Here is a 133,300-nt window from a genome sequence, read left to right on the forward strand (position 1 = left end):
TCAAAATGGCTCTTTGCAACACACCCCTGAGTCCTCCATGGCATCCCTGCCTTTCCTCCACTGGGCTTCACACCTCTCTCATTGGCTCCATTACACAGGCTTACCCCTGGCAAAATTAATGGCTATGAACTCCCCTTCTGGGCTAAAAGTATTCATTTCATTGCTTCCCAGAGCTCTCCTCTTGAAATAACTTCCTGGCTATATCCCCTCCCAAAGGGATCAGCTCCTCACCTTTCCCACAGCAAGTTAACCTCTTCAAGGAGCAGTGAGGAATGGCACTGAAAAGCCCCCACTGAGTATACATCAGGTGATGAATATGGTCACTGCCATCATCACTCACACAGCCACAGACTGCATCAGGAGGGAAGGGACCCTCTAAGGTCATCCTGTCCAACCCCCCTGCACTCACCAGCCAGAGCAGGCTGCCCAGGGCCACAGCAAGGCTGATCCTGAGTGCCTCCAGGGATGATGCCTCAACCATAGCACCACAGAAGTGTCAGGGCTGGAAGGGAGCTCAAGGCTCAGCCAGTTCCAACCCCCTGCCATGGGCAGGGACACCTCACACTGCAGCAGGTTGCTCACAGCCACATCCAGCCTGGCTGCAAACACCTCCAGGGATGAGGCTTCCAGCACCTCCCTGGGCAACCTCTGCCAGTGTCTCACCACCCTCATGGGGAACAACTTCTTCCTAACATCCAATCTCAATCTCCCCATTTCTAGTTTTGCTCCATCCCCCCCAGTCCTATCCCTTCCTGACACCCTCAGAAGCCCCTCCCCAGCTTTCTTGCAGCCCCTCTACACCAAAGATTCTTTTGTCCTGGCTCAGTTTTCCCAGCAGCCCACCTTCTTCTAGATGTGACACAATCCCACCCTGCCTTTTCTTCCCCCAAATCAGCTCTCTCTGAGAGGCAAGCAGAGTCATTTCCAGCTCTGCTGGTTCCAGTGACGTGAGCTTGAGTCATCCTCACAGCCTGGCAGGTGGCACAAAGCTGTTGCAAGGAGGCTTCAGATGAAACTGCCAAGGGCAAAGAGCGTCACAGGTGAAGCTGTGCTTGCAAAATCCCTCTGCTCCCATCCCATTGGCTTTTGCCACATTCCATCTGGCTGAGTGACTTCCCTTCAGGAGCCAGCAGAGAGGGTTGTGCAAGGAGCTGGGGAGAGCAGTACCTCCCTCCAGGGGACTTGCAGCCCTGTGGTCCCTTTGGAGCCCTCTCTCCTCCTCCTCCTCTGCACTGGGGAGAAGGTGCAGAGCGCTTCTGCACTCAGCTCTGTGCTGCCCACAGGCACTACTCAGAACTGCTCCCAACAGGGCAGCAGGCAAGGAGGAAGCCCACAAGGAAATGAGGTCCTGTTAGGGGTGTTTGGTTCTGTGAACTCAAACCACAACAGCTCAGGTCCTCATTTCCTCCACACTGCCTGTCAAAGTTACCTCCCAGCAGTGCTGGCATCACGGAGCAGGGAGCAGCTCCTCCAGCACATCCTCTCTTTGGCCTCTTTCCTGCTGCTCTCCTTTTCCTCACCTATCCTTTTTCTCCCACCTGCCCTTTTTGCTCCCACTTCCTCTCAGCTCTTGTTTGAAACACTCAACACTGCAGCAAAGTGAGGAGACCTGCCTGGGGGAGGTGCTTTGGGGCTGGAAAGAAGGGAAGGTCACGACAGGGAAAGCCATCCAGACCTCCTACTCATCCAGCCTCACACACCTGGGTGACTCAGCAGAGCCTGGGGTGAAGCAGAGGGGGTGGGCTGGACAAGAACACAGCACAAAGGCATCAAAGATGCCTCCAGGATCTTCCTGTGGGCTGCCAAGGATATGTCTGCAGGTGAAAGGTGGAGAGGGGGAAAGAAAGGGAATGTCCTTTGCTTGGGGAGGATCCAGCTCACCTGCAGCACTCAGGCATTCAGCATATTGCTCATTTGGACTGCTGGAAATATCTGCCCTGAGTGGAATTAGCAGTGGGAAGAGGTTCAGGAGTGATCTCCACCTGAAGGGAACTGATTCAGGACCATCACCACCTTTAATTGCTGGGTGTCACACACCCTGAGTTTCGCCTTGCACTCTCCCTGCTGCTTCTTTCCCAACAAGGGGGAGGGCAGGCAGGAGGAACACAGAGGTGAGGCAGGGCTCCCCTGCTCACCAGCACTGATAGCTCACCACTCACCAACATCACCTCAGCACTTGCAGAACCAGCTCCTGGAACCCCCAGCCTGTGGCCTGCAGAGAATGGGGAAATGCAGGCAGGAAGAAAGAGCAGAAAGAGAAACCTGAGCTTGCTTTCATAAATCACTTGAGAGGTTCAGCCACAGTGGCTCCTCGGGGTACCCTCTGAGAGCAATTGCACAAGGGAAGAGGGTCAGAGGCTGGAGAACCTCCCCTGTGGGGACAGGCTGAGAGAGCTGAGAAGAGAAGGCTCCAGGGAGACCTTAGAGCAGTCTTCACGCACCTGAAGGGGCTCCAGGAGAGCTGGGGAGGGACTTTTGACAGGGGCTGGGAGTGCCAGGATGAGAGGAAATAGATTGAAGCTTGAGGAGGGCAGATTGAGACTGGAGATGAGGAAGAAATTCTTGCCAGTGCAGGTGGGGAGACTCTGGGACAGGTTACCCAGGGAGGCTGTGGATGTCCTCTCCCTGGGGATGTTCAAGGCCAGGTTGGATGAGGCTTTGAGCAGCCTGGGCTGGTGGGAGGTGTCCCTGCCCATGGCAGGGGGTTGGGACTGGATGACCCTCAAGGTCCCTTCCAACCCAACCCAACTGTGAGTCTATGAAGTGGTCCTCCCCCTACCAAGGAGATGCTGTCCGTCAGTGAAGTGCTGTGTAAGGGGTTATGGTTCAGGGTTAGGGACATCATCCTTCACTACCACAGGATCACAGTATCACTTAGGTTGGAAAGGACCTCGAGGATCATCGAGTCCAACCTATCAACACAGACCCCATGACTAGACCATGGCACCTCCAAGACCCTGTCTCCTCCAGGCAGGACAGGGGCTGCACTTGAATATCTCTACAAGGACTTCCCCCTGCTGGCTTGTCACACTCCCTGGAATTGTTTGGCCTTTAACAAAAGCCTGGAGCAGGGCTGGAAACAGGACTGCAGAGCTCCACAGCTCCAGAAGGTGGGCTTCTACAAGAGGATGCAGGCACCTAAGACAGAGCTGACCATGGAAAGGCAGCTCAGGAGATGCAGGCATGAAGAGGCTGATCTCCAGGGCGCTCTGACACACACAGCACCATTCCAATCCCCCTCAACCGCTCACCTCTCTATTTTAATGAGGTCACTCAGAGGCTAGGCAGGCAGAAGGAAGTAAGCTCCAAGAGCAGGAGTGAAACCTCCCCTGGGGGTGTGTACATGGAAGCTGGATGGGGAGGAAGAACTATTTGCATTTACCTCATCCAAAGCAGAGCATAAATAGGGCTTGGGAAGCGTGTGAGGCTCCCTCAGCCCCCAGCCGCTGGTGCTCCGCCAAGCAGAGGCAGCCACGCCGGATGATGGCAACGTTCTTCCCCTGGGTGCAACTCCTCTTCCTGGGGACACTAATCCTCCCAGCACACACAGAGGGAGAAGAGAGTTGCCCTTTGCTTCTGAATGCAACTGCAAGCAGCTCCACTCTGCAGGTGACACCTGGCACCTACCAGGCAAACACAACCTACCAAGGTAAGGCAGCTCCGAGCGTTCACCCTGCGCAGGAATGCATCTCCCCTGCCCCTAACCAAGCTGCTTGCCTCAGAGTCCACTTGAATCTGTTTCAGGTGTGTGAGGCCTAATGGCATCATCATCATCATCATCATTATTAATATTTGTCGTTGTTTTCATTAGTTTCATTATTATTCTATTACGATTCTTATTTGCATTAACGTTGTCATGATTATGATCATTATCAGCATTAATGTTGTCATGGTTATGATCATTATCAGCATTAATGTCATGGTTATGATCATTATTAGCATTAATGTCATGGTTATTATCATGATTTCAGTATTATTTCCGTCATTCTTATTGTATTACCATGATTATTTTCATTAATATTATTATTATCATCATGATCATCATTATTTTCATCACTATGATCTTTTTTCCTCCCCCTCGTCATTTCCACTCCTGCTGTTTGCATTGTTTTCATCATTAGCCTCCTCCTCATTATCCTCATGCCCATCCCTATTACTCTGCAGCCAGCAGACAGGTGAGCAGCACCACTTTTTACCTCTTTCTTCCTAGATTTCATGTTCACACCTATAAGCTCAGTCCCAAATCCTCTTCCTCAGGATCCTTTTTTACCTCCCATCTTCAGGCTCAGTCCCAAATTCTCTTCCTCAGGGTCCTTTTTTCACCTCCCATCCATAGGCTCAGTCCCAAATCCTCTTCCTCAGGGTCCTTTTTTCACCTCCCATCTACAAGGTCAGTCCCAAATCCTCCTTCCTTCCTCAGGGTCCTTTTTTTTACCTCCCATCCACAGGCTCAGTCCCAAATTCTCTTCCTCAGGGTCCTTTTTTTTACCTCCCATCCACAGGCTCAGTCCCAAATTCTCTTCCTCAGGATCATTTATTTTACCTCCCATCTTCAGGTTCAGTCCCAAATCCTCCTTCCTTCCTCAGGGTCCTTTTTTACCTCCCATATTCAGGCTCAGTCCCCAGTCCTCTTCCTCAGGGTTCTTTTTTCACCTCCCATCCACAGGCTCAGTCCCAAATCCTCTTCCTCAGGGTCCTTTTTTACCTCCCATCTTCAGGCTCAGTCCCCAGTCCTCTTCCTCAGGATCCTTTTTTTACCTTCTATCTACATGCTCAGTCCCAAATCCTCCTTCCTTCCTCAGGATCCTTTTTTCACCTCCCATCTTCAGGCTCAGTCCCAAATCCTCTTCCTCAGGATCCTTTTTTTCACCTCCCATCTTAGGGCTCAGTCCCAAATCCCCCTTCCTTCCTCAAGGTCCTTTTTTTCACCTCCTATCTTAGGGCTCAGTCCCAAATCCTCCTTCCTTCCTCAAGGTCCTTTCTCCCTCCTCTCCCCCAGTCTCTTGTTTTTTTTGGCCTCACTTTGCATGGAAAGGCTTTGAGTGCTTTGGAAACCACAGGATCTGGGGGCAAGGGTTTGTGTGTGTGTGATTTCATTCCCTTTTCTTCTCCCTGAGCATTTGCCCTTGTCAGTGGCAATGCTGTAGAAACAGAGGTGAAAAGGTTCCTTTGGTGCTGCCAGATATGAAGGTCAGACACGGGGAGGGGGGAAGGCTTTCAGTCCTTCAGAGGACAGAGCTGCAAAGAAGACAGCAGCCTGAGCCTGTTCCCCAGCTCTGACCACAAATCTCTCCTCACCTTGAGGTTTAGCAAAATCTAAATGCTGAGGGGGGGAAAAGGTGGAGGAGAGACCTCTCCATCCCTTCCTGCTTAGGGGAAGGTATTCTGCTGGTGTAAACTGGCACAGGTTCCACCCAAGGAGCAACCCCTGCAGCCTGCAGCTGGTTGGTTGGGGTTTTGTTCACTGCTGCTGTTCAACACTTTGAGCACAGAGCTCAAGTTTGATGCTGACTACAGACTCACATCAGCTCCTGTAGCTCATGACTGACTCTCTCAGCAGCTCTCATCTGAGCTGGAGGGTACTAAGGGGCCAGGAGGGTGATGGCACTGCCAGGAGGTTCAGCAGCCTGGGCTGGGAGGCAAAGCCTCGCCCCTGGCAAGCAGATCCTCTTGCTTCATTTGCTTACTGTCCCATCTGGTGCTTGCCACAAACCCAGCAGCACTCGTGCAGATTACTCACAGCTGTGACAGAGCAGCCACAAAGCAGAGATGTGCCAAAGAAAGGGTGAGGTCTGGGGTGCCCAGCTATGGGCTAAAGGGAGGAACAAAAAGCTTGGCCCCTTTGGCTTTCCCACCTCTGCTGTCTGCATGGAATCCAGGAGAGAGATGGTCCCTAGGGTACCACAACAGACGTGGTACCCACGACAGCAAGGGCTGAAGGTGGTGTCTGAGGAGTTCCAGCCTATTCCCTAGCTGGGGAGGGGGCAGATAAATCTTCTTCTTCCCTTAGGGAAGGTTCAGGGAGGACATCTGCAGCACATCACCTTCTCCCTGCCTTCCTGTCAGACAGAGAGCAGAGTGGAGCAAATACTTCCTTGGCTGAGAGCCCTGCAGGCACGGAGCCTGGAGGTGACCCTTGCAGCACAGACCCCTCACCGTCTCTGACTTCTCTGTTTCCAGTGACAATAAACGACAGCAGGAACGGCACCAATGTGACTGAGTACTGGCTGCAAGCCTTATCCCCGCAAAACGACAGCGTAGGAGAGTGGGAGGAGGGACAAAGCACCAACTGCGCTGCTATAGGCACAGCAGTGCTGAGTCCCAACCAAACAACAGCACACTGGACGTCTCCAGACAGCAACCTATCTTCCGTGGTAATAAGGTAAGGCTGCACCCACAGACTGCATCGGGTTGGAAGGGAGCCTCAAAGGGCAACTTGTCCAACCCCCTGCAGCCAGCAGGGACACCTCCAACCAGGGCAGGCTGCCCAGGGCTACCCCACCTTTAAGTGTTCAGCTGGGACAGAACTTGTCTGTGTAAACTCAGGGCAAGAGCCAGACCCAAGAGCTCATCTCTGGAGCAGGGGTTGGAACAAATCTGCTCCAGATTTGCTCTCGCAAGTACCGAGGACACATCTTCTGCAAAGCCATATTTAGAGGTCACGCCAGGAAGAGACTCAGGGTTTAAAGAGCTTGCTCACAGTCAGCAAGGATGCAGAGCAGAGCAGCTCCGTGGCAGGGAATGCGTTGAGCACCCCTCTTGTTTTCATTAACGCTGATGGAGCTGCATCAGTGGGAAATCTTCGTCGGGGGGAAACAGAGCCATCAGTCTGATTGGCCTTATCTGTGGGGAGGAAGAAGTCCATAGCTCCTGACAATGGTGAGCCTAATGGCCGGGAGCAGACGGGCACAGCGAGCTGCCAGCCTCTCACAGGGCATTTCTGCTCTGGCCAGAGAAGCAGCCAAAGCAGAGTGAAGCAGCAGCAGTGTTTCAGGTGTTAAACCCCCCCCCCAAAGTCCTCTATGGCTGGAGGGCAACAGAGGTGAGCTCAGGGTGACCTCATAGCTCCTGGCTCTTCATCAGCTTTTAATGTCTCCTTTGTATAGCTGCATGTGCCTGGCTGGGGCACTTGGCTTCTCTTTGAACTGGTTTCCCCCTCTTCCCCCTCCTCCCACAGGGCGTACATCATCCTCGAGGATAGCTCCACCGAGTTCATGACCAAGACTCTGAGCCAAGGTAAATAAGCCTCAGCTGGGCAGTTCAGACTGCAGGTGAAGGGCACCCAGCCAAGCAAGGGCTTCCTTTCTGCTCTGCTGTTTGGGCAGCAGGCAAGGTGGGCTCAGTGTACCCCCACTGGAAGGAGGTCTCTCCTCTCCAACAGTCAGGCAAAAATCACCACAGCTAGCTAGAAGCCTTTTCTGGTTAGAATGTTGACCTGAAAGCCTTCCCAAGCTTGCTTGAGAGCATAAAACAGCTCCAAAGGAGAGGACAGGTGTCCTCTGCAGGGACTGGCACAGGTTTCATCCCCTTCCTCACACTGCCATGCAGAGAGAAAGTGGAAACTGTGGCTTTGCCATCAATGTCTCTGGTACTCCAGAGAACTCCCTACCCCCCAGGAGCCTCAAGCCAGTTGGTATCAGTTAGATATATTCACAGATTCCCAGACTGCACTGGGTGGGAAGGGAGCCTCCAAGGGCATCTTGCCCAAGCCCCCTGCACTCAGCAGGGACAGCTCCAACTAGAGCAGGCTGCACATCCAGGCTGAGCCTGCATGGCTCCAGGGATGGAGCCTCAGCCACCTCCCTGGGCAGCCTGTGCCAGTGTCTCCCCAGCCTCCCTGTGCAGAGCTTCCTCCTGAAGTTCAACCTAACTCTGCCCTGCTCCAGTTCCAAACCATTGCCTCTCATCCTATCACTCCAAGCCCTTCTAAACAGTCCCTCCCAAGCCTCCCTGTAGGACCCCTTCAGACATTCTCTTCCCCTGCCATGGCTTTGCCCCCTCCCTTGTGAGAAACCAGAGTTGAACACAGCCTCCTGGAGGGGGTCTGTAGCTCAGCTGATCCTCTCAACCTCTAATCTGGGGGGGTCCTTCCATTTCAGAATCGACCACAGTACCACCAACCACCAGCCCCAACTCTGTCTCCACGGTTCAGAGCAGCTCCTGCTTGGTGGCTGCCCTTCAGCTGCTGCTGCTCCATCTCACATGCAAGCTGCTCTCCTAGAAGTCTGGAAGAGAAGCCAACCCAGCTGTGCTCCTCCTGCTTTGTGGTGCAGGGGGGAGGGCAGGCAGCTGATCTACTCAGGAAAACTCTTCACTTCTTCTGTGTAATGGGATGATAACTGCACTTCTACATGAAATTACAAAGGGCTGTTTGACCACAGAGCTGATCCTCCCCTTCCTCCCCTCACCCAGGGCCAGCAAGATGCAATGTGTGGTAGCAAGCCAGTCCCAGCTTTTCAGCTAGAAGAGCATGACACAGCCCAAAGTAGGCTGCCTCTGACAGAGGAAGGCTGCAGGAGTTCCTCTCTCAGCACCTGGGGTTCTGTGAAGCACAAAAGGCAGGACAATGCCTGAGAGGGAAAAGGTCCTCTTCCCACCAGGAGGCCAGGATCTGCTCCTGGTAGAGGGAAAAGGTTCTCTTCCCACCAGGGGGCCAGGATCTGCTGCTGGCAGAGGGAAAAGGTTCTCTTCCCACCAGGGTTCCAGGATCTGCTGCTGGTAGAGGGAAAAGGTTCTCTTCCCACCAGGGGGCCAGGATCTGCTGCTGGTAGAGGGAAAAGGTCCTCTTCCCACCAGGAGGCCAGGATCTGCTGCTGGCAGAGGAGCTCAAGAGCAGGTCTGCTTTGGGCTGTGCAGCCTGGGACCTGCCCTGCCAGCTGTCCCCTGCAGGTGTGTGTCTCAGTGACACTCCAGCAGCGTTCCCCACTTGGTGCTCACCCCAAAAGCTGAAAGCAGAATCGAGACTGGGAGGGGAAGCTCAGGATCCACACACCTCAGCCAGGCTGAAACCTGCAGTGCAAGGAGACAGAAGTGTGGCCACCAGCCTGGGGAGGAGATGCCCTTCCTCCAGGACAGGCTGGAGGTCCTGCTGGCAGGGTGTCCCCCACCAGGCCTTGGGAATTCATACTCCACACGACTTGGTCCAGCACCCCTCTAAATTTAGTTATCTCAGTGGACTCCTGATGAAGCTTCTCTGGTTTTCTTCTGGCTCTCTGGGCATTTTTAGTTGTTTGGGGTATTGTTTTTTTGTAATCAAAGGGCCAATGAATGTCTTGATGTTATGGTTATGAATTATTTTTATATGGCTGATGTGCACTTGGGAATTGCCAAGCTTCTGGAAAGTAATTGAATTGTATTTTTCTTAAAGAGCTTAATAAAGAAAATGAATAAAGAAAAGAATGAGGGAAAGAAGAGTTGGCTCTTGCCCCTACCATTAGTGCCTGGCTTCATTGGGATGTGGCAGGAGGAGGGGTTGGAATTATTCTGGAGAGTGGAAAATGTTTGGCTTTGACCCTAGAGGTGAGCAGATGAAGGCACAAATCAAGGTGAAGGGGAGGGCTGTGCACTGCAGCCCTGCACAGGGGCAGGCAGGCAGCTTTGGGGAGGGTAGAGCCAGGAAGACAGCCCTGCCCCACTCAGCAGCATCTTGATTCCTCTTCAGGAGGCTGAGCTCCAGGCTGGCTTGAGGGCAGCCCTGAAGAAAAGGACTTGGGGGTGCTGGGGGAGGAGAAGCTCAAGAGGAGCCAGCAGTGAGCACTTGCAGCCCAGAGAGCCAAGCAGAGCCTGGGCTGCAGCAAGAGAAGTGTGGCCAGCAGGGCCAGGGAGGGGATTCTGCCCCTCTGCTCCACTCTGCTGAGACCACAGCTGCAGCTCTGGGGCCAGTTCTGGAGCCTCTGTTACAGGAAGGATCTGGAGGGGCTGGAAGTTGTCCAGAGAAGGGTCACAAGGATGAGCAGAGGGCTGGAGCTGCTCTGCTGTGAGGACAGACTGAGGGAGTTGGGGTTGCACAGACTGGAGAAGGCTCCCAGGAGACCTCATTGTGGCCTTCCAGGATCTGAAGGGGGCTACAAGCAAGCTGGGGAGGGACTTCTGAGGGTGTCAGGGAGTGATAGAGCTGGGGGGGATGGAGCAAAACTAGAAGTGGGGAGATTCAGATTGGATGTTAGGAAGAATTTCTTCCTCAGGAGGGTGGTGAGAGCCTGGCACAGGCTGCCCAGGGAGGTGGTGGAAGCCTCATCCCTGGAGGTGTTTGCAGCCAGGCTGGAGGTGGCTGTGAGCAACCTGCTGTGGTGTGAGGTGTCCCTGCCCATGGCAGGGGGCTGGAACTGGCTGATCCTTGAGGTCCCTTCCAGCCCTGACAATTCTCTATGATTTCAGTGGTCATGCAGTTCCTCTATCACTCCCCAGCAGAGAAGGGGAATCAAGCAAAGGAAGAGACTGAAATGAGAATGGATTTAGCAAAGCTGCCACCATTGCCCATGCAAGGGACACAAAGTGATCCTCAGCCCAGGGAGTGTGCAGCAGCCACAACACAGAGCAAAGCAGTGCCCAGGAGGAAGGTGGGCAGAAAACACCCAGCTGCACTGAGACCTTCATGGGATGGGATGGGATGGGATGGGATGGGATGGGATGGGATGGGATGGGATGGGATGGGATGGGATACACCTGGAGCCTCCTTGGGGTCCAGCCTGCCAGCAGCCTGCAGGCAATGGCTGTGCCAGCAAAGCCAGGAGGGCCTTGCCCAACTCCATTGCTTGTTCAACGTTTACCTGACTCCAAAAGCCATGATTTGGATCAAAGAAAAGTCATCCCTGCCTCTCCTGTCCCCCAGCTTCTCAGGGCAAGGATAAACTCTGCCTTTGCTCCGTGCTGACTTCTCACCTGGCAGGCTGTGGAGTGATAGCTTTGCAAAGTCAGAAGTCCCTGGGTTAAACTTTAACCACCCAGAGCTCTGCACCCACGGAATGTTTCCGCAGAATTTGGTAGAAATGCCTTGTTCAGGGGCCTGCTCTTAAGCCTGGCAGCTGTTGGAGCAGCAGGGTTAATTGCCTGAGCTCTGAACACTTCCTATCTTCTGCCACCGCAGCGCACAGCACCCAATCAAGTTCTAATTAGCGCTGCAAACTCCTCTGCAATTTGAAGCTCGCTGTTGATAGCTCTGCCTCGTGGAGATTGCAGCGCCTGGCTTTGAGTAATCGATCTGAAATGCCTCTTTTAACCTCCCCCTGGCCACTGAAACTCCTGATAGGACCTGGGAGCACAGGACGTTCGGAGCAGCGCAGTTCACCCCCTCCAGAGAGGTGAATGGCTGCGGGCTTTGACAAGCCTCAGCGCTGACATTCTCATGACCTTTTCACAGGGCCAGCAGCGAAAGCCAGCACTTCCTTTTACATCCCTGCCTAATTTCCCTGGTAAATTCCACTTCACAAATGCAACCAGGAAAGAAAACAACCCACAAGAGGAGAGTGCCAAAAGGGTGCTGTAAAGAGAGTGCAAAGGGTGCTGCGTGGGGAGGAGGGAACTCGAAGCCAGCACAGGGAAATCTCTCTTGCTTCAAGCAGAAAGGGAAATGAGGGTGAGCCCTGCAACACCCAAGAAGCTCCTATCAGTGGGGAAAAGGTACTGCTGACACTGACACCTGTAAAGCTGCTGTGGATAACGATGGTGATAACAACAATAAAGCCAAACACCATCGGTGTCAGTAACTCAGAAGGGAACCAGGGTCACCTCAGTTACCGTCTGAAGTGCAAGCAAAGCAAAACCTTCCTCTGACTGGGAGCCAGACAGGTTCACAAAATAGGTTGGGTTGGAAGGGACCTCACTGGGAAGAATTTTTTCCCATCCCTGTCTCTGCCCCAGAGGTCCCAGGGGTCAGACTTGCTGACTGACATCTTCCTGGCTGCTCCCTGCATGCTCTTCATTTCCCAGGGGTCCTGCCTTGGGTGGCTGTCTGCAGAGACACAGGAGAGAGCCTGGAGGAAGGCTAGGGGCTCTCAAGCACAGCTCCCTCCCTCAAACTCTAAAGCTCATTAGGATGTTTTCTCCATCCCTGGCTCTAATTACCAGAAGCCTCTGGGTGTGCAAATCTGCAGCAGGACAGGGAAAGTGATGCCAGTGAAAAGAGAAAGGAGGGAAGGGGGGTGTGTAAGGAGCATTTTTTGTATCAGTCAGTCAGGGTTGGAAGGGACCACAAGGATCATCCAGTCCCAACCCCCCTGCCATGGGCAGGGACACCCCACACTAGATCAGCCTGGCCAGAGCCTCAGCCAGCCTGGGCTTAAACACCTCCAGGGACAGGGCCCCAACCACCTCCCTCCACAACCCATTCCAGGGCTTCACCACTCTCATGGGGAAGAACTTCCTCCTCACACCCAGCCTGAATCTCCCCACCTCCAGCTTCATTCCATTCCCCCTTGTCCTATCACTACCCAAGATCCTGAGAAGTCCTTCCCCAGCCCTCCTGTAGGCCCCCTTCAGATACTGGAAGGCCACAATTAGGTCACCACATTTGGTGGCTCTCTGCCTGCAATGAGCCTGTCTTTGTAGTGTGCACTGAGTGAGGCTGTGTGCTGACACCACACAGGCACAATGGGAGCTGCTTTACGGGCAGAGCCACGGGCTGGGCACTCAGCTGCTTGCGTGCATTGCCCACTCCTGGGTGCTTTTTATTGGGCTGGGTGTGGGTGTCTGGAAGTCATTTAGATGGGAGGGAACCCGGCTCTTGCTGTATCAGGAGTGGGTCTGGTTTGGTTGGACACTGCTGCCTTTCCAGGAGAAAGGGCTGGCTTTGATCCTCTATGTGCATCCACCCAGCTGTAGGACCTAGGTGGTCTCTGCCCCATGCTGCTCCGACAAAACTCACCAGTTCAGCAAAATACTTACACCTCCTGCTCCAGGTTCTGGGGGGGAGTGGCTCCAGGATGGCCTTTGAGGTGACAAAGGAAAGACACAGGCAGCTGTCCTGGTGGCATGGCCAGACAATGTGGGGTTGGACCTGGTGAGCTTGGGGGGCTCGTCCAACACTGCTGGTTCTGTGTTCTTGCTGCTTGGGAAGGGACTTCTGACAAGGGCTTGGAGTGCTAGGATGAGAGGGGATGGATTGAAGCCTGAGGAGGGCAGATTGAGACTGGAGATGAGGAAGGAATTCTTTCCAGTGAGGATGAGGAGACTCTGGGACAGGTTGCCCAGGGAGGCTGTGGCTGTCCCCTCCCTGGAGATATTGAAGGCCAGGCTGGATGAGGCCTTGAGCAGCCTGGGCTGGTGGGAGGTGTCCCTGCCCACAGCAGGGGATTGGAACTGGATTCATTTAAGGTCCCTTCCAACCCAACCCATTCCATAAATCTATGAATTTCCTTCCAGATCTGCTGCCACTCAGAACTGGGGAGATGAGACTGAAGGCCATGGACACATCCCCAGCATGCAAACCAAAGCAGGAGAATCACAGAACTGTCAGGGCTGGGAGGAACCTCCAGGATCACCTCTGGTAATTAACACAGACGGCCAAGCTGCTGTAGAACCTTGTCAGGGCTATGTTGCACTGCAGCTCAAGATCAGGAGTCTGAGCCATTTTTCTTCCCCTGACTTCATGCTTTTAACAGCAAAGGGACTGTGCTTTAGAGATAGAATCATTTATTTGCTTCTCCTCTTTGTGTTTGTGAGCAATGTCAACAGCTAAATTACTCTTCTGATAAAGACACCACATGATATGTTTTAGTCTCCATGACTCACTGGAGACACCAAATGCTTTGTGAAGCAGCAGCAGCAGCAGCTATCAGCCAGCATGATTTACATCATTGGAGCAAACTGGAATGGCACATCTCATTAGTGAGCTACAGAGCAGCAACAGCAGCATTCAGATAAAGAGCAAAACCTCCCTGGCCAGAAGCCACAGTGAAGTAAGAGCTGCCTGGTTCTACATCTCCAGGACAAATAAGGGAGGAGAAGGGGAAATAGTGTGTCAACAATGTGATGCCTTCACCTGATGCACTGAGCACTTTCTGCCTGTGTGACACAGGGATGAACCTTCAGCACAGCACTACCATTAAGAGGGGAAAAATTGACCCCCAGAGCAATGCTGGAGCTCCCTCAGCTGAGGTTTTGGTCAGCCAAGGAGGGCATGGGTGGAGTAGTCCTCACCTCCAGCTTTCTCTTGCCATCCCCTTTTAGAAGCTCACCCAGAAAGTCTGAGCAAAGATGTAGTGATAGGATGAGGAGCAATGGTTTGAAGCTGGAGCAGGGTTGGACCTCAGGAGGAAGTTCTGCACCATGAGGGTGGTGAGACACTGGAACAGGCTGCCCAGCGGGTAGTGGTGGAGTCCCCATCCAAGCTTAAACTTGATGGGGCCCTGAGCAACCTGCTCTAGCTGGAGATGTCCTTGCTGCCTGCAGGGACAAGATGACCTCTGAGGGCTTTTTCTTTATTGGGAATTGCTGTGTGGACAACCACAGCACCTCACACAGAGAAAGCCACAGAAGAAAGGAGCCTGCAGCAGAGCAAACAAGAGGATCAGGTAGTTCTCATTTGCAGGAATCTTTCTCTGCCAGACCAAGAAGAAAACCTCCAAAGCCAGGTGCTTAAAAATCATAGAATCCAACATTTACCTAGAGGAAAATCAAAGCCTTTTGTGACCAGAGCCCATCCACTTTGGCAGGCTACCTCCTCTCCAGGAAGCTGCTTCATTTCATGTGGCACAATTGGCAGTCTCACCTCAGCCTGGTGGTCTGAGTTTGCACAGGGAATGGCTGGAGAAGCAGCAGACAAAGCAACACATTCTGAGAGCCCAAACTGCTGGATTGCTGCAAGAATCCTTCTGCAACATCTGCACTTGTTCCTGTCTAACACACAGCCAGGGCCTAGGTGTGGGAAACACAGCAAGCAGGGTTGAATTAATCCACAGAGTTGATTGTGCAGCAGAGTTTCTGCCCACTTGAGGCTTATTTCACTTCTCAGAGATGGCTTCTTCTCCTTTATAAACAACAATGTTCTGCTCTGTTTCACAGACTTTGACTTTATAAAGAATTCCCAGGGGCAGGAGCTTCTTGAGGTTTTCCCAGATGAATACTGCAACATTCTCTGTGGTGCTAAGAATGGAACAAGAGCAGGTTCAGAACTGACAGCAATGACATCCGAGCAAGCTGCACCCAGAGGGGGCCAGGGGGAGGGTGCTGAAGGCCCCAGGGAGCCATAGGGGCAGGCTTCACAGCATCACACCCTGGATTAAGTGGGGTTTAAACCATTGCCAGCAACCATGGACAAAATAAGGTCTACTTAACAGCCCATAGCTGTCTCCCCAGGCTGTCCACAGAGCAGCCTCATGTGTCAAGTGCTAGTCTGCAACAGGCTGCTCAGGTGCCAACAGACATTGCCTTCCTGCCTCCCTTGCCAGGTGCTTTAGAGCAAGAGATCCTCCTAGCAGGTGAAACATTTCACCATCTCAAAGCCAGCTGAAGCCTGAGTGAAGAATTGGCACAGGCTGCCCAGGGAGGTGGTGGAGTCCCCATCCCTGGAGGTGTTGAAGGAATGTGTGGCCATGGCACTTGGGGACATGGCTGGGTGGCCATGGTGGTGCTGGGTTGATGGTTGGGCTCACTGCCCTTAGAGGGCTGTTCCAACCAAAACAATTCTGTGATTCTATGACTCCAGGACAGCAACTGCCCCAGCAGGCCTGCCCCCAGGCTGGCAGGGGGAGGCAGGCCCTGTGGCAGCAGGCCTGGGAGGCAGGCAGGGCATGCAGCACAGGTGTGTGCCACAGCTCCATGCCACACACAGCTAGGGAGGCCTCCTCTGAGGTCCTCATCTCAGTCTGCAAGACTGAGCCTTGAAGACTCTTCCTTAACCCTGAGAACAATGCCACATGGAGGCCCCATCACCCACCTCACCACCTCAGCAAAGTATGGCACATCCTTATCCAGGTTTTTGTGGTCAAGTGGTTCCATGATGGCCTCCTGGAAAGAGAAAGCAGCAAGAATCTTGCCCCAGTGGCTCAAGGGACTTGGAAGTCCAACTCACCAGGCACATGAGGCTGCAGCAAGGCACAGGATTTTAGAAGAGCATTAAGAGCTCTCCATCTACCTGCACTGCCTCACACCACACTGCTAAAGCATTTTAGTCTTGGGTTATTCCTGAATTTCCTCTTTATTTCCTACCATCTTCAGCTGACCAGGGCCTCACAAAGTCCTAAGCTCTAAGCAATTCTCCCAGGGGATGTGTAGCAGAACACTGCCATTACCTGCATGTACTCCTTCAGGTCTGTCAGGTTTATAACCATTCCTGAGACTGGGTCAATCTGCAGGGGAAAGAGAAGGCAGATCAGTAGCCAGGCTCTCATGAGCCTGTACAAATCAGACTGTGAACATCCATCTGTGGGCTCAGGTGTCCTGAGCCACAAGAAAAACATTTTCCCACCTCCACACTCTGGTTTCAGCTCCACTCCTGTGATGTTTACAAAGGCTACACACAGTTTACACTGGATTGAAGCTTGAGGAGAGCAGATTGAGACTGGAGATTAGGAAGAAATTCTTTCCAGTCAGGGTGGGAAGACACTGGAACAGGTTGCCCAGGGAGGCTGTGGATGCCTCCTCCAAGGCCAGGCTGGATGAGGCCTTGGGCTGAGCAGCCTGGGCTAGTGGAAGATGTCCCTGCCCACAGAAGGAGGTTGGAAATAGATGACCTTTAAGGTCCCTTCCCTTCCAACCCAAACCATTCCTAATCTCCAGGCTTAATCTGCCCTCCTCAAGCTTCAATCCACCCCTTCTCATCCTATCACTAAACCCTTGTCAAAAGTCCCTCCCCAGCTCTTGTGCAGCTCCTTCAGGTACTAGAAGGCTGCTCTAAGGTCTCCCTGGAGCCTTCTCTTCCCAAGGCCAACAATCCCCAGCTCTCTCAGCCTGTCCCCTGGTCACCTGCAAACCTTTGTTAGAGGCAAGGTGAATGGGACAGTGATCATGGAAACTGAGCCAGAACTTCAGTCCTGTGGGAGCCAGGGACCATAGGAGTAGAAAAGGCACTGCTCACACTCACCTCTCCTCGCACAGTGACGGTCACTGAAAGCAAGAAAAGACCAGGTCACCACCACACCATGGCACCAGCAACCTAGCAACACAGCACAGCCTGGGCCAGCAGACCCTCACCTTCCGTGAGGCACACAGAATGCTTTAGATGAGAAGGGACCTGTAAAGATCACCCAGCCCAAAGCCCCTGCAGTGAACAGGGACACCTTCAACTAGCTCAGGCTGCACACAATGGACCCAGCTCCACATGGCTTACTCCACACTCAACCCAGCCTGCCCCACAGCAGCCTCTAACCCACCACTCCCTGTGTCAACCTCTTACCTTTGTAGTTGTGTCCATGGCCATTGGGGTTGTTGCACTTCCCAAACAGCTTCAGGTTTTCTTCATCACTCAGAGATTTACTGTGAGAAATACAGATGGATTTCAGGCTCCACTGCAGATGTTGAGGGCTTTGCTGCTTTCTAGCTCTAGTCCCTCTGCCAAATTAAACTTGGGCTCCTTGGAAAGATCATCCAGTCCAAGCATCAACCCAACCCCACCATGGCCACAGGTTTCTTGAGCACCTTCAGGCATGAGGACTCCACCACCTCCCTGGGCAGCCTGTGCCAACCCCTGGCCACTCTTGCAGCAAAGAAATTGTTCCTCATCACTAACCTAACCCTCCCTTGGCTCAATTTCAGGCCATTTCCTCTCCTATCACCTGATACTTGGGAGACCAACCCCAACCTCACTCCAACTTCCCTTCAGGGAGCTGCAGGGGGCAGTTTTATTTATTATTATGCATGTTACTAGTGCATTGTTAGGCAGGTTTATGATCATGCATAAATTATGCACGTTATTATTTATTACTAACAAAGCTCAGGGAGCTTCTCCAAGAAGGACCAAGGACAACTTCCCTCTTTGAATCTTTCTTTGGAAGGCATTCAAGTGGCTGCTCCATGGAGTATTTCAAGCCAAGGCACTCTTTAGGCATATGTAAGGGCACAGTGTGCTGCTTACAAACTGCAAGCAGACATTCATAGATTCATGGAATGGTTTGGGCTGGAAGGGACCTTAAAGACCATCCAGTTCCAACCCCCCGGGCAATCGAATTGGTGCTGTTTAAACCCAACCCTTTAGCTGCCGTCAGCCCCAGCGCAGCGCCCGTGCCTGGGCTGGCCGCTGCAGGAAATAGGCTGAAGGAGAAGTGGGAGGCGCTGGACGGCAGGCACCGCGCAGCCCCCGCCCCGGCGGAGACCACCCGCAGGACGCGGATGCTCCGCAGCCCCCTGCGAGGCCCCGGTGCCGCTCCCGGGCTCCCAGCGCCGGCGGCGTGGGGGGAAGCGGGACAGCCGCGGGCGCCTGGCGGGGCGGCGGGGCCGGGCGGGGCCGGGCGGGGCCGGGCGGGGCGGGGCCGCTCACCTGTGCAGCCGGTGGCAGGCGCTGAAGGTGACGGTGCGGGAGACCCGCGCCAGGCGCGCTGCGGGCGGTGCCATGGCCGGGCGGCACCGGGCGGTGCTTCCGCGCCGGCGTCAGCGGCTCCATCCGGGCCCCGCCGGCGGCGGCGGCTCCGCAGCGCCCCCCAGCGGCAGCAGCGCTGCGGGGGTGAGCGCCTGCCGCTGCCCGCTGCCAGCCGGGGCTGTGTCCTTGCGGTGCGGGACTCGGCCGCTCGGGCAGCTCGCCCCGGACGCCCTCGCCTTGCCCAGGCTTTGGGCATCGCCGCAGCTGAGCTGAGCCTGCTCACAGAAGCACAGAATCGTTAGGGTTGGAAAAGTCCTCTAAGGGCATCCAGTCCAACCATCGACCCAACCCCACCACGGCCACCAAACCATGGCCCCAGGTGCCATGGCCACAGGTTTCCAGAACACCTGCAGGGATGGGGACTCTACCACCTACCTCCCTGAGCAGCCTCTTCCAATCCCTGACCACTCTTGCAGCAAAGAAATTGTTCCTCATCTCCAACCTAACCCTCCCCTGGCACAATTTGAGGCCATTTCCTCTCATCATCTTCTCTCCTGGCAAACTAATTTGACCTCTGAGATGATCATGAACTTGAAAGAGTGCACTCTGGTAATGCCATTTGTGGAGTTCAAGCAAAGAAAACCATCAAGGGTGGTGATTTTCAGAAAGCTTTGGGAGAGGGAGGTAAGAACCTGGCTTTTTCTGTGCTGTGAGAGGCTGAATGGAGGTAACTTCATCAGCATATTCCCTTTAATTCCAGGAATCCATGGTGCCCCAAGGATAACAGAGTGTATTTAACAGTTTGTCAGAGTGGGACTGCTCCAAGCCTTAGGGCAGGATCTCTCTAGCACAGGATCAGGAGGAAAAACAGCTCTGAAGGGAATGGAGCAAAGCCTCTGTGCGCACATCACAGGCGGGAGCTAGGACTGGGTGCTGTTGGAAAACAGCTTAACAGAGCATGGACTTTGCACTGCTGTGGTACAGTGCTCTGGCTGGTTGCAACGAACAGAACACAAGCCTCTGACAGTGCCTGTCCCCTTCCCACCTCATCAGGGGAGGTTTAGGTTGGATGTTAGGAAGAAGTTCTATACAGAGAGAGTGATTGCCCATTGGGATGTGCTGCCCAGGGAGGTGGTGGAGTCACCATCATTGGAGGTGTTCAGGAGGAGACTTGATGGGGTGCTTGGTGCCATGGGTTAGTTGTTTAGGTGGGCTGGATTGGTTGATGGGTTGGACACGATGATCTTGAAGGTCTCCTCCAACCTGGTCTATTCTATTCTATCAAGACAAAGAGTCTAAAGGGCAGCAGCAGCAGTGACAGAACTCTAGCTGCCACCATTCAGCACACCACTTAGCATCGGTCAGCTTCCACTCCTGGGGACATGACCTCACTCGGGGTTATTCCCCAGGAATTCCACTGCTGACATAGCAGGTCAGGGACAGGGGAACTGGAGGAGACAGCAGGTTGGCAGAGCTGGAGCACCAGCAGTGGGAGATGTTTGCCATCTGCTGGCTTTGTGAGATCAGCGTTGGCATCAGCTTCTCCAGCCTGTGTCAGCACTGCAGCCCTGCTCTGCAAGGCTTGGTTCTCTCCCTCCTCTTTTCCCAGGACCTGTAAGGAAGGTGAAGAAAGATCAGAGGGGGTCGCTTGGGTAAGAGTGAGTCAGCTGTGGTTTGCCATTGTTCTGCCTGGGCTGGCCTCCAGAGCAAGCAGAGGATTTTCTCCCAACCCTAGGGCACAGGCGTTCGTTTTCTTGCTCGTGGAAGTGGTTCAAAGCATTCTCCACCTCTCTCGTAATGAAGCAACAAAAGAAGTCCCTGAGGCAGGAGGGGAAATTCATCCTCCTGGAAGCCTTCACTTTGCTGTGTCCTTGAAGGCAGAGCCTGCAAGAGAACTGCTAGACAGGTTTCCTCAGCACACCTATCCACTTGTACCTGGAGCCAGAAGGAAGCAGCTGAAAGGGTGCTGGAGTCTGATCTGCTCCACTTAAAGAGCAAAGAGATGTCAAAGCCAGAGTGGAGCTGTGTGTTTCACACTGGCTGAATTAAGAGGAGGAAGGAGGCAGTGCTGGCATCAGAACTGTCTCCAGCTAAGCTGTTTAAGCAGGAGCATGCTGGAGGCACATCCTGAAGCACAGGAGCACATCACATAAGCAGGAGTGTGTCACACTTGCAGCTTCTGCCTCTTGTGCACAGCACAAAGTTAGCCACAGGGCTGATGACAGCAGGGAAAGACAAGAAGAATCTTCACAAGGTTTTATTGGAAGGTGCCATTAGGGTACAGAGAAAAGCACTACAAGTACAGCTTCTGGGAGTGTTTGCATCTACCTTGGGAGGTCACTGAAGGCCATCTTTACACAATGGGGGTGAAATTACATCCCTTCATTGGGCCTACCTGGGCCTAGCTGGGCTGACTCCTCTCTTCTGCTTTATACATTTCAGCCAAAGCCACTGCCCTGAGCACTGATACTGCTTCCCTTCAGAGTGTACTGCTGCCAGGGGAAGGGGATGTCATCTTCATCCCCATTTTCTCCCTTGCAAGCCTTACACCTGGCAGCCTTTGTGAGCTGCTGCTAACTGGGCTATAAGGATAGTCAGGGAATTAAGATAAAGCAGTGGACTCTTTGAGAGAAGGGGCTTCTGCCTTCCTCAGACCCTTTGCTGTATAGTGGTAGCTCTAACTCAGAGGTTACGTGGGAGGAAGAAGCAGTTCCTCCATCCAGAGCATAATGCAAAGGTGGCAGGTGAAAGAAGAAAGCAGAGGCTTCTTTCTGAGCCTGTCCCAGCCCCAGTTACACAGGGTGGCAGAGGCTTCAGTCAGTGGGAAGTAAAGATGCCATGGAATCCATAAGGCATTTGCCTGGGAACTTCTGCTCGCCCCAGCTCTCGGAAGGTCTCTGCATCCAAGACAAGCAGGAAAGCACTTTGGTTCTGCAGGGTGAAAGCAAAGCCAGAGTCAATGCCCAGGCTGAACCTCACTCCACTGCACAACACACTACATCTGCTGCACACAACCAGGTCACACAGACTAAACCCATCAGAGAGCTGGCCAGAAGCACTGACAGGCAAGCAACAGGGACAACCCAAGGCACAACCCTGCTCCAGGTCTGCCTGGCTGTGCCTGGCAGCTGCAGAGCCATGCACTGTGAGAAGCATGGTGCTAGATCTGTCTGCCAGAGAGCCTCAAACTCAGCTTTGTGGCTTAGAAAGGAGACTCAATACTGTGTCACTTTGACAAACTAGTAGCAGTAAGTCACCTCAGTGGGGGAGACCACAACAGACAGGATGACTCCACTGTCTTCTGCTGCAGCGTTAGGCACTGGCACAAACACAGGCTCTGATGGGTAGGATCCATCCTCTTTCCACATCTGGCAAGCACAGAAACATTCATTTCATTAATACTTCTCTACTACAGTTAGCAGAGTTGCAAGTTGGAGTGCTCCCCACAAAGACACCCAGGCACACCCTGCTCCAGACGACCTCTAGCTCCATCAATTCTTCTGATCCCTGTAGTATGATGGTGGTGATGGTGTGCCCATTGTACCAGGCATCATGCAAGCAGGCAGTGAAAAGGGTTCCTAGTGCTCATTTCATCCAGCAGTTTGCACTGGCACAGACACAAGCCCAGACAACATCACCATCCTAGCCACACGCCCAGGCAGTGTGGAGAGAAAGGTGCCATGCCAGCAGGAAGGAGATCCAGCACCATCACCACCTGAGGGCACAGCTGCTGCTCCTGTTGCAGGCAGAGCTGCAGCAGCCCGGGGCTGTGCCAGAGGAGGGCAGTCCTGCTGCAAAATGAGGGTCTGGAGGAGAGCAATTCCTGTGGGCATGTCTGAGCAGCCCCAACTCATTCTAGTAGCTGGGACAGCCCCTGATTAATATGCATTTAATGCTTTGGGGGTCACTCCTCCCTGCCTAAGGGAGATAGAGGAAACATTCTCCAGCTTTGAAATATCCTGACCCTTGTTTCCTGCCCCCTTGGGTTATCTCCAAGTGCCAATGCTACTTGTTTATTCTCTGTCTGATAAGATAGGAGTCTTCTGTGGCCTGGAAGACACAGGCACACTCTTCCAAACCCTTTCTATGCCAACACCTATCTAGGAACCTGGAGTGGTGTCCTCTCCTGCTTGCTAAGTGTGCCACATCCATCACCTGCCAGGTGAGAGATGGAATTCAGAATCTTCTCTCAGACCCATTTGAACAAAGACTCCCTGAAAGAGTGAGGTGCCTAGCAAATGGCAGCTCAGCAGAATGACTCCCTCTGATTGAAAAACAAAACAAAAAACTAGAAGATAATGCTCCTCCACCTTACCTTGAAATTCTTGGTCTCCACATCAACCTTGATCAAGGAATCCCCAACCAGATGCCCAAAGCCACAGCCGTAGAAGTAGCGATACCTCCTGCCGTTGTACCCGGAGTAGTTGATCTGGGGGAACTCCAAGCCCCCAACCTCCTCAAAGCCTTCAGGGTGGAGGTTTTCATGTGTGCACCAGACCTAGGAGAAGTATTCACCACAAGTGTCAGTTTAGCTTTGACTGTGCAGAACCTAACCATGTGTTTGCTCTCTCATTCAGTCACAGATTGCATTGGGTTGGGAGGGAGCCTCCAAAGGGCATCTTGTCCAACCCCCCTGCAGGCAGCAGGGACACCCCCAACTAGAGCAGGTTGCCCAGGGACACATCAAGGCTGATCTTGATTGTCTCCAGAGATGGGGCAGCTTGTTCCAGTGTCCCACCACCCTCACTGTGCAAAGCTTCCCCCTGATGTCCAACCTACATCTGCCCTGCTCCACTTCCAAACCATTGTTCCTCATCCTGTCACTCCAAGCCCTTCTGAACAGTCCCTCCCCAGCCTTCCTGCAGGTCCCCTTCAGGCATTGAAATGCAGCTCTCTGGTCTCCTTGGAGCCTTCCTCTCCAGGCTGAACAACCCCCACTCTCTCAGCCTGTCTTTATAGGAGAGGTGCTCCAGAGCCCCCTGATCATCTCCACAGCCTCCTCTGGACCCTCTCCATTTAAGGCACCATGGTAGCCTCCATACTGAAACACAAAGTCCCCTCTTAGTAATGACTAAACCTTGCTTGCTTGCTGCCCGAGATCTGAAAAGATAACAGCAGAGGATGATGACTGCTGTAGGCAATGTCACCCCAGCCACAGCACAGCTGTTGAGGTCTCCCACACCTACCTTGCCATCTGCATCCTTCACAGCCCTTGCCAAGGTGTAGGGCAGGGGGTTGAGATTCTTCCCCACGGGTGTCTCTGAATTCACATTCAGTGGGAGGACAAAGCGACGAGGGAAAGCTCTGGCTATGGACTCATAGACCTAACACAGAGACAACAAGTTCTGGTGATGGGGAGAGGGGGGTGCCTCTGCAGGCCAAGAACCCTTTTGGGGAATCATTCTGAACTTTTAGACATTCCTCCTGCCACTGACATTTTCTTTCCATGAAGTGGCACTAACAGGCTCAGGTAAGGGCTCTGCTCCTTCCAGTTCTGCTCAGCAGAAAACAAAAAGGCAACCAAGCAAATGGCTCCGCACTGCTTTCACAACAATTAAAGCTGAGCTGGGTAGGGAAATCACTCAGTTCTCCTCCAAAGGCAGCTCTGGGACATGTGCTGCATGATATCCAGTTAGAATTGACTCATACTGATCCTATTTACAGCCTGTCCACGTATGCCCCAAGGGCTGTGTGACTTGGGCCCTTCCTGTCCAGCCAAGATCCTGAGCTGCCAGGGAGACTGCAGACAATGAGACCTCCACAGCACGGGAGCAAGCAGAGGGAATCTCTCTGCTGGAAACCCACCCAGCCCTAGTGATGATGAGTGGCAGTCCCACATGGAAGCCTAAGGCTGAGTAGAGAAACTTCCCCATCATTTTCACTAACATGAACCACCCCTTCTGAACTTTGAGCCATGAACTTTCTAAGCCTGTAAGCTGCCTGCAGTCACACAGCTTGAGAAGAATCACAGAATTGTTAGGGTTGGAAGGGATCATCTAGATCCAACCCCCCTGCCATAGGCAGGGTGGTTCCAGAAGAAGGTGCTGCAGGCCTCTGTGCTGTACTTGAATTCATGTTCAGCAAATCTTTGGAAAGAAGAACAAAACGACCCTGTGGGGACACAACCGTGCAGGTTCCAGAACAGATTTGCTTCTAGACAGTTCAGAGCACAGACAGAGGAAGTTCAGATTTGTCTGAACACATAGAAATGCCTGCCTCTCACCCACCATATGGTGGGGGCTCCAATAAACACCTCTGCAGTACAAGAAACTGAAACCATCCCCAACTTTGCCAATGCAAACTAATGTTTCTTACATGGCTTTAAATGGTGCTGGTGACAAGAGCTGGGTATGAGTGACTCATGAGTAAAGGCTGTGCTGTGGTGAGCGTGAGGAACAGTGCAGGGATCTCTGTGGTACTTGTGTTCCTGTGATTTACATGAAGGTTGGTTTGCTGAAGTAATGCCTTTAAAAGTCACCATAAAAAACCCTCCCCATATTTCTTTTTGCATGATTTCTTGGGGGGGAGAATTATTTCATGGGGGTATGGAAAATGAGGAGCATTAAAAATGAGATTTTTAAACCAGAAGGCTGATGGAGGTCTGTGTAACACAGCAGTGTTCAAAGGTTTAAGGAACCAGAAGGCTGATGGAGGTCTGTGTAACACAGCAGTGTTCACAGGTTTAAGGAACCAGAAGGCTGATGGAGGTCTGTGTAACACAGCAGTGTTCACAGGTTTAAGGAACCAGAAGGCTGATGGAGGTCTGTGTAACACAGCAGTGTTCACAGGTTTAAGGAACCACTCCATGAAGGTTTGCTGCTAAGATACTGAACAGGAAAGACAAACACCAACAGCTTGTAGCTTCAGTTTTCCCATGGTTCTTTTCCCCAATTCCCATCCTCTGCCTGATGGTCCCCCCAGGATGTTCTCCATTCCACTAACCTGAGCCTTCCTTCAGACAAGGATGGACCCCATCAGACTTGACTTGATGATCCTTGAGGTCTTTTCCAACCTTACTGATTCTATGATTCTAGATCCTATGCAACACAGAGATCTTACCTGATCTAGGCCTTCCCCACTCTTCCTCAGGTTCTGCAGTTTGTAGGCAGCCAGACTTGCTCCATCATCTTGGCAGCACAGATCAAGGACCACACAGCCACGATCTTCAAAGGCATTGATTTGATGGAAAGTAGCAAAGGGCTTGCTGCACCACTGGCCTGGCAGCACCTACAGTGACCATAAGCAAGCCCACATTTCCTCTCTGGAGGTCTTAACCATTCCTCAAAGAGAGTTCTCTCTTCTCTCCCTCATTTCATTCCCCACTTATTCCTTGTTTAAACCAGATGAAGGAGAGCCAAAATGTAAAGCAGCCAGGGCAGGCTCCTGGCCTCTTGCTGTGATGACTCCATCCCTACAGCATTATCCCTAGGCTATGACTGACCTGGGAACTGCATTTCTGTCCCTGTGCTGCAGTCCTAGGAACCTCAAACTGCTTTTTTCTGCCTGTTCTTTCAGGGCTGGCAAAGAAATTAATCAATAGGGGGGGAAATCTTGAAGCAACCCCTTGCTCATGCTTATAAAATCTATCTTGCAGTAGCTGCTGGAATGATTCATATTGCTATTTCCAGCTGCTCCCCAGTACTCTAAGATGCACTGATACTGGAAAGATCAAAGCTCCACCTCACCTCCCCAGTGTGCTTATTCACCACATGGAAGTAAGTGTTGTACTGAGGCTCCCAGCTTATCCCATCCAAAATGGTTTTCCCACGGAGCTTGGAAGTGACAATCTGCAACAGGTTCAGCTTGATGGGCTGCTCAATGAAAATGATGTAGTTTTGACTCATTCCTGGGAAGAAAAGAAAGGAGATATCAGCTGAGGATTAGGCAAACAAAAATCTGAAGGGCAGAGAGCAGTGAAGAGCCTTTTCTGCCTTACAGCAGGCTAAAGGCACAGAGTGGGAGATAAAAAGCATCCTTACCAAAGCTGTGATAGTAGGAGGGTCTCATCTTCTCCATTGGAGCAATGGAGCACAGCACTTTTGCTCCCTCTAAGGTGTCACTGCAGCTTGACTTTTGTGGAGGGATCTGAATGATGTTATAGCTAGAGCCTGGAAAGGAGAAAGGGTGGTCAGCACCACTAGATGCAAGGCTGTCCACAGGCAGAAAAGCAGGCAGAAAAGCAGGCAGTTTCTGTTCCTTTCTCTTTCTTCAGAATCCTAGGACCTCAGTTCCAGCTAAACTGAGCAGAAAAATAAGGCAGTTACCAAGTCAGCAGAACAGAGGGTACCCAGCAAAACAAGAAGCCTGAGAGGAAGTAGAAAGATCTTCTCAGTTTAGTAGACTGCCATCTAATTTTACTGTCTGCAGTGCATTCAGAGATTCATGGAATGGTTTGGGTTGGAAGGGACTCTAAAGATCATCCAGTTCCAGCCCCCCTGCCATGGGCAGGGACACCTCCCACCAGCCCAGCTTGCTCAAGGTCTCATCCAACCTCACTGTCAAGAATTTCCTTCTAATATCCAGTCTCAATCTGCCCTCCTCAAGCTGATTGTCTTAGAGCATCCTGTAATAACAGGATCAGGAAGAAAACCAGATTGTGTATCAAGGGAAATGAAAAACCTTGAGCCCTGGTGCTGACTGGTGCCCATTTAATATCTCTGAGCATATGAGCAGGAAAGCACAGAACATCTGAATAACAACCTGCAGTTTGGGCTCTCCAGCTGGAAACACTGGAGAGTGTGCTGCAAAGCTGGGCATTGCTAAAGCCAAAAGGAAATGAAAACAGCAAGGATGAAAAATGATCAAAACTGGGCAGATCTTCAGTGAAATGGAAGCAGCCTGAAGCACCACAAAGGGCAGTGGCTGTCTGCACAGGCCTTGGGGAGCTGAAAGTTTCATTAACCAGCAGTGAATGCTAAGCCTGAGCAGATATGGTGATGTAACCAGATGCCAACTGGATGCAGTGCACATGGGGTTTGGGGAAGAAGAATAAAACAGCCCAGAGAATTCAGCTTTGCTTAAAGACAGCCAGGTCAGTAAAGAAAATCCATTTTCTCTCCTATCTAAACCCTCATGGTCCCTAGCAAACAGCAGATATTCTAAGGGGAAAACCTGTGGCTGCTCCTTTGGATCAGGCTTCAGTGCTGGAGGGGACTTTTAACAATCATTCTCCTATTTCCCACCATAACTTGGGAGAGGAAGAGGGAAATCTGTTGAACAGTCACAGGCCAAAGTCAGAAGCATCTGAAACTAATTGGTGGGAGAAGCCACTTCCATGAGACAGACTGATAGCCTGAAATGATGAGTCTGGTTTGCCATCATTCAGACACTCAGCACCTTCAAGGTCCTTATAGACACTGAAGTTTCTTCAACAACTGCTCCTTGAAGCAGCAAACAGCAGCCTGTACACTCTTCCCACAAGCCAAGGCTGCTCATGCCCAGCCTTACCATGCTTCCCATAGGAGTTGCCCATGTTGTATGTTGTGCCATCAGGCTCGTAGTGAGGGTGAGCAGTGACCCCATTCACTGCAACAAATTTGCTCCAGTCCACCTGCAAATGCCAAAGACCCTGCAGTCAGTACAGAGCTTTCTTCTTGCTCCCCTGCAAGCCACAGACTTTTAAAGGTCAGTTTCATGAAAGTCACAGAGTCACAGAATGGGTAAGGTTGGAAGAGACCTTCAAGATCATCCAGCTCCAACCCCCCTGCCATGGGCAGGGACACCTCCCACCAGCCCAGCTTGCTCAAGGTCTCATCTGACCTGGCCTTGAACACCTCCAGGGAGAGGGCATCCACAGCCTCCCTGGGCAACCTGTGCCAGTGTCTCCCCATCCTCACTGGAAAGAATTTCTTCCTAATCTCCAGCTTAGACTTGACTTGACATTTCCTTCACCACCCATTTGCAACAGAGGTTTTAGTCAAGACTTTGAAGGGCTGCTTGGCAGTGTTTAAAGGGGGGTGGAAGGAGATAAAGGGAGCAGATAGGAAGAATGAAGAGACATGGCAAGAACAGAGAGCTGAGATCAGTGATGTTGCTTCCTGTGTGCACTGCTATATTTCACACACTGGTACAGACAAGTCCAGACAAGCAGTGAGAGGACTGGAAGAACACCAGCTGCACCCAAACAGAAGTGAATCTACATCTATCTTTCCCCTTGCTTGCTACAGTGGGCAGTGACTCAATCTTCACTCCTGAGAGCTGCCTTATGGCCAAGTAGATTTTTCAGGGACTCAAGCACACCATGAAGCAATGTTTAGGCTACGGCTCCAGGATGCCCTGATCACTGCTTTTGGAATCAGGGCTTCCCCTTGCTGCTTTTTGAAACAGCAAGGAGTGATTCATAGTCACAGAATGGTTTGGGTTGGAAGGGACCTCAAATTCAGATCATCTAGGCCTGCCCCCCTGCCATGGGCAGGGACATCTCCCACCAGCCCAGGCTGCTCAAGGCCTCATCCAGCCTGGCCTTGAACACCTCCAGGGGGGAGGCATCCACAGCCTCCCTGGGCAACCTGTTCAGGGTCTCCCCACCCTCACTGTCAAGAATTTCTTCCTAACCTCCAGTCTAAACCTGCCCTCCTCCAGCTGCTTCTCCTGTACCACACCCTGAGCCCTTATCCCACCTGCCCACACCTTCTCCTTCGTTTCCAGCGTTTCTGGGTCCACTCTGTGCATGTGGATGTTCTCACTGCTGACATAATAATCCCCTTTGTACACAACGTAGTTCACGCTGGCATTGTCACTCGGGTCTGAAACGAGATCCCGCAGGTGTACACAGCCCTGTTGAAGCTCACATCACAGCAGAGCAATTGTTTAAACAAATAAAGCCATCTGCAATGACACTAATCCCTCTGTGATTGATTGCAAACATCTCACTAATCTACAGAGGCACTCAGGAGTCTGTGCAGGTGAGTCCAGGATAAAAGCACAAGGACTGCTTCTTGTGGAAATCACCGCAGTGAAGCCAAGATAATCTTCCTACTTGCATGTGCCCTTTGTTTCTGACCTCTTATTTCTTCACATCCTGCTCCCTTTCTTCTACTCAAAGTCCTCTCCTCTGGCAGCTATCTGAGGAGTGCCACATTTTGTTTACAGGCAAGACTTGAAGGTGCAGCTTGGGCCAGGGGGAGGACAGGGACACTTTGTGTGGCAGGGCTTGGACAGGGAATATTTCTCTCTCTCTCTTCTCTGTTTAAAGCTGAGTAGTCTTTTTTTCAGACTGAGCCTTTTGAGAGCTACAGGCTCACAACAGCCAGAGCTATTCTTGCTACCCCTAGGGAAGCTCTGACTTGTCAGCTCTCCTCAGCTGAGGGAAAAACAGTTCTCCTCAGCTGGATATTGTATGTGTGGTGAAGAGAGCCTGAAGCTGGTACAGCAAAGGCCCAGGGTCCAAGCAGTCCTGCAGTGAGGAAGAGCCTACATGTGTGCAAAGAGTCAAACAGGCAAGAGTGGGCACCAACAACCTGCTGCAACTTGGTAAAGGAGATGAAGTAGATAGGTCTCAAACTGATTGAGAGCTGGGGTGAGGAGTTGGAGAGCTGGGCACACCAGTGAGTGAAGGTCTGAGCACCTTTGAAGGGGACAAATGACACTGCAGGGCAGGGTCCATCTCCTCAGGGAGGGTAAGAAGCAGAAGATGGTCACACACATGAACAACAAGCTGTGGGCTTTAGTTCTGCTCTGGTTTTACTGCAAAGTGCCTGGCTTGCATTTAAAGCCTATTTCTTTCCTGAGAGACACAAAATCCTACAGGTGCTGGTAGTCCAGTCCTGTGCAATTCCACTTCTCACCCTACTCATATCATCTCCTGCACCTTAGTACAGGAAAGGAAGGATTAGCCCACTTACCCTACAGGCTTAGCCAAGCAAGGTATTTTAAGGGCAAAGCTGCCTCCCAGGTAGAATGTCAACTGTAATGCTCATTACCAGGGCTGGGGAGGCTGCACAGGGGGTGAGCTGGGAGGCTGCAGAGAGTGACATCTGGGGAGGCTGCACAGGGTGTGGTCTGGGGAGGATGCACAGAGAGCTGGGGAGAATGCACAGGGGTGTGGTCCGGGGAGGCTGCACAAAGAGCTGGGGAGGCTGCACAGGGGTGTGGTCCAGGGTGGATGCACAGGGGTGTAAACTGGGGAAAGATTTCTGTTGGCAGCTTGCAAACTCCAGGCCCAGGTGAGCTGATGTGGCACTCAATCACCAGCTTGCATTTTTGTTATTGTTCCAAAGAAGTCATCTTCTAAGACAAAACCTGCGCTCAGAACAGGCCCTAGCAGACCTGCCTCACACCTCCTTTTAAGCCTAACCACAAGGTCCAGGCCAAAGCCTCTCAGAACCCCCTCTTACATGGCATCTCAAAGCGTGAGAGGAAGCGCCCAAAGACACTCTTGCATGGGTCTGGCACTGCCACAGTGCCAAACTCTGAGACCATGATGCGGTTGTGCTGGCTGTTAGTCAGGTAGGAATTGCTCTGCAGGAACTTGCTCCGGTATCTCACTGCACCGTTCTCCAACTGGAACTGATGCAACAGGGCCATGCCATCAAACCAGTGGTTAAATCTTCAAGGAGAGATAAGAGAACAAGAGTTGGGCACATGTATGGCATTCCCCTAGGCTGGTCCCTCTTGCCCTTTAGGTTTATTGTTGGACATTGAAACAGGAGTCTGGGGACAAACACTGGAGTGGAGTGAAACAAATCAAGGGGCTTTGCAGCTGTGGGACCTGAAGTTAGATGCTGACTTGCAGTGAGATTTGGGGGTCAAAGAATCACTGAAAGTTCTGGGTTGGAAAAGGACTTTTAAAGGTCAGAGAATCCTAGAATGGTTTGGGTTGGAAGGGCCCCCAAGGGTGAGGGTGTAGCAAGATGATAACCTTTGGCCTGTTGCTGCCATCAGGTTTGGTGGAGGAAGTGCTAGCTTGGCCAGTTAGAGCAGCAGGTTCCAAGCCAAAGGCAGCAGTGGCACTATTTTAATACATTACTTTGAAGGTGCCATGGATTTGCTTCTGCAGCAACTCAGTTCAGTGCAACCAACTTTACAAATCCTGCCTGGGATTTCAGAAGGCTCGTGGGATGGACTTTTGTTAATGACAAAGGGCTGGGAGTCTGGATGCTTTAATCCCTGGCTCTGTTCCCTCCTTATATCTTTTGAGTAGGTCATAGCCTTTCTGTGACTCGGCTTCTCCAACCTTAATAGGTTAACCTTGCTCCTATTTTCAGAGAGTTCACTGGGAGTTTCCAGATGAGGGAGCAACTGTCCTTGAATGAGTAGGATGAGTCTTTATTCCTTGTCTTACTTAAAAAGAAACTAGGAGGTGCTCCAGAGGTGAGACATTTGTGGGAGTCCCTTTTGGGTTCAGGCAGAATTCAGATCAGAATCATTTGACAAACTCACCCAACCTGGACTTACTTCTCCTCACCAAACTCAAACTTCCCAGGGCCATTCCTCAGAAGATTGCCATTAATCCATTTGGGAATATGTCCTTTGATCTTAGCTGAGATGGGCTGAGGGGTCTCCTCCACTGTCTGAATTAAGGGTGAGATGCATTGCAAGCCCTTGGAGCTGTGGAAGGTGATTTGCTCTCTTGATGGGCTGGCCAGGAAATGCTTTAAACCTGCAAACAAAAAAGTGAGAACAAAAAGTAGGTCAGTAAGGTTTTCACTTGAATAAACAGACAATACCTGGAGCTTGAGTCTGGATGCCTAAGAGAACAGAATTCAGCATTCTGCAAGCCACCAAGCTGCAGAGGACAGTCAGACTAGAGCTGAGTTCCCATAATACCCCACACATCCACAAGGAGCTGAAAATCCAGTGGATTTAGCTGTAGTTAATCCATTAGAGAGGCACCTGTTCAGCAGTCCAAAGGAGGTAATAAAACATGTGATGATGGGAAAGAAGAGAAATGTTCATTAATGAAGCCTAGAGTTGGAATTTATTTCAAGTGACTGAGAAGAAGCAACAGTTGGGTATCTGCTGTCAGAGCCTGTGAGGCTGCAGACAGATCTGGTTGAAGTCAGGAGCAATGCTGAAGGGGAACCTGAAAATCATGTCCCACTGGTTTCTGACAAGAGGTCTGTTGAAGAAAGGGACAGGAAGGAGCTGGCCTGAGTGTTGCATGGCAAAGCCACCAGCAGAAAGATGAATTTAGGCACTTTGTGAAGCAGTGAATGCTGCCTTTGTATGACAACGCTGCTAAAAGCAAGACAGAGCTGGGCACACCTCAGACTGAACAACCCCCTCTAACTCCAGCTTGGTATCACAGTCACAGGTGAGCTAGAGACAGAAGAGACTGCACATACTGACATGTTTTCCCAGGATTGGGGATGGCAGCCAAGGGGTTGTCAAACAAAGCACAGTGCAGAAAAAAGAAGGGGAGGAGAGGGCCAAGGAGAAGGGGAGGAGAGGGCCAAGGAGAAGGGGAGGAGAGGGCCAAGGAGAAGGGGAGGAGAGGGCCAAGGAGAAGGGGAGGAGAGGGCCAAGGAGAAGGGGAGGAGAGGGCCAAGGAGAAGGAAACCAGGAAGAACACAGCCAAAACTGAGCTGAAAAACATTTAAAGGACAGGACAAAATACATTAAGTGGATTTACTTGGCAAGTAAATAAGCAATAGCATAGAAGAGTAAATGCTGATGGAGCCTCTTGTTTGAATGCAACACCCCCTTACTAAGCACAGTGACAGGACAAAAGAACCAAGAAAGCATGCACTGATTGGAATCACAGGACACAGACAGTTATTGGCTCCAGTAGCCTGGTTTGCAAAGCCTCATCAACACAAGGATTGTTTTAGCAATCCATTTAGCTGCAGAGGTGGATTTACCTAGAAAGTACACAGGCTACTGCCTTCCCTCAGTGGAGTTGCTTCGCTGCGCTGCTCCATCCTCACCGCAAGACCTTTGAGCCCTGAACTAAATTAGAAGTGATGAAGATTTAGACCTAAGTGAAACAGTCCTCAAGAAGGACAGCAGGGCATAGAGAAATCCATCCCTGGACCAGGAAGCGCTGCAGACGTGACCACACACTAAACAAAGTCCAGACTGACCCTGAACTTGATTCTGATTCTTTGATTCAGCAACTGGGTGACTTTCACCACTGCTGCTTCTAGCCTACATTCTTTAATCCAGGTGATTAAGTGAAGCTGCTGCACAATTTCCATGCGAGGCTCTGGAAGCAGGATTTCACATCTACAGAGGAAATCTGCTGTCTCAGCCAGAAGAATATCTGCAAAAGAAGTGAGGTTCAGGACAGGATGGACAGCATGGGGGGCAGGCAGGCAGGAAGGGAAACTGCAAGATGCCTTCAATGTAGTTCTCCGGCTTGCCTATCCTCAAATCCTTCTTTAGATCTCTAATATGGTAAGTCAGCTAGATAAAGAATTCAGGCTGCAGGGCTAAAGCAATTAATCTCAAACCACCAACATCCTCTCCCTCTTAAAATTCAATTAGGTTCTGATTATTCCTATATGAAGCACTCTGTCTGACCCCAGCACTTGTGCTTCAGAGAACTGCCTTAAGAGGAAGTGGAGACTTCATCTCAACCAGCACCTGGCAGGTTTAGTGACTGCCAGCAGAAGCTGCAGCTTTAGCAGGCCAAGCTTGTAAAGATTGTAAAGATGCACAATGGGAAGAAAAAAATACATTGAGAGCAGTGTATGCCTCAGAAGATGTTTTTGCATCCAAGCAGATACAAATATGGCACAGCAAAGGATGAAACTCCCCAGAGAGCAGCATAATTACACAGGGAAACTGAGAAAGATAGACTCCACAAAAGAGTCTGAAAAGACCTCCTGGGTCACCTGCTGTCTCAGAAAGTCATCTATACGACCTGTCTTAACATTTACTACTTTCTCTGGCCCTGACCTCCTCTTTGGAAGACTGCTCATTGCACAGATGATTAGCAAAAGCCTTTGAATTCACAGCAGGGCTTTATTCACAGGACAGTTTGTCCCCCTTGCTCTTTTGTTAGCACTGGTATGTGGCTTTGGTAGTTCTCCCTCCCCCGTGTTTACCACCTGCTGTATTTAGAGTGAGGAATCATATCAGTTCCTAAGCTAATCAAGCCAAGTTATTCTCGTTTTCCTTCTCCTGTGGTAACCTTGTCATTCACATGATCATCTTAATAATCCTTCCTGAAATCTCACCTAGTTAGAATTCATTTCAAGACAAGGTCTAGAAAATTTGAGAACAATCTGTGCACAACAAGAATGTGTAAATTAATGACCTGCCCCAGCAGAGAGAAAGAAACAAGCAGAGCAAAAGAAAGCACCACATTTCCCTCTGGGAACCTCTGAAAGGGACTGAAGAGCCAAAATGCAACATGCAAACAAATCATGATACCCAGAAGAGTCAAGCCAGAATTGTTCAGAAATATGACAGCTAAGACAATTCTGCAAAGTCTGGAGGAGGGGAAGAGGGAAAGAAGAAGAAAAAGACAACACCACAAAATCCAAACAAACCAGGTTTGTTCTGAAGAGATTATGAGATTCAGGACAAGAAATGGCACACAGAAATAAGCAAGGACCTCCTCTGCACTCAGCACAATACCATAGACGTGTCCTCAGAAAGAGAGGAGAGTCATGGGCTGAAGTGAAAAGAGATTGAATGCAATAGAAAACCCAACATTAATACCAACACCACTATGAAGAATACAAAGTCATACTCATCCCAGAGCAGGTGCAGCTATCACACTAAGCAGGAAAGCAGCCTCTTGAGCACACAAGAAGTGAGCCCCTCCATGGACAGCAAGGAGCAGGAGAAGCTTCCACACTCAGCAAACTTCCCCCTTTATAATGAGGGTGTCATTTATGGGATGAGATACACCCATGAGCCAGCTCAGGTCCCCCCGGCTAACTCCAAACTGCTAACAGCCTGCAGACCACAGCTGGTCTATGATCCTGCCCCAGCTAAAGCAGGACACCTACAGATCCAGATCCAAGGCAAAGGGCCCCACACCGTTTGTCGCCACAGGGAGCTGCACAGCCTAATTGCTTGACTCAGAAGGACATCAAGGACCAGACTTGAGGGCAGACTTCAGTAAAGAGAATGCTCACAATTGGTATTCTTCAAGCAGGGAGTGTGAGGTGAGAATTCTGCATTCCCTGAGGACTGATGGAAATCCAGAATAACCCTAATGGCTGATCTGGAAATCCTCTGGCACAAGATATGGGTCACATTATGGTGCTTGTCAATCACAGACTGAACAACAGGGCAAGCAAACCAGTTTCCTCCATCCTCCCAGCCCAGACTGAAGCTGCTGTAGCTACTGATTTGTGCCATCACCTATGTCCCGCACTCATTCCCAGACTCAAGTTGTTACACTTGCCTTTTGTCTGCTGGGAAGTCCTGGTAGTTGACTCCTTGTTCCATCTAGCTTGTTGATTTCCCATTGTCAGAGGCTCAGCTGCCCACTTCCTCACTAGTAGGCAGAGAGGAACATAAAAGAAGTGACAGAAAACACAGGAGGATGAGGGGAGAATGGAGACAAGGAGTGGAGAAAGGTTTGTGAGAGGGAGGGAAGACAGAAAAGCAGCTGTGAACTGTGCCTACCCTTGCATGTGAAATCTCTCATTTGCCAAGGACACCTGCTGAAATAGACGCTGCACTTTGGGGGCTGTTTTCATTCTGGCATGAAGAAATTGCCATTTCTTGGTTAAATATTGATTTCCACAAGCAAGTGCTTGGAACACTTACCTTACAGAAGCAAGATGAACTGGTGGGCTAGGAAACTGTTGTCAGTGGCACAGGAAACACATCAGATGGAATACATTTTACTCACACTTTTTTTCCCCCCATTTCATTATCACTGTTTCACTCAAATGCCTGAACAAATCACAGAGGGGTTTCTTTTTCATGGCTCAGTGGCAAGAAACAGCTTTTTATGCTTCTGTGCAGTTCAGCTTCAAAGCACACTGAAGGAGGGGAGATGATCTCTAAGGTCTCTTCCACCCTAAGCCATTCTATGATTTACATTTAACTCAGAGCCCAAATTTAAACAAGATGACAAAGTTGCTGCAATCTGCTGGCAGACAAAATCTCCATCATTAATTTATGCAAATAAGGTTTGGGTTTTTTCCCAGCAGGAAATTTCTTTATCACCCCCTGAACTGCTAATACTCTAGGTTGGTTTAATTAACATTCCCAGTGCTACACTGAATATTTGGTCATTCAGTTTGCATTGATTACTCTGCCTCTGTGAATTTTGTGTCTCACAGATGTAGTGGCTGCCACCAACTCAGTAAGACATGCAGTGAAAAATAAACCTCCTGGATTGCTCCTAAATTTGCACCTGGTGGGGCAACAAGGTAGGTTTGAGATCCTTTCAGATCATTGGATAGCCCAGAAGCAATACTTTAAAGTGGAGGGGGAAAGCATCACCCCCACCAAAAAGCAGAGATTCTGGTGAATTAAAGTCTTTATTGGTTCCCATTTCATTATAACAGATCTCACTCTCTCAGCCAAAAACCCAAGAAGGCAGCTCAAGCTGTGCAACGATGGCACAAATTGCAGAGTTTAGCGGTGATACAAAATCCCTTGGAGTCGTTTCCCACTTTGATATTCAGATGGCAGCCTCAGAAACGTGGCTGCTTGGAACAATCCTCTCCCTTTCACAGCTTGTTTACGTGTCTCACAGCAGGCTCCCTCGCAGGGAGAATCTGCTGCCTATTGGTTTTCCAGCTCTAGCCCATCACTAGCTGCTAGTAATCCCAGGCAATCTGTGCAACGCACCTGCCTCTCCAGTTCCTCTTGTCAACAAGCAACAGAGAATTTCTAACAACCCCCTCAAATTACTTCGGATCCTTCATTTCTGCTGAATAAACCTGCAAATGCTCTACCGACCTGCTCTACCAGCAGCAGCTCTTAACGGCAACAGAAAGCAGCTTCCCAAGAGGATGTGCTAGAAGAATTTCTTTGTTTATGCGTTTTACCTGGAATGAATTGCATCAGAGAGCAGAAGAGATGCTGCAAATTAGCAAGCAGGAGGCTGACGGCAGACAAAAGCATTTTGGACAACATATTCCGCTGGGAAGGCATCAGCTGGGAGTTGGTCAGCAAAGGTACCGGTGCCAGGATGATTCTGTGCAGCCAGCACTGATGGGTGGCCGGAGAGAGCTGCCTGACATCATCGCTTCAGAATAAAAGCCAGGAGTGCGTGCGCCGGGCGGGCTGGATGAAGGAGAGCCCGCACTGCATCGTTGTGGCCAAACTGGGCACTTAGTAGAGCATGAACAAGAGCTGCCTCCAGCCCGAGCGGCTCAGCAGCCCTTAGAGCCTCAGCCGGGCCAGGTGAGCTGCTGAAGTGGCAACACAAAAGGCTTTAGCACGGTTTGCCAGCTGGAGAATTTGGAAGAAAAACAAGGGAAGGGGAGATGCAGCCATGTCCTGAGGCAGCCAGGCTCCATGGCAGCTCTTGCAAAATTCTTCTCACCTTGCCTTATTTTTTTCACCTCTTTCTTTTCATTTTTTCTTCTTTGTTTCAAAATCTGAGGAACTGTTGTGCACCTCAAGGGATCTCAAGGCTTTAAAAGTATTGGCTGCCACTCCAAGCTGGACCATCAAAGCAGATAGGGAAGGACTAGTGACAGGCCGTGCTCTGCTGTTTCAAACTGTGCTGGACCTCAGGTGGACCCTTTCCTTCAGCATGCCTGGAGGAAGCTGCTAGCACTTTGTAACTGCACTTTGCTGGCTGTGTTTGTTTCATGTTATCACAGAGCTTTTAAACCTGCCCTATCCCTTGAGCAAGCCAGGCAGCAAGTACATTATTCTAGGTAACCCATCCCACTGTCCTTAAAGTGGGACAGATTATTATTACTCATCCTAAATCTTCTGCTGCAAATTAAGCTGATTTCTTCTTGTCCTTTCTAGAAGACACAGGGAACATCTGACTGCTGTCCTTCCTTCCATGGTTTGTGCTTGCTCTGAATTAACCAAACTCAACTGCTTCAATCTTTACTCACACACCATGGTTTTGACTCACTCTTTATTATTGTTGGTTCCCACTCTGCCCACTTTGTTTTTAAGAGGCAAACACAGCCTCCAGGTTAAGAGCAAACCAGGGCAGAGTGAAAGAGAACAAACACGGGGTTGGGTCTTATCTGCTATCTTAGAGCTGACACATTTCAACCACACAGTAACATCACACCACCTCTAGCTGTTTTATTGTGGTTTGGAAGTACCAAATATGATTCTCCTTATTAAGCCCAGTGCATTTTCCTGCTCTTTTCTGAAGGAATGAATAAAAAAAACTATTGTTCACCAGATTATTATAAAACAATTGCTAAGAAATTGACCTCAGAATCTCTACAGGAGGACAGTTAGGCTGACTGAACTATCATAGAATCAAAATTGTTTGGGTTGGAAATGACCTCCAAGAACACTGAGTCCAACCATCAACCCAGCCCCACCATGGCCACCAAACCATGGCCCCAAGAGCCATGGCCACAGGTTTCTTTAGCACCTCTAAGGATGGGGACTCCACCACCTCCCTGGGCAGCCTGTGCCAATCCTTGACCACCCTTGCAGCAAAGAAATTTTTTCCTAATCTTCAACTTAACCCTCCCCTGGCACAATTTTAGGCCATTTTCCCTCATTCTATCACCATATACAGGGAGACCAACCCAGCTCACTCCAACTTCTGTTCAGGGAGTTACAGAGAGCAATGAGGTCTCACTTCAGCCTCCTCCAGACTAAATGCCCCCAGTTCCCTCAGCTGCTCCTGATAAGACTTGTCCTCCAGTGCTCCCTTCATCAGGTTTTCAAAGACAATTCAAAGACAAAACAGAAAACAATTAGCAAAATTGAATGCTGATGAGTTCTAGGCAGAATGCCAGGAGCCTTAAACACATCTATTGCCTACTTGATCTTCTACTAGGACCTCCATCCATGCTAAAAGGCAGCTTCACTTCAAGTAAACAGCCCCAAGAGCCTTTTCTCAGGAAGAATTCTGCTCACTCAGTACCTGAGCTGTCTCATGGCATTATCTGCCATTTTAGGCTTTTTAGCTAATAGAAGAGCACTGAGCATAACTGAGTATTAGTTTCTCCTCACTTACAACCCCCAGACTGTGTAGACACTCACAGCAAGCTCAGAAATGCAAAAGACTCACTGTCCAAAGTCCCCTTGACTTCAAGAGGGTTACAACTTTGTCTGAAATGCTTCCACCTTCTATTAAATAAAAATCCATTGATATTCTGTTAGGGCTCTGTCATCTTAGGTATTCTTGTTGATTTACCAAGGAACTGCAGCTTAAATCACAGTAGGAGAAGCTTAAAGAAAACGTAGTTAACAGCTGAGCTTTGCTGATCAGATTTGGCAGCTTTAAAGCCAATTAATTTTCTGTTCAAACCTCCTTCAGTAAAACTGGAAAGCGGATAGTGGTGGGATGGGTGCCAGCTGCATTCCACGGGTAGCTCACTCCTCAGGGGCAGAATGAATGGGCTTTTAGTTTCACCTGAGAGGGAAGTCACAACTTTGGGCTGTTTCTTCCAATAAACACTAAAATACATGAGAGAGGCAATTGGTGCAGAGACATCATTAGCAGGGCAGACAAACAGAAACAGTAGAAATATTCTTTTCTCATGTGGAGTGAGCATTCTGCTGTTGAGTGGAACACTGAAAGGCAGCCAGCAGAAAAGTACACCACATTTTTAGCCAGCAAGGTAATTATAGACGGTTCCCTTTCAAACAGAAAGATTTCTGTCTGAAAGCAGGCAGCAGGTGAGTGTTTCCATTGCTGAAGTAGTTTTCAATATCAAGAGAGACTGGTTTATTTCCAATGGATGTTTTACACTTTCTGAACCTCCCATTTCAAGCTGGAATTTTACAAAACAACGTATTTTATCCATTGTACTTGGTCAGTGTTTATTTTTGTATCTATCCTCCAATAGATTCATGCAGCAAAATCAGAGGCTTTATTGCTCCTAGCAATTTAAAAACAATTCTTTAAAGCACCTGTTTCAAATTCTAAGAAAGCTTTGAGTGACTTCCCTTTAAGAAGCATAACCACACTGCTCATAACCTCAACTAGATCAGTATGGCCATACTAATTGATTTATTTTCTGTGTGTCCCCAGATTCTAGAATCACCTCACTAGCACAGAGATCCCACTCTAAACTGCAACATCATGCCAACAAACTGCATAAGAAATCACTGTAGGAGAAAAAGAGTCATTTAGAGAGGGTTGTTTTGAATTTAACTGCACCTGAATGCCAGAATAAGTTGTTCTTCATTCTTCTAAGAAGTATATTTGTCCTAATCTTGGATGTTATGAAGTTTTGAAATGGAGCAAAGTGCTGCAAGTGACACTGGATATGTGCCCTCTTGACCCCCTAAGGGAAGAAACTTAGATTATGTGATCCAAGAGTTTTCCAAGTAGTTCTTCAGAATAATTAATGCTAGAGCCAAAGGTTTGCACCTTGGCTATTTGAGCCACATAAACTAAATCTAGATGATCTAAATCCAAGGTGACCTAAAAAAGGTTGCATCATTTCCCCAAGCACAGGCAGCCAGCTTCTGGCTTTGATAACAGATATTTACTAGTAATGAAAGTGGTGTAATTGTTCTTTAAAGGCTTACATAAACAAGGAACTGTCTAAATTCAGATACTCCACAGGTGACAATTTAGAACTCTGCTTTTTTGTCCTCATTATAGATGATTGTAGATTTTAGAAACACTTAGCACAGTACTCTAGAGAAGGTAGCTTCCAAACTCCCTGTTTCTTCCACTTTCTTCTGGTTTAAACAGCATGGCTGAGACTGATTACAAAACTGGATGTGATTAGGAGGGAAAAGTCAGAGAGGGGTAAATATGACAGACCAGTGGCAAGATGTCTGAAAGCCTTTAGATGCTGCTAAAGATGCAGATAGGCACCTTAGGGGATTCTCAAAAATTCCTAAGCATGTAAGGCGCTTACACGCTTAGGCACTTGGAAAATCCTACTAAGTCCATATCTGCATCTTTAGGTATCTAAATACCTTGGGAAATCTCACCCTAGATGTCCAATTTCTCTCATTATTGGTTTTAAATACTATCAATTTGACAGGCAGCACATCTGCCCATTTAATGGCTTTCATCTAATAAAAGGAGGACAAAAGGATTGATTAAGACTGGGAGGATTTAAAGAGAAAATACACAGAGCTGGAGTGGAAATATAAAGGTGTCTTATGCTAGCAACAGGACTGTCTGGCACTTTATTACATCAGCCTCACAACTGGTACAAATGATGCCTTGTACACTTTATGTTTCATCTTTTGTAACAGCCAAATGACAAGGAAGTGCTCCAAAAACCCTCTATAAGCACCTTGAAATAAACTGAATAGACAGCAAATAAGACTAAAGATCTAAAGAACAAAATCATTCTAGATGATGTTAACATTCTCTGGTTCTTTATTGCCATTACCAGCAAAGTCTTGAAGATGTGCTTTAATATCTCTATCAAAATGGCCTTGGCTTCACTTGAGGAGCAGTAACAGTATTAAAATGTCTTTTCAGATGAAGACTTTTACCTCTTTGTACCTTTCCCAAATTTAATAGAACTCTCCTGTTGCTTATTTGAGCCTTTCAGCCTATTTCTGTTCTGAGACAAAAGGGAAATAAGATTGCAAGAATATTCTAGTAAGATTTTTAACATTGTCTAAAGTAGAGAGAAAAAAAATAAAGCAACACAGAAAATGGTTAATAGTAAGCCTTCTGAAGTCTTTTTCCACTTATACTGCAAAATTCTGTGCCTCACAGAAAGTTTCTAGACTATGTTCTAGGCTGACAGCCTGCCTGTGACAACAAAAGAAGAAAACACCCTTAGCAGTGACTTCATAAATACCACAACTGCTTCTGAATGAAATTGTGTTGAACTTCCACACAGCCACAAAGCCAAGCAATGCAAAAGTCATTCTGCTTGCTGTTTCAAATGCTGCCAGTGTTTTCTAGGGGTGGAAGCACAGGGATAAGCCTAACCAATGGGCCAAGAAGTGAGAAACAGATAGCTGAATGTGTAGAATCCCTTTGAGTCACAGGACTTCAAAAGGATATTTATCATTGCTTTGTGCAACGCAACAACTACCCTATGCCTTGTGCTTGAAAAGCTGGTGCTGAAGTGGTTGGCAATTTCCTGAGCTGCCAGAAAGACTTACATGAAACACTCACCACAGCACTCCCTCCAGTTTACATTTTAATACATGAAATGAGACTGCAAGGTTTGCTCTGCATTTCTGCAGCCTACCATACGCCGTTTATCTTTGCAAAGCGTTTGCGATCGTGGCGAATCTCTGCTTCAGAGCCTCCCTTTTCTGTCTCAAGTGGTTTTCTATGGTCCTCGCTTCCTTTAGGATCCCATCAAGTTCCTGGACATAGGAAGTATCCATTGCTGCTCTCTCACTGCATTGAGAAAAAAATCTGCAGTTAAAATCAATACCAAAGCCATTAAACTTCCTCACTACTTCGAAATGCACTACCGATACTGCCTCTGCCCCAATGAGTTCCCTCTTGCAGCAGAAACCAGCAGCTGCTTTTTCACACCCAGCAGTGATTTGTTTGCATTTTTCTACTCTTCTCCTCGAGATGTGTGAAAAAGATTTTACAGGCATAGCCTAAAACGACCACCATTTGTGTTCAAGAGTTTTCAGCGCTGATTTGCATCAGGAGAAGTGTGGCTAGCAGGTCAAGGGAGGTGATCCTCCCCCTCTACTCAGCCCTGGTGAGACCCCACCTGGAGTACTGTGTCCAGTTCTGGAGCCCCTATTACAAGAGGGATGTGGAGGTGCTGGAACGTGTCCAGAGAAGGGCCACGAGGATGATCAGAGGGCTGGAGCACCTCTCCTATGAGGACAGACTGAAGGAGTTGGGGCTGTACAGTCTGCAGAAGAGAAGGCTCCGAGGTGACCTAATTGTCGCCTTCCAGTATCTGAAGGGGGCCTACAGGAAGGCTGGGGAAGGACTTCTCAGGATATCAGGTAGTGATAGGACTAGGGGGAATGGAATGAAGCTGGAGGTGGGGAGATTCAGGCTGGATGTGAGGAGGAGGTTCTTCACCATGAGAGTGGTGAAACCCTGGAATGGGTTGTCCAGGGAGGTGGTCGAGGCCCCGTCCCTGGGGGTGTTTAAGAGCAGGCTGGATGAGGCTCTGTCCAGCCTGATCTAGTGTGGGGTGTCCCTGCCCATGGCAGGGGGGTTGGAACTAGATGATCCTTGTGGTCCCTTCCAACCCTGAATGAAACTATGAAACTATGAAACTATGATTTCCCTAGCCTGCAGCCAGTCAGCCCTCCTGTACTCTGTACTGGTTAGGCCACACCTTGAGTACTGTGTCCAGTTCTGGGCCCCTCAGTTTAAGACACCTGAAGGTGTCCAGAGAAGGGCAACAAGGCTGGGGAGAGGCCTTGAGCACAAGCCCTACAAGGAGAGGCTGAGGGAGCTGGGGTTGTTTAGCCTGGAGAAGAGGAGGCTCAGGACAGACCTCATTGCTCTCTACAACTACCTGAAGGGAGGTTGTGGCCAGGAAGGGGTTGGCCTCTTCTCTCAGGCAACCAGCACCAGAACGAGAGGACACAGTCTCAAGCTGTGCCAGGGGAAGTTTAGGCTGGAAGTGAGGAGAAAGTTCTTCACTGAGAGAGTTGTTAACCATTGGGATGTGCTGCCTGGGGAGGTGGTGGAGTCCCCATCCCTGGAGGTGTTCAAGAGGGGATTGGATGTGGCACTTGGTGCCATGGCCTAGTCATGAGGTCTGTGGTGACAGGTTGGACTTGATGATCTTTGAGGTCTCTTCCAATCTTGGTGATACTGTGCTACTGTGGGAGGAGGTAGGAAAGTGCTGTGCAAATAGAACAACGTTCACTTGCCTTAAAATGTGAGCATATTTTGACAACAAGTTCGTGATTTCTTTGTTCATCTCTGTTGAAAGAAAAGGAAATCTTGTTGAGGCATTTCAGCTAATGCTCATCTCAACTTCAAATCAGGTGATCACTTCCACTTTATTTCATACATCACCTTTTAAAGCTTTCTCCGGTGGTTCATGCTTGTAAGGGGACTGCGAGCCTTCAGAAAGAGCCAAATCTGTTTTGTCATGGGAGGACAACTGAGGATTTTCTGAACCTTCATTCTAATAACAAAGCACAATAGGAAAAAAAAAGGGGGGGCTTGCACAGATAAAAGTTTAACTGAGAAAAAGAAGAGTTTGGGAAAGATCCTGAGAGACTTGTTTAGAGAGTCATTGGCTTCACAGCATCAACTCTATCCACGGTGAACATGCAGAGCATCTAGTGGAGTGGGTGGGAAGCACATACCAGGGGAGTGAGGAGGTGCCAGCTTAAGATCATAGTATCATAGTATCATTCAGGGTTGGAAGGGACCACAAGGATCATCTAGTTCCAACCCCTCTGCCATGGGCAGGGACACCCCACACTAGATAGCCTGGCCAGAGCCTCAGCTAGCCTGGTCTTAAACATCTCCAGGGACGGGGCCTCGACCACCTCCCTGGACAACCCATTCCAGGGCTTCACCACTCTCATGGTGAAGAACCTCCTCCTCACCTCCAGCCTGAATCTCCCCACCTCCAGCTTCATTCCATTCCCCCTAGTCCTATCACTACCTGAGATCCTGAGAAGTCCTTCCCCAGCCTTCCTGTAGGTCCCCTTCAGATACTGGAAGGCCACAATTAGGTCACCTTGGAGCCTTCTCTTCTGCAGACTGAACAGCCCCAACTCCTTCAGTCTGTCCTCATAGGAGAGGTGCTCCAGCCCTCTGATCATCCTTGTGGCCCTTCTCTGGACACCTTCCAGCACCTCCACATCCCTCTTGCCATAGGGGCTCCAGAACTGGAGGCAGTACTCCAGGTGGGGTCTCACCAGGGCTGAGTAGAGGGGGAGGATCACCTCCCTTGCCCTGCTGGCCACACTTCTCCTGCTGCAGCCCAGGAGCTGATTGGCTTTGCGGGCTGCAAGTGCACACTGAGAGCTCCTGGTGAGCTTTTTGTCCACCAGCACCCCCAAGTCTGTCTCCTCAGGGCTGCTTTCCAGCCAATGACTGCCCAGCCTGGATTTGTGCCTGGGATTGCCTCCACCCAGCTGCAGGACCCTGCCCTTGCTCTTATTGAACTTCATGAGGTTGGCTTGTGCCCACCTCTCCAGCCTGTCAAGGTCCCTCTGGATGGCCTCCCTTCCCTCCAGCGTGTCTTTGCTTCTGTCAGTAAAAGCAGATGTGCTTCAGAAGCTCACTCTCAGGAAGTTTGCCCAGGGGGGTGGTGCAGTCACCATCCCTGGAGGCATTCAAGAAACGCGTGGCCATGGCACTTGGGGACAGGGTTTAGTGGCCATGGTGGTGTCAGAGCTTGATGACCTTAGAGGCCTCTTCCAACCAATTCTGTGATTCTCTTAACTGTGTTGCAACTTTGTTAACCTTCAAACACTTCTTCTCGCACAAGAAAGCCATTTATGTTTCCTTTTCCCTACACAAACTAATATGGAGCTCTCTGCCCTCTTGACAGGCCAGGGACAAGCAGAGTCTCTCAGGGATCAGTCCTGGGACCTGTCTTATTCAACATCTCTGTGGGTGCCATGGACAGTGGCACTGAGTGCACCCTCAGCAAGTTTGCTGATGACACCAAGCTGTGTGGTGTAGCAGACAGCTGGAGGGAAGGGAGGCCATCCAGAGGGACCTGGCCAGGCTGGAGAGGTGGGCACAAGCCAACCTCATGAAGTTCAATAAGAACAAGTGCAGGGTCCTGCATCTGGGTCGAGGATGTGAGGAGGAGGTTCTTCCCCATGAGAGTGGTGAAGCCCTGGAATGGGTTGTCCAGGGAGGTGGTCGAGGCCCCAGCCCTGGAGGTGTTTAAGCCCAGGCTGTCTGAGGCTCTGGCCAGGCTGATCTAGTGTGGGGTGTCCCTGCCCATGGCAGGGGGGTTGGAACTAGCTGATCCTTGTGGTCCCTTCCAACCCTGAATGATTCTGTGATACTGTGATACATAGCAGGGCCAGAGAAGGACCTGAGGGTGAGGGCTGCATCACTCTCCTGGGGCCAGAGGATTGATTTAGTGCTAGGTTGGAGGGGACTTCAAGGCTCATCCAGCCCAGCCTTTCAAGGTGAGAATATAGCTTAAATGAAGAGCCAAGGCCCTCCCTCCCTCCCTTCCTCACAGAGCAGTGCTCACCTCCACCTCTTTTTTACGTCTGCTTCTGTTTTCATCGGGTTTCTGTGTGCTGCTCGCCAAGGCTGCCTGAGTGAAAAACAGTACACCGTCCTGTTTGATAGGTGGTTACTTGTGCGACTGGAAAACACAGGAAAAGGCCTCAGGCCTGTAAGCAGTACCTCTGTGAGCTCCTCGGCGAAGGATCCCTGCTCCTCATGGGTGGGAGGCAGAGCCTCAAAGGCCGACGACTGCCCCGGCTGGGGCTGGAGACTGCGGCGCCGCGCCCCGAGCCGCCCCGGGCCAGCCTGGGCCATGCTGGGCAGGGCTGAGCCTCACGGCCCAGGGTGCTGAAGGGTGTCTGGTGCTCTGCCTCGGGCTGCGGGGGCCGAGTCTCCGTCTCCCCGGAGGGCTCTCCCCCCAGGCTGCGCCCCGCGGCCCCTCCTCAGGGGGCGTCAGCCCAGGGCGCTGTGGGGACCTCCTCAGGCGCTGTCAGCCCAGGGCTGAGAGGACCTCGCGGCCCCTCCTCAGGCGCTGTCAGCCCAGGGCTGAGAGGACCTCGCGCCCCCTCCTCAGGCGCTGTCAGCCCAGGGCTGAGAGGACCTCGCGGCCCCTCCTCAGGCGCTGTCAGCCCAAGGCGCTGAGAGGACCTCGCGGCCCCTCCTCAGGCGCTGTCAGCCCAAGGCGCTGAGGGGACCTCGCGGCCCCTCCTTAGGCGCTGTCAGCCCAGGGCTGAGAGGACCTCGCGGCCCCTCCTCAGGCGCTGTCAGCCCAGGGCTGAGAGGACCTCGCGGCCCCTCCTCAGGCGCTGTCAGCCCAGGGCTGAGAGGACCTCGCGGCCCGGGCAGCCGTTAACGGGCGGCGCGCGGGCGGCCGCGGCGGGGCTCTCCCAGCTCCCCACACGGGACGGGGTCTGGCCCCGGCGCCGCCCTGCAGCCCTTGTCTGGCCCGGGACGACCGCTCAGCCCGCTCCCGCACAGGCTGTGCCAGCCGGGTTCGCCTCTGAAGGCTGGCCGAGGGGGGAGGCTGCAAGGCTGGCCGCTAAAACGGCTGCTTCAGAGACCCCAGGAGGAAGCCTTGAGTCAAATGTCCGAGTTGAAGCAGCTGTGGCGGCTTGCAGTGTGGAGCTGGCATAGAATCACACAATGTCAGATTGTTAGGGGTTGGGAAGGACCTCCAGAGCTCATCCGGTCCGACCAGAGCAACATCACCCAGGGCAGGGCGCACAGAACACATCCACTTGGGGCTGGAAAGGCTCCAGAGCAGGAGGCTGCACAGCCTCTCCGGGCAGCCTGCTCCCAGCAGCCTCACACCAAAGGAGTTTCTCCTCAGGGTGAGGCAGAGCCTGTGGGCTGCCAGTTTGTCCACTCAAAACGAGTCTGATGGTATTTGAAGAGCCTGTGGTGGCTGCAGTCACAGTTTGAATCACTGGGATATTCTGGGATGAGAATGGAATGGGATAGGACAGGACAGGATAGGATAGGATAGGATAGGATAGGATAGGATAGGATAGGATAGGATAGGATAGGATAGGATAGGATAGGATAGGATAGGATAGAATGGAATGGAATGGAATGGACCAGACCAGGTTGGAAAACACCTTCAAGATCATCAAGTCCAACCCAGCACCGTCTAATCAACCATGGCACCAAGCTCCCCATCCAGGCTCTCCCTAAACCCCTCCAGTGATGGTGACTCCACCACCTCCCTGGGCAGCACATTCCCATGGCCAATCTCTCTTTCTGTGAAGAACTTCTTCTTAACATCCAGCCTGAACCTCCCCGGCACAGCTTGAGACTCTGTCCTCTTGTTCTTTACTAGAATAAACCAAACCAGGTTGGAAGAGACCTTCAAGATCATCGTGTCCAACCCATCAACCAATCCAACCCACCCAAACAGCTAACCCATGGCACCAAGCACCCCATCAAGTCTCCTCCTGAACACCTTCAATGACGGCGACTCCGCCACCTCCCTGGGCAGCCCATCCCAATGGGCAATCACTCTCTCTGTGTAGAACTTCTTCCTAACATCCAACCTGAACCTCCCCTGGCGCAGCCTGAGACTGTGTCCTCTTGTTCTGGTACTGGCTGCCTGGGCGAAGAGACCATCATCTGCCTGTCTACAACCTCCCTTCAGGTAGTTGTAGAGAGTGATAAGGTCACCCCTGAGTCTCCTCCAGGCTGAGCAACCCCAGCTCCCTCAGTCTTTCCTCATAGGGCTGTGTTCCAAACCCCTGACCAACTTTGTTGCTCTTCTCTGGACTCATTCCAGCAAGTCAACCTCCTTCCTAAACTGAGGGGCCCAGAACTGGACACAGTACTCGAGGTGTCACAGGTTGCCCGGGAGAAGGGACCAGACAAGGCTTGAGAGATCCATTTCAAAAGACAGTAAAAGAGTTTACTGCCACTATACTGAGTAATGCCACTAAAATTAGACAACTGCTGAGACCATCTGGGGTTTTGGCTGGTTTTCTTTTCCCTAAACAATGGAAAATAAGACTGCATTTTCCTTATGCTGGCTTTCACTTCTGTAGGTAAGCTGGACTTGGTTTCATCAAGAAATGACATTACATGGGGAGGTGGCTTGCTTACAAGAGGACAAAACTAGACACAATGATTCAGAAGACCTCTTTCAGTATTACTTCATGTTGTCAGCCAAAAAAGAACATCAAGTGCTATATTGGGGCCCCTCAATTTAAGAGGGATATTGAGACACTTGAATGTGTCCAGAGAAGGGCAAGGAGGCTGGGGAGAGGTCTCAAGCACAGCCCTGTGAGGAGAGGCTGAGGGAGCTGGGGTTGTTTAGCCTGGAGAAGAGAAAGCTCAGGGGAGACCTTCTTGCTCTCTACAACTCCCTGAAGGGAGGTTGTAGCCAGCTGGGGGTTGGTCTCTTCTCCCAGGCAAGCAGCACCAGAACAAGAGGACACAGTCTCAAGCTGTGCCAGGGGAAGTTTAGGCTGGAGGTGAGGAGAAAGTTCTCCACAGAAAGAGTTGTTGCCCACTGGAATGTGCTGCCCAGGGTGGTGGTGGAGTCCCCATCCCTGGAGGTGTTCAAGAGGGGATTGGATGTGGCACTTGGAGCCATGGTTTAGCTAGTCAGAAGGTGTTGGGTGACAGGTTGGACTTGATGATCTCTCAGGTCTTTTCCAACCTTATTCATTCTATGATTCTATGATCTTAAATGCTTTCCTAAATCCTGGCTTAATCCTGATGGAAAATCACTGCAAGGTTTGAAGTTGGCCATTGGAATGTGCTGCCCAGGGAGGTGGTGGAGTCTCTGGGGGTGTTTAGGAAGAGACTGGATGGGGTGCTCGGTGCCATGTTGATTAGATAGTGTTGGATGATAGGTTGGACTCGATGATCTCAAAGGTCTCTTCCAACCTGGTTAATTCTATTTCTAAGTTACATTGGAGCAAAGGGAAGTTGTCCTCTGTTGTTTCCTTTTTCTCTCTTTTATTATTGCATCTTTAATTTCTGGTTTTCAGCAAAGATCTTAACCTTAGAGACATTATCCAAACAGGCTCTGAAAGCCAGGACTTGAGGACGAGAACTGAAACCACGGCAAGAATGACATACTTCCCCAAAGCAGAAACAATATTCAATACATTGCCACAGCCACTTCCTTTAATTCTCAAACAAAACCTCACAGGTAATGATGTCATTAGCAATATCGTCTCACGGCTAGGAAAGAATGTGCTAAGAAAATGCTCCTAAAGTGTTGCCCTAGCTGAGCTACCATTAGTATGTTATTTTCATGGAGAGAGCACACATCTGAATTGGTTTACCCCTTTCACTACCTCACGGATGTGAGCCTAGGAAGAAAACTCAGGACCAAAGGAAAAGAATCCAAGTCTCTAAGCCAGAATGTGAGGATTTCCCACCAGGCACCAGCTGTATGTTCCTTGGCGCTGTCGGTACAGAAAACCCCCGAGAGGGCACGGCGTGTTTCAGTCCTAAAGTGGCTTCCCCCCAAGGCAGACCCAAAGTGCAGAGGGGGAAGTTCCCATGCCGAGTTCGCCACTACCTGCTTCAGAGCTGCTAACCGAGACCGTGCGGACCGAGCCAACAGGCTGCAAACCGCTGGTGCAGGAAGCAAACCTCGTCCTCTGCCCAGCGTCTGTGGGAGATAAAGGGAGTCGCCAAAAGCTCCCTCGGCAGCCTCGGGTTCGTGATTTGTTTTCTCCGCCGAGGAGGAGAAGTGCCGCAGAACAAATGCAGACGTAGACAGCTGTCTTGGGAAAGAGTCCTGATTTTCTCTGCGGCTTCTTCCTTCAGTCGGCTCCTTCTGTGCTACGGTGATGCAAGCGGGGATAAAATCCCCTGCCCCAGCCCCTTCCAGCAGCCGCCTGCAGCAGCCGCCGCTCGCCCCGCCCGCTCGGAGCCACGCGTGGAGGTGACACGGCGGTGACTCTGCCTCGGAAAGCCCGAGAGGCCCTGCCGGGCAGCACCCTGCGGTACCCAGGCGTGCAGGGAGAGGGCCGGGAGGGTGGGCTCTGACCGCGGGAGCCGCCGCCGGTCCCCGCCCCTCCTCCGCTGCCTTCGCCCTTCCGTCTTGCATCTTTCCGCCGCAGCCCGCCGAGGAGCGAGGTAAGGACACCCTCTGCTCGGAGCTCCGAGCGGGGCAGGGGCAGGGGCAGAGCCACTCGGCTGGCGCCGGGCTTGCGCCCTTCCCCGCGCCTTCGCCACCCGGGCGGGACATCCCTCCGTGGGACCGGCGGCCGTCCCATTCTCGCGGCTGCAGCAAGGGGCAGAGCCGTGCCCATTGCCGGGGCTGGCGGCGGAGGGCATCGCTCGTCGGGCCCGCGGGCAGGCGGTGGGCAGCAGCCCGCCCGCTGGCAGCTCCGCGCTGTGCCGGGCGCGGGCGCCGAGCAGGGCAGGAGCCGCTCGGGCGCGGCCTTGCGTTCCTCCTTCCCTGCACCCGTGTCCCGGCGAGGCAGGTCAAGGTACACAGCCTCCAGCGGTCAGGTAGCAACTCCTTTCCCTTCTACCCTTCGTTTCAGACGTGCTCGTGAAAACATCTGGCCAGCTCCTATTGCATACCAGGGGAAGAAGTGTCCTCGGTTCGTGTCTTTTACCCATTACACTTAGAGCCGCCTTTTCCTCTAATCAATAGTGCCTTCCCTTTTGCTTTAGAATAACAGAGCAGTCCTTGACTGCTGCAAGAGAACTAGCCCAAGAACTCCCTTGCCTTACAGAGTACAAAACATTGTTCTTAATTCTGAATCCTCTCTGTGGTTTTGTTTTTCCCTGCCAGAGTGAAGATGAGCTGTGAAGAGATTCCTGTGTATGCAGTGAAATTTGGAGAAAACTTCTGCCTCTATTTTGAAGGTAATCCCTACCCACAGCTGAGACACCTCCTGTCTCCTTTCTGCATAGAAGGTCAAAAGCTGGTCCACAATTCAGTCCTTCCCTTGGGCATCCCTGGCTTTGTGTTCCTTTCCCTTGCCGTGTTACCTGAGCAATCCTCAAAGCAATTACAGATTCACAGCTTCACAGATTGCACTGGCTTGGAAGGGACCCTCCAAGGGCATCTTGTCCAACCCCCCTGCAGGCAGCAGGGACACCCTCAACCAGAGCAAGCTGCACAGAGCTGCTGATCTTGAATGCCTCCAGGGATGAGGCCTCAACCACATCCCTGGGAAAGCTGTTGTAGTATTTTACCACTCTCATTGTGTATAACTTCCTCCTGATGTCCAACCTAAATCTCCCCTGCTCCAGATTAAACCCCCAGCTACAATCCCCACAAGCATGATAGGTGTTAGATTGTGGAGCCAGGCTGTTCACTGCAGAAAGAACCTGAGTGTCATAAAGGTGTCCCAGTGCCTTCACAGGTCAGTACCATACTACTGAACACTTTAAGCATTGCCAAGCTTCCTCTGAATACTGATTAAGCAATCAGTATTCTGTATAAAATATAGATGTAGCCATCTGGCAGCACCTAATTTCCCCACCAGCTTCAGTGTGAAGTACTGCAAGCCAAGTATCAGGGTTAGTAGAATACTTGTTGCTTCATGCAATGCATTCCTCTAAAGGCCTCTCAGAAGGGTTGGACTTGAAATGTGTGGATAACTTTCCCAGCCTTGTAGGGTGAAGCTAGAAAAATAATCTCTCTCTCCTGTGGAAGCAATTTGTAATGACCTTTTCTTGTCCTTTTGCTCACTTAGACTAAGAGTGCTGATTAAACCCCAAAATTTGCATGCTCTGGGCTTCTTATTTATATTCCTTGGTTTATAGGCTGCAACTGACCTGAGCTGCTCACCCTTAAGTAACCTTAAAGCGTTCTGCCTGCCTCTTGGCTTGGTGGTTTCATCAGTCTGTTGTTATGCTCACATAATTAGAGCAGCTCAGTGTGGCCAATTAGTGATAGTGGGGAGTACAGCTAGAAACCTGGAGGTGGCTGGCTGGCTTGGGGCCTGCTGAAGAGAAGTGGGTAGAAAGTGGTTTCTTTTGTGGGGGCAGAGCCTAATGTTGTTTTTCCTTTCTTTTTTTCATTGCTCACTTGGAACCAAGATGATGATGGTAAGCTGCAAGCTCCTGATCTATTAACTTCCATTGTCAACTTTACCTGAACTAGCCTGCTCACACATACCCATACATGCTTTGCAGGCTTTAGAGAACCAGTTTTCCAAGTGATAGTGGCCAGTGTGGAAGAGAGAGCCACAGCTCACCACCTCTCTGAGCCTGAGGTTGTTCTATTTCCTCCCTAAGTACAGGGCAGTTGCTCCCCTAACAGAAGGGCACTGTAATTCAGTTCTAATTGTTGGGCAAGAGAGAGAACTGTTGTTTGTGAGCTGTTCCTGGACTGCTTCTGAACTCTCATCAACAGACAGAGCAGCTTCTCTTGCTTATATATACAGAACACTCTGTTTTGGGGAATCCTCCAGGCTTGAGTTGGTACAAGGCAGAGGTGGAAAGGAGGACATGGCCTCCCCTTGGTTTGAGACAGCCATGCTAAGAATTCATTTCACCTGGTATCCTTATTGCCAAGGATTAAGCTCATAGTGAACTGCTAAGATTTGATCAGATTGCAGCAGGAATGTGTCACCCTCTCTGCCTATCATTTCTGCAGGGCTGGAATGTGATGCCCTCAGGAAGGACAAAATTCTCCAGCGAGTCCTTCGAAACGTGAACAGCCAACTGCTTGTGGTGCGACCGGACCTGAACGTGGCAGCTTTTGAGGACGTGACAGATCAGGAGATAAAACCTGGTACACCCTCTAACCAAACAACAGCTTTAGCACTAAAAGCTCTGACTGTCATCCCCCAGCAGCAGTAACCTGCTTGTGCACTTGGCTCTTTTCTTCTGGGAGGGCAGGGGAGATGATCTCAGCAATTCATTCAGAGCTGTATTTGTTGAACTCATGTCTGTACAGATCACACCTCTACAGATACAATCTGATTTATAGCTGACTGGTTACAAATCAAAGTCTCAACTTATGCATGCACCTGAAGGGATTTGATCATCCTATCTATACTAAGTGGTAACTTCACATGCTTTCTTCCAAATTCAGAACCTTGGTCCCTGCATTTCCAGCTTCAAAACCTTGGTCACTGCATTTCCAGCTTCAAAACCTTGGTCACTGCATTTCCCAACTCAAAACCTTGGTCACTGCATTTCCCAACTCAAAACCTTGGTCCCTGCATTCCCAGCTTCAAAACCTTGGTCACTGCATTTCCCAACTCAAAACCTTGGTCACTGCATTTCCCAACTCAAAATCTTGGTCCCTGCATTCCCAGCTTCAAAACCTTGGTCCCTGCATTTCCCAATTCAAAACCTTGGTCACTGCATTTCCCAGTTCAAAACCTTGGTCACTGCATTTCCCAATTCAAAACCTTGGTCCCTGCATTCCCAGCTTCAAAACCTTGGTCCCTGCATTTCCCAATTCAAAACCTTGGTCACTGCATTTCCCAGTTCAAAACCTTGGTCACTGCATTTCCAGCTTCAAAACCTTGGTCACTGCAACCTTGGTCACTGCATTTCCAGCTTCAAAACCTTGGTCCCTGCATTTCCAGCTTCAAAACCTTGGTCACTTCATTTCCAGCTTCAAAACCTTGGTCACTTCATTTCCAGCTTCAAAACCTTGGTCACTGCATTTCCCAACTCAAAATCCATGCCCTGACTCTCTTGTCAGGAAAAGCATCCTGGGAAGACAGGAGATGGCAATGCAATGGTTAAGATGTAATGGAACTGTTACAGCCGTCTCCTGAGCAGACTGTTAATGACAGATCATTGGTGTTTAGGCAATGGAATGCAGTTCAACATTCACTATTACAACACCACCCCCCCCTCAGCAAGGAGGCCTGTTGCATTCAGCGTCCGGGTAGCAGACAAAAGCTATTATCTGTGCTGTGAGAAACAATGTGGGAAAGTGATGGTTCAGTTTAGGGTAAGTGCCTGCTCCCCATCCCTGCTGCTCTTCAGCAGCCAGCAAAATTCAGGATTCAAACATGTGAGCTGGAACAAAACTCTCTTGTGTTGGGGACTGACCCATTCCCCTCTTTCTTCCTCAGGAAGGAGAAGTTCCCAAAGACATTCCTGGTGAAAGCAATGCCATCTTTTTCAAAAAGACATTCACATCCTGCAGCTCTGGAGCATTTAAGTTTGAATACTCCCTGGAACAAGGAATGTTCTTGGCCTTTGAGGAGGAAGGCTGCTTAAGAAAACTAACTCTAAAGAAATCAAGAGAAGATGAAGTGGATGAAACCATGAAGATATGTTTCTAACTTCATAGAATTGTCAGGGTTGGAAGGGGCCTCAAGGCTCAGCCAGTCCCAACCCCCCTGCCATGGGCAGGGACACCTCACACTACAGCAGGTTGCTCACAGCCACCTCCAGCCTGGCTGCAAACACCTCCAGGGATGAGGCTTCCACCATCTCCCTGGGCAACCTGTTGCAGTGTCACAGCCTGGGGTCTACTTCAACAACCTTAAAATATGTTTTGTCTTTTTAACAAATAAAACCCTTACTCTCTCTGTACCTGAGGCAAGCTGGTTTTGTGCTCTTAGCTAATTAAATCCCTGCAAGAAAAGAAGCATCTTGCAAAGGAAAAGACATTCAGGTTCTTGGCACAAAGAAGCAAGGCTTTACAGAATGGAGGGGGGGAAAAAATAGATGTGCAAGTCTGCACAGTCCTGATTTGATCCCTCAAATCCTTACTGCCACCTGATCCAACAGCTGAATTTGGTGCCTCAAAGATGAAGTGGAAGCAACAATTCTGAACTTGGTGGAGATCCTCGCCAACAGCAACTTAACTCTGTTCATTGCATAACAATTCTCTTCCTCTTGCTATGAATAGCAGCAGGAAAGTACCATTTAAACGTGGGAACAGTTAACCACTCCTCACTGCTACGAAAATCAGAAAATACCAAGCCAAGAAGAAAGGTTAAAAAACAAAAACCCCAGAATTTCATCTCCCTCCTTTAAAATGCCTCAGAACATTCCAGAGGCTGCCTCTGGGGCAGAAAGGGTTTGGTGGTTGTCTTTTCAGCCACACGGGAAGATGTGTAGCAGGGGTCAGTTAGAAGACAACCCCCAAGAAACGCTGCAGCTGAACAGAGAGAAACTCTGCAAGGCATGAACTATTTATGGCTCCTGATAATTAACCTGCAGAGAAACCACTGGAAGCAAGCCAGAAAGAGTAAACAAAACCATCAAACCACCACACATGCATTTTCTGTAAATCTTTTTTTTATTGCATGGATTAAGAAAAAAAAAAACCAGAAGATTCCCTTTTCTACATCAGCTCTCAGGGTCCAAAGAGCTCCAAAGGTGTGCCTTACAGACAGCTGAGATGTGATACCAGGAGGAGCAGTTTCTGTTTTCCACAATTCAAGCTTGTTTTACAGAAGAAGAAACCAAACAACAGCTGGTGTGGATTACAACCCTCCTTAAAGCTGCCTTTACAAAGCAAGTGCCCTTCAGCTAGGGAGCCTCTCGTTCATTCCTCACAATTTACAGTCCAGCTTAACTCAGCTCCCCCTCCCCTGGGCACCATCCATTTAAAACCTACTTCTCTAGCAATTTGTTGCTGCTGTTGGGTATGTTACTTCTAAAAGCCTCAGCCCTGCTCTTGCTGCAGTATGTACAACCTGTGGACCCTTGCTTTACTCAGCTTCGTATTCCACGTGCTGGTAAGAGGACGGCGAAGCAGAGGCAGCAGTGAACAATCAGTTTTGTCAGGGGCTTGGTCACATCTCAGAGGCTCCACAGCATGGCAACAGCCTTGCAGATGCCGACGTCGTGGTAGTTGAAGTAGCAGAGGCCGGCGAAGGTGACGGCCGACAGCACGTAGAGCCCTGTGTTGGCCACCTTGATGGCTGTGTCTCCGTGGACATAGTCGGTGATCACCTGCCCAAGGCCCCTGCAGAACAGGGGGGAAAACAAGCTGAAATCAGGAAAAAGCATTCCTCACTGAAATCCCAGAGTGCCAGGTTGGAAAGGAGCCCAAGGACCATCTGCTCCAACCTTTCTAGGTAGCAGTGGAGTCAGAATGGACATAGGATAGAATGGAATGGAAATAGGATAGGGATAGGATAGGGAGGTAGGATAGGATAGGGTAGCATAGGGAGGTAGGGTAGCGTAGGGAGGTAGGGTAGGGTAGGGTAGGATAGGGAGGTAGGGTAGGGTAGGATAGGGGGGTAGGGAGGTAGGGTAGGATAGGGAGGTAGGATAGGATAGGGAGGTAGGATAGGATAGGGAGGTAGGGTAGGATAGGGAGGTAGGATAGGATAGGGAGGTAGGATAGGATAGGGAGGTAGGATAGGATAGGGAGGTAGGATAGGATAGGGAGGTAGGATAGGGATAGGATAAACCAGGTTGGAAAAGACCTTTGAGATCATCAAGTCCAACCTCTCACCCAACACCATCTGATCAACTCAACCATGGCACCAAGCGCCTCAGCCAGGCTCTTCCTAAACACCTCCAGTGATGGTGACTCCACCACCTCCCTGGGCAGCACATTCCCATGGCCAATCTCTCTCTCTGTGAAGAATTTCTTCCTACCATCCAGCCTGAACCTCCCCTGGCACAACTTGAGACTGTGTCCTCTTGTTCTGGTGCTGGGTACCTGGGAGAAGAGACCAACCCCCACCTGGCTACAACCAGGTCTCCCCTGAGCCTCCTCTTCTCCAGGCTAAGCAACCCCAGCTCCCTCAGCCTCTCCTCATGGAGCTGTGCACCAAACCCCTCCCCAGCTTTGCTGCAATGAGCTGGCCCAGCACGGTGTCAAGCTAAGTCTTACAGCTGTCCAACAGAGTGGACTCCACTGCTTCCCCTGGGAGATGATGATCTCTGAGGTCTTTTCCAACCTTGTTGATTCTATGATTCCAACCTCCAACTGTTCTCAGGGTGGCAAATTATCTGCTGGCATCCATTTCCCAGGAATCAATACCATAATGCTATCAAGTCTTTACTATGCAGAATCTGCTCACCAGTGAGCTGCACAAAGCTGGCTTACAGGCACAGCACCTTAGGAGAACAACAACTTGTTTTCTACAGATCTGTCCTGGTTCTGTTCTGTTTGCTCAGACAAAAAGGTAAAAATGTCCAAGGTTCTGCACAGCCAGTGGTCAGGAAGTCCTCCTAGGGTAGGATACTGTGCAGAACACCAGAGCATGCTTGCAGATTCCTGGAGCCTGCCAGCTGACTGAGCCAACAGTGCAACAAAGGAAGAGCAAGGTACAAATGTCATGTCAAAGATCACAGCTGTTGCACAACTTGGAGACTTCATAGGTAAGGGCCTGGAGCCACCCTGCCTCTCAGACTTCCCTCTTAATCCTGAGTGACCTCTTGTGCTTACCAGTGGCCATGAAGAGTGAGGGCTGCAGCCAGCGAATAGTCCATGGCTGGTCCGGGGTACAGGTAGGCTGCAGGCAGGAGACCCAGCAAGAGGACACTGACAGCTCTCTCCCCTGTCCAGTGCAAAGATGCAGCCTTGGAACTGCCTGCAAGGAGAAGGAGAAGCATTTTTCAGTGCAGAGCTCAGAGAGCTGTAACCTTAAAACCACACAATTGCAGTTGGGTTTTTTTCCTGCTCTCTGACCTGATTACTAAGCTTTCATCCAGGGGAACACAACTGCAAGTTCCAGTGAATGGCACCTCGTGATAATTCTGTGGTCAGCTCTGCCCAGAAACTGATACTGCTATTTTTAACTGCAGACTAAAAATTCTGGGACCATCACAGGCCATATATGGTCCAGAAGTAGCCTGGAGGCCTCCACTAATAAGCAGGATAGAATCTGAATCACCTCTTACCACATAGAGAGGGAAAACCAAACCAAGAAACAAGCCTGCAGATCAGACTGGGAATCAGGGAATCAGAAGCCCTGCTGCCCCAGGAAAGAAGAAGTCACAGCAGCAGTGTTTCCAAGTTGTTGCTGCTACTGAGCCCCAGCAAATCTGCTGTTGCTTCAATCTTTCAGCCAGTTTTCCACACCCACAACTCCACCACCTTTGTGAATAAGCAGAGCTTTGCTTTTTCTGCCACTCAGTTAGCCTGCTCTGTTGAAGGATTTGCTGCATTCCCATGCTGACACCGACCAAAGAAACCTCAGGTTGGAGTTCAAGCAGCGTGAAGTCACCGATATCTTGTTTGGAACTAGCCCCGGGGGCTGACTGCGAACCAACAGCTGCTGCTGCGGCAGGCAGGCAGGCAGCACCGGGTGGCAATGCCGGTAACCCTATCCCTGCCAAGCTGAGCCAAACAAAACACAGCCTGCCGCGCACCAATTCCTTCTGCCCCCGCTTACTCACATTTAACATCTACCTAGCTCAAACAATGGCCAGATGAGGCACACGCCGCCGGGCTGGGGCGGAGGAGCCGTGTGGAGGGCGGGGAAATAACGGCGCAGCGCCGGCCGACAACGCTGGTGCGCGGTGCCCGCCACGGGGAAGGTCAGCCCCGCCGCGCAGAGACACGCAGAGCCCCGCGGACGGCGGGCACTGCCCCGGGACGCGGCGGGGACTGCCCCGGGACGCCGCACGTACCATGGCCCTGCCGGGGCGAGCTGTGGCTTTGCCGGGCCGGAGCGCTGCGATCGGCGACAGCTGCCAGGAGAGCGGGGCGGCGGAGCAGGGCGTCCCCGAGGAGAGCTGCGGAGAGAACAGGAGTCAGGGCGAGTCAGGGCAGGCAGGACAGGGCAGGACAGGCAGGACAGGACAGGGCAGGGCAGGGGGGCCGGCCGGCACTCACCCATCTGGGCGCCGCGGGGTCGCCGCAGCCCCGCCCGCAGCAGCACCAGCGCCGCCATCGTCCCCAGCCGCCCAAGGGCACCGCGCAGCGGAGCCGGAACTCGCCGCAGCCCTTCCGCTTCCGCCGCGGGGGCACGGCTGGCAGCGGGGGCACGGCCGGCAGCGCGGCGGGCACGGGCAGGGGCAGCGCCCGGAGGCCATTCACGCCTGCGACCCCCGCGCAGCAGCTCTGCAAAAGCCCGGGACAGCTGCTGCCGGTTTGCTTAGGCTGGAGGAGGCAGTGGGGAGACCTCGCTGCCCTCTACAGCTCCCTGAAAGGAGGGTGGAGGTTGGTCTCTTCTCCCTAGTATTAGGTGATAGAGGGAAAGGAAACGGCCTAAAATCGTGCCAGGCGAGGATAGGGTCATGTCCCAGATGGCTGCTTTGCACTCCAGCCTCCTTTGCTTCATCTCCTTTCAGGAGGAGACTTGATGGGGTGCTTGGTGCCATGGGTTAGTTGTTTAGGTGGCCTGGATTGGTTGATGGGTTGGACACGATGATCTTGAAGGTCTCTTCCAACCTGGTTTGGTTTATTCTAAATAAAGGTTTATTCTATTTATCTCTAAGGCCACCAAGCCTGGTCAGGTAGAAACATGGCACAGAGAACACAGGAACCCCCCAGAGCCGTCAGGACTGTGCTCTGTCTCAGGCTTTGCTCCCAAGACAATGACAAAAGCATCCATCACATCTGGATCAGTTTATTTTGTTAAAAGGCTGGGCTGCTCAGCTGCAAGGCAGAGCAGCCCACACCAGGTTCTCCAGTAACACCTTAGGCAGACCAGAGACAGAACTCAACACCCAGCAAGGCTTCCCTGTCAGCACAAATGGTTTCAGCATCCCCCCTGGAGAGAATGGAGGAAAGGTAGACAATGGGCAGCCCAGGCCAGGATCTGCAGAGGAGTCTAAACCAAGCAGGTGCACTGCTGTCTTGTCTTCATCACCATGGAAGGAATCACTGCACCTCCAGCTGCAATCTGTGCCCCCCGCTCCCTCCTGTGTCCAGCTGACTCTGCCTGCCACCACACAGCTCTGCTTCTGTTGGAGGATGAGAAGACAAAGCTACCACAGAGTTCAATCCCGTGACTTTCCCTCTGCTCTCAGACTTCTTGTCTTGACCCCCTCCTCTTGTTAGTCTTGGTCATTGATTTGGTGACACACCCCCCACCCCGAAAGAAAGCAATCTGTTAAAACACTGAAAACAACAAACCAAATGGTGCAGCCATGCTTGCTTTGCCCCTGGGTGCAGCAGGGATCCACCTGGCAGGCCCAGCCCACCTGGGAGACACCCAGCTGGTTCTCTGGATGGCAAGGGGGCACCACCTGCAGGCTGCCAAGGCTCAGGCTCTGCCCTGGGGGCTGGCAGGATGTGTGTAAACCACGGTGTGGAAACGCGTTGTACCACGGGGCAGTGCTGAGAGATAAATCCCTGCCTCTGGCCTCCACCTTACTGTCTGAGCTGCAGCCTAGGCTCATTAGTCCTCATCTGAGCTATCCTCTGATTTCTCATCAGCGGCCACCTTCCAGTTCTTCCTCTTGCTCTTCTTCTCGGGCACCTCGCTGTGCCTCTCGGGCGCGGAGCTGCGCCGTTTCTTCCTCTTTTTTGGGGGCCGTTTTGCCTTTTTCTCCTCGGATTCACTGTCCTCAGAGCTGCTGGTGGTTGAGCTGCTGGCACGAGAAAAGTCACTGTCCTGCCCAGAGGAGGAGGTAGGATCCCTGGCAGGCACTTTCCTGCTCTTTTTCTTGCGCCTGTGTTTCCCCTTGCGGGTGCTTGAGGTCTCCTCCTCCGAGCACTCACTCTCTCGGGAGGAATCTGATGATGTCCTCCCCTGCTCCTTTTTCTTTCTCTTCCTTTTTTTGTGTGATCTCTTTTTTTGCTTCTTCTTGTGGGATTTCTTTGGCTTTTTCCTCTTGTGTGACTCCCGGGCGCTCGTTTGCTTCCCCAGATGAGATTTCTTCTTCCCGTTGATGGCAGTTTGGTCATCTCCCTGAGGGTCACTGCACACACAAAGAAACACCAAAGGAAGAGCAAAGAATGACCAAAAAACCCCAAAGAACAGAACAGAATAGAATAGATCAGACCAGGTTGGAAGAGACCTTCAAGATCATCCTGTCCAACCCATCAACCAATCCAACACCACCTAAACAACTAACCCATGGCACCAAGCACCCCAGCAAGTCTCCTCCTGAACACCTCCAGGGATGGTGACTCCACCACCTCCCCAGGCAGCCCATTCCCATGGGCAATCACTCTCTCTGTGTAGAACTTCTTCCTAACCTCCAGCCTAAACCTCCCCTGGTGCAACCTGAGACTGTGTCCTCTTGTTCTGGTACTGGCTGCCTGGCAGAAGAGACCAACCCCCAGCTGGCTCCAACCTCCCTGCAGGGAGTTGTAGAAAGCAAGAAGGTCACCCCTGAGTCTCCTCTTCTCCAGGCTAAGCAACCCCAGCTCCCTCAGCCTCTCCTCACAGGGCTGTGCTCCAGACCCCTCCCCAGCTTTCTTGCCCTTCTCTGGACACCTTCCAGCAGCTCAACCTCCTTTCTAAACTGAGGAGCCCAGAACTGGACACAGGACTCAAGGTGTGGCCTGACCAGTGCAATGTACAGGGGCAGAATGACCTCCCTGCTCCTGCTGGCCACACTGTTCCTGATCCAGGCCAGGATGCCATTGGCCCTCCTGGCTGCCTGGGCACACTGCAGGCTCATGTTCAGCCTACCATCAACCAGCACCCCCAGGTCCCTCTCTGCCTGGCTGCTCTCAGCCACTCTGACCCCAGCCTGTAGCACTGCCTGGGGTTGTTGTGGCCAATGTGCAGCACCTGGCACTTGGATGTGTTCAATCTCCTGCCCTTGGCCTCTGCCCATCTGTCCAGCCTGGCCAGGTCCCTCTGCAGAGCCTCTCTGCCCTCCAGCAGATCAACTCCTGCCCCCAGCTTGGTTTCATCTGCAAAGTTACTGGCGATGGACTCAATGCCCTCATCCAGATCATCAATAAAGATGTTAAAGAGCATGGGGAAGAAGAACAAAGGATGAGCAAAAAAAACCCAAAAGAAGAACAAAGGATGACCAAAAAAAACCCAAAAGAAGAACAAAGGATGACCACAAAACCCCCAAAGAAGAACAAAGGATGACCAAAAGGCAGCAGGCAGGCAGGCACAGGGCAGCTGAACCTCTTCTGTCTCAGATGTTTTAAGCAAGCCCACCCCTAGAGCAGGGAAGCAGATGATGCCTCCCCAGTTGTGGCAGCTACCTTTCTCTTTCACTAATCAACAGCTTGGGTCCACACCACACCAACATTCCTGCCTTCAGGAATTTGAGCCAAGGTGGGTGTGTGCCGAAAGCCACCTGAGTGCTGAAAGCTCATTTACAGCAACTTGGACTCTGCAAGCCTGGCAAACACTGTACTTGGTGATGCTGGGAGGGGGAGCTTCAAAAGAATTCATTCTGAGGTCTGGTTTCACAGCTGAGTCTCCCCTCTCCAGGACACTACAAGAATTTCTGCTCTCCAGATAAGGAGAAGCACAGCAGACAGAGGTGCACTGCCATGGGGAGGAAAAGCTGGAGCTGCTATTTCAGAGGGTGAGTACTGAGCTGGTCTGGATTGATCCTGCTCCTCTGGCTCTCTGCTGGCCCAGGCACATATTGTAGATTCACAGAATGGGTTGGCTTGGAAGGGACCTTTAAGACCATCCAGCAGGGACACCTCCCACCAGCCCAGGTCACTCAAGGCCTCATCCAACCTGGCCTTGAACACCTCCAGGGAGGGAGCATCCCTGGGCAACCTCACATCATTTAAGTCTGGTTGCCTTACCTATCTGTGTCGAATTCTTCAGGGTACAACTCTTTGTAACCACTGTGACCCCACCTGGAAGAAAGCAGAACCATCCATCAGAAACAGAGCAGGGCAAAAACAAACCCCAAAGCACCAAACCACAGCTCTGAAAAGAGCCACAGGGTGAAGAGGAGTTCACACCACAAACAAGAAGGGCTGTAAGAACCTTCCCAAGCAAAGAAGGAAGGAAAGAAAGAGGACACTCACTTGGTTGGTACTACTGAAATACAACTTATTTCCAGGCCCAATTAGGGACAATTGCAACTGGAAGTTCTTTCCAGTCACCCTGGAGAGCACTACCTTTGCCTTCCTCAAAACCTTTAAAGCCCCTTGGGCAAAGCAATAAACACTGAGCTCAGCTGCTAAGCTGCTGCTGCTTAGTGGGACTTCAGATGGACTCCAATTACAGCATCACAGAATCACCAAGGTTGGAAGAGACCTCAAAGGTCATCAAGTCCAACCTGTCACCACAGACCTCATGATAAAACCACGGCACCAAGTGCCACATCCAATCCCCTCTTGAACACCTCCAGGGATGGGGACTCCACCACCTCCTTGAGCAGCACATTCCAATGGCTAATGACTCTCTCAGTGAAGAACTTTCTCCTCCCCTCCAGCCTAAACTTCCCCTGGCACAGCTTGAGACTGTGTCCTCTTGTTCTGGTGCTGCTTGCCTGGGAGAAGAGACCAACCCCCACCTGGCTCCAACCTCCCTTCAGGGAGTTGTAGAGAGCAATGAGGTCTCCCCTGAGCCTCCTCTTCTCCAGGCTAAATTGAGTATTCTGGGAGTGTGTGAACTGATTTCTTGGTTGTCAGAATGAGACTCAGCACCACTGACTCAGCACCACTGACTCAGCACTATTGATTTTCAAACCACACTTGAAAAGAGAAATGTAACCTTGCAGAGGACTCCAAGGAGATGCTTTACTGAGCATTATGAGCACAGCTTCTCACCTGTCTGGCATGTTGGCTTCACATTCATACAGCTTTTTGTTCCAGGAGCGAGCCCTGAGGAGGTCATCCTCAACCAGGTCAAGGAACTGGGAGTTCTTGGCTCTCCAGTCAGCCCTGTGGCCCTCCTCGTCGAAGCCATCGCTGCGCATCCGACTGCTGCGGGAAGAGGAGAGTTGGCCTTCAGCTGCCAGCTCTGCTGGAGGAACTGCCTGAGCATGGGGTTAGCCCAGCCAGAGGAGCAGAAGTCCAGCAAGGCTGGGGTGTCCATCTGTGCAAGACCACCCAGCATTCTAACAGCCACCACTAGCAGCTCTGACACAGCCCCTTCAGGAGCTAACACACTCCCCAAAGCTTGTGGCCCTCTGTGCACAGCAAAGCTCTTGGCAGAGATGTTCAGAGTGCAGAATCAGAGGAAGGAGTGGCCTTGCCTGGCACAAATGCAGCTCTCTGCATAGAATCACAGAACTGTTAGGGTTGGAAAGGACCTCAAGGCTCAGCCAGTTCCAACCCCCTGCCATGGGCAGGGACACCTCACACTACAGCAGGTTGCTCACAGCCGCATCCAGCCTGGCTGCAAACACCTCCAGGCAGGAGGCTTCCACCACCTCCCTGGGCAACCTGTGCCAGGCTCTCACCACCCTCCTGGGGAACAACTTCTTCCTGACATCCAGTCTGAATCTCTGCACTTCTAGTTCTTTTCCATTCCCCCTCTTCCTCTGGAACACTCTGCAGGAAATAAACATAACCTAAAGCCCACCTGGAGGTGTCTGAGAGCATTCTGCTTTGCCTTTTCCAGTAAGTCTCTTCTGTCTGCTTCTCCCATTCCCTTATTTTCCACATTTCTGTCTCTTCCTGAATCTGCAAGTCACAGAAGGGAAACAAACACAGCGTTAGGGAGAGTTTTACAGAGGTGGAGCAGGCAGCCCGAGCTCCCAGTTTCCGGTTTGCTACGTTTGAACGGGCAAACCCCAAAGACGATGTCTCATCCCGGGGCACCTTTGATCGGTAAATCCACGCACACATTCCCTCGCCAGGAGGAGGGCTCACGGTTTAACTGGCGGCGAAGCTAGCGACGGCTGCGGAACTTCCTCCAGCGAGCTGCTTTCCTCCCTGCAAACCGCCCCTGCCCTCCCCACTGCCGGGTCACAACCCCGCGTTCCGCCCGGCACCGGCCCCGGCCCTGGCCCTGCTCCGCCGGCAGGGCAGCGCCGCACGGCCGGGGAGGCACCGGCAGTCCCCGGCCCCACGTACACCGCACGGCACCGCCCAGGAGATGCCCGGGGGCTTCCGCTCAGACCCGCGGGCCGGGCGGCAGAGCCACCAGGGAGAAGGAGAAGAGGAGGCGGCGGAGGCCGGCAGCCCCCCGCGGCCCCAGCAGCCCCCCGCGGCCCCGGCAGCCCCCCGCGGCCCCGGCCGTACCTTGTTGTGCGCACCCGTGTGCCGGATCACGTTCCGCAGCAGCACCTTCCCCACCGGCACCCGGGACATCCTCTCGCCTTCCGCGGCCCCGCCGCCACCCCCAGGCCCAGCCCGGGGCCGCTCGCGGAGGCTTCCCCGCAGCCGCCAGCCGGAAGTGCGCCCCGCGAAATGCTTCCCCCCCCCGCCCCGCTCCGGCAGCGCCCGGAGGGGCCCCGAGCCGCGGCCGGGACGGCCCTGGAACGGCTAAGGGGACCGGCGGGCAGCGCCCGGCTTCTGCGGCGAGGCGGCAGGGAGGGCCGGCGGGCGCGGGAGGGCAGGCTGCGGCGGGGCCGGAACGCGCGGCAGCGAGGGGCGGAAGGGAAAGGCGGAGGGACCGGCGCCGCGCGCCGCTTCCGGTCGCCGTCGCCAGGCAACGGCGGCAGCAGCCATGGCGGCGGCGCGGGCCGCGCAGCTCTGGTCGCTGCTGGACGAGATGTTGGAGAGCGACCCCCAGGCCTACGGCCGCTTCCTGCGGCAGCAGCGCGCCGAGGCCGAGCGGTTCTGCGCCCCGCCGGAGCCTCACCTGTGCCTGCGGGCCCGGCCCGCGGTGCGTGCGCGCCGCCCCCCGCCTGGCTGCCGGGAGGGGCTGCGAGGGGAGGGCTGCGGGGGGAGGGCTGCGGGGCCGCGGGGGGCTCAGCCGCCGCTTGGTCTCCCGCAGGACGTCTCCGGGGGACCGCTGTTCATCAACGTCTGCGGCTGGAAGAGGGTCCCGGCGCCCAAGGCTGCCGCTGACCCCACTCCTGTCAGCGTGGGGCGGCTAGAAGAAGGATGTGGCGGAGGAGGTAGGGCCCCAGGGAGCTGCGCCTCGGCCCCGGTGCGTTCCTCTCTCCCCGCAGCAGTGCATTGCACGGCCGCCGCACGCACAGTCTGGCTGCAGCCGAGGGCGGTGCTGTGCCGCGGCCAGCTCTCGGCGCGGCGAGGATGCCACAGCTGCATCTCACCGGGGCCCCTAAACCAGCCTGCCCTTGTTGGAAAGAAAACCACAAACCAAACCACCAAAACCCCAACCCCCCCACAGCCTAAACACAAACCAACTGAATCTGAGAAACACAAACCTTGAGGGCATCTCAGTCCTGTGCTGCACCTAGGCACTGGGGATCGCTGTCACCACATCTGCTCCCCCTGCCTTGCTGTCCCCAGGCCTCTCCTTGAACACACAGCCTGCAGGATCAGCACCTGAGCAGGGGCATTTCTAGATGAGGCTGATGGAATCAGCCCAGGAGCCACAGGTTCATTCCCTTTGCTTTCAGAGGGAGTGGTTGAGAGGAATGCTGGCAGGTGGAGGCAGAGCAGCAGCTCTGACCCTTCCCTCTGTAGAGCTTTGCAGAGTTATAGATGTTGCATACAACCCAGCTGTGCTTCAGAGGGCTGAAAAGCCAGAGGAGATGGAGCACCTGATCCACTTGACTCTCAAACTCATGGAGGAGCGATGCAGCCTCCTCCTGCCCTACTCCTACACCATGGAGCCATTCAAGTTGAAAGGAAGCCTGGCAAGGATGCAGCAACGGCTGGAAGGAGGGCAGAGGCCAGCTCCACAGCTCAGCCAGAACACAAAGGGTATGTAGAGAGCTCCTGCCACTTCTCCTTGAGGAACCACCAGATTCTCCAACAAACCTACTCAATCCATCTCTCTCACCCCAGTTCTTGCCCTAAGCAGCAACCAACAGAGTCAGGCAGCAGTGTCCAGAGCAGGATCAGTTAAGCCCTGCTGGCCTGCCTGCATTCATCCCTGGTGTCATGCAACTGAGAAAGCAGTGGCCCTGGGACAGCAAATTCCCTTCTTCCTCTACCCTCTAGACATGGGAACTCTGCAAGGCTTTGATCCTTGTTCTCACCTGAGTCAAAAAGGGGTTGCTGCTGTAGCTATTGGTCTGAAAGCAACAACTTTAAACTCATGGGCAATAAAAACCAAATGATGAGCCAAGGAGAGAGTGGCAGCACCAGGCAGAATTGCTAATGACAATTAACTGCAGTTCAGATTGTGCTGTAGTTCATAGGAGAGAAGAGATTCATGGCAGGGGTTGGGTTGGGAGGAACCTTAAGGATCATCCAGTCCCATGTGCCAAGTGGCACATTACACTGCTTGGTAACTGTAGGTTACTAGTGGCAGAGTGAGAGGTGTGAAAGGTTCCTTCTTCTTCCAAGAGCTGAGCCTTGATCAGCTGCTGCAGGCTGTGGAAGCTGAGGACAGCAGCAATGCCCCTGTGCTGCTGGGAGAGGAAAGTGTGACACAATCCAGAAGGCCTCTGATAGAGGAAATCACCAGTCCTGAAATAAGAGAGGAGCCAACTGTCCCTGCCTATGAAATCATCACTGTGAGGGATGCAGAGGAGAAACCACTCCAGCTGGAGCTCAAGATTTGGCTGCCTAAGGTTGGCTCAGTCTCTGAGTGTGACCTGAGCATCTCAAAGGTAAGGCAGAAGAATCTCCTTTCTCTTTTCTGTCTGGTACCCCCTGCACAGGCATGCTCTCTGCTGGCCCACAGGAACTCAGCTCTCCTCCTTCTCTTGCTTTAGGATGACATCACCATGGAAGTGCCTGGACAGTACCAGTTACAGCTGGATCTGCCTGAATTGGTGGATGAAGAAGGAGCTACAGCAGTGTTTAACAGAGGGAAGGGGCTGCTCTTTGTCACACTGCCAGTTGCCAGGCCAGGTCCTTAGAGACTGCATTCCACCCTCTGCCTGTTCACAGATGAGAATCCAGCATTCAGATGGTGATGAGTTGGGGTTTAATTGATCTTCTCCTCCTCAGGGCTGAATACCTCACATGCCCTGAGAAGATGGATGGAGAAGAGGAAGGCTGGAGGAATCCAGCTTAGAACAGCAAATAAGTAAAGGAATTAAACAGCTCAGGAGTGCTTGGCTCTGTTGCCAGCTGCAGCAGAGGGCCACACCTGCACACACACCTCACTGCATCATTCACTTGGCCTTAAGGCAGAGCACCAGCAGTTGTGAAGTGGTTTTGCTGAATAAATGCAGGACTGGACTCGTGTGGTGACAGTCCCAGAGGGCCAGGTTGGAAGGGACCCCAAGGCTCATCTGCTCCAAGCTTTCCAGGTGACAGCAGGGTTGCAGTGAGCTGGCTCAGCACCCTCTGAGCTGAGCCTGAAAGCTCTCCAGTGGAAGGCACTCCACTGCTTCCCTTGGGAGGTGATTCCAACCTCCAGCTGTTCTCACAGGGAAACATTTCCTTCTGGAGTCCAAAGGGAATGTCCCCAGCAGTCCCTTGTCCCCATCACCCCTTGGCCTCTCCATAGAGCTCCTTGTCAAAAGGGAGTCTCTATTCTCCTGGTGCCCACCCTCTATGTACTGGCAATAAGGTCTCCCCCAAGCCTTCTCCAGGCTGAACAAACCCAGCTCTGAGCCTTTCCTCACATAACAGCTCCCCCAGCTGTGGAGCAAGCAGCAGAGGTGTAGCAAAACCCCTTAGATAGCTGTCCTGCATGCTGGAGCTGTTCCCTTTAGGACAATCCCTGCTGATGTGGGGTAGGCTTTGTAGTCTTCTCACACCCTGGTTATGCCTGACCTCTTTTCTTCATGGCTTGGCAATCCCTGAGTGAAAGCACAGAACAAGAGACCTGCTCTGTGCCACTCAACAGAGCAATCACAGATTGATGTTGTGAGTGGCACAGATCATCCAGTGCCACTCCCCCCAGCCCAGGTTGCTCAAGGCCTCATCCAGCCTGGCCTTGAGCACCTCCAGGGAGGGAGCATCCACAGCCTCCCTGGGCAGCCTGTGTCAGTGCCTCCCCACCCTCCACCTAACCTCCAGTCTCAATCTCCCCTCAAGTTCCAAGTCTAGCAGTGCAGGAGCTGAGCTGGCCTGCTGCAGGCTGCCAGCAGCCCCACAAGTCACTAGAAGCCCTCCAAGCACACAGACACTGAGCAGCAGAGCCTGGCAGTCAGCCAGAGAGCATGTCCATGGGATGAACTCCCTGGGTGTGCAGGGAAAGGTTGCTGCAGCCAGAGCCTGAGGCTGTGCTGAACCCTGCAGGAAGGAAGCCAGGAGGATTAAAGCTGCCTGCTGCATGACAGCACCAAAGCAGAGTTATTTTGGAGCACTGCAACTGAAGGTTAACAGGGTGAGGGTTTCACTGCCAGCCTGGAAGCCCAAACAGCTGAGCTGCTGCCCCTAAGCACTACAGGGAGCCACACAGGGCCTGAAGAGAAAAGCACTGGAGCAAGGTTTAGTGGTTGTCAACTCCAAACATTTAATAGGTTCACTAAAAGCAAGTCTGGAACCAAGGAGGTTTGTGAGGATGACCCCAGCCAACCCCAAAGCCTCAATGCACTTCTGTGCTTGCAAGCCAGGCAGGACAACCAGGTCATCACAGCAACCAGACATTCAAGAGTCCCCACAACAAAGAACCAGGAACCAAGTTTAATTGCCACAGTCTTTTCTTTCCATAGCTTTAGTTTCCTTTTGTAGAGCTTTACAGGAGACAGTACTGAAGGCAAGACACAGGACAACAGATCAGCTGCAACTCTTCCTCTCTGGGCTTCCCTAAAGCTTCTCCCTCCCACCCCTCTGCATTTCCATTCTCCTGCTCACTTTGTACTTCCTACCCAGCCCACCCTTGGCACACAGCTGCACTGCCACGTGGCCAAGCGGGAGTGAAGAACCTTCAGCACTGCAGCCTCTGCAGGATGCAAGGTCTGAGGGAAGTGGACAAGAGTCCAACCAACTACTGAAGCCTTTTACAGCCAATAAATACATGGAGAGCACATCCTGCAGCTGGGACAACACAGAGAAGCCAGGGAAGCAGCACAGCACCAGTGACTAACTCAGGACTTCCCATCTCAGAGTGCCTGAAAATGTCTTTTCCCAGGCACTCATCACAATCAGTGCTCACTGATGGAACTGTTAGTGGGGGGCATCTGCCTGTGCTGGGCTCCAACACCCAGAGCCTCCTGCAGAACAGTTCCTTCCATGGCACCAAAGTCTGAGATTAGCTTAGCAAGGTGAAGAGCACCCCCAGAGCTTTCGTAGGAGAAGCAGAAGCCAGGGAGAGCTCCTGAGGAGGCAGCACCTCCCCTGTGGCATCTGAAGGCTGTGACCCCACAGGCAGCAGTGCTCCTTCACCTTTCAGTGCCCAAAAGGGATCACATCACTGAGAAGAGCCAGACCCAGTGCCAAATTCCAGGAAAGCTTAGCACTTGGCCTCTGAGAAACCATTCCCAGGCCCTCAGTGCACGTCACGCTGCCCCCTCCCAGCAGCACAGGACAGCAGGGAACTCACCTTCTACGGAACTCCATCTGTTACCACCTCAACTCCTGTGAGCAGCTGGTTAGAAATCCAACTTCTGACAACACTGAGGTCAGGAAACCTGCTTGGGTCTGCCCCCTGCTGCTCCCCCTGCTCGAGAAGCAGATGGTCTCTCAGCCAGGCTGAGGAGCAGCCAGCAGCCTGCAGGCCGCCTGCAGAGCACCGAAACCCAGGAGGCTTCGCTCTGCTTTGGGAGGAGTTTGCAAAGGGAACTGACTGTGCCCAGAGCTCTTAACTGCTCTGGCAAAGAACTTCTGCAGGCTGATGTTTCTTGTTGGTTCTTTTTCTGTCCAGGCTGGTAATAAAGAGCATTACCAGAGAATATAATACAGAGGTAAAATAAGCTTAAAACCCCAAGGGACTCCTCTTCTTCCTCTTCTCTTGTTTAATAAGTCTGAACACTAAAGTCTAAATAGCAGGTTTCAAATAAAAACAAGTGTGACCCAGGGAAGGTTTTTGCTTTGCTTGCAGGATGGGAGAATGAATTATAGCAGCATTGTGACTGGCTTCTCAAGGAAGGTCTTGAACTCGGCGAGCCACTGCGCTCCCACTGCGCCATCCACCACCCGGTGGTCGCAGCTGAGCGTCACCGACATCACGCTGGCCACCTCGAACCTGCAGGCAGATGGAGCCAGCTCACACCAGACACCAAACCACCCCAGTCAGAACAGAACAGAATTAACCAGGCTGGAAAAGACCTCAGAGATCATCAAGTCCAACCTCTCGCCCAGCACCATCTGATCAACTCAACCATGGCAACGAGTGCCTCAGCCAGGCTCTTCCTGAACACCTCCAGGGGTGGGGACTCCACCACCTCCCTGGGCAGCACATCCCCAGGGCCAATCTCTCTTGCTGGGAAGAACTTCTTCCTAACATCCAGTCTGAACCTCCCCTGGCACAGCTTGAGACTGTGTCCTCTTGTTCTGGTGCTGCTTGCCTGGGAGAAGAGCCCAACCCCCACCTGGCTACAGCCTCCCTTCAGGGAGTTATAGGCAGCAATTCAGGGAGGTGGTGGAGTCCCCATCCCTGGAGGTGTTCAAGAGGGGATTGGATGTGGCACTTGGAGCCATGGTTTAGTCATGAGGTCTGTGGTGACAGGTTGGACTTGATGATCTTTGAGGTCTCTTCCAACCTTGGTGATACTGTGATAAGGTCTCTCCTGAGCCTCCTCTTCTCCAGGCTAAGCAACCCCAGCTCCCTCAGCCTCTCCTCACAGGGCTGTGCTCCAGACCCCTCCCTCTGGACACCTTCCAGCATCTCAACATCTTTCCTAACCTGAGGAGCCCAGAACTGGACACAGGACTCAAGGTGTGGCCCAACCAGTGCTGAGCACAGGGCACAATGACCTCCCTGCTCCTGCTGGCCACACTCTTCCTGATGCAGGCCAGGATGCCATTGGCCCTCTTGGCTGCCTGGGCACACTGCAGGCTCATGTTCAGCCTACCATCACCCAGCACCCCCAGGTCCCTCTCTGCCTGGCTGCTCTCAGCCACTCTGCCCCCAGCCTGTAGCACTGCCTGGGGTTGTGGCCAGATGCCATTGAGAGCACACAGTGTTGACTGCTGCCCACACAATCACAGCGTGGTTGGGGTTGGAAGGGACCTCTGAAGGTCATCCAGTCCAACCCCCCTGCCAGAGCAGCATCACCTAGGGCAGGTCACACAGCAGCACATCCAGGTGGGTTTTGAATGTCTCCAGAGAAGACTCCACAACCTCTCTGGGCAGCCTGCTCCAGGGCTCTGCTCCTTGAATGCTGCCTCCAGTTCTGGTGACCCCAGCATAAAGGGCACAGAGCTGTCTGGAGTGAGTCCAGAGGAGGCCACAAAGATGATCCAAGGGCTGCAGCACCTCTGCTGTGAGGTCAGCCTGGAGAAGAGAAGACTCCAAGGGGACCTCAGAGCTGCCTTCCAATACCTGAAGGGATCCTGCAGGAAGGCTGCAGAGAGACTTTTCCTGAGGGTGTCTGGAGACAGGACAGGGAATGGTTTGAAGCTGAGGCAGAGCAGGGTTAGACTGGAGCTGAGGAAGAAGTTCTTCAGCATGAGGGTGGTGAGACTCTAGAACAGGCTGCCCAGGGAGGCCAAACACCTCCCTGGAGGTGTTTAGGGCCAGGCTGGATGAGGCCTTGAGCAGCTGAGTGTAGTTGAGAGGTGTCCCTGCCTGTGGCAGGGAGGTTGGAGTAGATGATCTCTGAGGTCTCATCCCAACCAGAGCCATTCTGTGACTCTGACCCTCTGACCTCTTACCCCTTCTCATTATCAGCTGGCACCAGCCTCTTCTCTGAGGAGCCAACTGCAAGGATGCAGGCTTGAGGTGGATTGATGATGGCAGAGAAATTCTTAATCCCATACATTCCCAAGTTGGAAATGGTGAAGGTTCCACCCTGCAAGGAGAGCACAGCACAGCCACGTTCACAGCAGCTCCTTCAGGTGGAACATGGCTGAAACAGCACCCAGCAGGCTGTGCTCAGCACCCAAGCCAAGGGCAGCAAAGCCTGGCAGAAGCTTGAGCTCTCTCACCTGGAATTCATGAGGCTGAAGTTTACCTTCTCGGGCTTTAGCTGCCAAAGACACCACGTCCCTGCTGATGGAGGCCAGGCCCTTGACGTGAGCATTGAACACAATGGGAGTGATCAGCCCTGCAGGGGTGCTCACAGCCACACTCACATCCACCACGTGGTTCCTGCAAGACACAAGGCAGGTGCCACCTACTCCAGCAGCACAAAGCTGCTTCAGAACTCTCCAGACAGCTCTGGGTTCGCTTTGCAACAGTCAGTTCACCTTGCACCCCAGCCTCACAGCCACAGAATGCACTGGGCTGGAAGGGAGCAGCTAAGGGCATCCTGTCCAAACCCCTGCAGGCAGCAGGGACAGCTCCAGCCAGAGCAGGCTGCACAGGGACACAGCCAGGCTGAGCCTGAATGGCTCCAGGGATGGAGCCTCAGTCACCTCCCTGGGCAGCCTGTGCCAGTGTCTCCCCAACCTCCCTGTGCAGAGCTTCCTCCTGGTGTCCAACCTAACCCTGCCCTGCTCCAAGGGCTCCATTGCCTCTCATTCTATCACCCCAAGCCCTTCTGAGACCCCTGCCCCTCATTTTCCAATCCCAAATGGCAATGTCCCCACACCAGCAGGGTGAGCAAACCTGGGAGAGGCTGCAGCTTTCCCAGGCACAGGCTGCAGCAGGTTGGAAGAGATCCTCCAAGGGCATCCTGTCCAACCCCCCTGCAGGCAGCAGGGAGAGCTCCAGCCAGAGCAGGCTGCACAGGGACACAGCCAGGCTGAGCCTGATTGTCTCTTGGGATAGGAGCTCAACCACAGCCCTGGGCAGTCTGTGCCAGTGTCTCCCCAGCCCCACTGTGCAGAGCTTCCTCCTGGTGTCCAACCTAACCCTGCCCTGCTCCAAGGGCTCCATTGCCTCTCATTCTATCACCCCAAGCCCTTCTGAACAGTCCCTCCTCAGCCTTCCTGTAGCTCCCCTTCAGACACTGAAATGCAGCTCTAAGGTCTGCCCAGAGCCTTCTCTTCTCCAGGCTGAACAGCCTCACCTCTCCCAGCCTGTCCCCACAGGGGAGGCTCTCCAGCCCTCTGACCAACTTTGTGGCCTCCTCTGGACCCCCTCTAGAAGCTCCAAGTCCCTCTTGTGTTGACCCCGGAGTTGGACACAGTACTCCAGGTGAGGTCTCCCCAGGTTCTTAGCACTTTCACACACCCCCCACAGCCCTCAGCCCTTGCAGCACACCAGCTGCCCTTCCTCAAGCCCTCAGCAGCAGCTCTGCTGCTCTGCTATCAACTCTTAACTGAACAAAGAAAGTTGCTGGCTTCGACCGTACCATAAACTTACTGCCTGATAACGGTGTCCATCCAGGAGGAGTTGGCCTCAGGCACCTTCAGGCAGGCCAGGGCTGCAGCTTTGATGATGAAGTCATTGACAGAGAGCTTTATGTTATCTGAGACCTCCTGCAAAGAGAGATGGGAGGCATCAGGCTGCTGGCCCAAGCAGCTTGGCCAGCCTCTAGCAGAGAGGAAAGCTGAGGGAGCAGCCAGAGCAGGCAGTGACACTGGAGGTGCCCAGAGGAGAGGAGGGCAACACTCCATGGTTTGGCAGTGTACAACCCCTCTGAATTCCTCTTTCCCACCCCCCCAAACCTGGCTTTAAGTGATTGGGTTTCTTCTATTTGGTAAATAATGAATAATATAAATAGAATAAACCAGGTTGGAAGAGACCTTCAAGATCATTGAGTCCAACCTATCATCCAACACCACCCAACCAACCAACCCATGGCACCAAGCACCCCAGCAAGTCTCCTCCTGGACACCTCCAGGGATGGTGACTCCACCACCTCCCCAGGCAGCACATCCCAATGGGCAATCACTCTCTCTGTGTAACACTTCCTCCTCACCTCCTCCTCACAGGCTGCAGCAGGTTGGAAGAGATCCTCCAAGGGCATCCTGTCCAACCCCCTGCAGGCAGCAGGGACAGCTCCAGCCAGAGCAGGCTGCACAGGGACACAGCCAGGCTGAGCCTGAATGGCTCCAGGGATGGAGCCTCAGCCACCTCCCTGGGCAGCCTGTGCCAGTGTCTCCCCAGCCTCCCTGTGCAGAGCTTCCTCCTGGTGCCCAACCTAACTCTGCCCTGCTCCAGTCTCAAACCATTGCCTCTCATCCTATCACTCCAAGCCCTTCTGAACAGTCCCTCCCCACCCCTCCTGTAGCTCCCCTTCAGATACTGAGATGCAGCTCTAAGGTCTCCCTGCAGCCTTCTCTTCTCCAGGCTGAACAGCCCCAACTTTCAGCCTGGATTCATGAGAGAGGTGCTGCAGCCCTCTGATCCTCTTTGTGGCCTCCTCTGGACCTGCTCCAGCAGATGCATGTCCCTCTTGTGTTGGGGGTCCCACAGCTGGACACAGCCCTGCAGCTGAGGTCTGCCCAGAGCAGAGCAGAGGGGCAGCATCACCTCCCTCAAGCTGCTGCTTCCCTCCCCTCACACACACTCACCCTACAGAATGCCAGGTTGGAAGGGACCCCCCCAGGGACCATCTGCTCCAACATTTCCAGCTGGAAACACCCAAATGCTTCACCTGATTGAGCTCTTTCCTTAGCACCAGGACATCTCCCATGTTGACATCCACAGACAGGTAGTAGTGAGGTATTGTTTGCTTCGACTGCATCAGGCGCTGAGCGATGACCTGCGGGGAGCGGCCGAGAGGGAAGTCAACCCCCCTGGAGCAGCCCTGCCGGCAAAGAGCCACCCCAGGGGGGGACAGAGGCTTCTCACCCTCCGAATGTTGCTGATAGGGATGTCTGTGAAGGTCCCCACTGGTGCTGCAGCGACTGCAGCAGCTGCAGGAGCTGCCTCCAGCGCTGGAGCCTGCAATCAGAGGGAGCAGAGGTCACACCGGGAGCCGAGCACCAACTGCGCAGAGCGGCTCGGGGGGTGGGGACCCTGCTGAGCCTAAGCTGCCCCTTGCTCAGGAGCAGCAGACACTTCCTGCTCTCTGGCCTCTCCTCTCCAGTGCCCACTAGGCTCTTCATAAATCCTACCTTGGAATATTAAAGGTAGGCCTGAAGTGAGTCAGGGCTGGGACTGGAGAAGAGGCTGAGGGGAGACCTCATGGATCTCCACAGCTCCCTGGAAGGAGGCTGCAGTGAGCTGGGGCTTGGGCTCTGCTCCCCACTGTCAGGTGACAGAAGGATATGGCCTGAAATTGTGCCAGGGGAGGGTTAGCTTGGAGATGAGGAACAATTTCTTTGCTGCAAGAGTGGTCAGGGACTGGCACAGGCTGCCCAGGGAGGTGGTGGAGTCCCCATGCCTGGAGGTGTTCCAGAAGCCTGTGGCCATGGCACCTGGGGCCATGGTGGGGTTGGGCTGCTGGCTGGGCTGGGATGTTTCCAACCCAAGCAGTTCTGTGTTCCTGTGAATACTCACTGCTAGGAAGCTCCCAGAAGAGCCAGTCCTGCTGGAGGGCTGTTCTGCCCAGCAGAGATGTGCTGAAGGGCACTCTCCATCTGCACCCAGCCACATCCCTCCCAGCAGTGCACAAAGCAACACCTCCATCACCTCACAGCAAAGCCAAGCAATGGTCTAAGAACAGATTCATGGCAGCAGCCAGCAGCTGCTGGCTCTTTTCCTTCTGACTGCCTCTTTTCCAGCCATGTCAGCTGAGCTGGGCCTGGGCCTGGCTCAATCCATAGCAATGCAGCACCCACGTGAAGGGCTGGGAGCACACATCCCAGAGCTACTCACTGGAGCAACCTTTGGTGGGACAAAGGACTCCACATCTTTCTTTGTGATCCTGCCATCTGGTCCAGTACCTAAAAGGGCCAAAGGAAACCATCAGAGGATGGCAATGATGTCAAACAGCTCCACTCAGCAGAGAGAGGGCATCTAACACAACCTCTGCTGAGGGCTCAGCACCCTCCTGGCAGGAAGGAAAGAGAATCAGAGGCAAGGCTGTACCTGGGGAGGCAGATGGGGAGGGGCAGGAAGGGGAAGGGGAAGGGCAACCTACCTTTCACTTGGGCAAGGTCAATTCCTTTTTCTGCTGCAATCTTCTTTGCCAGGGGACTGACCAGGACCCTTCCTTTGCGAGGAGGTGCCCCAGGTGTGGGGGCTGCTGGAGCAGAAGGAACAGCAGGCTGGGGAGGGGGAGCAGGAGCAGGAGCTGCCATTGCCTTAACAAGAGAATCAGAGCCATCAGCTTCAGCATCATCCAGCAAAAGCTTTGTAGGTACAAGAAGAGAACAGCATCACCCAGTTGCCAGGCAAGGGAAGGGCAAGGAGTCACCCATCTGAAAGAGTTTCCACAGGCTGAGAGGTTCCCCAGTGCCAGAAATCAACTCCAGGCAAGGAGACAGACTGCTGCAACACACAGCAGGAAAAGGGTGAAGCACCTAACCCAGGCCCCCAGCTCTCAAGGATGAGCTTGGAAGTGGTACCAGCAATGAGCTGGAGCAGGGAGGGTGATGCCTGACCCTGTGGCAGGCCCTGGAGGGCACACTCCAGCACTCACTGCTCAGTCACCCAGCAGCACCACGTTGCTAAGCCTGGCACTCACACAATCATTAACACCACTGCTGCAGCCAGGGCTTCACACTGGCAAACCACAACAGCTCAGCTCAGGCCTCTTAAAGGTTCCCATAACTTCTCTCCCATGCTGAGAATGGTCCTTACTGGTGGAGGAGGAGGAGGAGGAGGAGGGGGAGGAGGAGCTTGTGCCTGGATGTCAGGTACTGCAGTGGGCTGGTAGTCAGCAAAGGCTGGAATATCAGACTCCTTCTCCACAATGATGCAGAGAGCTGTTCCTAATGGCACATCTCTTGTTCCTTCAGGCACCAAGATCTTTGCCAAGTAGCCTTCCTCCTGCACTTCAAAGCCTGGGAAGGAAAGAAACAAAGCCAGTTTGGTGCTTGGTGCAGCTGCTCTTAGAGACCAGGGAACCACAGCCCTGCCCTGCACTTAGCAGGCAAGAGAATCTCTTCCAGTGCAACCAGCAGGGAAACACCTCCATGGAGTGGGCTTTAGCAGGGGGACTGAAGGAACAGAAGTGCTTCCAGGAGCTCAGATGTTCAGCTCTCTAGTGGAATGGGAAGTTAGGACTTGTTTGACTTGCACCACAACTTCTGCTCTGAGCAGCCAGGTGGAGAAGCTCCTTCTGGATCCTCCCCTTTGCAGGGCACATCACCCACTCCTGGCTGTGCAGCTGACTCACCTATTGTGGCTTTATCTGTCTCAATTTCTGCCAGCAAGTCTCCCTCATTCAGTTTCTCCCCAACCTTCTTCTCCCATCTCTGCACTGTGCCCATTGTCATGGTGGGTGACAGGGCAGGGAGAGTCACCTGTGAAGCCAGAGACAGAAGAGAGTCAGATCCTGGTAACACAAGAAGAAAGGGGCACACAGGTTTAGCTCCTGACCAAATGCTGCCAGCCCAAAGAAGCAGCCAGCCCTTGAGGCACTCCTGAGCCTGGCTCCACTGCAGCAAAGCACAGAGCTGCCAGGCCTGGCTGCTTCTATTTAGCAAGGCCAAAAGGCCAGGAGCAAGAAATCTACCTGTGAAAGGAAGTGTTAGCATCACCACACTGGGAGAGTCCTGCAGCTGCTGCCTGCCAAGCTAAAAGGAAGCCTGAGGCAAGGCACAGGATCACAGGATGGGCTGGAGGAGACCTCCAAAGGTCATCCAGCCCAACCCCCCTGCAGCCAGCAGGGACATCCTCCACTAGATCAGGTCACCCAGAGCCTCACCTTGAAGATCTCCAGGGATGGAGCTTCAACCTCCTCCCTGGGCAACCTGCTGCAGTGCTCAACCACCCTTGTGGTGAGGAACTTTTCCCTCCCCTCCACTCACTCTGCCTGGCCAGGTGTGGCTCCTTTAGAAGTGACACAGGCTGGGGGGTTGGCACACACAACCACAGCAGGAGTGAGCAGAGCTGCAGAGCAGAACCTGGCAGCTAGGGCAGGCAGTGGGAAGTCAGCAAAGCTCAGGAACTAAAATCCAAGTCAGATGCAAAAGCTTTGAGCCCATTCTCTGCTCACCCACTGGCCATGCAGAGCAGCTCAGCCACACCAGTGACCACCTCAGCTCTCTGGGGGATGAGGTCCAATGTTTCATTTCATTTCTCAGAGGAATGCCACAGGAGTAGCTGCTACAGAGTGCTCAACCCCAACCCCAGTGGATGCAGACCTCAGCAAGGCCAAACCAAGCACCCAGGAATACAACTCACTGTCAGCTCCCCACAAGCACCCCTGCTGTGCTCACCACCACAGGCTTCAGTCCTGCCCTCAGCTCTAAGCAGAGCCCTCAGAGCTCACCCACACTCAGCACAAGGTCTTTTTACCCCAACAGCCTCCAGGTCATGCCAGAGCAGCAGGCTGGGTTAGGCTGGGGGACAGCCCTGCAGAGACAACTCCCTCCTCTGCTAACAGCTCAGGTGCTAAGACCACTTTCTGTTAAAAGCCTCCTGGGACCTCCCCAAACAGCTGCTTGAAGCATGCAGCAATGCCAGCAGCAGCCAGCCCTGCAACTGAGAGCTGATAACTTCCCACCCCAGAGAGCACTTAGGCCAAAACCAGAGCCCCAGCAGCCAAGTGCCCTGCAGCCAGCAGTGCCAAAGAGTGCCACAAGCCTGAGGGCCCAGCAGGGTTCTCTTACCTGCATGTGAGGAGGGTAAGAGCTGCCAGGAGCCTGAGGTGAAGGTGGAGGTGGTGTGGGTGGGGAGGGAGCTGCAGCCTGAGGGGGAGGCACTGAGGCTGCAGGGGGGGCAGAGGCTGCAGAGTCCAAGGTGTAGTCCTTAAAGGCATCGATGTATTCAGGCCTGGAAGGAAACACAGCAGCAGGCAGGTGGCTGACTCCAGGGCACACAGGGGAGCCAAGCAGCCTCAGGAGACAAAACCCAACTCAAGGGCTAGCAGAAGACCTACTTCTCTACTGTGATGCATATTATGGCCCCAATGGGAACATCTCTTGTTCCTTCTGGCACCAGGATCTTGGCCAAGTAGCACTCCTCCAGGCTCTCAAAGCCTACTGTTGCTTTGTCTGTCTCCACCTTGCAGAGGGAACAGGATGTCATTAGGGCAACACAGACCACAGGAACATTCAGCTTGGAGAAGACCCTCAGGACCACCAAGTCCAACCAACAACCCTGCCCTGCAAACCATGCCCCCAAGCACCACATCCAAACCACCTTTAAACACATCCAGCCTTGGGGACTCCACACTTCTACAACTGCCTGAAGGGAGGCTGCAGACAGGAGGGGGTTGGTCTCTTCTCCCAGGCAAGCAGCACCAGAACAAGAGGACACAGTCTCAAGCTGTGCCAGGGGAGGTTTAGGCTGGATGCTAGGAAGAAGTTCTTCACAGAAAGAGAGATTGGCCATGGGATGTGCTGCCCAGGGAGGTGGTGGAGTCCCCATCCCTGGAGGTGTTCAGGAAGAGACTGGATGGGGAGCTTGGTGCCATGGTTGAGTTGATCAGATGGTGTTGGGTGATAGGTTGGACTTGATGATCTCAAAGGTCTCTTCCAACCTGGTTAATTCAATTCAATTCTCTTCCATTCCATTCCACCACCTCCCTGGGCAGCACATTCCAGTGCCTGACCACTCTTGCCCTGACAAAATGTTTCCCACTGTCCAGTCTGAACCTCCCCAGTGGCAGCTTGAGGCCATTCCCTCTTGTTCTGTCACTGATTACCTGTGAGGAGAGACCAGCACCAGCCTCTCCACAACCTCCTTTCAGGCAGTTCTAGAGGACAATGAGGTCTCCCCTCAGCCTCCTCTGTTTCAAACCAGCCATCCCCAGCTCCTTCAGTTGCTCTTCATCTGATTTATTCCCCAGGCCCTTCCCAGCTTCCTTGCCCTCCTCTGCCCTGGCTCCAGCACCTCCACCTCTCTCCTGTATTGAGGTGCCCAAAAGTGAGCAGACTGAGCAGAGCAGCGGGCTCAGAGCTTTCCAGCCAGGTAGTGCAGGGCCACAGCACACACACAGAGGGCTCTGGGAGAATCCCATGGCAGCCAGAAGGAAAGGCTGCCCCCAAACACTGCTCCTGCTCAGAAAAAGCAGCTCTGGGAGGCTGCAGCTCTGGGAGGCTGCAGCTCTGGGAGGCTGCAGCTCTGGGAGGCTGCAGCTCTGGGAGGCTGCAGCTCTGGGAGGCTGCAGCTCTGGGAGGCTGCAGCTCTGGGAGGCTGCAGCTCTGGGAGGCTGCAGCTCTGGGAGGCTGCAGCTCTGGGAGGCTGCAGCTCTGGGAGCCTGCAGCTCTGGGAGCCTGCAGCTCTGGGAGCCTGCAGCTCTGGGAGCCTGCAGCTCTGGGAGCCTGCAGCTCTGGGAGCCTGCAGCTCTGGGAGCCTGCAGCTCTGGGAGCCTGCAGCTCTGGGAGCCTGCAGCTCTGGGAGCCTGCAGCTCTGGGAGCCTGCAGCTCTGGGAGCCTGCAGCTCTGGGAGCCTGCAGCTCTGGGAGCCTGCAGCTCTGGGAGCCTGCAGCTCTGGGAGCCTGCAGCTCTGGGAGCCTGCAGCTCTGGGAGCCTGCAGCTCTGGGAGCCTGCAGCTCTGGGAGCCTGCAGCTCTGGGAGCCTGCAGCTCTGGGAGCCTGCAGCTCTGGGAGCCTGCAGCTCTGGGGGCAGTTGTTAGGTTGTGGGCTCTGGAAGCAGAGATCTGTGTCGAAGTGAGGAGAGGCCAGGTGCAGCTGCAGCTCCTCAGCACGGCAGCAGCGCTGTGCCCCCAGGGTACCTCTGCTATCAGCTCCCCTTCGCCGATCTTGTCGCCCTCCTTCTTCTCCCAGCGCGCGATGGTGCCCATCTGCATGGTGGGGGACAGGGCTGGCAAAGCCACCTGTGGGGAGCAGGGCAGTGTCACAGCCCCGAGGGCAGGAGCCCCCCCGAGGGCAGGGACCTCCCCGAGGGCAGGGACCCCCCGCGCGGCGCTGAGGAGGATGCTCAGCACCGGCTGAGGGGCTCCGAGCCTGGCCCCCAACCCCCTGCCGCTCAGCGCTGCCTCCACCCCGCTGGGCAGACTCCGACGCGAAGCACTACCGAGGGGCAGAGAGAAGGCAGACCAAGGAAGGGAGAAGCTGTGCCAGGGGATCCGCAGGGGAAAAGGAGGCGGCAAAGGGACTTGGGACAGCGTGAAGGCAAAGCTATGGAAACTGCGGGCCTGGGGAAGAGGGCAACAGCTCCCCAGGGCAAACCGAGCTGCCCAGTGAGAGGGAGCCAGGCCCTAAGAAGGGAAGGGAAGAGAAGAAACTCGCTGCCCCCGAGGCAGGAGGGCCAGGCTCGGGGCCTGTGCTCCGCGGGCCGCCAGTGGCTACAGGGCTACGAAGAGCAGCGGGGCAGGGGGGCAGCCAGACCGCCCGGCACGGGGGCACAGCCGGACCGCCCGGCACGGGGCACAGACGGACCGCCCGGCACGGGGCACAGACGGACCGCCCGGCACGGGGGGACAGCCGGACCGCCCGGCGTGGGGGGACAGCCGGACCGCCCGGCACGGGGCACAGACGGACCGCCCGGCACGGGGCACAGACGGACCGCCCGGCGCGGGGGCACAGCCGGACCGCCCGGCACGGGGCACAGACGGACCGCCCGGCACGGGGGCACAGCCGGACCGCCCGGCACGGGGGGACAGCCGGACCGCCCGGCACCGGGGGCACAGCCGGACCGCCCGGCACGGGGGCGGGGGAGGGGGCAGCCTCTCACCTTCTGGTGTGCCGGGAGACTGCAGCAGCGACACGGGACGAGCCGGGGCCAGGCCGGCGGCAGCAGCAGCCCGCCAGGCCGGTGCACGGGGCCAGCCCTCGCCGGGCCGCGGCACAGCGGCACGGCCCCGACCCCCGCCCCCGCCCCGCGGCCGGCCCCCGCCGCACTCAGCGCTCGACAGCTCCGCGCCAGACCGGGGGCTCCCGCCACGTCCCGGGCCACGCGTCGTGCCAACACCCGCCACATGCTGGAGCCGGTGCTGGAGCCGCGGCGCCGCTGCTGCTGCTGCCGCTCGGTGACCTCCTCCGTCCGGGCACGGCGCCGCACAGCCGCGCACGACACTGCCGCAAAGCGCGGCGGCCGGGGCGGGGCCAAGGGCCGAGGGCGAGTGGCGGGGCGGGGCCAAGGCCCGAGGAGGGGGCGTGGCCAAGGCCCGAGGAGGGGGCGGGGCCAAGGGCAGCGCGGCGGCGGCAGGAGCTGGGGAGCGATAGAGGGCTCGGATTAGGTAACTGAATATGAATTAGAGTAGGTGTGAGTGTAAGGAGAGGTAGTAGTAGATAAATATGTCCAGTCCCCTCTTGAACACCTCCAGGGATGGGGACTCCACCACCTTCCTGGGCAGCACATTCCCATGGCCAATCTCTCTATGAAGAACTTCTTCTTAGCATCCAGCCTGAACCTCCCCTGGCACAGATTGAGACTGTGTCCTCTTGTTCTGGTGCTGGGAGAAGAGCCCAACCCCCACCCGGCTACAACCTCCCTTCAGGTAGTTGTAGAGAGCAAGAAGGTCTCCCCTGAGCCTCCTCTTCTCCAGGCTAAGCAACCCCAGCTCCCTCAGCCTCTCCTCCCAGGGCTGTGCTCCAGACCCCTCCCCAGCTTTGTTTCTCTGGCCACCTTCCATCAAGTCAACATCAACTGCTCGGTGCTCAGGCTGTGTGGAGACAGCCCCTTGGGTCCAGCACCACAAATAAGAGAGGCCTAAAGCAGGGATGATTTAAGAGCCTAAGTGTTTGTTTCTGCATGTCAGGAGGAAGGCTTGGAGCAGCTGTGGGAGCCCAGCCCAGGCAGGGAAGCCTAACCTGGGGCAGCCCTGGCTGTCCTGGGCTCAGTGTGCCCCTGCCGAGGGCAGGCTCCTTGGGGAGCAGAGCGACCTTGCCCTGGCATAAGGCTGCAGGCAGGAGGAGTGCAGAGGGATGCCTGGGAGGTGGAGGATGCAGCCTTGGAGCCAGCCAAGCAGTGAGCAAGCCAGGCTGGAGCCAGGCCTGTGCCTCCTGACTTGTTGCAACACTTCCCCAGGATTGCACCAGAGCCCACTTGGATTCTCCTTGGTGCTGTCCCCTGGCCTAGATTGTGGACCCCTGCTCCTTAGAGCCTGTACCTGCAAGTCTGCCACTCCCCCAGCACCCACAGTCTCCTACATCCCTGGGGGACAAAGTGTAAGAAAAGGTTTTCTCCAGGACCAAGGAGAGGCTAACCCTAAGCACCCCACGAGATTTGTGCTCTGGCTCCTCCCCTGTGCCTTCTCCATTCCAAATCCATTCCCCTCGCACAAGCACTGAACAGACTCAGTTTGCAAACCCCCTTTTATTGAGACAGCTGCTTGGTCCACGAAGTCAAGGCTTCAGCAGGCAGGAAGGGCTGGTTCAGATGTAGAGAGAAAGCTTCACTGTCCTGCAGAAGTGGCCTTAGAGAAACTGTGGTGAATGCAAACATCAGTTTCTATGAAAATAGACTTTTACACATGGCAGGGATGAGAGAGAAGCAAGTCAGAGGGGTAGGAACAAGAAAGGAACTTTGAAGAATCATAGAATTGTCAGGGTTGGAAGGGACCTCAAGGATCAGCCAGTTCCAACCCCCCCTGCTACAGGCAGGGACACCTCACACTACAGCAGGTTGCTCACAGCCACATCCAGCCTGGCCTTAAAGACCTCCAGGGATGAGGCTTCCACCACCTCCCTGAGCAATCTGTTCTGTCAAGAGAGAAAGAAAGAGATCCAAACCAGTGAAAAATGCAAGGCCTGGATATATATCCCTGGAGGTGTTTAAGGCCAGGCTGGATGAGGCTCTGGCCAGGCTGATCTAGTGTGGGGTGTCCCTGCCCATGGCAGGGGGGTTGGAACTGGCTGATCCTTGTGGTCCCTTCCAACCCTGACTGATACTATGATACTATGATACTCAGAGCACAGCCCCAGAGGAGCTCAGCTGAATTCAGTGTCAGTATGTGATGGAAAAGCAACATCTCTGATCACACAACTACCTGGCCAACAGCTTTCCCACTTGATACTCCTAGCATTCCTTACCTCCTCCAGACTCCTTCCTGTAGCCATGCTTAGCTAACTGAGCTGATCCAAGACGAGGAACAGACAGTCCCCTGTATCAACTAACCACTTGCTGTCTTCATGGGAAACCTGGGGAGCTATGGCCCCAGCTGGGGCTGAAGATTTATCCATCAAGAAGCTCTGACCACATCAACAGCCTCCTGCATCTTCAGTGCTCCAAACCCAAGCTGCTCATCTCTGAGGAGCAGAGAGCGATAGGGAAATGGCAACTACAGACCTGGAACACTCCATGGAACTCTAGCCTGGGCACATGGCTCTGGCTGAAATAAAGCTGATGAACAAAACCTGCAGGAACAAACACTTGAGGGTGGGAAATTGCAATTCAAATACAACTGACTTCAGTCCCACCAACCCCCTGCTCTCTTTACCAACCCCACCAGAGATCATGTAACAGAGGGGAACCCTTTCCAGGGAGGAAGAAAAAATCTGTGCTGCTTTTACAGGAGAGCTATTTCCCCTCTGTAGCTCATTGATGAGCTCTCCTACTGCTGTCTGTAAGGAGCAAGTCACCATAACAGATTGTCCAGAACAGGAAGCACCTTGTGTGGTGCCAGTGTGGCACAGAGCCACAGCAAGAGCCTTGAGCTGTTTTCTGGGCAGTGAGAACATAAAACAGTGCTGATGCTGCCTAGTGAAGCTGGTAAAAATATGTGTGTCCCCCCTCAAAGAAAGAAGTAGTTGGATTTCCACAGCAAAAATAAAGTTAGGAGCCCAGAGTTGAGGGGAGGGGATGATAAAAACCACCTCAGCACCCACTGGGAGAGGAGGAAACCACAGCATAATGCGTGCAGAACTGGAGAGAAAGCACTTGCACTGGAGTAGAAAAATAGCCACAGTCTTCAGACAAATGTCAGTACAAAAGAGTTCCAAGAGCAGGAAGGGTGCTTACAAAAGGGCAGGTTAATATAAAACAGGAGAGCCAGGCTCCCCCTCTCCCAGGATCATGCACAGCACAGGCAGGATGTCCACAGCTGGGCCACGTGGAGCTGAGCTGAGCTGAGCTGAGCAGAGCCCTGACTTGCCAGCTTGACCTCCCTGAGGCAGCTGTGTCAGCCAGCACTCTGGGGGCACAGCTGGGTGACAGCAGGAGAGCAGAGGCAGGTAGAGCAGAAACAAACCAAGCCACCCACCAAACCAAGCAGAGAAAGCCACCCTCAGGCGCTCCAGGGCCTGTTCTCGCCCAAGCAGTCCTTTATTTCCTGATCCTCCAGGCACCCCAGGAGCACACCTGCCAGGGGACTGGTGGGGTACCCACTGAGGGTGGTCCTGCTGGTGTTCAGAGGTGTTGGGTGGCCCTGGCAGTGAGTTGCCAACAGCACAGTGATGCCTGTGCACAGGAGGTGACAAACTGTCCAGCTGCTGGAAGGAGAGGGCAGGAGCACAGGGGAGGAGGCTCAACAAGGAGAGGGGTTAAGTACCTCAGGGAAACAGCCAACTGCAGCTGCCTGTAAAGGAAATCCTTCAGCAAATAAGCAAGCACCAAGAGCCCACAGCCCCCATGGCAGCAAAGCAAAACCAGAGCCAGCACAACTTTGGGGAGCCACTGGGCAGAGCAGGCCTGGGAAATGGAAGCCTGAGTTTGGAGCAAAGGGAGCTTTGCTGAGCTGCTGATCCTCGCTTTAGACCGTGCATTGAACCTCCAGGAGAGAGTCATCCCTCCCCAGGGCAGCCTGGGGGTGTCCAAGAAGATTCACTCTGCTCCTGCAGCAGGTGTAAGTCCAAGCACCAAAGCTGGCCAAACCTCCAGCTCCTAGCCTCGGGGCTGCTTCTGACTCCCAGTCAACGCTGCAGTTCTGTGCCACCAGTGCAAACCTGTGCCACACCAGGCACAGGAAAACCAGCTCACAGCCTGCTCCACACACTGCAGGGATGGAGAAGCAGGGGGGAAGGGAGCAATGCATCGTTAAGGCCTTCAGAGTTTAGCTGATGGGACACAGCAAGGAGCTTCTTGCCCTCTCATTCCAGCCTCAAAACGCTGCCTGCACTGGGGCACGGCAAGCCTCCTGCCGGGCATCCATGCACACCACATGCACTGTCCTTTGTTTGCAGAGAAGCCCTCTTGCAGGCTTTCTTTTTTTGGCAGCTTGACTTGGCCTCCTCCCAGCACAGATGCTTTCTGGGGCATTCTTTGAACTCAGCACCCAGTCACAGGTTTCCATAGTGACAGGAGTGAGCAGCTTGGTTAATTCTCCCCGTGCTCTTCTTCCACCCAGGCCACGATTTTCCCTTCCCAGCCAGGAATGATGTCATCATCATGGAATACCTACACACACACACAAAAAGACAACCCACCCAGAAGTCAGCCCAATCATGCCTGGGATTTGGACACCACTCTTCCTGCAGTGTGAGTGGCATGAGGGGCAGGCATCAAGTCAGAGACACTGCAGCAGGCTGCCCAGGGAGGTGGTGGAAGCCTCAGCCCTGGAGGTGTTTGCAGCCAGGCTGGAGGTGGCTGTGAGCAACCTGCTGTGGTGTGAGGTGTCCCTGCCCAGGGCTGGGGGGTTGGAACTGGCTGAGCCTTGAAGTCCCTTCCAACCCTGACAGTTCTGTCACTCCCTACACAGCCCAGAGCTGTGCACCTCCCTCCACCACTCACATGTCTGAGCAAACTGTTCAGCTTTGAGGCAAGAAATGGATGAGGCTCCTCCTTTAAGCAGGGATTGCCCAGATCATTGCTGCCATGGTTTTGACAGGAAAGGTGAAATAAAAGAGAGGAGAGATGTCTTTTCTGAGCCAGAGTGCAACCTCCAGCTCCATCTGCAGCAAGGCCCCCTAGTCACTTAGCTCCTGCTTCACAAATGAAGGCATCCCAACCACCCCTGATGAATCCAAGCCACACCAAGACTCAGCTGAGCTTAAACAGGGCTGCAATGCAGTGCCCAAAGCAAAAGAAAAGATGCCACAGACATGCTCAGCTCTGAGGAGCCTTCAAAAGCAAGCAGGAGAGCTCTTTGGTTTTCTCTTTGAGTAAACCATGCCTGCCTACAGTGTCTCTCATTGCAACAGGTTTTGCAAAGCTACCTGAAGGGCTGGAAGCAGTCTGGGGGTTTGCCTAGTGCCCCCCTGAGCAGAGCTGTTCCACAGACTCTCTTTGCCAGCAGCCAGTTCTTCGCCCCAGGGGCTCTGCAGCCCCCAGGCGACTGCAACCTCAGCCTCGCCACTGCGCTGGCTGGGGGTGAAGACATCACATCCAAGCACCTTACAAGAGGGACTTAATCTACCCAGTGTGTCTGGGGGGCAAGTGTCACGAGTTCAGAAGTGAGGTGACCATGGGCCCCAGCTGGAGCCAAAGCAGCTGACAGCTAAACTGCACAGTTACCTCCTCCTTGACTGTGCCGAACTCTGGATCCAGGGCTTTGAAGTGGTACCGGTGCGTCCCTTCACGATCAATAGCTGCCTTGAAATCCTTCAGGGTCACTTCCCCTAGCCTGCAAGAACCACAGAAGGGTGTTAGAGGTTGGAAGGGACCTCTGGAGATCATCCAACCCCCCTGCCAGAGCACTATCACCCAGGGCAGGTCACAGAATCTTAGAACCATAGAATCAAGCAGGCTGGGAAAGACCTCAGAGCTCATCAAGTGCAACCTAGGACCTAACCCCTAACCCCTCCTGACAACTCAACCATGGCTCCAAGTGCCACATCCAAACCTTTTTTAACACCTCCAGGGATGGTGATGACTCCACCACCTCCCTGGGCAGCACATTCCAAGGGCCAATTACTCTTCCTGGGAAGAACTTTCTCCTCACCTCCAGCCTAAACCTCCCCTGGCACAGCTTGAGACTGTGTCCTCTTGTTCTGGTGATGGTTGCGTGGGAGAAGAGACCAACCCCCAGCTGGCTCAAACCTCCCTTCAGGGAGTTGGAGAGAGCAAGAAGGTCTCCCCTGAGCCTCCTCTTCCCCAGGCTAAGCAACCCCAGCTCCCTCAGCCTCTCCTCCCAGGGCTGTGCTCCAGACCTCTCCCCAGCCTCAAGGTCACACAGAACACATCCAGACAGGTTTGGGAAGTCTGCAGAGGAGGAGATTCCACAACCTCTCTGGGCAGCCTGCTCCAGGGCTCTGTCACCTTCACAGGGAAAAAGATTTTCCTCATGGAACCTCCTCTGCTCCAGCAAGAGAGGAGTCTGGCACTATCCCATGCTGGACCAGGAGCAGATTTAGCTCAAGCATTACTACATGGCATGCAGAGCCACAGCACAAGTCTAGCTAGGCATGTGGCACCCTGTGCCCTCCAGGAACACCCCTGTCCAGTTCAAGGTCCTCTTCAGGGGAAGAATTGCCTCTGATTTACCACCTCAGAACAGCCTTCTGTCACATTCCCTTTGGCACAGACAACCACAGCTGCTTTGACACAAGCATCCTGCACTGCATGCCACAACACAACTGCTTGGCTGCTTTCCCTTGGGAAGTTAGTGACAAAGATTCATCTCTTCGGGCTCTAAACCAAACCCATCAGCTAGAGAACTGCTTCCAGGCCAGGCTGGATGAGGACTTGAGCCATCTGGTCTGCTGGAGGGTGTCCCTGCCCTTGCCAAGGGAGCTGGAATTAGGTGATCTCCCTTCCCACCCAAAGCATTCCACAGATCTGTGGCATGGATATCCAAAGCCCAAGCTGCCCCCACAGATAGTTGTGGCCCTAGCAAGAAGAGATTAGGTTGATGCCTTAGGGGAAAGGAGCACCTCCCCAAGCCTCACCTCTTTGGTATGTTGACCATGAAAGGGGTGAGGGAGCGGTCAGTGAAGTACAACACTTTGGTGCAGGCACTGGTGCTCATCACAGGGGTGCTGTGAGAATGAGGCAGCTCTGCAGAGGAAAGAGCAGCAGCAGCATCAGGGAGCAGCCTGTCCCCAGCCACAAGAGACACAAGGGGAGGGCTCAGCCAGTTTGCTGTCACAGCAGAGAACCTGCCTCATGGGAAGAGAGTCTTAGCAGGGCAGCTAATCATCCTTGTTGGACAGGGCCAGGGAGGTGGCTGAGGCCCCATCCCTGCAGATAGTCAAGGTCAGGCTTGGCAGAGCTCTGAGGAGGATGTCCCTGCTGACTGCAGGGGGTGTGTGGGTGGGGGTGAACTGGATGACCTTTGGAGGGTCCCTTCCAACCCAAACCATTCTATGATTCCTGTGCTTACTGGAAAAATTTGCATGTTGAGGCAGGGTCACCACAGCAAGGTCACCACAGCAAGGTCACCACAGCAAGGTCACCACAGCAAGGTCACCACAGCAAGGTCACCACAGCAAGGTCACCACCCACCCTTTCCCCACACCTAGAGTCTCTACAATCCCAGAGACTTTCTAAGTGACATTCACAGCCAACATGGACAAAAAACCCAACCCCAACAGCACAACCTTCTCGATGAAAACACTGAGCTCCTGCAGGTGGAGCCAGGAACCATGGTGCTAGAAAGGGCTGTGCTGCCGGGTGTGTATGGAAGGAGCCAGACGCAGAGAGGAGCAGGGGAACTGCACAGCTCTGTGCCCACTAGATGGTGCAGAGCAGCAGGCAAGCTGCACACAGCTCATCTCCCACTCGCCTCGGGGTGGGGGGAACTGTTTGTCATGGTTATTTATAGTGCAGCATGACTGAAGTGACCCAGACAGACTCCCACTGTGATGCTGCTTTGCAAACAAGCAGCCAGAGATGGGCTCTGCAGCCTCTCCTTTGCCCTGCAGCCTGATCTGTACAGCAAAGGACTGAAGGGAGGGAAGAAGAAGGTGGAGGTGGCAGGCTCCCAAGGCCCCCCCGGCCTCGGGCCAGGAGACTTGAGCAATGGATTTGGCAGTGGGAAGAGCAGAAGCTGAAAGGCACTTACTGGATTTAGGAGGCCAGGACTCTCTGCACTCATTTGCTGCTCTGCTTGCTGGTGACTTCCCCCGGATCTAGGGTGCAAAGCCAAAGGAGTGAGAACAAAGCTGCCACCCCCCAGCTGCAGCTCTCCTTGCCGCTGGGCCCTGGGCTGTGTGAGGGGCAGAGGCTCAAAATCCAGGTGCCCCAGGAAGCCTTTACCCTTCTCTCCTGCCTCTTCTGCGTCTCCACGTGGTAGAGGCGCTCCATCAGGCTGGAGATGCCCTGCTCCAGGCTGTCAATGGTGTGGTGCTGGGGGTCGTGGCCGCTGAAGCTGTTCCTGAGGCTGCGCAGGGCATCGCGAACCAGCTGCAGGTCATTGGCCTGCCCAAAACACCACGGGTCAGGCAGAGCAGCCCCAGGCTGCTTCCTTCCCACCTCAAAACACAGCTCTCACAAAGGGGAACTCTCTTCCAGCAACATTAAGAGAGCTTCCAGGACATCTGGAGCCTTCCACCTGCCATCTGGCTGGGGAAAGCGTCCCCTCGGTGCACTCACCCCTCGGTGGGCTGTGGGAGCAGCTCCTTTCCCTGCTGTCTGGAGGAAGCCATTGCTGTGAGCACTGTGGGTGCTGTAGGCAATCACCTGTTGTGAGGGGAGATGTCTGTGCCACTGGGAATCTCCCCAGAGATCCCCATTTGTGGGCATGAAAACTTCCCACACCCCTGATCTAAATCCCTTCTGCCAGGTGAATACACACTGAGCGTACAGGCAGTGCTGGGGGGCAGGGTGCATGCATGATGCCTTGCATGCCAGGTGGAGGCAGAGACAGGAAGGGGCTTGCTGCTACATCACAGAGGGCTCTGCAAGCTCTCTTGAGTACAATCAGTGTTCAGGGGGCACTGTGCAGGAAGAGCTATCAGGGCTGGCACTCTGTCCACCACGACAGGTCCATGTGCTCACTATCGGGGGCATGAGGAAAAGGAGGAGATAAGAAGCTAAGCCCTGATCTAACCACAGTTTTCAGTGTCAGAGCCAAAGCTAGAAGCCAACAGTCTCTGGCTCCTGCTCACTCCTGTGCTCCCCTTTTGCTCTTTCATCCCTCAGGAGTCTGACACAAGAGGCTAAGCCAGAAAGCTCCCTGCTGAGAGCTCTGCTAAGCTGGATGCTTCCTGGAGCCTGGCTGCCTTAGTTCAGGCACTGACAAAGAGACTGCAGAGCCCAGGCCCCTCTGGGACAAAGTGGGATGGTTTCTGGAGGCAGTAAGCTAGAGGGTGCTGGACAGAAACATCACTCAGCAGTCTGCTGCCATACCTCTTCAGCTTCCTTCTTCATGCAGTGGGCTAAGAGGGCCTCTTTGTGCTCCAGCTCCCGCTCCAAGTCCACCTGGGAGAGGAATGGAAGAGTCAGCACAAACTAAGCCACCCAGGGACTTCCCAGTCCCACTGGTGCCAGCTCACAGGGCATCAGTGCAGCCCACCTGCTCCATACCTGCTGGTAGCTGGCCTCAGAAAGCTGCCTGAACATTTCATCCAGCTTGCTCTGGTGCTGCTGTAGGTGCCGGTCCTTCTGGCAGAGCTCTTTCTGCGACACAGGAAGCAAGAGGATGAACAGGGCAGTGAGGAAGGCTCCCAGTCACCTGGTCATGGCCAGGACACTTGTGTCATCTTCCAGGACCAGGCTCCTCTACCAACTGACTCACACAAGGTGTGTACTGATCTGGATGTTAGAAGTGAGGGACAAAGCTTCTTGTTTCTCACAGGCCAGTCAGGTGCTTGCTGCCTGGAGCTCTCTTGCCCAGCAAAGATCCACTGCTGAGGCCAGGCAACTGTCCCAGAGGAAAGAGACTCCTGAGGGATCAGCAGGAGATCCACCCTAACCAAGACAAGCTTCTGCACAAATGTTGGCTACTCATCAACCCAGCACAGAAAACAACCCCACTGCAATGCAAGATCTGCTCTCAAAAGCTGTGGTCAGAGCACACAGAACATCTGATCCCCTCCATCCTCCACAGCTACTGCAGCTCCTTCACCACCCCCAGTGCCATTGCCAGAGGTGACTGCAGGCCAGGGAGGCAGCAGTCACATTCACAAACTGACAGACCACCAGATGCTGCCCCCAAAGCTTCCAGGGAAGAGAGGCTCCATTACTTTGTATTCTGCCAGCAGCCTGTTCCTCTCTTCAACTTTCCTCTGAAGGTCAACCTGCAGGAACAACAGAGGTGTGGGGTTGGTATTCCTGGAGAGTCAGTGATAACCTCTTTGCCTCTTGTGTTAAAGGATAACCTGAGATCAAATACCAGCAGAGTTTAAGGGAGCTGCTGTCCCAGGATGGCAACATTCTGGACAGGACAGTTTCCTCCCTGGCCTCCTCTCCCCAGACAGGCTGCACATGGCAGCTCCACCTGTCAAGGGGCCCCTTGCTAACCTAGGAGGAGGGAAGGGAGGGAAGGGAGGGAAGGGAGGGAAGGGAGGGAAGGGAGGGAAGGGAGGGAAGGGAGGGAAGGGAGGGAAGGGAGGGAAGGGAGGGAAGGGAGGGAAGGGAGGGAAGGGAGGGAAGGGAGGGAAGGGAGGGAAGGGAGGGAAGGGAGGGAAGGGAGGGAAGGGAGGGAAGGGAGGGAAGGGAGGGAAGGGAGGGAAGGGAGGGAAGGGAGGGAAGGGAGGGAAGGGAGGGAAGGGAGGGAAGGGAGGGAAGGGAGGGAAGGGAGGGAAGGGAGGGAAGGGAGGGAAGGGAGGGAAGGGAGGGAAGGGAGGGAAGGGAGGGAAGGGAGGGAAGGGAGGGAAGGGAGGGAAGGATGCAGCTGTACTGACAACATTATGGGCAGCCCTTCCCTCTCAGTTGAAGGTCCAGAAGGACAGGAAATGGGAGTGAAGAACAGGAAACTCCAGTGAGGCTCACAGCTGGCTGGAAGCCTCTGTGCAGTGTTTACTATGCAGAGACCTCTGACTGGCTGTTCATTATCCCACGACCCCAGGAACTGTGCTGCAACCACCAACTCCACCCAGCGGCTGCTGGAGCCCTCAGGGCTACCCTCAGACACGATCTAAGCCTCCACAGCAGCACAGTGACTCACATTCTGGTTTTGCAGTTCCTCCTTGTCCATGTTTGCTCTCAGCAGCTCCTGCTTTAGCTGAAGAACTGAGGCATCCTGCTGAACCAGCCTCTGCTGCAGAGCATCCTAGGAAAAGATGTTGTCTGCATGAAGGTGCCAGACAGGCAGAGACCCTTCCTTGGGAAGTGAGTGACCATGAGAGTGGTGAAGTCCTGGAATGGGTTGTCCAGGGGGGTGGTTGAGGCCCTGTCCCTGGAGGTCTCACAGCATCACCAAGGTTGGAAGAGACCTCAAAGATCACCGAGTCCAACCTGTCACCACAGACCTCATGACTGGACCATGGCACCAAGTGCCACATCCAAACCCCTCCAGGGGTGGGGATTGCACTCCTGCCCTGGGCAGCTGGGGCCAGGCCTTGACAACCCTTTTAGAGAAGAATTTTTTCCTAATATCCAACCTCAGCCTCCCCTGGGCCACCCTGAGGCTGGTGCTTCTTGTCCTAGTCTGTGGTGCAGAGAGAGCTTGGGTGAGGAGCAAGTGAAGGTGAGGAGCTGCAACCTCCCTTCTTGAACACCTCTTAGCCACTCTCCCATCCTGGCCTCTCCTAAGTCCTTCATTTCATTCCACAGGGAAGAGGAACTAAGTGCAGAAATGATGCCTTTGCCCCAAGAAGTGCTGCCTGGATTCTTGCATCACAGCAAACTCCCAGAATCCATCCCTCCCAAGGAGGAGGCTGCAGTCTGCTGGACAGTGTCTAAGCTGGTTGTGGGTGTAAAAGCCAGGCTTGTGTTCCTGCTGGTCTCACCCAGCAAAGCCAAGCAGTTCCAGCATCATGGGATGGGTGTTTAAGCCCAGGCTGGATGAGGCTCTGGCCAGCCTGATCAAGTATAAGGTGTCCCTGCCCATGGCAGGGGGGTTGGAACTAGCTGATCCTTGTGGTCCCTTCCAACCCTGACTGATACTGTGATCCTATGACCTAGAGCAGTGCTGGCTGCCAAGGGCCCAAGAGAGCAGGAGGTAAGGGGCTCTCAGCCCTCCTGCCTCTCTCTTAGCCAGCAGTGACTCCCTTGCCAACACTCCAGGGAGATTTCTGTGCTCTGCCTGAGCCTCCTGCTCCAGAAGGGGTCTGAGACTTTGTTCTCATGGGAGAAGACAGCACTGACTTTGGAGGGGCTGTTCAGTGGCTTCCAGCTATTGTCTGCAGCCATGCATCTGCATCACCCAGAGGGCAAAAAGAGGCCAATGTCAGCCAAGGACACAGGCAAACTGAAGCTGTCAGTGTGACCTAGTTGTGCACTGAAATCCTCCCTGAAGAGGCCAAAGTCAGGACTAATTCTTCACCTTTCACTCGGTGCTAGCCAGAAGCTGAGGCTCTACCTTGGACAGCTACTGCTGGCTGCTCCCTGCACAGCAGCCTGCCAGGCAGCTCTGCCAGTACCTCTGCACAGGAGCTGATGAGCAGTGTGCAGAGAAAGTGAGCAAGCAGGAGCCAAAGCTGTGAAGAATGCTGCAGCTGAAGAAGACAAAGGATTCCTCCATGCTCTTCTTGCTCTGCTCTCCAGAACGAGTTCACTAGGCCAATCCTAGTGTGCCTACCCCAAGGCAGGGTGGAGGGGGGCATGTGGTGAGGCTGTGAGAACCAAGAGGGCCTCCTGTGCCTCATGTATTTATTAGGGGGAACATTTGAGCCCAATTCTACAGAACCCAGCAGACCTACCTCCTTGTGCCTGCCCGAGCTGCAGCCTCCTGGAGTCAGAAACTGAGCACAGGATCCCCTCACTTCAGGTCTCCTAACACAACTCCCTCCACAACCTGGGCTCCCTCAGAGGTGTGTGGCTGGAGGGCCCTGCTGGTGGGCTGCAGCAGGGCTGATGCAGGGCCCCTTTCCTTACCTTGATCCCCTGCAGGTTTCGAGCTTCCTGCTTGCATTTCAGCAGCTCCTTCTGCAAACACAACACACCTGGATGAAAGGCCATCCTGCCACCCCTCCAAAGCCACTGCTCACCGTCCCCAGAGGGGCTGCTTCAGGAGCAAGCACCTCCCACCTTTGCCCAGAGACCCAGGAGCCATTTTCCTGAGCTAAGCAGGACAAAACAGTTGAGCAGCCCCTTTAAGCCTCTGCTAGGAAGAGCTTGCTTAGCCCCCCCACATCTACCCTCCAGGGCAACCATCACATACTCCAGGTGCTCCCCAGGTGTGTGTGTGTCCAAAGAGAAGGATTAAAACAATCAACCAGTCAGGGCAGAGCCTGCAAAGGTCTCCTGACACAAAGCCTCCCTTTCCCCTTCTGACCTTTAGGTCCTGGTTTTCTTCCACGCTCTGGTCCAGCCGGCTTCGGATGATGACCTGCAGGCAGAGCAGTAGGGTTAGTGCTGGGGCAGGCAGTGGCAGAGGGCAGCTGGGGCAGAGGAGTTGTGGGGTCCAGCAATGTGCTCACCAGCTGCTCTTCAGGGCAGGCTCCACGCTCACAAAGCTCAAAGGATCCCTCCTGCTCATCCTCAGGTAAAGATCCATTGAGCAGCAAAGCCTGGGGAGGGGAAGGGGGTGGAAAAAGGGAATCCCTTTAGGGGGTGCAGAGGAAACCAGGGTGGCTGCATCTCTGGCTTGCACTCATTCCAACAGGCTCTTCACAGCTACATTCTCCATCTCTGCTGACTTACTCCCCTCAACAAGGAGCATAATTTTCCAGCAGTGAACAATTCTCCTCTCCCAGAGGTTTCTCTCTCTTCCCCCAGCAAGGACACCTGAGACTTCCAGGGACTGAGGGCTGTCTCAGGGCAGCCTTCACTACCACAGCAGAGCTGAAGGTCCAAAGCAGAGACTGAATCAGGTTTCCAGTTTAAGGCTTCTCTTCTGGAATGGGACTGAAAGAAGACATTCTCCTAGCTGTTAGGAAGAAGTTCTTCCCAGCAAGAGAGATTGGCCATGGGGATGTGCTGCCCAGGGAGGTGGTGGAGTCACCACCCCTGGAGGGGTTTAGGAAGAGCCTGGCTGAGGCACTTGGTGCCATGGTTTAGTTGATCAGATGGTGCTGGGTGAGAGGTTGGACTGGATGCTCTCTCTCTGAGGTCTCTTCCAACCTGGTTAATTCTGTATTCTAACCACACAACTACCACAGACTTTAGCAACAGGGTGCTCAGGGCAGCCTAATTCTGTTCTACTCCAGACAAGATGGGAGACACAACCAGAACTGTTGTCCAAGTGAAGAATGAGTCTAGCTCCACACAGACAGTGAAAATCTTCCACCATGCCCTGGGCTGGAGGGAGGCTGCTAGAAGCCTCTCCAGGGTAGCCCAGATGACTGCAGGAAGATGGCAGGATTGCCCCCAGGAGACTGAATCCAGCCTCCAGGAAGGAAAAGCTTGCCCTGTAGGAAATGTCAGTAGCAGGACCAGGCCAGATCTCCATCCTACCATTTTTCCTCCAGCTGCTGGTTCTGACCTTGACCTTTCTGGTCCTGACTTGGAGGACTCAGGGCACTTGCTCTGTGCCAGGCTGTTGCATACAGCTGGGCACATTTGGGAGGAGTCATGCCTCTTTCTTCCTCTCAGTTCATTTCTATTTGAACTCCATGGCTGAACAAAAACCAACCCAGAACATCTCAGTCCATCCCCAAAAAGACCTCAAGGCTGAGAGGTCAGGCTCTGCCTGTTGACAGCAGCTTCCACCTAGGGGCTGCAACTGCTGCCAAACAGCAACCTGAGTCCAATTCCTGCAAAAGCTCTTTGGAAAGCTTTCCTGAGGGCATTTCAAAGCCTTCCCAGCAGGACACTCCATCAGGCATCACACAGGGAGGTGACAAGCACCTGATGGGGCTCTCAGCTCCTTGATGTTTCAATCAAGCTCTCCTGCACTGGAGGCTCTGAAGTACAGAGCAAAAGGGGGGGGAAGGGGGAAAAAAGTCAATTAATCAAGTCCAATTTCTTGGCTAGCAACATCAGCTGCCTCTTGCTGCTCCCAGGGCAGTGCCAGCTGCTCCACCTCACTCCCCAAGCATGGGGCCACAGTTGGAGGCAGAGGCTGTGCCAGGGGGCACATAATGCAGCTCCATTTTACCAGGGAGCCAAACCTCTCTTCGGGGTTTTGCTTTCCCCCCCCTCCCCACCTCCCTCTGAGCCTTTTGTTTCCTGCCCATTGTCCACAGGGGAAAGTGCCTGCCCGCCCACACTCCACTCTCCTCCCCTCCTGCCCATGCTTCCCACACAATCTCTGCTTTGTTTACTGCCACATAAATATTTACAATTCAAAGGCAGCATGGTTCCCAGCACAAACAGAAAGGAGGATTCCCCAGACAGGTCAGGTTCTTTACCATATGGAGCAGGGGCTGGGCTCCCCATGCAAAGTCAGACAGGCTGGGCTGAGGGTCATTTGGTCAAGGAGGGACTGGGACAGGGCAGCAGGGGGGGGAAAGAAAAGTCCCCTCAAAGAAAAAGTTGTGTAGAGAATGTGCCAACCACTGCAGCTCAGCCTGGGTCACTGCAAGATTGATGCAGGCCTGGTGTGACCCCTGATCAGCTCCAGGAATCCTGAGGGGCTTCCTGACATTGCCTGCCTCTCTGCATTGCTGCTGCTCACACATCACACAGAGAGGCTCTGCCACTCTCTCAGGCTGCCAGACAAAACCTGCAGGCTGCTGAGTGCCCTGGGGAAGGAGGGGAGTGCCAGGCCCAGGCTGTGGGAAAAGGCTGCTGCATCTTTAGAAGAGAATTAACCAGGTTGGAAGAGACCTTTGAAGATCATCCAGTCCAACCTCTCACCCAGCACCATCTGATCAACTCAGCCATGGCACCAAGCACCCCTTCCAGGCTCTTCCTAAACACCTCCAGGGATGGGGACTCCACCACCTCCCTGGGCAGCACATTCCCATGGCCAATCTCTCTATGGAGAACTTCTTCCAGCCTAGACCACCCCTGGCACAGCTTGAGGCTGTGTCCCCTTGTTCTGGTGTGATACTGTGGTTGCCTGGGAGAAGAGAGCAACCCCCACCTGGCTACAGCCTCCCTTCAGGTAGTTGTAGAGAGCAGTAAGGTCAAATCATGCAGGTGCTTTGCAGAGGGATGTGTCCATGGGATCCAAAGGCCAGCCACAGTCACCCTGTGAACACACAGCCTTGTCTGACCCCCTCCAGGGGTTTCAGTCACTGAATCAGCAAGGTTGGAAAAGACCTCAGAGGTCATCAAGTCCAATCTATGACCTGATCATTACAACCTGGCTCCATGGGGGCTCATTGCTGGGGGGGTAAAAACCAAACCCACCCATCATGATATTGTTTGTTTCATTCTTCTATTAAAGAACTAAGGTCTTGGTGGGTTGAAATATCTTAGTTCATGTCACTGATCTTCATAGCAAGGTCATTTTACTCTCTCTCTCTGCACCCTTCTCCCTCCCTCCCTAAAGCACAGGAGCCTCAAATCACAAAGTCACAGAATAGTTTGGGCTGGAAGAGGCCTTCAAGATCATCCTCTCTGGCAGCTACAGCCAGTGGGGAAGAAATGCCGGTGGGAAGGAAATGCTGGCTGAGAAGAAAATCCATTACCTGCAAACCTGAAATCATCTTCTTTGCTTCCTCCATTTCTTTCTCCAAATGGTCCTGCTGCTCCAGAAGCTGCTCCTCCCATGAGTTCTCCAAGTAGGACCCAGGGTTCCCTGCTTGCCACTCAGGCTGGAGATGAGATTCTGTCTCTTCTGGAAGAGGGAGCAGCTGAATGTGGTCATCCAGCTCCAGCCCCCTGCCATGGGCAGGGACACCTCCCACCAGCCCAGGCTGCTCAGGGCCTCATCCAGCCTGGCCTTGAACACCTCCAGGGAGGGCACAGCCACAGCCTCCCTGGGCAACCTGTGCCAGTGCCTCCCCACCCTCACAGCAAAGAATTTCCTCCTAGTTTCCAGCCTCAATCTCCCCTCCTCCAGCTCCAATCCATTCCCTCTCATCCTGTCACCTTGTCAAAAGTCCCTTCCTGACTTCCACTCTCCCCAGTCACTGGAGAGCTGTTCAGCAAGTCTGACACAAACAAGCCCCACTGGAGGTGGGAGCTCCAAGCACCACCTCTGAGGTACCTGGCTTGGTTTCTGCTTCTTCAGTGTGGATGATCACAAGCCTCTCCTTCTCCTCTGATGGGGCTACAGTGGATTCACTCTTTGCACTGTGGATGGGACTGGGTGATGTAAGACTGCAGAGGAAAGGAGGAAGAGTTACTTCAGTGCTGCTCATCCTCCTCCTCATCTAAGACAACAGTGAGCATGCAGGTGAGCTCCTTGACACTGAGCATTCACTGCCCACTGGAAAAGCCATCAACAAACCAAACTGGGCAAGTGACCTGCCCATCACTTCCCAGCAGTGCCATGGCAGGCTGAGGGGCTGCAGTGTGTCTTCATTTTCCTCAGTAGAATGCAAGCCTGAGACTGCCACCAGAGAAGTCACAAACACACAGAGCTAAGACCACTCTCTTCTGAAGGTCTGCTCAGAAACAGTTTACTGTGAGCTTTATGCTCATCTTGCAGGCTGAACAAAGCCACCCTGGCTTGCTGCTTCCCTCTCCCAGCTTCATGGATTCCATGGGCTTAGGAGGGACCCCTCAAAGGGCATCTTGTCCAACCCCCCCTGCAGTCAGCAGGGACACCTCCAAGCAGGTCAGGCTGCACAGGGCCACATCAAGGCCTCAACCACATCCCTGGGGCAGCCTGTTCCAGGATTTCACCACCCTCACAGTGCAGAACCTCCTCCTGATGTCCAACCTAAATCTCCCCTGCCTCAGTTTCAAACCATTGCCTCTCATCCTATCCCTCCAAGGCCTCTAAACAGTCCCTCCCCAGCCTTCCTGTAGGTCCCCTTCAGGTATTGAAATACAGCTCTAAGGTCCCCTCAGAGCCTTCTCTTCTCCAGGCTGTGCAATTCTTTCACCCTGTCTTCACAGGAGAGCTGTCCTAGCCTTCTGATCATCCCTGTGGCCTCCTCTGGACCCACTCCAGCAGGTCCATGCCTTCCATAAACATCACTTCACTAACTTGGAATTCCAAGGGCAAAACACTTTTGAAAGTCAGATACCACTCCCTGATGTTCTTGCATCAAGGCTCCTTGACTGTACTCCCACATTTTCACTGGGGCCATCCCAGCTGGCTCTGAGCTTCAAGCAACCTTTTCTTTTCCCTGAAGTTCCTCCTAAATGCATCACAACAGACAACAAGAAAAGGTGGCTGAGGCTCACTGACCTATTCAGTGTACCTCCAAAGTCACAGGAACTAATCCTTGCAAGGGTGAGCACCAGTGAAATTTTGTTCATTCCCCCCCAACACAGAACCAAAGGACAGAGAACAAAGCCACAACTGTGTGGAAATCATGCAAGAGGGTCAGGAAAGAACCAAAACCCAAACAGGAGGCTTTGACAGCTCTCCTGCAGCCTCCCCAGCAGTGCTGCTGCATAGCCCCCAGCACCCTCACAGCAGCAGAAAGGCCTTGCAGCAGAGGGAGGAATTCCTTGCTGGCAGCTCCTTTCTAGTCTACTCCCACAGCCAGTGCTGGCCTACTTCTCCTTCCTGTTCCAGACCTTCAAGCAGTCTGGTTTTAATGGTGCACACTAAATGGCCTTCCCCCATGCTAAAGATTAATGCAATAGAGAGAGAACAACCAACCACCTGGGCTGCCTATCCATCCTTTCCTGCTCAAACAGGGAGGGTGTGACTGTTAAAGGGGGTCCAAGCCACCAGGCTTTGCCCAAGGATGCACCTTCAGGAAGGCTAAGCTCCACTAGGAACCTCTGAAGGTCCCTTCCAACCCAAGGCAATCTGTGAATCACAGCAGTCCCTGATGAGGAGCATTTTGTGTCCACTTCTACCCAGCTCACTGAGGGTCAAATTAAAACAGCTGGTTGGGAGCCCAGAGAGTACTGGTGGGGTTGCAACTGCACAATAAGAGTCAGAGGGAAGGATGAAACTTGCAAACACCACAGGGAAGCCCTAACAGGAAGATCTAGCATGCCCACTGAGCCAGAGGGATTTTACTTCCTTCTAGGAACAGATCTCAGCACTGCCCCTGCACAGCCTCAGCTGATGCTCTGAACCTGCCACTGCCACCCTCCTCAGAAAGCCCCTGAGAAGTGCACTGCTGGTTCTCATCCATCAAAAGATGAAGGAATTAGAGCTGCCCTAGGGAAAAAAAATACATATATATATATATGATGGGTGGGTAAGAGCAGAGAAGAGGAAAGAAGAAGGAGCAGGATGAACAAAACCCAAGCAGACCTAGAGCCTGGAATCCACATTCCCTCTCCCAAAGCCTGCACTGGATCCACAGCCCAAAGCAAACACAAAGGCCTCAGGCTGGGGTTCAGTGGTCACTGCAGGTCCCCACAACAGTTCCCCAGAGAATTGCTTTGGCTTTCCTATATCCACAGACCCCTTCCCCGTACCCACAGAGCCCTTCCCCAGGCAGTTTCCCTCTCCTGGAAGGCCACTGGGTCCACACGGAATGAGTGCCAGCCTCTCACACCACACCAGCCAGTGAAAAGAGGCACTGAAAGGCACTCACAGGTCAGGCTCACCTCACCCACGATGCCATCGAGTGAATGCTGGAAGCATTTCCATGCTTTCTGCATTAGTCAAAGCCATCAGGGTAGGAAACACCCCCAGGTAATTTGCTCCTTCGAGTACACAACCACTCACGATTCCGAGCATGCAGGAGCGCTGGGAAATTCAGGCTATTTAACCCAGATTTATGATGCAAACTGTTCCACTTTATTCCTTCCACCACTCGGCTTCTCAACCCCGATCCTTCCTCCGCCGAGCCCCAGCGCTGCCGGCGCCTGCCCAAGCCCAGGCTGTGGCACCGGCGCCGCAGGGAGCAGCCTGAGCTCCCCTCCTTGCCCCCAGCACCCCAGCCCCGCTGTTTGAAACGACAACGGCAACGATCGCTCACCATTTGACCTGCTTCCCTCCCATGATCCCACTTTAACCCTTCGCCTCACAGAATCCGCGTCCCGGGGAGCCTCAGGGCTCTGGCTCCGGACATGCCTTGGCCCTTCCCATCCTCCGAATTCGGTGCAGGAGATGCCAGCTGCTGTCAAACTACCGGAGAAATATTTGCGAGCCAGACCGCTCCACGTTAGCTGGAAGGTCCACAGCAGAAACAAACACACAAACAACGACAGCAAATCCTCAGGGTCTCTGCAAGAAGCCTCTGGATGGCAGATCAGCAGCCTACAGAGAGGTATTTGATCCCAGAAGCAGGGGATGCTGCAGCCCGGGGCTCGTTTTCCGCTGCTCTTCCTCTCGGGTTATTTGTTTCTCGCTGCTGCATTTTGGTCAGCTGCACACCCAGTTGTTTTCCAGCACAAGGACCGCGAGCTGGATTGCCAGCAGCGTTTCTCATCCCATTCTGCCCTCTTTAGACTCCAAGCAGCTGCTGCAGATGCCGGTGAAGAGCCCAGGGAAGGAGCTCCTGCAGGCAGGAGGCTCCCTGCTCTGCCAGGCTCGGATGCGGCGCCGGCAGCCGGCACGCAGCACTCCCCAGCCCTGTGCACGGCTTCCTCTTCCTTGCTATCTCCAGCTCCCTCTCCCTCCTGCTGTCACACAGCCTGTGCAAGGCAGAGCCTTTTCTCTCAGATGCCTGCCTCAAGAGTGGGGGAGGGAAAGCTCGGCAAGGGGAGGGGAAAGAGAGATGGATGGGTGAGGGGCTCGACGGCCTGGGAATCCATCTGATTTTGGCAATTCCTCCATTAATCATCTTCGATTGCCTTTGCTCATTGGAGCTTTTGTCTCTGGGAATTCTGCTGTTCAGGCTGTGAGCTCCCTGACTGAAGAGCTAATGCAGAAATGAGCTGAGGCTAGGCAGAGGATGCTGCCCTGGGACAGCCACCACAGCAGCACAATTAGGTGGAGAAAGTGGCTGCAGTTAATAACCACATCTCACACTAATGAAACAGCAGTGGCTTGTTTCTCCCAGCCTGTGATCATAGCTGAGCTGCTACATTTCTCTCTGGGAGGAAAATTAGAGCCAAGCATCTTGTTTTCACCCTGAAGCCTGCTGTCACAGGTTCACAGAATGGGTTGGGTTGGAAGGGACCTCCAAGAGCATCCAGTTCCAACCCCCCAGCCATGGGCAGGGACACCTCCCACCAGCCCAGGTTGCCCAAGGCCTCATCCAGCCTGGCCTTGAACCCCTCCAAGGAAAGGAGCATCCACAAATCTCCCTGGGCAGCCTGTTCCAGTGTCTCCCCACCCTCACTGTTAATTACAGAGGAGGAGCAATTTAAGAGGCATCCCCCAGAGCGGGAGGTCAGGTTGCTCCCAGTCTCTTTGGGTTAGATCACTGATCCCTTACACAAAGAATCTCACCACATTCTGCCCCATCAGCAGTACCACCAGCAGGTGGTAAGAGGACTCAGGACAGGAGGGAGGAAAAAGCCAAACACAAAGTGATGTGGGATGCACGAAAGCAATTCCCCCCCTTCCCCCCCGTGATGAGAACGATAACCCAGGGGAGAGGAGTACCCAAAACGCTCCAGCTGAAGAATGAGCAGAGGGAAGAGCATGCTCCACTCTGCCCCACAGACATCACAGCTCAAGAGTCAGCGCTGGAGTCCTGGGACTTTAGCCACGCGATCCTGCTGTCGGGAGCAGGGTTTTTCCACCTCCCCTGGCCCAGCTTCACCGCTCTCTGCTGACATCAAGTGGAGGCAGAGGCCCCACAGCGGCTCCCTTGGAGCTCCCACACTTCCACCTTTGCATGTCTGTATCTACAAACACCCCCTCACAACCAGCCACAGGAAACCTGGGTGATAAACACAAACCATTGTCCCTTCTTCACCCCTGCTGGACCAAGCAGCTTTCATTCCCACGTCACATGGATGCCTCCCTGGGCTATGGAGCATCAAAAGCTGGCCTGAGAAACCCTGTGGAGACATCCTGCCTGCTGAGCAACTGTCAGCTGCAGTCTGTGGCAGGAAAATGAACCTCCCCACCCCTGCACAAATCAGGGGGTAGGAGGGGTTGAGGCATTCTCAGGGAGCAGCCCAAGCAGGACAAAGGGGCAACAAAGCAGAGCTGGGGCTTGCACTGGGAGCAGGAAACTGTGAACCAAGAGGAGCTGCAGCTATGCTCAGGCACCTCTGCCCTCTCAGATTAAATGAAGCAAAGCAGCATATCCAGAGGGAGGTTTAATATCTTCAGTTACAGATCTTTGTCTTCAAACTAGTTTCTTGCTCTCTGGGGAGAAGAGGATAGCTCCACAGTCCTTCACTGTGAAGCTACCCATGCTGGATCAGCTCTCCACCCTGGTACAGTTTTTCTCCCCAGGGCCCTGTCTCTCCTGTAATCCATGCAAACAAAGCAACCCAGCCATGCATTTCCCCCTCTCCCTTCCACTGCTGAAGTGAACTGGGGCAAGAGTTTTCCCTTCTGCCCCAAAGCAAAGTGCAGTAAGAAGAGCTTGCAAGGCAGCAGGGTAACGTCCCACAGCTGGCACAGGCTGCTCAGGGCCACAGCTCCTACTGCAGGTGTATGATGTGCTGCCATCCTAACCAGGCTTGACTTCTGCAGCTTCCCTTCCCTTAGAAAGCCTCCACTTGTACCAGCTTGACCTTGCTTAACCTGTGCAGTCAAGGCTGCAGGCTGTTTATAGCACAGAGCAAACACTCCTCAAGATCCAAGCCCTGCTTCAGAGAGGGAAGTCACCTCCAAAGCAAACCAAACCACACTGCTTCACAGCAGGGTTTCCAGTAGAACAATTAAATGCTGCACTTCCTCACCTTCAGTCTAGTCTGAGGGGTGGAAGGCTACACCAGAGAACTAAATCTAGAGACAGTTAAAGGTGACAGGTAAGGGCATGATGGCAGTGAAGACACAGCTGCAGACACTGCCCCAGCACCATGCATCTGGGCTAGAGACTGATGTGTTCCTGCAACTGCTGTTCAAATCCATGTGCCTCCTCACCTCCATCTCTCTGCAGGGCATGGAGTCTGTTGGTTTATGATCCTTTCCTCCACATCTTTTCCCATTAGCTCTGAGATGTTCATCCCTTGCACTGCAACTGCTCTGCCCCTTCCTTTCTGTGAAGCAGGCCACAGACCCCATTGCAGCAGCCCTCGTGTCAGCAACCCCCATGAGGCTCCACCTGTACAGTCAGGTTCCCAGCAAAATCATCAGCTGTGTCTGCCCTGATCCCACTGCCCTGGTCTCTGAGGGACAGCCCAGAGCTTCAGAAAGTGGAAGTCTCTTACTTGTGCAATTGCATCATGAGTGAGATCAGCTTTACCTGGGGGAGAAATGGCAGCAACCCACTGCTTCCCAGGGGACTACAGGCTGGGAAGGCTCTTTTCTCTCACAGCTAGCCAGATCACAGTGGTGAGGAAAGAACACTTTGGGGAATGTCAGACAGAGGACCACGAGGGGACACATCCTGGCCATCAAGTTCCTCACCTGGAGGAGTGGGACTCCAGTGCCATGCCCTGCTGCCCTTCGTACTGCTGCACCAGTGCCCGGACACTCCAGTAGGGGTTTTCAATCTCCTCATCCAGGCTGCTGTTCCTGCAGACAATAATCACAGAGTAAGGGAAGCCTCACTTGAGAGGACCACAAATCCTTCCTGTCTCCAAGCAGAGACTTAGGAAAGCTACTGGAAGGAAAGTGAGAAAGCAGGGCAGCTGGAAAAGCACCAATCAAGAACAGTCTCCTATCAAGGGAGCTCCATCTCATCTTCTTGGTGTGAGGGGACACAGGTGGACCAGGCCCTCCTCTTTTAAACTCCTCTCTCATCCTGTGAGTAGAAAGCTGAGGCAGCCAGGCTAGGTCACTGCCCCCCTCTGTCAGGCCACTCTGTATTTAGGTTTCAGAGAGACAGCAGCAGCTTGTCCCTGCTTGTACAACCCGAGAGCAGCCTTCCCCAGGAACTGCCAGCATGAAGAGAGATCAGCTTTCAAAGAGCTGGTGTCCATCTGGCCCATGAGCTGGCCAGGCAGCCAGGGGAAGCTCCTCACCTCTGCCTGTGCCTGAGCACGTCGCGGCCGGACTGCAGGACATCCTGACGCACCTCTGCCAGAGCAGCCGCTGCCCCCTGCGCCACTGCAGCTGCTGACCGAGGCCTGTGACTGGCAGCAGATGCTGACAGGCTCTTCCCCACCATGCCAGCAGGGCTGTGATGCATCCCTCTCCCCGAGCCTGGCTTGAAATGGGCAGCTAAGGCCAGGATCAGCCTCATGATAGATTTCAAGTTCCCATCGACGATGTCTGCAAAAGGGGAATAAAGGCAAAGGCACTGCCAGGAGCAGAGAGCCACCAGAGCTGCCAGCTGGCCAGCAAGTGTGGAGAGAGTGGAACCCCACCGGGAAACTGCATTCCAGCACTGATGCTTATCTCCTACTACACTGATGGCTACATTTCAGTGTCTGACGGGGAAGGCTGGGAGGGAGACAGGACCTGCAGGAAGGCTGGGGAGGGACAGTTTAGAAGGGCTTGGAGTGATAGGATGAGAGGAAATGGTTTGAAACTGGAGCAGGACAGAGTTAGGTTGGACATCAGGAGGAAGTTCTGCACAATGAGGATGCTGAGACACTGAAACAGGTTGCCTAGGGAGGTGGTTGAGGCCTTGATGTGTCCCTGTGCAGCCTGATCTAGCCGGAGGTGCCCCTGCTGCCTGCAGGGGAGTTGGACAAGATGCCCTTTGAGGCTCCCTTCCAACCTGATGCAGTGTTGAATCTGTGAAACACTGCTTGCTCTGTACTGTGTTCCCCTCTCAGCAGTCAGCTGAGGGATCAGGGCCTGCCTTCTACCCCACAGATCCACACACACCCCCCCAGCAAACCTTGTGGGGTCTGACTAAGCCCTGCCACGGACAGGATTTTGCACACTGAGCCTCGTTGCTATTATTTACCGGCCACGTGAAGCAGCATCACAGGCTGCCAGTAGACCACAAGGACTTTTTCCATGTCTCACTTCACAGCAGCAAGTTTGTATGACTTTAGTGCAAGGCTCTGAGCCTGTATTTCCCCCACTGCACCACCCCTTGACCATCTGAGTGGCAGGAGAAGAGGCACTTTTGTTTCTGTGCAAGGCGCCGCTGCTGCCAGAAGCAGTCAAAACCGACAGCACCGCTCAGCCCCAAACCTGCTACTAAACCACAGGAGAAAACAAAACCACCCCCAGATCCCTCTCCCAAACCAAGACATTGTCTGTTTGACATGAAACAAAGCCAGAACCAGGCCTTCCATCAGCTGTGGGAGTGCCAGGGCACCTACCTTTGGCTGATGTCTGATGCATGCGGATCTTTCTCGACGCCACGAACTGTAAGACCTTCTCCACGTTCTCCCTCATCTCCTGCTGGCTGATGGGGTTCATCTGAATACCATTCAGCTTCTCACCAGCTAAAGGTGTGGGGAAAAAAAACAACACTTGATTAGAGAAGGACTGGTGTTGTCCCAGGGATTGCTGCAGGTGTAGGGCTCATGCATAGCTTCTTGTCGTGCCTATGGCCAGCACTAGGGCTGGAGACCGCATTGGGTTTACAGGGCAGGGTAGGACTGGGGGGCTACAGGGGGAGGCTGCTATGAGGAGATGCTAGAAGCTTCCCTCAGCCAAGGCTGATCCAATCAGCAGTGTTGGTAGCATCTCTGTAAAAGCATATTAAGAAGGGGTTAAAAACTGCTGCACAATGGCTGGCAGGAGAGGGGAGGGAGACTGTGTGAGAGGAAACTCTGCAGACATGGAGGTCAGTGAAGGAAAAGGGAGAGGAGGTGCTCCAGGCACTGGAGCAGTGATTCCCCCCTGCAGCCAGTGGTGAAGACCATGGTGAAGCAGGTTGTCCTCATGCAGCCCATGGAAGCCCCCAGTGAAGGAGATATCCACCCTGCAACCTGTGAAGGACCCCATGCCAGAGCAGATGTGCCCCAGAGGGAGCTGTGACCCTGTGGAGAGGCTGTGCTGGAGCAGGCTGCTGACAGGACCTCTGGCTCTATGAAGAGGAGCTCATGCTAAAGCAGGCTTGCTGGCAGGACTGGGGACACACTGGAGCAGTCTGTTCTTGAGGACTCATGCTGGAGCAGTTCTGCAGGCCTGCAGCCCATGGGAAGGATCCATGCTCAGGGAGGACTGTCTCCCATGGGTGGGACCTCACAATGGAGCAGGAGAAGAGGGTGGGGAGGAAGGAGCAGCAGAGACAACACAAAACAAGCTGCCCACAGTTCCCATTCCCCATTTCCCTGCACTCTGGAGGAGGTACAGAATGCCAGAGGGGAATGAAGTTGAGTCCAGGAGGAAGGGAGGATGTCTGCAAGCAGATCTCTCCTCCAAAGCTGCCACACACCAACACCACTGCTCTCCTAACTCCATCCCACCCAGTCCTCTACAAGCCACTTTGCTCCACAACTCCACTCCAGCCTCATGGCAGTTACTGTGGTACCTGCTCCAACTGCCTGCTCAAACAGAGGGACTCCAACAGAACTGCATCTGTGAGCTGCTTTAGAACTGTCTGCTTTTAAGGGCACTCCTTCCTTCCCCTGCCAGCTCTGACACCGTGATTAACATCTGCCAGCGCGCCTGACAGATGTCAGAGCCCAGGCCAGACCTACAGAAGACCTCAAATTGCAAGAGGAAAGCAAAAAAAAACAGAGCCAGATGGCATCACTGACCTACAATCTCAATGAGCAAAGCAAGGATGACTCCATCTCGGAGGTCTTGTCTCAGGTCCTGGACTGGCTTCACTGTTGGCTTCTTCTTCAGCTGGGAATTCACCCAGGCCACATATGCCTGGAGCTGTTGCTGAGAAGAGAAAGCAGAACTTGCACAGGTCACTGCCACTTCAGGGGCAGGATGCACAGCACTCACTTTTCTCTCTCATTTTCACAGACCTCATTGCCTTTTGCCCCTGAAAAACCAACCCCAGTGGGCTCACCCCAAAGCCTGCTGAGCACTAACTGACATCAGGGCACACTGTGGTGCAGCTCACTCCAGGACAGGACAGGAAGAGCAAGCAGGCTGGGGAGGGACTTTTGAGAGTGTCAGGAAGGGATAGGACTGGGGGGAGAGGAACAAAACTAGAAATGGGGAGATTGAGATTGGCTGTGAGGAAGAAGTTCTTCCCCAGGAGGGTGGTGAGAGCCTGGCACAGGTTGCCCAGGGAGGTGGTGGAAGCCTCCTGCCTGGAGGTGTTTGCAGCCAGGCTGGAGGTGGCTGTGAGCAACCTGCTGTGGTGTGAGGTGTCCCTGCCCATGGCAGGGGGTTGGAACTGGCTGAGCCTTGAGGTCCCTTCCAGCCCTGACAATTCTATGAACCAGGCAGCAGGACAGGGCTCCACCTAAGCACAGCTGAGAAGAGAGCTTTACACTACATTTAACCTAGGCTGTTGCCAAAGCAATGCTGTCATCCCCTCAGTTTTGGTGCCAGAATTGGTTCACTCACAACAGTTAGTGTCCTGCCTAACACAATTCCCTTCCACATACCAAGCCAGCAGAAAGCCCACAGTGCAGAAGCAGAAACCCTGTGTTATTGCCCATCTAACTCTGCCAGCCACCAAAAGAAACAGCCAGGCCAGATTGCTTGGAGGAGACAGCAGCCTCCCTCCTCAACCCTCCCAGCATGGCACATTTCTAAGGGTTCCTGCAGAGGGAAGGCACAGCCTGCTGTCCAGCCCCCTCCCTCCAGTTCCCTGGAGCTGCATCAGCATTTCTAATGGCCCCATTTCTATTCCTGTCCACATGCAGACTGCCTTGCCACAGCACTGAACACCTGCAGGAGCTGCCAGCAGCTCAGGTGCTTCACAGAGGTGAGCACTCTGCCACAGAGGGAAGACCAGGCTGAACCTCAGGCTTCTGGGCAGCGTGAGGAGTCACCCAGCATTCAGGGACTGAAAGGCAAAGAGCAAACTCCCATGCCTTCTCCCTTTCCATCCCCCTCTCAGCAGCACTTCCAGGAGCACTGGGAACACTGAACTCCCTCTGGGCAGGGCTGGTGTGGTCCAGGGCGGGTAAACAAACTGATCCATTTAGGGGATTACCTCCCTTTTCACTAAGCTTCCCATTATTCTGCCAGGGCAGCAGGTTGTGAGTCTCCATGCCATATTATCCCAGCAGTGTCACTCAGAGTTGATGCTTTTACAGCCCCAGCAAAGTCCCAGTCTGATCATGGCTTCACTCTTCATTATCCTGACAGAGGAAATCCAGCTCTAAGCACACCATGGCTTGGTCTGCTGGTTCAGAAGGGTGACTGGCCCTGTGTTCAGCCAGAGAGGCTCAGCCTGGCAGCAGTCTAACCATGGAATGGTTTGGGGAGGAAGGGACCTTAGAGGTCATCCAGTTCCAAGCCCCCCCTGCCATGGGCAGGGAAGTTTTGCCCTTGCACAAATCACTTCACAAAGCTCTAAATGTTAACTTGCACCAAGCCCACACAGCCCCTTCCAGCCTGCAGGTTTTGTGTGCCTGCATGGCTCTTCCACTCAGACACTTCTGTTTTCACAGAACCATGGAACTGCTTGGGTTGGCAAAGCCCTCTAGGACCACCCAGCCCAACCAGAAACCCAACACTAAGCCACGTCCCCAAGTGCCATGTCCCCACACCTCTGGGGATGGGGACTCCACCACCTCCCTTGGGCAGCCTGTGTCGATCCCTGACCACTCTTGCAGCACAGAAATTGTTCCTCCTCTCCAACCTAACCCTCCCCTGGCATAATTTCAGGCCATTTCCTCTCCTATCACCTGAGACTAGGGAGAAGAGACCAACCCCCACCTCACTGCAGGCAGCTGTAGAGAGCAATGAGGTCTCCCCTCAGCCTCCTCTTCCCCAGGCTAAACAACCCCAGTCAGATCCTTTCACCAAGCAGTTTGTCTCCTTTCTTCTTTTTACCTCTGAACACTCTTTCTGCACTCACTGGGAAGCATTCTGCAGCAAGCTTTGAAGCTCTCTCTTCAAGGCATGAGAAGGTTGACATGATTAGAGCATAAGCCAGTGCAGAGGGGTTTGGGAGTGACATTTAAAGCAAGGAAAAGGAGGAATTGGAGGCAGTGGAACATGGATGTCACCCTCACAAAGTCATTTCCTGCTTGGAGCTGCTGTAATGCTGCAGACTTACATTTCATTAGCAGACTGACTCTCTTTGGGTTTGCTCTCTTTCCACCCCCCCCCCCCCTTCCCCTCACTGAAGCATAAGATTTTTTTCCCTGCAGAAATGTTCAGCCAGTGGAACTGAGCACCAGTTCCTCACCTTCCACCCAAGAACTTCAGCAAGAAGCTTGGAGTGCTGCAAAGCTAAAAACTCAGGGAGTAAGAAAATAACAGAGGTGAAAGTTTTGGGCACCCCCAAAATGGCAAAGTGGTGCTCAGTGCATGAAGGCACAAAGCCCCCAAGCTGCTCAGCAGAAATCCCAGCAGCTAGTTTGAAGCCAGTGAGTCAAAAGTGGTTCTGTAGCTTCTCCATCAGCTGGTGTGGACTGGGCAGTGACCAGGCCATTGTGAGCCATGCCTACACCTCCAACAGAAGCAGAAGGCCTTCAGCAGCAGCCATGGATCCAGTTTAATGAGCCAGATCCTTCAAGACATAAAAGCACACCCCTTCTTCCACTCCCTCAGAATTCCACTTGATTCAAAACCCAAGACAGCTGCCTCAACTGACAGGAGAGCAGCTCCAAGCTTGGATGGACAGAATTCATCACATCTGGTCTGCAAAGCACCCCAGGTGCCACCTTCCAGCACAGAGAAAGCAAAGGTTTGTCAGGATTTATTGTGCCAGGAGCCTGTTCCACCCCAGGACAGCACTCCCTGGCATGTGCTTATCACCAGAGCCTGTGATGCTGTCACTGTGCTACTACAGCTTTGCACAGGACCTCTAAGGAGCAAGCTCTGCACAGGGAGGCTGGGGAGACACTGGAACAGGCTGCCCAGGGATGTGCTTGAGGCTCCATCCCTGGAGGCAGTCAAGATCAGCTTTGCTGTGTCCCTGTGCAGCCTGCTCTGGCTGGAGCTGTCCCTGCTCCCTGCAGGGGGGTTGGACAGGATGCCCTTGGAGGGTCCCTTCCCACCTGATGCAATCTGTGACCTCTAAACTACACAGAACTGAACAAACCCCTTTGAGTTTCCACTTGCTGGGTTTATAACCTGATATAGCTGACAGTTACACCCAGGAGCAGAGAGGGAACAGCTATTGTTCTCACAGCTCTTGCAGCTCACCCTCTTTCTTCCTAATAATTGAGTAATTAGCCCAATACAATTAGCCAAATTCTTCCTCCAACCACCCAACCACTCAGGAGTCTTTTGCCTCTCCCTGCATGTTGCTTTGAGCTTCTGGTCAGCCAAGTCTTGGGACCTGATGGGGTTCACCCTGCTCCCTACCCCTGCCTCCCATATTTCTCTCCAACCCAGGGTTTTCAGAGGGAAAACACACCAGCCCAGCCGAAGATTTCTTCTGCAGAGCACACGTTATTGGGATTATGGTGGAGCTAAGCTTAATCCTATTTATGTTAACACAGCTTTGTGTGCCTAAAAAAAGGCTTTGGGCTACCTGGATCTGGCAAAGGGGAATTGCAGTTCCCTTGCCTGAAGAAAGTTGGAGCCCAGGTCACTGTCAGGTGTTTACATCCAGCTCACCCTGGAAGCCTTGGAAGACTTTGCAGGGCAGAAGAAGGTGGTTGGGGGTTTAAGCAAAGTACTAGAGGTCAGCTGCAGCTGGAAGGAGCTTCCCAGCCTGCAGGTGGTTCTGCTGGCAAGTTACAGATGAGCACCTCAGCAAGCACAACAGACCTCAGGACTGGGTTTTGCTTTGGATCACTTCTTCAGCACAAAGCCTTGGGCCTCCTGGCTCCTGTGGAGGTCAGGAGCAGACAGCTCTGTGCTTTCAGCTGACAGCCAGGAGACCCTTCCAGGGGCAGCACATCTTTCTCAGGCTGTAATCCCTCCCTGCTAATGACAATTAGGTGTCACTGCCTGTATTTTCCACAGGTGGAAGAAAAGCAGCAGCTTCCTGGCAAAGCTCCTGCCCCTTGTAGATGTCTCTGTTAATCCCACTGAAGCACTGCAACTCTCCACCTGCTGCTTTAGGGCTCAGGTTTCTCCCCTCTCAACCACTGATCAGTCTGCCTGAGGGTAAACAGAGGTGGATCACAGTGCCTTGATGTGCTGCTTTGGCCTTCATTATCAGTGCCATCACCTTAGAAGGGTAACCTTCACCTCCTCTGAGATTAGTTGATTGCAGATTTTGAAGTTGGTCAAAGCTTCATTCTTGGGCAAAATCATCCTTCAGCAGGCAGCTGCCTGCACAGGGCCTGACCTCCCTGGGAGCAGGGACTCACAGAACCGTTTGGGTTGGGAGGGACCTTCAAGAGCATCCAGTCCCACCCCCCTGCCATGGGCAGGGACACCTTTCCCCAGCCCAGGTTGCTCAAGGCTTCATCCAGCCTGGCCTTGAACACCTCCAGGGAGGGGACATCCACAGCCTCCCTGGGCAGCCTGTGCCAGAGTCTCCTGACCCTCACTGTAAAATGTTCCAGAAGACCCTCATGAGAGGCTGAGGGAGCTGGGGTTGCTTAGCCTGGAGAAGAGGAGGCTCAGGGGAGACCTTAACTACCTGAAGGGAGGTTGTAGCCAGGTGGGGGTTGGTCTCTTCTCCCAGGCACCCAGCACCAGAACAAGAGGACACAGTCTCAAGCTGTGTCAGGGGAGGTTCAGATTGGATGTTAGGAAGAAATTCTTCACAGAGAGAGAGATTTGCCATTGGAAGGTGCTGCCCAGGGAGGTGGTGGAGTCCCCATCCCTGGAGGTGTCCAAGAGGGGACTGGATGTGGCACTTGGAGCCATGGTTTAGTTAGCCAGGAGGTGCTGGGTGAGAGGTTGGACTTGATGATCTCAGAGGTCTTTTCCAACCTTATTGATTCTATGATTCTCTGACACTCTGCTTCTAGGAAGAGATGACTTTACTGCATTCATTTGCTGCATTTGAACCAACCTTTAGAGCTGGATTTCAGGCAGAATAAGGTTGCCCAGTCTTTCCTGTGCTTTCCCTTTGTACTTTATGGCCTCTGCCCAAGCACCAGGTCTAACAAGGTCAAGAATAACAGCCCTCGTGCTAGGAGGCTGGCCCCAGTCTGAAAGGCATTTATTTAGTGTCCTGTCTGTGCAGAGCACTGAACCAAATGTCTGCAGCAGCAAAGCTCAAAGCCTTGCCTTAATTGCATCAGGAGCCAATGGCTGAGGCCTCGTGTGATTGCTAAGCTTTAATTAGATGGGGACTGCAATTTTCCACCCCCTGTTCCTTCAGCCTGATTGTTATTGGGTTTGTTTGAGAAGGCCTTTGGAGGAGCAGAAAATGACAGCTGAGGAGCCATGGAAAAGGTTTCTCTTCAGGGATAAATTTCTGGTGCTTCTGCAGGATGCTTTAGTGCCTCTGAAGTTTGTCCTCAGCCTGGGATTTTGAGGACCTTTTCCTCACACAGGCAAAAAGCTGAGCCCCAGAAGAGATCTTCCACTGTGCTCTGGAGCACATGATTCACCCTGAATCATCAAATGGTTCCCCTACACAGACAGCGAGTCTGAGGTCTAGTGCAAACAAGTTGCACGGAGCCATTCCCTGATGCTTCAGGAAAGAAAAGGAGCATTGTTCCTCATTTAGCAGAACGCATTCAGACAGGCAGGGGGAAAGCAGCCTGGGGAGGAGATGAGCAAGCAGCACGACTGACCAGCGCTATTTGCAGGCAAGAAAAGAGGGAGGGACACCCGGTGAGACAGCCTGCTCCGGGATGGAAGGCACCAAAGGCACATTTAGGGCACATCCCCTTCCTCACTCTGCCAATGGCAGCCTGCTTTACCTCCGTGTGCCTCAGTTTCTGGCTCGCAAGCAGCTGTCCTGGTGTTTCTGTTGCTTGTGAAATGCTTTGCTAGCTGTAAACCTTTGACTGTTGCTGTGCCAGGGCACTGTAATCACCCTGCCAAAGGACACACAACTGAGTAATAGCCTGGCTTAGACATACAGTGAACCTCAGGCAGGGATTGAAGCCCAACTGCTCAACCCCTAATCCTATAGAACAGTAAATACATCCTCCCCTTGCTGACAGTCCTCTTGCTGGCCAGGCACAAAGGATCTGGGGGGAAAACCTGCAAGGACTGCTGTCAGAACAAGCTGAAGTGCATCTCCATGTACAGCCAGGTGTGGGAAGACCCAGCTGGTTGGGTCTGATGTCTGCAGCCCAGGCTTAGCCCAGTCTCTTGCAGACCAGACAAACAACCTGGCAAGGTCCAGGTGGTTCTTCAGATCCCAGCCCTTCTCACTCTGACCAAGCCAAGGGAGGAAGCACAGTCAGTGGACCAAAAGAGCAGGCACAGAATTAGAGGGTTTCTTGCTCACTCCCAGCTGTTCCTGTGCTGTGACACCCCTTGATGAGCCACCTAACCTCTCTGTGCCATGGCTCCTGCGCTTGCAACATCGATTTTAATGTCACTTCTGTTATCATCTGCAGTGTGTGATGTGGCAGAGAGATGCCAAGTGGCAGACATGAGAGTGACTCTCTCTTTATTATGGGAGAGGGAATTCCCTCCCCTCCCCCCAAAGCTGAGCAGCCTGTGGGTACAACCAGGGCTAGCACCGAGTGTCAAAGCCCTCCTTGCTCCCATTATGAATGCTATTGTTAATAGACAGGTTGCTGGCAGCTTATGCCAGAGAATCATCTGCTGCCCTCAAGTACAGGAAGTGTGAGCTTGAGCTAAAGCAATGCCCTTTAGTAGAGCTAAAAATGAGCCACGCTCTGTGGAGGAGGGGATGGTTTACAGAGTTACACAGAGCAATCAAAGGAGACCTGTGGCTGGCCTGAAGCTGCACAGCTCAAGTTTCATAGCCAGTTTGTTTTCACCATCGTGGCTGGCGCTGTTAAACCCAGGAGGGGGGATTCATACTCTGGGAGGAATGGAGCCTGGGGCAGAAGAGTCAGGCAGAGGCTAAGCTTTGCAAGGACAAGGAACCACTAAACAAACACCAAAGCTGAAGTTGTGCACTCTGAGAGAGTGTAAAACACAACGCAGAGGCTCTCCCTGCCAGCAGGTGAGAAAGGCAACAGCAGCCACTGCGTGGTTTCAGCACAAGCCCTCACAATTTCCTTTCCTTTTCAGCCCACAGAAAGGAAACCAAGGCCCAGCAGGGTCTGCCCAGTGCACAGCCAGGCAGAGGCTGCTCTGGCATTTTCTACTGAGTCCACAAAAAGCCTCAGCAGAACTAATTTTCCATGCACCCTAAGGAAGGGGGAAGCTGAGAGCAATCTGCACTCCCCGTGCACTGACAGCGTTCCCATCTCCTGGTACTTCTCACTGCTTATTTTGTGATCTGTTTGGCTTCCTACCAGCAGAACACAGCAAATAAAGCAAGCTCTCAAGATGGTTATTTTCCTGACCAAGAAGGATTTCAGTGCCCTAAAGATTCAACCTTACAAAACAAGATTGGAGGGGGGGGAAGACAAAACAACCATCCAAACTGCCCTTTGTCAGTCTCCCCCATGAAATGGGCATCCATAAAGCAGATCTGAGGCTTCCCAACAGCCCTCAGACAGAGGTTTCATGCATTCAGGAGAAGAGTCAAGTCTGTACAGCCAACTCTGCACCACAACCTGGCTGCAGTCCCCATGATTTACTGGGACAACTGCAAAGCACTGCAACGAGGAGGAAAACTCCAAGCTAAAAACTGCTGTAAAATAGCCCAAAACTCCTCCAAAACCCACTACTGCTGATTTGCAGCCCCTTCCCTCCCCCCGAGCTGAGCTGCCCAGAAGGTCCTTCCGTTAGCAAGCAGCTCTCCCACCCCCAAATCTCGCTCCTTTTTACTCCATCTCTGCTCCTGAAAGCATTCCAAGTGCCACAACACCTAGCAGCTCCCGCAAGATGCTGCACAACAGCATGCTTCCTTCCCCGGGGCAGGAGCCGTGCGAGACACGGGACACGCATTTACCTCCGTGAAGCCTTCCTGCAGGATATCCAGCAAATTCCCCCTGGCCAAGCAAGAGAGCATTCTCCACGAGCCCACTGAGGGGAGAGGGGCTCAAAAGACGCGGGGTAAATCCTCCAGCTCTGGGCACGACCTCTTCCTCCTCCTCCTCGCAGAGACAAAGAGTTGGAGCTCATCGGGAACCACATTCATAGTCCCATATGTGCAGCCCGTTACTGCTACACGGTCGAGCCCAAGTCAAGGCTTGCACTGGGCATGCTCGAGAGGAAGCTGCCGGGGGAGCAGCCAGGGATGTCAGAGGGTTCCTATAGAAACGCGTTCAGCTTACGAGATGCAGGCTCAGGACCGAGGGAGGGAAACATCTGAAACCCATTTCCAGCGGCCCTGCTCGCACAAAACCCGCTGTGGAAAAGAGCTTTTCAAACCCACCAAACACAGCCAGCCCCGTGTGGTGTGGGGGGAGGGAGACAGCCAAGGAGCAGCAAATAGCAGAGGCCTTGCTCAGCTAGGAAAGCAAAAAGGGAAGGCTCTTAAGAGCTGCCAGCTTGAACTTTGTCAGCAGTCACTCTGCAGCCCCGAGGAGGAGTTGGAGCTGTTCAGCCCGGAGAAGTGAAGGCGCTGGGGAGACCTCAGAGCAGCCTTCCAGTACCTGAAGGGGGCTACAAGAAAGCTGGGGAGGGACTTCTGACAAGGAATATGATAGGGCAAGAGAATTGAAGTTGATATCTTAGTTGAAGTTATCCCTGCAGGGGGGTTGGATGAGATGAGCTTTAAAGGTCCCTTCCAACCCAAACTGTTCTATGATGCTATGAGTCTGTTTCTCTGATGCTGTGTTTCTCTGACCCTATGGTGCTATGATCCTATGATGCTATGATTCCATGATTCTATGATTTTATGACTCTAAGCTGCCATGATTTTTGTGACTCTCTCTCTTTCAGCTTTAGGACATCAAAATAAAAGCTTTGGAATGGCTGCAAAGAGCAAAGACAACCCCAAACCACAACCCCAGCCTTTCACTCAAAGTAATGCTTCATCATTCTCCCTGAAGATGATTGCAAAGTGAAGGGCATGAGCCAGCGAGCTCAAAAGGATGTCCACATCAAAGGGATGTCCACACCAACTGCCCCTGGTGTGAGTGACATTCACTCCAAGCACGCAGGGTGGATGCCAGTTTGGTTGGTGGCATTGCCCTCTCCTGGCCAGTTTCAGCTGATTCAGAAACAAAGGTTTGTGAGGCCAGGACCACAGTAACAGCAAAAAGTGCTGTTTAATGTAGCTAATACCTTTGTGTCCCTCGGTGTCCCTTCCTATCAAGCATCCAGAAGAGAGATCAGACACAGAAAGGACTCCTGGAAACTCACGGAGGAGGCAGCAGGTGTGGGGTATGTGGAGGCACCATGTCCATCGCAGTCCCCATGGATGCCCAACCCTCCCAAGCTCCCCATCGAGCATCCAGAGCAGAGTTCAGAGACACAGAAAGGATCCTGGAAACTCACGGAGGAGGCAGCAGGTTGCGGTGTGTGTGGAGGCACCGTGTCCATCACAGTCCCCATGCCGGACGCCACAGCTCCGCTCCGTGCCGCGGGCAGTGTCCCAGCGCTCCTTCCCCCTCGAAGCCTGAGGGGGCTCAGGAGACCGCGGACAGGGGGTGGCACAGGGGCCCCATGGGGTGCCCTGCAGCCCTACCTGCGACCCGGGCCGCGTCGCGTCGCCGCTCTCCATGGGGACGGGGGCGGGACGGGACGGGACGGGGACGGGACGGGGGCGGGACGGGGGTGGAACGGGACGGGACGGGACGGGGCGGCCCCGCCTGCAGCCGGGGCGGGAGTCTGGGGATCGCTGTGCTCCGGGGATCGCTGTGCTCCGGGGATCGCTGTGCTCCGGGATCGCTGTGCTCGGGGATCGCTGTGCTCCGGGATCGCTGTGCTCCGGGATCGCTGTGCTCGGGGATCGCTGTGCTCCGGGATCGCTGTGCTCGGGGATCGCTGTGCTCCGGGATCGCTGTGCTCCGGGATCGCTGTGCTCGGGGATCGCTGTGCTCGGGGATCGCTGTGCTCCGGGATCGCTGTGCTCGGGGATCGCTGTGCTCCGGGATCGCTGTGCTCGGGGATCGCTGTGCTCGGGGATCGCTGTGCTCCGGGATCGCTGTGCTCGGGGATCGCTATGCTCCGGGATCGCTGTGCTCCGGGATCGCTGTGCTCCGGGGATCGCTGTGCTCCGGGGATCGCTGTGCTCCGGGATCGCTGTGCTCCGGGATCGCTGTGCTCCGCAATGCTCATCCGCAGCAGTGGCACTTACGGCCGGAGCCCTGGGCAGAAGGACCTGGGAGTGCTGGTGACTAACAAGTCATGCAGGAAGACATCAAGAGGGTTATCCACCCTCTTGGGCAGCCAAGAGGGCCACTGGGATCCTGGGGTGCATTAGGAGGAGTATGTGCAGCAAATCCAGGGAGGTTCTCCTCCCCCTCTGCTCTGCCCTGGTGAGACCTCACCTGGGGTATTGCATCCAGGTCTGGGCTCCCCAGTTCAGGAGGGACAGGGCTCTGGTGGACAGAGTCCAATGGAGAGCTACCAGGATGATAAGGACCTGGAGCACTGCCCTATGAGGAGAGGCTGAGAGCCTGGGGCTGTTCAGTCTGGGCAAGAGAAGACTGAGAGGGGATTTAATAAATGTTTATAAATATCTGAGGGCTGGGGCCAGGAGGCAGGGGACAGGGCCAGGCTCTGCTCACCTGCACCCTGGGACAGCACAAGGAGCGATGGATGGAAGCTGCAGCACAGGAGGTTCCACCTCAACAGGAGGAGGAACTTCTGCGCTGTGAGGCTCCCAGAGCCCTGGAGCAGGCTGCCCAGAGAGGTTGTGGAGTCTCCTTCTCTGGAGGCTTTCAAGACCCATCTGGATGTGTTCCTGTGTGACCTGTGCTGGATTCTGTGGTCTTGCTCTGGCAGAGGGCTTGGACTGGAAGCTCTCCAGAGGTCCCTTCCAACCCCTAACATCCTCTGATCCTCTGAGCCGTGTGAGGAACCCTCCAGCAGGGCGCGCCCCGGGGCTGCCTCTGCGCTTCCAAGCAGGCAAAGGCCTCCCCAAAAAGCACAAATGTGTTAGTTCAAACCGAAATTTACACCTTTAATGCTCAGGCAGCACTTGACACGTTAACACCCAAACCTAACAACCCCAGGAAACACAGGAGCCAGGCTGTTGGAGGCTTTTAATTAACACTCAGTGCAGCGCCGAGCCCTTTAGAAAAGTCTTTATTGCAGCACACGTGGCTTTCAGGTTTCATCTGTACAAATGTGCAGAGCATTTGCTCATCTCAACCCACTGTCCTTGCAGAAACAGCACCAAGTGCTAGCTGGTGCTCCTCAGGGAACAGGAGATAAATCATCCCCATCCCCGGCTTGGAGGCACTCATTAAAAGATAAGTTTCTGCCCTAATCCCAAAGGAGCTGATCAGTAGATAACAGTGACCCAAGTGAAAGCAAATTCCTCACAGCCAAACCCAAGTCCTGCCCATGTCAACAGCAGAACTGGTTTAACGTGATGGATGTACAAACTGCCACCACTCTCAGCCCAGCAGCTTGACCTTGGTGTCTCGGTGCTTGCTGAGCTGCTTGGCCCCCGACCCAGATCTTCCGCTGGGTGAGGAGAAACTTCAGTGCCATCTGCATGGCCCTGCAGCAATGTGCTGGGTGACCTTTAGTGGAGTCTGCACCCTCTAGAAAGTTCTCCTGAAGTGGAGTTCATGTTCAAGAAAGGTTTTTCTTTAAAATAATAATCCCATTTCTTCCTGGGATGCAGAGGGCCTGACCAGGACCGAAGCCAGGGTCCCTCTCTAGCTCCTGTACCGGTGATTCAATGAAAGAGGTTCGTAGGTGCTGCCCAGGGTGACTGAGACCTGGCATCCCACCTGCCAGCCGAGTTCTAGAGTGTCCCCTGACTCCCCAACACTTCATTGTAATTAAACCCAGTGCCCAATTCAATCCTCCTTGGTCTGAAGACAAGGTTTTCCTTCTGGCCATGGAGTATAGAAGAGAATTGGAGGGAACTGGAGGAGCAGACAGAGGAATCCTTGGCACTTGAAAGAACCAGCCCTTCCAATAACAGAATCCTGTACCCATTACAAAGGAAGGGCCTTCAGCTACACCTATTACAATAACCCCACTGAGGTCAGCTGGGTGGTATAGGCCAACCCCCCCCAAATTTTCAGGTAGAAGAAATATACTGCATCCTTCATAAAGAAAAAGGCCTTCTCCTGCAAATGTGACTCTGGCTCTGCTGAGGTCTGCTGGGTAGCACAGCCAAAAAGTCCCTCTGCACACTGCAGAGTTGTTCCTGGCATTGACATAAAATCCTGTGGCAATGTCTCCTTTACCCCAGTACTGAATCCTGCATGCCCTGTTCCCAAATCCAGCTGCAGGGCAGCACAGCTGCTCCTCTGCCACAGCAGGACCTTCCTCCCTGCAGCTCTGAGCTGCGGTGTTAGCTGTCACCAGCCCCGGAGCAGCGCTGCCTTCGCACAGTGCTGTGGTTGCCAGCTTCAGAGGCAGCTCTTCCAAGGAGAAGGGGTGAGCTTTGCCAGCAGAATCGAACAGAAGACTACTCATTATGTGAGGATAAATATGTCTGTGTCCTCCAAAGAGAAAGGCAGACACAGCCTCCCTGCACCTTCACCTGTACCGGGCAGAAGCCCCATCCCTGGGGGATTTTAAGGCCAGGCTGGATGGGGCTCTAAGCAACCTGAACTAATGTGAGGTTGGAAGGTGGGGCTGGAACTGGATGATCTTTGAGGTCCCTCCCAGCCCTGACAGCTCTGTGCTTCTCAGTGAGACCTGCTGTGCCCACGAGGTCAGCTCGCATCTACAACATTCCCAAGTCTGTGAAATCCTTTTGCTGCTGAAGGAGGAGGGTGGGGGGGGGAGAGGGAGCACCAAGCCTCTTACACCAGGGTCCCATTCTTGCTGTCATACTTCAGCCTGGGCCGGGGGAAGTTGAGGGTGGCATACTCCGTGGCATTCTGCCTCTGGAAGCTCTTCACCTCGGCGGCGGAGCGCTCCCGGGCCTGGCTGAACACCTGGATGTCTGCGTAGTGAATGCTGTCCTCCTGCTGCGCAGCCTGGCCCTTGCTCACCGCCGCATAGACAGGGAACTCCGGGACGTCTTCGTACGTGGGAGCCTTGGGGGAGAAAGAGCTCTGCAAAGTCAGCTCCCCGGGCTGCTGCTGCTGCTGCTGGGCTCGCCTCCCCCAGAGCAGGCAGAGCTCTACACCCTGGCACGCTGCCCCCAGTACCCTCCAGCCCTCTCTCTGGCACCGCAGGCTCAAAGAAAGATTTCATCCTGTGGCTTCCACTGCACTTCAGGGGAAGCACGTGGGCCAGCAGCACTGTGCTGCAGTGCACATCACTCCCACGGCCACTAAAGCCTGTGCAGGATAGGATAGGATAGGATAGGATAGGATAGGATAGGATAGGATAGGATAGGATAGGATAGGATAGGATAGGATAGGATAGGATGGAATGGAATGGAATGGAATGGAATGGGCCAGGTTGGAAGAGACCTTCAAGATCATCATGTCCAACCTATCAACCAATCCAACACCACCTAAACAACTAACCCATGGCACCAAGCACCCCATCAAGTCCCCTCCTGAACACCTCCAGTGATGGTGACTCCACCACCTCCCCGGGCAGCACATCCCAATGGGCAATCACTCTCTCTGGGTAGAACTTCTTCCTAACATCCAGCCTAAACCTCCCCTGGCGCAGCTTGAGACTGTGTCCTCTTGTTCTGGTGCTGCTTGCCTGGGAGAAGAGACCAACCTCTGCCTGTCTACAACCTCCCTTCAGGGAGTTGTAGAGAGCAAGAAGGTCTCCCCTGAGCCTCCTCTTCTCCAGGCTAAACAACCCCAGCTCCCTCAGCCTCTCCTCACAGGGCTGTGCTCCAAACCCCTCGCCAACTTTGTTGCCCCTCTCTGGACACCTTCCAGCAAGTCAACCTCCCTAAACTGAGGAGCCCAGAACTGGACACAGGACTCAAGGTGTGGCCTGACCAGTGCAGTGTACAGGGGCAGAATGACCTCCCTGCTCCTGCTGGCCACACTGCTCCTGATGCAGGCCAGGATGCCATTGGCCCTCTAGGCTGCCTGGGCACACTGCAGGCTCATGTTCAGCCTACCATCAACCAGTACCCCCAGGTCCCTCTCTGCCTGGCTGCTCTCAGCCACTCTGCCCCCAGCCTGTAGCACTGCATGAGGCCATGCATTGCTCCCAACCCAGTGATGTTCAGCTGTCCTCTCAACATACAGCTAGGAAAGCAACCCTGGAAAGCTGTTTACCTGCCTGCCAGGCTGCTGCTGTTGGCTCTCAAGTCTCACATTAGCTCCTGGGAAAGAAAAAGCAGTGGATCAGGTTCAACACAGTTGTTTTATTCTTCCACCTCTGAATGCAGAAAGGCAGTGTCTGGCCCCTGGGACACAACTCAAACTTCCCCCCTCATCTGACACCCTCAGCCCCCCTGCTGTCTCTCAGGCCTCTCCCCAAGAAGAAAGGCTGGGCTTGTTTCTTTGGTAAAAATAAAGGTTCCCCAGATGAGAGCATGCTGAGGACCTCAATGTTCTTGGCAGAACCCAGGAGGACAGAGAGAGCACAGAGAGCTTCCTTGTCAGCTGCAGTGACCTTGGAGAAGTCAGATGCAGTTCTGTTGTTTTCTTTTGCTGCCTGGCAAACAGACTTTGCCCATCATGGTCCAAAGGCCACAGGACATGACTGGGTTGCTTAGGGAATGCACTTGGTGATGTCAGATGGATGTTTGCAGCCTCAGTGTGTTGAGGCTTCTACTGTGCTGCCACTTGAGAGTACTCAGAAGTGGTTTGATGTGAGACTCTGGTATGTTAAAGGCACTGCTGAAGTCCCTCACCCCTCATTGCCAAGTCCCATGGTACCTCTTGCTTTAAGACTTAAAGCAATCTTGCTTCTTGCTCCTACTGAGCTTCTCTTGAGGAAGTTTAGGTACAGATGAGTATGGGACTGAACCTCAGCCTCAGGGATCCAATTCACAGTCAGCACTGAGCCATGTCAGCTAACCAGGGGCTCAGTCACTCCACCTCTTCTTGCCCTCCAAAGCATTCCCACAGACCCTTACCTTGCTTTTCTTTCTTCCTTTTAAAAGGTGAAGGACAGTTCCTGAAATCAGAGAGAGGGATTAGCCCTGAGCAGCCTCAGGCTCTGCTCTCATAACATGCAACCCCCACAGCACCACCCCAGGGTACCACATCTGTGGGCAATGAGAAAGGCCCAAGGAATGTCTCAGAGAAGAGCTGCTGAGCCAAGCCAGAACCTGAGCAATGCTTGCAGGGAGAAGCTCCAAAGGAGAGGTGATGTGTGGATGTATTTCCTTCTCCTGTGTCCCACCTAATACTCCACAGGCACCCCCAAGTCTCTTTGCCTTTCAGCCCTGCCTGGCTGTCCAATATGCACCTGGGTGAAGGAGAACAGACTTCACTGCAGTTCTGCAGCTGTGGGATCAATGCTGTGGGGCGCAGAGCAGGATCTCAGCTGGTGAAAACCCTTTCTCTTAGGGCCAGATGCTTCAACAGCCTCACACCCTCTGCTTTGGCCTCTTTACCCAAGGAGTAGCTGTGCCCAGACCTTGAGCTAATTTGCTCTTTCAGACAGTTTTCCTATTCTCACTTTTCCACCCAAAACACAACCAAACCAACCCAGCTCTGCACTTCTTACAAGCCAAGCCAAACTCTGATCTCAGCCCTACCTGTGTGACCAGAGAGAGAGGAGCCAAATACAGCTGTGGAACATGGCACAAACAGGAGCCCAATTCATTCCAGCTGTAACAACAGAGGCAGGAGCTGAGCTCCTGCAGGCTGGTGCTGGCAGGGGAGCACAGGCTGCCTGGCAGAGCAGAAACCTGCCCCATTCTAGGCCAGACAGATGCATGAAAGAAATGTTAGCCTTGCATCACACTCTGAGGGCTGGAGGAGAGCAGGTGCCAGCCCTTGTATGGCTCCTCCTGCCCCTATGGATGTCCATCTGGTGCTGGCCATCAACCAACACAGCACGCAGAGGAAGATGTCACCGCAGTCTGTGTGCCTGCTGAGGCACAGGCAGCAGCTGAAAGTGGGCAGCTAGGGCTTTTAGTGGGGCTGCAGAGCAACCAGCTGGTTCCCAAGGAACATTCCACGTCCCAAAGTGTCTGCATTTGCCAGGCAGTGCTGTCACAGGAGGGAACAATGTGGTGCCTGAGGCAGAGCCCCTGCCTGTGCCAGCTTTTAGAGGCAGTTTCAGAGGGTGAGTGAGCAGGACAGCGTTTGCAGCAATGCCTTTGGCACTCTAGTGGCCAAACGGGGGGGGAAAAAAACATCACCATGAATGTGGGCAAAGAACTTGGGAGACCTTCAAAATGGTCAGTAATGATTAACCAGACCTGCTGGAGCTGGGATGCCAAAGGCAGCTTTGGGGAGGGCAGGGTGGCCATGAGGCTGTGCAAAAGGATCCAGCACTTCCTGAAGTGTTCTTGAAGGTTCTGAAGGGATCCTACAGGAAGGCTGCAGAGGGACTTTTCATGAGGGTGTCTAGAGACAGGAGAAGGTGGGATGGTTTGAAGCTGAGGCAGAGCAGGGTTAGACTGGAGCTGTGGAAGAAGTTCAGTAGGAGGGTGGTGAGACTCTGGAACAGGCTGCCCAGCGTGGCTGTGGCTGCCTCCTCCCTGGAGGTGTTTAAGGCCAGGCTGGATGAGGCATTGGGCAACCAAGCCTAGGTGAGAGGTGTCCCTGCCTATGGCAGGGAGGTTGGAGTCATTCCATGATTCTCCTGTGTCTCTGCTGTGTGCTGCCCCACAGGGGCACTCATGGCCCCCAGTCCTTGACAGACAAAATCTGAGGGATTGACCCCAGGAGCTGGGGGCCTAGCTCAAGGCAGCTTGGCTTTGTCTCACTGGCTCTTGCAGCTTCCTCCTCCACTGTCTCTGTGAGCTGGAGGGGTCTCCAGAGCCCACCCTGACAAGGCTTTGTGTGCTAAGAGCACTTTGCTGCTTTACCACATCGAGGCAAGCTGTGCAGTGCAATTAAACCAGCACCACTGGAAGCAAAAGCAACAGGGTCCCTACCCCTTTCCTGGCAGCCAGGCTGCAGCAGCAGCTTTACAAGCTGCTCTTGCTGATTCTGGCTGCAGTAGCAGGCAGTGTGTAGGCTGCAGCTATTCTGAGGCTGTCTGCAGGCTAACCACAGCCAGGTAGGAGATGGCATCTCCCAGCCCCACGTCTGTGGTAATTAGAAAGGATGTGGCAAAGGAAACAAGAGCAGGGCAAACCTCTCCCCTCCTTTCAAAACCAGGTCAAACATGTTGTAACCACCTCACAGCCTGCTAGGAGCACATCCCACTCCACATGGCAGCACACATGCCCCTGCTGCCATACTGCTCCTTACCCTTTCCCCACATCACTCCCAAGCTGATTTTTACCTCCCACCTATAGCTCCTGTTCCTATATCCTTTGCCCTTCAGCTCAGGGCTCAGACTGGGAGGACCTGGGTGCCCTGAACCTCCTCCCCTGCTTCAGCCACTAGATGATGCTCTGAATCCTGTCATCCCTACAGTGTTTTTAAACAAATGCAGTGCTTCAGAGAATGTCCTCAGAGCTTGCTCTGATATTCCACACTCAGAGCTGAAAGTATTTCCACTTGGCACCGAATGCTGCTCCACTGTGCCCTTTTGCTGTAAGCAGAGGCACAGCATGAGCCAGGAGGGATTAAACTGCCATCCACCCTCCCAGGGAGAAAGAGCAACATCGTCTGAAAGCCACGGCCAGGGCTTCCCAAGCACGAACACAACCCCGGCAGGCACAGACAGGGAGAGGGGCTGGAGGTGCTGAGAGCAGGATGGGAGAGCTGAGAGCAGGATGGGGGAACTGAAAACAGGATGGGGGAACTGAAAACAGGATGGGGGAGCTGAAAGCAGGATGGGGGAGCTGAGAGCAGGATGGGGGAGCTGAGAGCAGGATGGGGGAGCTGAGAGCTGGATGGGGGAGCTGAGAGCAGGATGGGGGAACTGAGAGCAGGATGGGAGAGATGAGAGCAGGATGGGGGAGCTGAGAGCAGGATGGGAGAGCTGAGAGCTGGATGGGGGAGCTGAGAGCAGGATGGGAGAGCTGAGAGCAGGATGGGGGAGCTGAGAGCAGGATGGGAGAGCTGAGAGCAGGATGGGGGAGATGAGAGCTGGATGGGGGAGCTGAGAGCAGGATGGGAGAGCTGAGAGCAGGATGGGGGAGCTGAGAGCAGGATGGGAGAGCTGAGAGCTGGATGGGGGAACTGAGACCAGGATGGGAGAGCTGAGAGCTGGATGAGGGAGCTGAGAGCAGGACGGGGGAACTGAGGACAGGATGGGGGAGCTGAGAGCTAGATGGGGGAGCTGAAAGCAGGAGGGGGGAGCTGAGAGCAGGAGGGGGGAGCTGAAAGCAGGAGGGGGGAGCTGAGAGCTGGATGGGGGAGCTGAGAGCTGGATGGGGGAACTGAGGACAGGAGGGGGGAGCTGAGAGCAGGAGGGGGGAGCTGAGGACAGGAGGGGGGAGCTGAGAGCAGGAGGGGGGAGCTGAGAGCTGGATGGGGGAGCTGAGAGCTGGATGGGGGAGCTGAGAGCAGGAGGGGAGAGATGAGAGCTGGATGGGGGAGCTGGGAGCAGGAGGGGGGAGCTGAGAGCTGGATGGGGGAGCTGAGAGCAGGAGGGGGGAGCTGAGAGCTGAATGGGGGAGCTGAAAGCAGGAGGGGGGAGCTGAGAGCTGGATGGGGGAGCTGAAAGCAGGAGGGGGGAGCTGAGAGCTGAATGGGGGAGCTGAGAGCAGGAGGGGGGAGCTGAGAGCTGAATGGGGGAGCTGAAAGCAGGAGGGGGGAGCTGACCCACGGCCTCAGCGCCGCCCCTGGGACCCCTCTCTGCAGCATGCCAAGGGAATGCCTCAGGGTGTTCTGCAGCCTACCTGACCAGAGACCACAGGGGCAAAGGGCAGGGACTTTACCAAGGGCTTTCCTAGAACTGAGCTATTCTCAGCTGCTGGCCTGGCACCGGGAACCCAAGCTGCCAGCCCCAGGAGCTGCCACAACCCATATGCGCTGAGACATGAGGGCACACGAAGCCGCTTCACCTGCCCATACCCTGCCTTTGGCAGGCAGGGGCTGCCCCAGGCTCCCACCTGCCTGCAGCCTGGCACCTGCCGCCTGGCACCTGCCGCCTGGCACCTGCACAGCAGCGACCCAAGGCCGCCGCTCGCTCGCTGCGCGCCTGCGAGGGCTGGCAGGGCGCAGGGCTGAGAGCCCGGCGGGAGCAAACCCGGCCCAAGGACGCGGAGCTTGCAAATCGCACCCAAAGTTCCGCGCAGGTGCCCAGGGCTGCGGGTGCCAGCCCCGTGCCCGGCAGGCGCCCGACTCACCACGGTCGCCCGCAGCTGGGGAGGTTGCCCATGTCGCTGCCTCCTCCATGAAGCAGGAGCGTTCTGGGGACGGGCAGAGCCTGTATTTCCTGGTTCCTGCTCGGCCCCTGGCTATCCCGAGGGAGTGTCTGGCAGTGTCAGATTTCGCTCCCCCGCCGCCGTGACGCTGTGCCGGGCCCGTGCGTGCCATCTACCGGAGCGCTGGCCCCGGGCGCTCCGTGCCCCCGGGCGCTCCGTGCCCCCGAGCCCTGCGCTCGCCTCTTGCTGCCCGGGGAGGAGGAGAGGGCCAGGCGGCGGAATGCCTCCAGGCCGCAGCTCCGGGGCTAAAGTTCTGCTTTATGTTTTGTGCGGTGGATGTCCCTCCGCTCTCCCCCTCTGCCGCCGGTGCCATCCTGCTGATGCCAGCAGTGATGCAAAGAGAGGATGGAGGAGGGACTTCAAACGCTCCTGAACAAAAGGAGAAGCAGCAGAGTGGGAGCTCTCCGTGCTGTTCCTGCTGGCTGGCAGAACACTGTGTAGCATGGGCTGGCATCCCAGCTCATCCTCCTGCTGCCTGGGCATGGGATAACCCTTAAAGAAAACAGGAGGTTTGCTCCCACTTCCCCCCTTCAGCTAAGTTTTGGGGAGTTGTTTGTTTGGTTTTCCCTTTTGCTGAGTATTTCTACTCCTCTCTGTCTGTCTGTGCCAGGCAGGAGCCTCTGTAGACCCTGGCGTGGTGAGGACCAGCATGGAGCTGCTGGTTTCTGGGAAGGAGCTGAAATGGGAGCCTGTAGAGTAGATTTAGGTTGGATGTCAGGGGGAAGTTCTGCACAGTGAGGGTGGTGAAACCCTGGAACAGGCTGCCCAGGGAGGTCGTGGATGCCCCATCCCTGGAGACATCGAATGTCAGACTTGATGGAGTCAGCCTTCCTGGGGCCCTGCTCTAGCTGGAGGTGTCCCTGCTGCCTGCAGGGGGGTTGGACAGGATGAGCTTTGAGAGTCCCTTTCAACCCAATGCATTCTGTGATGCCTCAGTGAAGGCAAGAGCAGGCTTGCAGGTCTGAGCTGAGCTGCTTCTGCTGCAGGTAGAAAGGCAGCTGCCACCTCAGGGACATTTGCTGGCAACTCATTCTTTATTTCCCCCCCCCCCCCATAAAGCTGCCTAGAAGAAAGTGTAAAAATGTATGCTTTTGAGGATGACAGAATCCCAGGAGGGGCCTCAAAGCATTGAGGAGCTGCAATACAGCTTCTGGGGCTCACCTCTCAGCATGGCAAACAGGAACACTAATGTGCACTTCAGCTCTCTACCCCTGTGGAGAGCCCTCCAGCCTGGCTGGTCACCAACAGGCAGCTGATCTCCTGCAGCTCCAAGAAAGCTGATACTCAGTACTGAAAGATGCCACGTTGATGTAGTCCTCCAGCAGAAACTCTGCTCCACAGCTCTGAGCTGGAAGTGCCTCCCAGTTCTGTGCAGGCCTGCATGCCTGATGGGGTGTGCTGACGTGTGGCTAGGTTTTAATGCGCCCTTCTGGCAGGCAGGCTCAGGAACTGGCCCTGCTCCCCTACCCCAGCTGTCCCCCATGCTCTTGGCCAGCCTCACAGCATCATTTATCACCTGCCCAAGTGCAGAGCAAAGCTTGTACCTGTCCAGAAGTGGCAGGAGAAGGGTTCTGCTTTGGAAGGGCCATGGGGCACAGCTATTTTCTTGACTGATTCTTGGATGAGCTGCAGAGCCTGAGTCTTGCTCTGAAACTCCTCCACAGCATGTGGCTGGAGAAATCACAGAACAGTGGGGCTGGAATGAGCCTCCAGAGATCACCAGGTCCAACCCACCTGCTAAAGCAGGGTTGCCTAGAGCAAGCTGAGCAGGAATGTGTCCAGGTTGGTTTCGAAAGGCTCCAAGGAAGGAGACTCCACAACCTCTCTGGGCAGCCTGCTCCGAGGGCTCCAGCACCCTCACAGGGAAGAGGCTTTCCCTCATGTCCAGGTGGAACCTCCTGCATCCCAGTTTGTCTCTGTTGCTCCTTGTCCTGTCACTGGGAGTTGCACAGTTCAGCCTGCACCACAGCACCCCAGGGAGCATTTAGCATCAGATGTCTGGAGGCAGATGGGATTGGGTCCCAACAGGACCATGTGTTCTCAGGGTCCTGCAAGCACTGGGTGGTCCCAGGAGTCTGTCCCTGCCTGGGAACTTGCAGACTACACATCTCTGGGTTAGCCACAGACACTGTAGGTTTAGTGAGCCAGGGCCTGTTTTGATTTCTCAGATAACTTGGGCTTTGTTGCCCTGTGGAGAAGAAAAATAAAGGCTGGGAGCCTGCTTCCATCAGCCCCTCTCCTGCAAACTGGAGCTGCTGGTTCGAGCTCCGCCAGAGAAACAGAAAGGCATCAAAAACATTGGCAGGGCTGGAGAGCATTTGGCTGCCACTCTGCATTCCCTCCTCAGTCTGTGTCTGCAAGGATGAAAGAGAGGATGGCTCCCAGCCCTCAGCTCAGCAAACCCAGCAGCCTATTTTCTGCAAAGCCTGCCAGGGTGCAGAGGAACAGCCCAGGGGCTGACACCAGGCAGTGCCAGCCCCTCTCGCTGCTTCACTGCTTAAGGCAGCTGCCTTCGTGTAGTCAAGGGCATTGTCTGGGTGACAAGCTGTGCAACTGGCACAGGGCAAGCCTGCAAGTGTCCAGCAACAGAGAATGAACTCATTGGAGAGCAAGGACAGGGCTGATCAAAGCCAGAGTGGGAACAGAACTGTGTAACGAGCACTGATGCCTGTGTGCTTCTATTGCAGTAGCATTGAGGTACCTCAGATGGCATTTCCTGCCCTGGCATGTGCCAGGTCTGCATTGTGTGTCTATCTGCACTCACTCCTTCAGCCAGGCACCCTTTGCCCATCTTGCAGGCCAGATGTTGGCCATCCTTCCTATCCCAAATCCATGGGAGGTGCTTATCCCAGCGGCAGGAGGCCTGCATGAAGTGAGGGGACCCTCAGCCCTGCTTGCCAGCACAGAAGATCAAAGGAAAGCCTTTTATAGCTGCTGCTGTGAAGGGCTGGCAGTTTGAAGCTAAGGAAATGGTGGCCATGCCTGAGCCCACAGACAGACACAGGGCACCAGAGGGATATGGGCTTGGGAACACAGCCCTCCTGGGACTCAAGAGTGGGGTGCTGCTGTGAAGGGGATGTGGTTTGTATCTGGTGCAGTGCACTGAGGAGCAGAGAGAAGCTTTTACACGGAGGAGAAGTTAAGGACTGGGCTGTTTCTGCACTTGCAGGCAGCTCCTTCAGGTGACTGAAAGGCTCTAGGATTGTTTCTGGAATTGTTACTGATACCTCACACAAAGCCTGTGGGAAAGGTGATTTATGTTTTGTCAGTGTCTGGAATGC

General features: G+C 53.6%; 11 protein-coding genes across 17 annotated transcripts; 3 read left to right on the forward strand and 8 right to left on the reverse strand.

The window, feature by feature from the left end:
* The first annotated feature begins 3,426 nt into the window (after window positions 1-3,426).
* On the forward strand, window positions 3,427-9,411 carry LOC137451945 (placenta-expressed transcript 1 protein-like). Its single transcript, XM_068159920.1, has 4 exons — window positions 3,427-3,649; window positions 6,181-6,382; window positions 7,178-7,236; window positions 8,100-9,411. Exons 1-4 carry the CDS (start codon window positions 3,481-3,483, stop codon window positions 8,219-8,221), a joined length of 552 nt encoding a protein of 183 aa, XP_068016021.1. The 5' UTR covers window positions 3,427-3,480; the 3' UTR covers window positions 8,222-9,411.
* A 5,163-nt stretch (window positions 9,412-14,574) lies between these two features.
* On the reverse strand, window positions 14,575-18,530 carry PTS (6-pyruvoyltetrahydropterin synthase). The gene is made up of 6 exons (XM_068159898.1): window positions 18,413-18,530; window positions 17,333-17,412; window positions 17,021-17,043; window positions 16,230-16,286; window positions 15,875-15,945; window positions 14,575-15,081 (listed from the first exon to the last, which is right to left on the reverse strand). Exons 1-6 carry the CDS (start codon window positions 18,484-18,486, stop codon window positions 14,940-14,942), a joined length of 447 nt encoding a protein of 148 aa, XP_068015999.1. The 5' UTR covers window positions 18,487-18,530; the 3' UTR covers window positions 14,575-14,939.
* Window positions 18,531-20,693: 2,163 nt separating this feature from the next.
* BCO2 (beta-carotene oxygenase 2) lies at window positions 20,694-37,629 on the reverse strand. Its single transcript, XM_068159921.1, has 13 exons — window positions 37,357-37,629; window positions 35,754-35,846; window positions 31,847-32,051; window positions 30,787-30,998; window positions 29,081-29,196; window positions 27,899-28,001; window positions 26,431-26,559; window positions 26,137-26,297; window positions 25,511-25,678; window positions 23,638-23,775; window positions 22,767-22,949; window positions 21,709-21,819; window positions 20,694-21,382 (listed from the first exon to the last, which is right to left on the reverse strand). Exons 1-13 carry the CDS (start codon window positions 37,460-37,462, stop codon window positions 21,269-21,271), a joined length of 1,839 nt encoding a protein of 612 aa, XP_068016022.1. The 5' UTR covers window positions 37,463-37,629; the 3' UTR covers window positions 20,694-21,268.
* Window positions 37,630-40,286: 2,657 nt separating this feature from the next.
* TEX12 (testis expressed 12) lies at window positions 40,287-47,015 on the reverse strand. 2 transcript variants are annotated; one of them, XM_068159923.1, is made up of 6 exons: window positions 46,725-47,015; window positions 46,567-46,632; window positions 44,409-44,520; window positions 44,261-44,312; window positions 42,646-42,800; window positions 40,287-42,003 (listed from the first exon to the last, which is right to left on the reverse strand). In XM_068159923.1, the coding sequence occupies exons 1-5, from the start codon at window positions 46,857-46,859 to the stop codon at window positions 42,656-42,658; spliced, it is 510 nt and encodes a 169-aa protein (XP_068016024.1). In that variant the 5' UTR covers window positions 46,860-47,015; the 3' UTR covers window positions 40,287-42,003; window positions 42,646-42,655. The 2 variants fall into 2 exon arrangements, with proteins under 2 accessions (XP_068016024.1, XP_068016023.1); XM_068159922.1 differs by having other exon boundaries at window positions 40,287-42,800.
* A 3,951-nt stretch (window positions 47,016-50,966) lies between these two features.
* On the forward strand, window positions 50,967-55,517 carry IL18 (interleukin 18). 4 transcript variants are annotated; one of them, XM_068159928.1, is made up of 7 exons: window positions 50,967-51,128; window positions 51,542-51,601; window positions 51,796-51,869; window positions 53,052-53,060; window positions 53,611-53,748; window positions 54,782-54,927; window positions 55,052-55,517. In XM_068159928.1, exons 3-7 carry the CDS (start codon window positions 51,803-51,805, stop codon window positions 55,262-55,264), a joined length of 573 nt encoding a protein of 190 aa, XP_068016029.1. In that variant the 5' UTR covers window positions 50,967-51,128; window positions 51,542-51,601; window positions 51,796-51,802; the 3' UTR covers window positions 55,265-55,517. The 4 variants fall into 4 exon arrangements, with proteins under 4 accessions (XP_068016029.1, XP_068016025.1, XP_068016026.1 ...); XM_068159924.1 differs by lacking the exon at window positions 51,542-51,601 and having other exon boundaries at window positions 51,050-51,128; XM_068159926.1 differs by lacking the exon at window positions 53,052-53,060 and having other exon boundaries at window positions 51,106-51,128.
* A 689-nt stretch (window positions 55,518-56,206) lies between these two features.
* SDHD (succinate dehydrogenase complex subunit D) lies at window positions 56,207-59,824 on the reverse strand. The gene is made up of 4 exons (XM_068159930.1): window positions 59,731-59,824; window positions 59,526-59,630; window positions 58,339-58,483; window positions 56,207-56,901 (listed from the first exon to the last, which is right to left on the reverse strand). Exons 1-4 carry the CDS (start codon window positions 59,786-59,788, stop codon window positions 56,736-56,738), a joined length of 474 nt encoding a protein of 157 aa, XP_068016031.1. The 5' UTR covers window positions 59,789-59,824; the 3' UTR covers window positions 56,207-56,735.
* A 1,318-nt stretch (window positions 59,825-61,142) lies between these two features.
* NKAPD1 (NKAP domain containing 1) lies at window positions 61,143-66,129 on the reverse strand. Its single transcript, XM_068159929.1, has 5 exons — window positions 65,971-66,129; window positions 65,309-65,409; window positions 64,552-64,707; window positions 63,577-63,630; window positions 61,143-61,763 (listed from the first exon to the last, which is right to left on the reverse strand). Exons 1-5 carry the CDS (start codon window positions 66,037-66,039, stop codon window positions 61,241-61,243), a joined length of 903 nt encoding a protein of 300 aa, XP_068016030.1. The 5' UTR covers window positions 66,040-66,129; the 3' UTR covers window positions 61,143-61,240.
* Window positions 66,130-66,382: 253 nt separating this feature from the next.
* On the forward strand, window positions 66,383-69,318 carry PIH1D2 (PIH1 domain containing 2). The gene is made up of 6 exons (XM_068159900.1): window positions 66,383-66,556; window positions 66,668-66,791; window positions 67,327-67,566; window positions 68,155-68,420; window positions 68,526-68,664; window positions 68,764-69,318. The coding sequence occupies exons 1-6, from the start codon at window positions 66,398-66,400 to the stop codon at window positions 68,844-68,846; spliced, it is 1,011 nt and encodes a 336-aa protein (XP_068016001.1). The 5' UTR covers window positions 66,383-66,397; the 3' UTR covers window positions 68,847-69,318.
* A 1,059-nt stretch (window positions 69,319-70,377) lies between these two features.
* DLAT (dihydrolipoamide S-acetyltransferase) lies at window positions 70,378-83,773 on the reverse strand. Its single transcript, XM_068159931.1, has 14 exons — window positions 83,455-83,773; window positions 82,493-82,594; window positions 80,694-80,818; window positions 80,425-80,587; window positions 78,987-79,113; window positions 78,449-78,651; window positions 77,787-77,949; window positions 77,522-77,589; window positions 76,553-76,645; window positions 76,356-76,463; window positions 75,119-75,234; window positions 73,798-73,960; window positions 73,525-73,661; window positions 70,378-71,893 (listed from the first exon to the last, which is right to left on the reverse strand). The coding sequence occupies exons 1-14, from the start codon at window positions 83,698-83,700 to the stop codon at window positions 71,764-71,766; spliced, it is 1,944 nt and encodes a 647-aa protein (XP_068016032.1). The 5' UTR covers window positions 83,701-83,773; the 3' UTR covers window positions 70,378-71,763.
* A 1,250-nt stretch (window positions 83,774-85,023) lies between these two features.
* DIXDC1 (DIX domain containing 1) lies at window positions 85,024-120,142 on the reverse strand. 3 transcript variants are annotated; one of them, XM_068159933.1, is made up of 20 exons: window positions 120,014-120,142; window positions 110,239-110,368; window positions 108,850-108,975; window positions 107,593-107,842; window positions 107,036-107,143; window positions 100,682-100,794; window positions 100,161-100,309; window positions 97,062-97,151; window positions 96,917-96,970; window positions 96,517-96,567; window positions 94,646-94,750; window positions 93,723-93,776; window positions 93,064-93,156; window positions 92,887-92,958; window positions 92,131-92,217; window positions 91,795-91,956; window positions 91,601-91,667; window positions 90,486-90,594; window positions 89,113-89,221; window positions 85,024-88,056 (listed from the first exon to the last, which is right to left on the reverse strand). In XM_068159933.1, exons 1-20 carry the CDS (start codon window positions 120,068-120,070, stop codon window positions 87,976-87,978), a joined length of 2,067 nt encoding a protein of 688 aa, XP_068016034.1. In that variant the 5' UTR covers window positions 120,071-120,142; the 3' UTR covers window positions 85,024-87,975. The 3 variants fall into 3 exon arrangements, with proteins under 3 accessions (XP_068016034.1, XP_068016033.1, XP_068016035.1); XM_068159932.1 differs by lacking the exon at window positions 120,014-120,142 and adding an exon at window positions 118,521-118,754; XM_068159934.1 differs by lacking the exons at window positions 107,036-107,143; window positions 107,593-107,842; window positions 108,850-108,975; window positions 110,239-110,368; window positions 120,014-120,142 and adding an exon at window positions 103,536-104,190.
* A 1,609-nt stretch (window positions 120,143-121,751) lies between these two features.
* On the reverse strand, window positions 121,752-130,324 carry CUNH11orf52 (chromosome unknown C11orf52 homolog). The gene is made up of 4 exons (XM_068159935.1): window positions 129,942-130,324; window positions 125,655-125,695; window positions 124,849-124,895; window positions 121,752-123,690 (listed from the first exon to the last, which is right to left on the reverse strand). The coding sequence occupies exons 1-4, from the start codon at window positions 129,971-129,973 to the stop codon at window positions 123,454-123,456; spliced, it is 357 nt and encodes a 118-aa protein (XP_068016036.1). The 5' UTR covers window positions 129,974-130,324; the 3' UTR covers window positions 121,752-123,453.
* Between the last annotated feature and the right edge of the window lie 2,976 nt (window positions 130,325-133,300).

The sequence above is a fragment of the Melanerpes formicivorus genome, unplaced genomic scaffold, assembly GCF_026170545.1.
Source record: "Melanerpes formicivorus ecotype bairdi unplaced genomic scaffold, bMelFor1.0.p_v2 SCAF_47, whole genome shotgun sequence".
Taxonomy (NCBI): Eukaryota; Metazoa; Chordata; class Aves; order Piciformes; family Picidae; genus Melanerpes; species Melanerpes formicivorus.

Coding starts and splice junctions, on each gene's coding strand:
- PIH1D2 (XM_068159900.1), top strand. CDS start 66,398: ATGGCGGCGGCGCGGGCCGCGCAGCTCTGGTCGCTGCTGGACGAGATG. Junction 66,557..66,667: donor GCCTGCGGGCCCGGCCCGCG/GTGCGTGCGCGC, acceptor GGTCTCCCGCAG/GACGTCTCCGGGGGACCGCT. Junction 68,665..68,763: donor ACTGCCAGTTGCCAGGCCAG/GTCCTTAGAGAC, acceptor TCTCCTCCTCAG/GGCTGAATACCTCACATGCC.
- BCO2 (XM_068159921.1), bottom strand. CDS start 37,462: ATGCCTTCCCAGCGGAATATGTTGTCCAAAATGCTTTTGTCTGCCGTC. Junction 23,776..25,510: donor GTGGGGAAGGCCTAGATCAG/GTAAGATCTCTG, acceptor TCTCTGTGTTAG/GTCTATGAGTCCATAGCCAG. Junction 21,383..21,708: donor TTGTGGTCTCCCCCACTGAG/GTGACTTACTGC, acceptor TTCACCCTGCAG/AACCAAAGTGCTTTCCTGCT.
- PTS (XM_068159898.1), bottom strand. CDS start 18,486: ATGGCACCGCCCGCAGCGCGCCTGGCGCGGGTCTCCCGCACCGTCACC. Junction 17,413..18,412: donor GCCTGCCACCGGCTGCACAG/GTGAGCGGCCCC, acceptor TATTTCTCACAG/TAAATCTCTGAGTGATGAAG. Junction 17,044..17,332: donor CCATGGACACAACTACAAAG/GTAAGAGGTTGA, acceptor TCTTGCTTTCAG/TGACCGTCACTGTGCGAGGA.
- DIXDC1 (XM_068159932.1), bottom strand. CDS start 118,580: ATGCTCTCTTGCTTGGCCAGGGGGAATTTGCTGGATATCCTGCAGGAA. Junction 96,971..97,061: donor CCTGCCCTGAAGAGCAGCTG/GTGAGCACATTG, acceptor CTCTGCCTGCAG/GTCATCATCCGAAGCCGGCT. Junction 92,218..92,886: donor TGAAGAAGGAAGCTGAAGAG/GTATGGCAGCAG, acceptor CCCTCACAACAG/GTGATTGCCTACAGCACCCA.
- IL18 (XM_068159928.1), top strand. CDS start 51,803: ATGAGCTGTGAAGAGATTCCTGTGTATGCAGTGAAATTTGGAGAAAAC. Junction 53,749..54,781: donor AGATCAGGAGATAAAACCTG/GTACACCCTCTA, acceptor ATTGGTGTTTAG/GCAATGGAATGCAGTTCAAC. Junction 54,928..55,051: donor AAGTGATGGTTCAGTTTAGG/GTAAGTGCCTGC, acceptor TTTCTTCCTCAG/GAAGGAGAAGTTCCCAAAGA.
- SDHD (XM_068159930.1), bottom strand. CDS start 59,788: ATGGCGGCGCTGGTGCTGCTGCGGGCGGGGCTGCGGCGACCCCGCGGC. Junction 58,484..59,525: donor CTCGCCCCGGCAGGGCCATG/GTACGTGCGGCG, acceptor TTCTCCTTGCAG/GCAGTTCCAAGGCTGCATCT. Junction 56,902..58,338: donor CTCACTCTTCATGGCCACTG/GTAAGCACAAGA, acceptor CCTGTTCTGCAG/GGGCCTTGGGCAGGTGATCA.
- NKAPD1 (XM_068159929.1), bottom strand. CDS start 66,039: ATGTCCCGGGTGCCGGTGGGGAAGGTGCTGCTGCGGAACGTGATCCGG. Junction 63,631..64,551: donor GAAGCCAACATGCCAGACAG/GTGAGAAGCTGT, acceptor GCTTTCTTCCAG/GTGGGGTCACAGTGGTTACA. Junction 61,764..63,576: donor GAAGAATTCGACACAGATAG/GTAAGGCAACCA, acceptor TTGTGTGTGCAG/TGACCCTCAGGGAGATGACC.
- CUNH11orf52 (XM_068159935.1), bottom strand. CDS start 129,973: ATGGGCAACCTCCCCAGCTGCGGGCGACCGTG. Junction 125,696..129,941: donor CCCAGCTGCGGGCGACCGTG/GTGAGTCGGGCG, acceptor CTCTGATTTCAG/GAACTGTCCTTCACCTTTTA. Junction 124,896..125,654: donor AAGGAAGAAAGAAAAGCAAG/GTAAGGGTCTGT, acceptor TTTCTTTCCCAG/GAGCTAATGTGAGACTTGAG.
- DLAT (XM_068159931.1), bottom strand. CDS start 83,700: ATGTGGCGGGTGTTGGCACGACGCGTGGCCCGGGACGTGGCGGGAGCC. Junction 80,819..82,492: donor AAGGGGAGCTGATAGCAGAG/GTACCCTGGGGG, acceptor TCCCTCTGCAAG/GTGGAGACAGACAAAGCAAC. Junction 76,464..76,552: donor CTATCAGCAACATTCGGAGG/GTGAGAAGCCTC, acceptor CGCTCCCCGCAG/GTCATCGCTCAGCGCCTGAT.
- LOC137451945 (XM_068159920.1), top strand. CDS start 3,481: ATGATGGCAACGTTCTTCCCCTGGGTGCAACTCCTCTTCCTGGGGACA. Junction 6,383..7,177: donor CTATCTTCCGTGGTAATAAG/GTAAGGCTGCAC, acceptor CTCCTCCCACAG/GGCGTACATCATCCTCGAGG. Junction 7,237..8,099: donor GACCAAGACTCTGAGCCAAG/GTAAATAAGCCT, acceptor CTTCCATTTCAG/AATCGACCACAGTACCACCA.
- TEX12 (XM_068159923.1), bottom strand. CDS start 46,859: ATGGCCCAGGCTGGCCCGGGGCGGCTCGGGGCGCGGCGCCGCAGTCTC. Junction 44,521..46,566: donor GACGTAAAAAAGAGGTGGAG/GTGAGCACTGCT, acceptor CTTTGTTATTAG/AATGAAGGTTCAGAAAATCC. Junction 42,801..44,260: donor AAATATGCTCACATTTTAAG/GCAAGTGAACGT, acceptor TTCTCAATGCAG/TGAGAGAGCAGCAATGGATA.